The 144,179-nt window shown below is 33.1% G+C and overlaps 4 protein-coding genes and 1 pseudogene across 5 annotated transcripts; 2 read left to right on the forward strand and 3 right to left on the reverse strand.

Annotated features, from left to right (window-relative positions):
• Positions 1-32,707: 32,707 nt before the first annotated feature.
• LOC139484649 (uncharacterized) lies at positions 32,708-36,358 on the reverse strand. Its single transcript, XM_071268478.1, has 2 exons — positions 36,292-36,358; positions 32,708-34,653 (listed from the first exon to the last, which is right to left on the reverse strand). Exon 2 carries the CDS (start codon positions 34,646-34,648, stop codon positions 32,993-32,995), a length of 1,656 nt encoding a protein of 551 aa, XP_071124579.1. The 5' UTR covers positions 34,649-34,653; positions 36,292-36,358; the 3' UTR covers positions 32,708-32,992.
• Positions 36,359-49,257: 12,899 nt separating this feature from the next.
• Positions 49,258-99,512, forward strand: LOC139484650 (sushi domain-containing protein 2-like). Of its 2 annotated transcripts, none has more exons than XM_071268480.1 (18): positions 49,258-49,390; positions 56,885-57,018; positions 58,055-58,393; positions 59,639-59,737; positions 60,885-61,050; positions 63,661-63,924; positions 64,948-65,129; positions 86,934-87,097; positions 88,609-88,896; positions 89,918-90,189; positions 90,957-91,115; positions 91,689-91,880; positions 92,685-92,821; positions 93,563-93,701; positions 94,228-94,449; positions 95,667-95,855; positions 96,703-96,776; positions 99,332-99,512. In XM_071268480.1, the coding sequence occupies exons 1-17, from the start codon at positions 49,336-49,338 to the stop codon at positions 96,774-96,776; spliced, it is 3,075 nt and encodes a 1,024-aa protein (XP_071124581.1). In that variant the 5' UTR covers positions 49,258-49,335; the 3' UTR covers positions 99,332-99,512. The 2 variants fall into 2 exon arrangements, with proteins under 2 accessions (XP_071124581.1, XP_071124580.1); XM_071268479.1 differs by having other exon boundaries at positions 96,703-96,772.
• LOC139484651 (uncharacterized) lies at positions 68,375-72,609 on the reverse strand (annotated as a pseudogene).
• On the forward strand, positions 74,048-82,888 carry LOC139484652 (uncharacterized). Its single transcript, XM_071268482.1, has 5 exons — positions 74,048-76,410; positions 77,063-77,190; positions 78,266-78,637; positions 81,483-81,723; positions 82,320-82,888. The coding sequence occupies exons 1-5, from the start codon at positions 75,978-75,980 to the stop codon at positions 82,445-82,447; spliced, it is 1,302 nt and encodes a 433-aa protein (XP_071124583.1). The 5' UTR covers positions 74,048-75,977; the 3' UTR covers positions 82,448-82,888.
• A 29,665-nt stretch (positions 99,513-129,177) lies between the features above and the next one.
• LOC139486868 (uncharacterized) lies at positions 129,178-131,598 on the reverse strand. Its single transcript, XM_071271932.1, has 5 exons — positions 131,509-131,598; positions 131,159-131,322; positions 130,649-130,809; positions 129,680-129,861; positions 129,178-129,292 (listed from the first exon to the last, which is right to left on the reverse strand). The coding sequence occupies exons 1-5, from the start codon at positions 131,567-131,569 to the stop codon at positions 129,243-129,245; spliced, it is 618 nt and encodes a 205-aa protein (XP_071128033.1). The 5' UTR covers positions 131,570-131,598; the 3' UTR covers positions 129,178-129,242.
• Positions 131,599-144,179: the final 12,581 nt, after the last annotated feature.

Consider the following 144,179-nt stretch of genomic DNA (forward strand, 5'->3'; position numbering starts at 1 on the left):
TATTCCTGACATTTGTGTTGTAGAGAACGATGAATTGAACCGGGTTTTGATAGTTAGCTACACCTCTAATTCTACAAAAACAAACAAATATGTCAACAGAAATCACAAAAAAAATATAGCACAAATTCAAAAATAAAAGACAACAAAACAAATATTAAACAACCAAAATCATTTGAGTCAAGGTGTTGGTCATACCTTAATCAATTGTTAATACTAGGAAAGATCTTATTTTCTGCTTTATATTTCATACTTTTACTTAAAATTGACTTCATTGTCAATTTGATTAGATATTTGAAGTTCTTTTAATATGGATAGTTCCAGTAAACACAAAAAAATACATCAAAGTTGATCCTGTTGTTTTGTTTTTGCTTCTGTTTTCTTATTCTGCATCAATTTATTCGTAAAGATTGGTAAACGACATGTGGACATTGATTGCTATAAAACAAATACCTTCTCGTTTTTATTTATTTCAGCGCAAATTAAAAGCATCTTACGTAATACGGACCAATGTCCTATAAAGTTGTCTTTTAATTGACCATAAGGAATAAAATGCTACTGTGTTCGATGCTACAAATGCTGAATGCAATTTTTATCAAATGAAAGGCAGTCAATTATAATTGGTATTTTATATAATACTGCTCAAGAATAACAAACAATGCTTTCTTACGAGCGAATAAAAGAACTTCAATTCTATTTCTTGTCAGAAAGAAACACTCCTATAATATGTATGATTCTTGTTTTATTGCAGACTGTTGTTGATCAAACGGTTTATTTTATATACAATAAAGTACCAATGTCTATAAATGATCAATTAGAATTCCAAACAGTCTTGTAAAATAGTTTAATGGATATAGCATTTGTTTGTTACACTTGGATGTATAAATGTGGGTTGTTAATGGTGTGATATTTAATAATTAAGAACTTAAGTTGAAATTGAATGTCTATATTCTAACACGGAACTAAACGCAGACAGAACAAAGCATAAATCGAAAACTGAAAATCAAATCCAAGACTAAGAAAAGGATACCAGCCTTCAGGACAAAAATAACAATTACAAATACAAAAACTACTCTACAAGACACTTTACAGAAATAATACACACAAACCCGATCAAGTGTGCTCCGGAAGAACAAACCATCCTGCTTCACAAGAGTTGCGTTCGTCTCAATCTAGTTCAATTTGGTGATTTCGTAATTGAGAAAGAGGACGAAAGATACAAAAGGGAGAGTCAAACTCATAGATAGAAAATATACTGACAACGCCATGGCTAAAAAAAAGACAGAGAGATAAATAATAGTACAGAAGACACAACATAAAAAACTATAGACTAAGCAACACGAGCTCCATCAAAAACTGGGGGTGATGTCGGGTGCTCTGAAAGGGTAAGCAGAACCTGCTCCACATGTGACACCCGTCGTGTTGCTTATGTTATTACAAATCCGGTAAATAGTCTAATTCAGTAGGTCACATTCGTGAAAAGGGAAGGATATTGTAGTTACGACATATGAGAAGAGTCTCGATAGTACAAACGATAAGTTGGACATATATATTGCAGTAGTCATCTGTGACAAAGATATCCAACAGTAGTTAATACGGCATCTGTAAAACATGAAATCAGCACTGTATGCTTTCGTGTAGATGACTTTCTTTTATCTAAATGTAACCTTTGGATCAATAGCCCTTGTTATCAGGAATTTACATTTGGTCGATGGTAAAACATATAAAATGGGTTTTAACTTTCAACTATTACTTGCTTGATTTGAAATGCTAAAACATGATGTGATGGAATGTTTAATTGAAAATGTTTCCATAAAATAGAATATGCTGGTTAAATAAACTCATCATAGATACCAGGAATAAAATTTAACACTTACGTCAGACGCGCGTTTCGTCTACAAAAGACTCATCAGTGACGCTCGAATAAAAAAATATGCTGAAAAGGCCAAATAAAGTACAAAGTTGAAGAGCATTGAGGACAAAAAATCCTTAAAATTTTGCCAAATGCAGCTACGGTAATCCATTCCTGAAGTAGAAAAGCCTGAGTATTTCAAAAATTCAAAGTTTGGTTAACAGTTAATTTATGATTATGAACATATCAATGAAAACTCAAGTCAATACAAAAGTGCTGACTACTGGGCTGGTGATACCCTCGGGGAAATAAATCTCTACCAGCAGTGGCAAAGGTATATCCTTATCAAACTCATTTCAAACAACTTTTTTTCATAACCTTTTAAAAGATGTTTACCTTTATTCAATTTGTTTGTTATAGGCTGATAGTTTGAGCTATGTTTGGTCAATTACGATCAAATTCCACCTGTTCCATCCTTCGAAAAACTAAAGCTTTTTATTCAGGAAGGTAACGAAATCGTTATTTTGTCTCTTAGACATTCATAAATTTGTTCACTTCTTTCTTTATTTCCTCTAAAGAGATAAGGCTTCAACTAATAACTAAGGCAACAATGTTCATTCAAGGCCATCTTAAGTGGTTGTCACGTGATAATTGTTCAGTTATGAATTAAAGATCAATAGATTCCATTTTACCACACTTCAATCCCACAGACGTAGCTGTTGCCTGGTGATATGCCCTTAAATTACAAGTATTTCTTCAATAATCCTCTCAAGAATGTTTTATAACTTTCTAATTAGCAAAAGTGGTTGTTGCCCAGCGATATCTAAACCTAAGTGGTTAAAAAAAACATGACTTACCAAATGAAATTTTAAGTTGTATTCTGATATTTCTTTCATATGACTTAAAATGTTTAATTAGAATTTTCTGTTTGACGACCTTGACATTTACAGAATACACACCAATTCCAAATTCTATATCAAGTTAATTGTCTTTAGACTATGTATTAAAATTGCGTTATGTGTATGAGAAACATTATATGTTATCAAGCCTCAAACATAATATAACAAAGCCATTATATTTGATTCTGATTTTTTAAGAGAAAAGAGGAATATCGTATGAATGTGCTTTGAAGTTACCTGTAATGGCAAATTTCAACTTAATTAATGAAAACATTAATTGAAAAAAAAAGTGCATTCAAGTTTTAATCTTTGTCTTGTATATGATATACGGAAACGACACTATTTTTTCAATTGTGACAACATTATGATTACCTGTTCAACTGTGTTATGTCTCCATATATGATATAAATTTCCCAACTCATCCAGTATTCAAAAGCTGCTACCAAGATTTTATAAAATGTCACCAAATTCTGAGCAGACAGTTGATGAACGAGAGTTTAGTCAAAGAACGGCTCGTCCTTGTTATAAAAAAAGGTTCATCCGAAGATACCAAGACCTTGCTGACAAATATTCCGTATTGACTTCACAAATAGTACATGATGGTCGTGAAGTATAAACTATAGTTACTGACGTTGTTTATCATCCTAATAATGTGTTATAGTATTCTTTAATTTGTATTTGTGAATTTGTAAAATATGACTGTCATGTAAGTGAGAGGTTTAGCTAGTTAGCTAAACAAGCAGGTTTATTTAATTGATGATTTTCTACACAAGGAAATGCCCGCACTAAGTCGGGAATATTACAATTATTTTTCAATTCGTTCGATGTATTTGAGCTTTTGATTTTGCTATTTGATAAGGGACATGCCGATCTGATTTTTCATCAATTACAATTTCGAATGAATTACTTCAACTATACGACTCGGAAACCTTCGTTCAACAGCTTTAATAATCTATCAAGAGTATCAAGACAAGAAACACAAGCAGTATGATAGTGTATGGAAATGGAATGCTATCAATAAAGATTAACCGTAAACCAACTCGTGATGGCGTCCATGAAATTTACGGAGGAAAGTTTCATCATTTGAAACTCTTACTTTCATAACTTCCTTGTGAGTAACAACCCTATGCCAACGAAATCATTATAGGAAATATAAGGACTCTCGTAGCAATTGGGAGATATATACGCCGTATACAGGCGCTGCTGGAATATGGCTACATAGAAATGATAAGTTAACAATTGGGAACCTGAAATCTTCTCTTTTGTTGTAAAGTTTTGTGTTAAACCGACTCTCATTGTCAAAATATGAGACAGCTTTGACTGTATCTGTTGTATCATTCATCTCTAGTTCGATGGGATAGTTGCGCTTTACATAGTCTCTAAGTTTTGTTTTATTTAGTGAAAGCAAATCATCTACAAAATGTATATAGCGGAAAGTAAAGTTAAAGGATATTACTGAAAGTGACTAAATACAACATATAATGTTTTCTCCGAAACCATTAATAAGAAATTAAATCTAAGTTTAGAAAATTAGTTTGTCCCAAAGGAAACAATTTCCTAAAATAACTACAGCTAACGTCTATAAAAAAGGCGTATTACATTAATACTGAACATACAATATAATTTGTGTTGATGTTAATCGTGGTTTTATGTGTATCACAAACTGGACATTGTTTATATAAAGCCGCTAGGGGACATATATCATGACCCAAATATTACTTTGTATCATTTGTTTTCAAATTATCTCTCACCCCGCAAGAATAATCGTAAAAATTAGAAATATATCTCTCATATATTACACATAAATTGACAATTGACATGCGAACGAGTTGGTTAATATTTTCACCACGAAAATCCATATTCATTAGTATTTAGAAATCCCACCTAAAAACATGAAGGGTAACAAATCCTGTTCTGGGTGTGACATACATCCATCTTCAATCAAGTTTTATTCTGTAAATCACATTTAAAAAAGAGAACAAGATTGTGGCTTTGATAATTGGAATATATCCGTCGTCATCTGTGATACATAATCAATAACGGTCAACTCGTGATGGCGTCCGTAAACTTTTCAAAGGGATGATTTCAATTTTACCACTTAAAACTCTTTGTTTAAAAGCTTCTTTGTAAGCAGCAACCAAAATCATGAACGGAAAATAATGCAAGCTCTAGAATAGTGTATTGTCTGTCCCTATGCAGGCGCTGCACGAATGCTATTATATAGAAAGGGAAAGTTCACAATTTGGAATAGGATTTATTTTCCCTTTTGTAACGTTTTGTTATCGACGGATCTTCATTGTCAATTTCTAGATGTAAGTCAAGATATGAGGCACAAAGATCTCTGAAATGAACTATCTGGTGTTACTCTTGTTTTAGTTCGATGGGAATGGTGCGTTCAGCATAGTCATCAACCCATGATATTATTACTACACAAAGTCTGAATGAACCATAATGATCGATTACTTTACTTTCTTTTAAACCTCAAATTCTAAAGATAATGGTAAATTTCACGTACTTATTTATGCGTGCAATGCACAAACATAAGAAAAAGTTATATAATGTCTTTGGTATGTGGTATTAGTCAATGCAATATATTCATTTGTAATTCTTTTTTATTTAATACATCTAACTATTATTTCTTTAGTGTTAGAACCAAACGTGAAACTAAGATTTAACAACTTATAGATTCTTACCTCGCCAGTGAAATAACTTAAAATGGAAATCGACAATCTAGTTATTTCTAATCTACACCTTTATTATCGTTGCTGATGCGTTTAAATTCGTAAAATATGCATTACTGACCCAAAAAAAACAATGATGTTGATACAGAACAAATTAATCATACTGATAATGCATATTCATCGACTTGCAATAATAAATAAATCAGGTGTACATGCGATGCAGGTTTCTTGTACTTCTATTTGAGATGATCGCTATTTAAGTCGTATTTCTTTAATTAAGATCTGCAGACAAGATTCAGTACCTTGGGAGATCTTTTCCCAATTATTTCAAATAGAAGCCGATAATAGCAATTTCAAGTTATCTTTCCAAATGAACCGTTCAAACAAACTATACTGCAAAACTGTGGACATTAAGGTAAACGTCGAAATCAATAATGAATAATTAACTCATTTAAAGATTATTTTCTTCAACGAATTATTTTTTTTGCGATTTAATATATCTTACATGAACAATAAATTGTCAGCTTGGTACTCTAGAACTGAAAAAAATAAGGGCTTCAGTGTTTGAGTAATATTTTCCACAGTTTGAAATCCTTGTCAGTCAGGATTCTACTTCGTCAGAATTATCTCCCCATTACGCCAGTTCATTTTCACAATCGTAGAAATGGAAGCCATTGTAGGGATGACGCGCTACCAATTTTGCTCTTGGAAACCGATAAATTCATCCACATTGCACCATTACGATCCTAACATGTCAGTTGTATTTTAAAAGATAAATGTATCAACTAGCTAATGAGCATCAATTAATGATCTTGTCTGCATTGATTCAACTTAAAACTATTGTCTGATCGGTTGTCAGGTGGAATTTTCGAAAATTCATAAACATTTAAAAACTAGAGGCTCTAAAGAGCCTGTATCGCTCACCTTGGTCTATGTGCATATTAAACAAAGGACACAAATGGATTCATGACAAAATTGTATTTTGGTGATGGTGATGTGTTTGAAGTTCTTACTTTACTGAACGATTTTGCTTCTTACAATTATATCTATCATGAACTTTGCCCATTAGTAACAGAGAACTATATTTGGTAAAAATTTACATAAATTTACCAAATTAATGAAAATTGTTAAAAATTGACTATAAAGGGCAATAACTCCTAAACGGGTCAACTGACCATTTTGGTCATGTTGACTTATTTGTAGATCTTACTTTGCTGAACATTATTGCTGTTTACAGTTTATCTCTATCTATAATAATATTCAAGATAATAACCAAAAACAGCAAAATTTCCTCAAAATTACCAATTCAGGGGCAGCAACCCAACAACCGATTGACCGATTCATCTGAAAATTTTAGGGCAGATAGATCTTGACCTGATAAACATTTTTATCCCATGTCAGATTTCCTCAAAATGCTTTGGTTTTTGAGTAATAAGCCAAAAACTGCATTTTACCCCTTTGTTCTATTTTTAGCCGTGGCGGCCATCTTGGTTGGTTGACCAGGTCACGTCACACATTTTTTAAACTAGATACCCCAAAGATGATTGTGGCCAAGTTTGGATTAATTTGGCCAAGTAGTTTCAGAGGAGAAGATTTTTGTAAAAGATTACTTTAATTAATGAAAAATGGTTAAAAATTGACTATAAAGGGCAATAACTCCTAAACGGGTCAACTGACCATTTTGGTCATGTTGACTTATTTGTAGATCTTACTTTGCTGAACATTATTGCTGTTTACAGTTTATCTCTAACTATAATAATATTCAAGATAATAACCAAAAACAGGAAAATTTCTTCAAAATTACCAATTCAGGGGCAGCAACCCAACAAACGATTGACCGATTCATCTGAAAATTTCAGGGCAGATAGATCTTGACCTGATAAACATTTTTACCCCTGTCAGATTTGCTCTAAATGCTTTGGTTTTTGAGTTATAAGCCAAAAACTGCATTTTACCCCTATGTTCTATTTTTAGCCGTGGCGGCCATCTTGGTTGGTTGACCGGGTCACGCCACACATTTTTTAAACTAGATACCCCAATGATGATTGTGGCCAAGTTTGGTTTGATTTGGCCCAGTAGTTTCAGAGGAGAAGATTTTTGTAAAAGTTAACGACGACGGACGACGACGACGGACGACGACGGACGACGACGGACGACGGACGCCAAGTGATGAGAAAAGCTCACTTGGCCCTTCGGGCCAGGTGAGCTAAAAAATCTAATTAAAAATTTCGTGGAAGGGCAGACTAGATTTTTTTAGTGTATAAAGACTATAAACCCTAGTTTTAATTATAATTTTTCAAAGATATGCATTTTCATCATCCAACTTGAAAGACTGTCGTCAAGTACTTTCAGTAAAAAAAAACTATTCGAACACACCTTCTCTGTTTTTGTAACTCATTAGATAGGTATTTCACTTGACCCATATATTTCATCTTTTAGTACTTTTATTTTTTTGTGTTATAAAGTCAATCTGTAGCTTTGATATATAAAAATGATAGAATCTGAAGCGAGACGATGAATGAAATATTCTTACTTTGTACGATATCAAGACAAAATATTCAACTCAAACACGCCCTAACATAAAAAGGTGCACTCGATTTTCTATTTTCGATACAATTGAAAATCGGAGGTTATGCATTTTCTTCATCCAACTTGAAAGATACCAATGTCGCTAGATAAAGTGAAAACTTATGCAAATGGTGTTTTTAAAATAAAACACCTCGTAATTGAGAAGAAATTGTAATTTTGTTTGTTTCGGTAAACTTTTTAAAAAATTGTCACTATAATAAACAATACAATACACATTTATCGCCTTCTCTAACAAAGAGCTTCAATTCTTTTGTTCCGGGTTTCCGACTGTTGTGTCTTTACGCCACATCGCCTGACGCCATCAAGGACGTGTTAAATACTAACACATTATCGAGTTTATACCCACTAAGGTTTTCTTACAAAAGATTGCATTACACATTTTTGTATCATATTTAAAAAAAATCTTTTATTATAAATTGGTATTGATATTGACAAGACCTCTACATAGATCAACATGTGATATACTTATTGTATTACATAGTTGGTTATGATATATTGAGTACCATCATGACCGATAAAATAAACAAATTATGTAATAAAGGCGTCAAATTATCTATCAGATTGACATCCTGGAAGAGTTGAAATCCCTAAAAGAACATTATAATGATAATAATCAATAAAGCACGAAAAAATCGATCAAAAATTAGGATCCTCAAAATGAAGCTTTCAAATGGATGATTAATTACCTCTGTGATGAACATTAAATTGAAAAACAAAACACATTACTTAAGCTGGGGTCACACATTCACGATTTTTACTGCCGTCCTTAACAGGACTATTCCCGATTAAAATTTGTCAAAAGTCTGATCAAGATCCTTTGAGGATCGTTGATGGAAATTCAAACTTTGATTAAAATTTGTTAAAAAAACTATCGGCATACTCGGGATGATTATGTTTTGTCGGAACATAATCCTATCACGATCCACTCTATCGTATTGCAAGCGGCTTTATCGGGTCTCAGTCGTATTGTATTCTGTAACTGTCGGCACTCTGGCGTGGGTATCAATGACGAATTTTGTATTAATAATGGGAGTGTTCCGGAACAGTTTCGACAAAGACGGTTCGCAATTGACAAGATATCGATGCAAACTGGACTCAATCGGTAGAAAAACAGCAATGAAACATTTTTCCAGATCATTCCCGTTCCACCAGACAACGTCCAGAAAAAACTGAACATTGTTAGGATTTTGATCCGATACATCAGAATCTGTCACGACACGCTTGTAATCCGACTAGACCAAATCGGCGGAGTGTCTCCGAATGTAACGGGACGTACCTAACTGTCGTGGTGATTCGCCGAACTATCCGGACCATTCTCAACCCGTAGGAGTCTGTTACGAACTTAAACGATTGCGTTCATACAATACAGGACATTCCAGATAATTGAGGATAGTAAAACGACTTTTTCACTTTTCGTGTCTTATCGTTGTCTAATCTCAAACGGGAGCAATAATCGGCAATGTGTGAACCCCGTATTAAAAGAACTTATACATTTGACTGTCTACAACAAGAAGTTATAGTTTGGGAAGCCACATATATTCATTAAATGTGCCGTCGAAGAAAAATTCGGCAACAACACACGTACACCTAAATTATCACGTTTTATAAAGTTTCCTGAGGCTCACAAAACAAAATCGGCATTGGCAGTTTTTGTGGTAGGACATTAAGTATTTAAAATCGCCAGATTTATTTTTGCTAAATTAGTATATATACCATCAAACCTGCTGACCTCACTGTTGGAAGATATATAGGAACGAGCCCTCGCTTAAATATATCCTTTGTCATAAACAATCATATAGTACATATGTGTTGGTCATATACAACTATTAGAAACCAAACCGATTCCTTCGAAAATCACAGATAGACAATGACAAACAACAGCAAACACATTACAGACTTAATAACCTGATTTGTACAGTAAACACCACCACTCCTTCTCTCTTAGCTTCCCCATCTAGAACTCAAGACTACAGTTCGTACGACTTTAACGTACAATAAATTAACCTGCACAGTATAAGTGTACAGATTAGTTAAGGTATGTAATGCGAAACTATAAAGATACTTTGTAACATAAACTACGTAAATATTATGTACTTTATAAAACTTAAAGGAAAAGATACATGTTATTAATTAATATGAGTTTCAGAATCTTGAAAAATCATTAGAACAATTTACTGTTACTTCGTTAATGATGGATGTTGCGGATTTTTTATGCTTAATGATGAATAAAATCTGGATCATTACCGGATATGACATGATACGGAACAAAAGTAATAATGTTCAAAACATAATTTATAGGCTAGATTCAATGTTTTGTCGTAAGTGATTATTAACTTAAATGCGCAATAACTAATGTTTTGAACTTCAAAGTATATTGTTATATCAATGTTTACTAAACTGGCAAGCACATGATTATGTCATTAATGTCACTTATAAAACCGTTATTGTTTTTATACATATCTCGAACAACTCCAGGGGTTTATATATTAACAAGATATGTTGCAAGAGTACACTATATTGTAATTTTGGAGCAATATTATAGCGATTAAATTGTCCCAAAGAAAAACACTTCTATTTCAGCACAAACAAACTTTTAATAACTAGAAAATTGAAAACCAAATCACACTAATTAAAAAATTTAAAAAAAAAAAAAAACAACCACCTAAAAAAAAAAAAAAAAATGTAATTCAAAAGTTGTACTTTTTATAATTTATTTTCAATGTGTATAAATTTATTTTAACATGTTCATGTAGTCTACGGTATAAACAGCACATATGGTCATAGTTTCAAATATGAGTGATATTTCGAATGTTCTACTCTGTACATTTTGCTATTTAAGGGGGTACCCAACACTTTGACAAAAGTAGACATGATGGCTCGCTTAATTTTCATTAAAAAATGTGATATGTAAATTACTTTGACCTGTAAAGAAAATATAGTTATTCCAAATATTTATACTACACAATTTACAGAACTTTTTTCATTGGATATATTAGCAGTTTGATAACCGAGAAGTTTGATACGAATAGTACGTGTTTAAAACGTTCAGCTGAAAGTAAGATTTAACTCCCTTATGCGTTAGAAGATAATTACGCACGGAATCACAGACGCGAGGGGAATAGACGTCCATTTTTTTCAGTTTTATTAGGAATTTTGATATTTTCCTGTTAAAAGATATAGGAATATTTTAAATTATATTTTTGAGTTGTACAGTGTGGTGGTGTAACCTGTAAAATGGAAAATGTAATAAAACATCCATAAGATTAAAATTAAAAAGTATAATTGATGGATAGTGAATTATTCGTAAGTCTTTTTTCTTCTTAGCCGACTATAACATTCATTTATTCGCCTTAACCTCCTTAAAAGACAGCGTTCACATAAATTGTATAAGGCTTTTAGCATCAATTGCAACAACCTTTTACAAAAAACGACATAATTTTTTTAAATTTGATCAAATTCATATAGATCAATTTAATCAAAATTTATATGTGCGTTTGTTAGTTTCGTTTAAATTCAAATGTTGTTTATTCAAATGATCGCTGTTGTTTGCGTCATAGTTGGAATACAAATGATGTTACTAATTTGCAACAAACTTTGCAATAAATATATTTTCTATAATGATATCAACATTTACAACAAATTGTTTTTCTTTGATTGTTTAATTAAAAGCTTAATTCGTCCGAAAGTGCACAAGTCGACATATAAAATTTCTCATTACAGAGATACATAGATATGCATGTAAATTGGTGGGAGAAAATACATGCGAGATTAATTCATTATTATAGATTTGGAGAAAAAAGACAGACTAACACAAATTCAAATTTATGTTACGAAATGACTATGCCTAAATCAATTATCAGAATGAAAAAAAGGTTTGTTTTCTTTCGTATTAAATATAATGTACAAAGGGAACTACCCGAGTTACTTTGTATATTAACAATTGTATCACAGTTACAATCAATAGGATAAACGAATAAAAAATTATATACGAAAATCGTTAATGCCATACAAATTCCATCCGAATGTCAAAATCTTATTAACACCATTTAAACTGAATGTCTTGTTTCTTGCGTAATGGATCTTATTGTAATCAAATTCTGTGTTTATTCAACAGTGTCTGTAGTAAACATGACCGCTCCGCGTCCGTTAACACTAAGACCCCCTCAAAAATGTAATAGTTCCGAGTCCTCTACCAATAAGACCACATTCCTTATAGCTCTTCAAATTTTCACTTGTTTGGCTTTATAACTACTTTGATCTGAGCGTCACTGATGAGTCTAAAGTAGACGAAACGCGCGTTTCAATTACAATCCTGGTACCTTTAATAACTATTTACACCACTGGGTCGATGCCACTGCTGGTGGACGTTTCGTCCCCGAGGGTATTACCAGCCTAGTAGTCAGCACTTCGGTGTTAACATGAATATCAATTATATGGTCCTTGTTAGCCTGTGTGCAAAACTTTGACTTTTTCGAAAACTAAGGATTTTCTTATCCCAGGAATAGATTACCTTAACCGTATTTGGCACAATTTTTTGGAATATTGGGTCCTCAATGCTCTTCAACTTTTAACTTGTTTGGCTTTATTACTATTTTTATCTGATCGTCACTGATGAGTCTTGTGTAGACGAAACGCGCGTCTGGCGTACTAAATTATAATCCAGATAATTATTTACTCTAACTTATTATTGCCACGAATTCACTGCTGCTAGGACCACAACTATCCAATGTATAATCAGTCCGAGTCGATTACCGCAAAGTCAACATCCGCCAAAGCTGTATTCGCTTTGAGTCAGTTTCGGCAAAATCTTAATCTCCCTAGCTGTATCCGCTTTGAGTAAGTAACGGCAAAGTCCACATCCGCCCAAACTATATTCAATACGAGTCAATTACGTCAAAGTCCACATCCACCTACGCTGTGTTAGCTTTGAGTCAGTTACGGCAAAGTCCACATCCGCCAAAGTTGTATTGGCTTTGAGTTAATGATGGCAAATATAAAAAAAGAAGATGTGGTATGATTGCCAATGAGACAGCTATCCACAAAAGACCAAAATGACACAGACATTAACAACTATAGGTCACCGTACGGCCTTCAACAATGAGCAAAGACCATACCGCATAGTGAGCTATAAAAGGCCCCGATAAGACAATGTAAAACAATTCAAACAAGAAAACTAACGGCCTTATTTATGTAAAAAAATGAACGAAAAACAAATATGTAACACATAAACAAACGACAACCACTGAGTTACAGGCTCCTGACTTGGGACAGGCACATACATAAATAGTGTGGCGGGGTTAAACATGTTAGCGGGATCCCAACCCTCCCCCTAACCTGGACAGTGGTATAGTCCACATCCGCCCAAGCTGTCGGCGCTTTGAGTTAATTACGACAAAGCCGACATCCGCCCAAGCTGTATTCGCTTAGAGTCAACTACTAGGACTAGTCACTACATCAGTCCAAGATATAAAAAAGAAGATGTAGTATGATTGCCAATGAGACAACTGTCCGCAAGTGACCAAAACAGACATTAACAACTATAGGTCACCGCATGTATGGCCTACATGTCCTTTTGATGACTTGGTCCTGATTATCAATAAACCCTGAAATGCAGTGAATTATTTACAAGAAAGGTGTTTATAATGATACATATTATATATAGAAATCATGATTCTGCACTTGTAGGCCAAAACGGCATGTATATAAATATATACACCTTTAAATCACAAGAACATAACTGATTTATATAAATTCAATCATTCAGAGATTAATATCTACATTTTATTTATTTGTTTAATTAAATGTAGGCGATTTGTACTTTGCCAGATATTCGTTCTATATGACATTTCCTGGTATTTACTCAATCTATCTTATTAATGTTAACCTTGTTTGGTGCGAAAATTATGCGGATGTCGTTTTTAAGTTTTCTTATCCTTTAAATCAAGTACTATACACATACGAATATTCGTGATATATGTATGTTCAGTCCTGTATACCACCATTCCACATATGAAATTGAAAAATCGCCTAAAAGAAATAATCCACAATGCCTTGCAACATAAAAATGGTAGCATACGCTATAAATTTATTACTTTGGGATATCATAAGGCATATTTTGTTAACAGTGAACAAAAGGGTAAACCATGCTACTCAGGGGAACAAGTGGTCAGTATGCTATAATAGATTCTTTTTGAAAACATATTTGTTGAATTTGGAAGTAGACTTTTTCAACAAATTGTCGGCATTCCTGTGGGAACATACGGTGCGCCTCTACTGGCCGACCTCTTATTATTTTCATGTGAATCCTTCAGACACTTGTCAAAAACAAGAAGATCAAAGAAACCAGATTATTCGATTTCACTTTCAGATATATTGATGATGTTCTGTCCAATAACAATCCGAACTCTTCTGATTGGGTTCCATTAATATATCCCCCAGAACTAGAAAGTAAAAAAACACCAGACACGGCTTCCTCCGCCTCATTTTTAGACTTATATCTCGAATTTGACATACAAAGTCATCTCAGTACCAGAATCTACGACAAACGAGACGATTTTAATTTTGAAATTATAAATTTCCCCCACCTTAGTATGCCAGCTTTAGGTTATATTACACATAGGGCGTAATATGCACCAATGAGAAGAGTTGTGCCATAAGGCCATAAGATTGAGGATTGAGGACTTATGGTAGAAGCATCGTTTTGGAATAAAGAACGATAACTTTCTCTACACGACCCATCTGAAAAGTTTCGTCATTCTCGTGAAATCTCGTACGATAAATTTTTTTTAATGGCGGCCGAATTTAACGTTTCAACGCGAACTTGAAAAACAGAACAGATCGGAATAATGTCGATCTTAAATACGACATGAATTTTTATTTGTTTACAAAAACAAGAAATTTTTGTAACTTGTGTAGCTTATTTAAATTAAATTTTATTGTACCACGGAAATTGCCGAAGTTAGGACAACAACATCTGAAGCCATGTTTCGTCTAGATCTGCTTCAACAAATTCCATTATCAGTGAGGTCAAAACAAATTACCTAAATAATCACAGGTACTTCATTTAAAAGTCACAAAATCATAATTAACGATAACATATTTAGCGTAAAAGTTCCGTCCAGCCATGGGAACACAGAAAAAAAACCTCTGCAAGCAATACATTTCGGATTTTTTTATAATGACCATGCAACATGCGGGGTAAACTCCAGTGCACTGGTTAACCATGACTACTTATGTTCATTTGCCACATTATTCCCCACATCAAGGAACAGTGATAATGTTGGTTATACTGTTGAATGTGATCAAGGTATATTTATGTAGCCAATGTCGGACTCGAATCTAGAACTTTTCAAAGGGAGCCCGCTGACGGGGCGCTCCAGTCATGCTTTAGTGATTCCCTAAGTAAGTAAGTAAGTAAATTTTATTTAGAGTCGGCATATATATACATAATAACAAGCAAAAGATGAGCTCTGGTGAGCTCTTTAACCGACTATCACATAAAAAAGTCATCCCTATATAATCAACATTTTTTTTTCCACAAAAGGGGGGGGGGGCTCCCCCCTGGATCCGCCTATGGTAGCCCGCAGACTAATTCAAAACTAGCAAAAGTTTAAAACAAACAAAAATATTCAAATAACTCTCAACAAATCTTTTCGTTGATTATGTCACATATCAGATTAATATACAGTATACCTTATACAGTCCCAGGAGATGGAAACTGTTTTGTTTTCTCTCTTTAAGTTTAATCATTAAAGAAGACTTGAGTCTGAGTATTACATTTAGTATTGTATATATTGTATGCTCCCATATTGTCCAAAATTGGATTTTATGGGAAGATGGAGTTATTATGATAACCCATGAGAATACCATGACTTTGATAGGTATATACAGGGCATGTTACTTGGTATGTGGGCGACATCCTTTAAAATTATAGCTGCAGTAGTTATCTGCATATTTTATCAGACAGTTTAAACCTGATCGAAACATTTCACTCTACCAAGTACTTTATCACTATATCACTATATCACTATCAGGTTTACATTTCAACCTATTTAGCAATACACACTTTTGGTTATATAACATCACTGTACCAATATTTTACTCAGTAACCAAATTGCACCTATTCAGCAAAAAAAAACCTGCAAAAATCTTACAAGTTTTCTTTCACTATGTGAAGTTATCTAAATATCATCTTTTTAAAATGAGCAAATTTAATTTGTCACCAGCATCCTTTTCTTCAAAAAATAATAATTGGAGCATGGAATAATGTCAAATTGTTCGAAATATTTGAAGAAATAAAACAAAACATCTGTTTATATTCCTGTTTTAAGAATTTGAAATTAACCATACATGTAATGAATGATGTATAAATTTGGGTACTGACCTCATTACAGTATCATGGATTGTTTGTAGGTAATTTCAAACCCATTTTTCAATGACTCTACATGGACTCAAAATTAAATTGGTGTAACTATATTGTAAACAAGGATAGTCTATAAAATTAGCACAGAATGAACTTTTGTCAAAAAAAAAGTTAGTGAAAAAAAATGACAATATACTAGGTTCAATTTGGGTATTCTCATGTTAGCAACTTCACAACAGAACTACAAATTTATTTTCATGACCAAAAAAACAAAATAAAGTACAAGCCTAAAGGCAATAAAATGCTTCGCCACACACATCCTGATACGACCACAGATGTATATTTAGCATATAAAAAACACCAAATTTTTTATGTCAGTTGAAATCAAACATATTTTAATTTTGGACCCTTCAAATTTCAATATGGACTAATTTGAAAACAGGTATCAGGTGAACCCAAGCATTTCTATCCAGCAGAAGTCTCTAACTACATATCTCCTTAATTTCATATGATAGTAATACCTACAAAAATATTGAAAATGTGTACATTTAATTGTTTTTTCTAGCTTCTCTCATGTGAAAGCAGTACCTTTTTGGTCACTATTTATGTGTTGCGTCTAAATAAGAATTGTAACACTTTATAGTAACAAATACTTCTCAAGAAACAGAAAAAGAAGACAACTTGAAACAGCACCAGCCATGCCAGTATATGTATGAATAAAAACTCAGATCAGAATAGCATGGACAATATGTTAGTTATGTCCTTGTGAATATATTGTGAGGAAAGTTATCAATAATTCTGCAGATAATGCAATTTTATCAAATATTTTGTAGATTTTCTGTTCAAATTTTCATACAATCAGTGTAACATTCAAACAGGCTAAACTAAATTTTTATTACTGAAAGTTTCAAACAATGAGAAGTGTTTTATTTACCAAATAACTCATGTGTTTCTGTGAGACAAAAAAATCCTGTGCAATTTTTTGGAATTAAAGGGAAAGAAGATACTTTTACAGCGCATGTCAATTGTGAATATATATATACTTAACCACGTCGACATTATCAAGAAGAATGCATCATAGGAAAAATGCACACAAATTACAGATAAAATATTTAAAACACCCTATTTTGTGTGCATCTGCTGCCAAATCAGTATATATACTAGATGAGTATAATCAATGTAAATAAGGTAAATTTTGGAAGATATCCCCAAAATTTTGAAAAAAAAACACCCCCAAAATTGTTGTACCATAACTCCAAAATCAATTCTAATCTTCCTTTTTTGTATTGAACCGTCTAGTAAAATTTCTTAGAGATCCATTCACTTATACTTAAGTTATACTTAAGTTATTGTCTGGAAACCAAACCAAATGTGTTTTTTTGAAAACAACTATGACATGATTAAGCATTACTCGAATGCATATTTTTGACATGCTTTCCTTCAGCGCTATCAAGAGGTGACATTGGGTGGTCCTCGTGTTTTACCAAACAGCGTATTGCTTGTATTCGTCTGATGTGTCGAATTACTAGATCTGATGATGTCCGTATTACCCGTAAGATATCAGCATGGATTGCAAATAGGCGTAAGGGATGGTACTTAACATTACGACAAAAACTGCGATGAGAACAGTTTATGAGCGCGTAATTATTGTAGACAACGACGAATTTGTTAGCGAACTTTTTAATGACAAGAATAATCCAAACGGCAATAAACTACGTACATATAGACAATACAAAAAAAAAGTAGAAACAGAAAAATATTTGAAACTTCAGTTGCCGAGATCGGTCCAACGAGTTGTTACCCTGTTCCGAAGTGGATCGCTTCCGTTGGCAATCGAGACAGGCCGATACGCACGACCGCAAATACCAGTTAATGAAAGAAGTTGTAAATTCTGTCCGGATGACGTCTTAGAAAACGAGAAACATTTGTTTAATGAACTGCACTATGTATGATGACTTAAGATATAATTTATTTTCTCGAGCCAAAAACTTTATAGAAAACTTTGATACTCTTGATATTGACAGTCAATTTATCAGTCTTATGAAATGTAAAGAAACATGTGAACATGCATGAACTATTTGCCACTGGACGTTAAACAACCAACAATCAATCAATACATATGACATTGTCTTAGTATAAAGCTGGCATTTAAGGTAGCGCCTTCCTCATATTAGCAATATACCAACTTCACCTTCATATGGGATATACATTTTCCGACTTATTCGACATTCAAGAGCTTGCAGCTCCTACTCAGTAGTTGATGAACCAGGAGTTTATCGGAAGGTACCAAGATCTTGTTGATAAATATTCCGTATCAATTTCACAAATAATACATGATGGTCTTGGTGTATAGATTCTGTGTACTGACGTTGTTTATAATCTTAACTACGTGTTATATTCTGATATTGTTCTTTTATTTGTCTTTGTTCAATTATTAATATTACTTTTACAGTTTGGTCTGTTTTATGAGATATCCATTTGACGTGGCTCGGTACTTATACATCCCTTCAATGTGTTTGTTATATATTTCATTTTTGCAGGTGTGTTTTGTGTATGCAACATTTTTAGTATTTCCTTGTTTCTTATAACGGGACTCTGTACTTTTAAAGATCCCCTCATTATGTTATTGTTTTATTTTATGTCATTATGTTATTGTTCTATTAAAAAATTGATAATACTTTGAACGAAAAACGACAAAATTATATTCACACAGTCACGTAGTTGTAGTATTAACCATATGAATTCCTAAATATACTAAAGAACTGCTGGATAATTTTTATCTCGGTCTGTTTCTGAGATTTTAACACATCTTTCGATTTTATAACCTTGCATACCACCATTCTCCATGTGAAATTATACTTGTTTTGAATAGACATTGAACGACAAAATTTCTTTTTTGTGACATTTCCATTTTCTGATTCCCAACACGTGAAACGAGAAATGTGTTGTTTTTTGGGTTTTTTTTATATATGCTTTTTGTGGTTTTTTTGTATATGTGTGTTTGCCTTGAGAATGTAACACAGTGATGACTGCTGTAACCATATTTTGACTATTTTACCGATTTAATATGTCTGTTTTGTTAATGCATTGTTGTAAAAATAACGGAATTTGACGCGAATGTCATACTTGTGAGAGGTTTAGCGCTATAAAACAGGTTCAATCCACCATTTTCCACATTTGAAAATGTCTGTACCAAGTCAGTAAAATGACAGTTGTCCATTCGTTTGATGAGTTTTGTCCTTTGATTTTGCCATTTAATAAGGGACTTTCAGTATTTTTGTGATTTTACCTTTTACTCTTTTCAAAACCTATAATAACTAATCGCTACGATATACAGTACATACTTACACATAGAGAGAAAAACCCGTTAATATACTTGTATATCAATATAATTTAGAATGGAAATGAGGAAAGTGCCAAAGAGACAGCCACACGACCAGAGATCGGAAAACAGTCCAGGGCCACCTCAGCTGGTTCCCAAACTAAAACGAGTACTAGTTCAGTCAAAATTACCGGAGCATTTAACTCTTTCTTTTCTTTTGAAAATGGTATTTAATAATTCTCCAACGTCCTTACTATGTAAACCACTATGAATTATGTTCATACATAGTTTGAAACTATTCCTAGTTATTACATTGTCATTTATATTAGTATTGGAAAAATATAACAAATAGTTCTTGAAGTAGTCATTATCCTATTGTTTACCACTAATCATGCCGATTGTTTTTACAGCTACTGCAACAATTGTCATAAGTAAGTAAAAACAAATTATTTGTTGTTGTGAGTGCAATCTATTAAATGTACTAAAGTAAAATTATCCGGCTTCAAAGAATACAAAATAAAACATTTTAAATGTAGATTTGTTTAAAGCCTTTGATTTACTAGTATAACATGTGTAAGCAATGGCTAATTATCATAGAACATAATTTCATCTTCGACAATCTTTAAGTACGAAAAACTTACTTACAATGCCATTTTTTTAACCATACATAGATGGATTTACCACTGAATCGAGTGTGACACAATATTTTCACGGTCGAGACGGATACAATTTCAAATTTTAAACGCGAAGCTTGCCGAGTGTTCAGAATAGAAATGTAACTGTCCAGAGTTAAAAATGTCGTCTTGTACGTACTTGTGGCAGAAGGAGTTTCTCTATAAAAGAGGGGCGAAAGATCCAAGAGGGAAGTCAAACTCATAGAATGAAAATATAGTGACAACGCCATAGCTTAAAATAAAAGAAAGAGACACAAACAGACAAATAATAGTACACAAGACACAACAAAGAAAACTCGAAAGTAACACGAACCCAACTAAAAACTAGGGGTGATCTCAGTTGCCCTGGACTGGTAAGCAGATCCTGCTCCACATGTGACACCCGTCGTGTTGCTCATATTATTACAAACCCGGTAAAAAGTTTGATTTGGAAGGTCACATTCGTGAAAAGGGGAAGGGGGTTGTAGTTACGACATAAGGAACATATCCGATATCATCTTTGAAACGCTTATTCCGACTGGTGATGGCGTTTGTAAAATTTACCAAGGAGTTATTTCAACTTCACCATTTAAAACTCTTGGTTAAATATCTTTCTTGTGAGCAAGAACCCTCCATCAAGGAAATCGTAATAGGGAAATACAAGCCAGGGAATATCGTATCAATTGAGATATATATACATGTACATGTACTCCGTATGATTTGCACCCTCATTGTCAATGTCTTAATGTAAAGCAAGATATGAGGCAAAGGTAGCTGTATCTGTTGTATCCTTTCTCTCTGTAAATGACTGTAAGACGATAGTTATGACATGCCTTTCCGTGACGTTATCGCATGGCATTCCGGTGATACTCGGCAAATTCCGGAAAAAACGCATCAATGCTACGTTTTCAGTGAAAAACAATAATTTACAAAGAAGGGTACAAAACAATTATTTAGATTCTGGAAAGAACAGGCAGTTTACACGGCAAATGTTTCCTTTTCTGCAACATACTTTCTTCTTACTGCTGCTGCATGAGTACTTCTCAATTTAATGTATGTAGTAGCTTGTAACTTCACTGTATTGTCCAAAAAGACCAACATTGAAGGGTGAAATATATAAAACAGTTCGTAATAATTCCTGTGTAATGCTTCTGCTCCATTGCTGGTACGTCTTGTGGTAAATAGAGTTTCAGCCCATACGCATGGTGGAAACAAAGCACTGTGTCATCAACATATGTGGCTAAAACATAATCAGCAAAAGCTGCTATTTTCTTCTCTTTTGGCATATCTTGTATTAAATATTCAGCAAAGTAATACGTTTTTTTCTCTCTCTTTACATGGACTGTATAATGCATTTCAAGTCGTTTCTCTCCAGATTGAGAAATATCGCCGAACATTTGATACTTTTTAAGCCAAAAATAAGAATAAATATTAATTCTTAATATTTATGATCGATATGTGTACAGGGAAATTGGGGCAAATGAGTTCCAAATATTGGCGCAATTGATACATTTGGAAAACAAAATTTAACGCAAATGTTATCCCCGAAAAACAAGTAATTGGCGCAAAAGGACTGCTGCAAAAAATATATTATTCAAATTTTCAAACATGTTCAAAATTCAATACCGGTATAACTACAGTCATTTTTGTCGAGCCTGCAATTTTTGTAGCAGAAAGCTCGACATAGGGATAGTGATCCGGCGGCGGCGGCGTTAGCTCACTTCTTAAAAGCTTTATATTTTAGAAGGTGGAAGACCTGGATGCTTCATACTTTGTACTTTGCTTCATGTTACGAAGTTTCCGTCAGTCACATGTCCAATGTCCTTGACCTCATTTTCATGGTTCAGTGACCACTTAAAAAAAAGTTCAAATTTTTTGTAATGTTGAATTCTCTCTTATTATAAGTAATAGGATAACTATATTTGATATGTGCGTACCTTGCAAGGTCCTCGTGTCTGTCAGACAGTTTTCACTTGACCTCGACCTCATTTCATGGATCAGTGAACAAGGTTAAGTTTTGGTGGTCAAGTCCATATCTCAGATACAATAAGCTATAGGGCTAGTATATTTGGTGTATGGAAGGACTGTAAAGTGTACATGTCCAACTGGCAGGTGTCATCTGACCTTGACCTCATTTTCATGGTTCAGTGGTTATAGTTAAATTTTTGTGTTTTGGTCTGTTTTTCTCATACCATATGCAATAGGTCTACTATATTTTTTGTGGGAATGATTGTTAAGTGTACATGTCTCGCGGGCAGATGTCATGTGTCATTGACCTCATTTTCATGGTTCAGTGGTCAAAGTTAAGTTTTGAGTTTTGGTCTTTTTATCTAATGCTATATGCCATAGGTCAACTATATTTGGTGTATGGAAATATTTTATGATCTTTATGTCAGTTGAGCAGGTTTTATTTAACCGTGACCTCATTTTCACGGTTCATTGCACAGTGTTAAGTTTTTGTGTTTTGGTCTATTTTTCTTAAACTATAAGTAATGTGTCAACTATATATGTTGTATAGAAGCATTGTTCGCTGTACCTGTCTGCCTGGCATGGTTCATCTGACCTGGACCTCTTTTTCAAGGTTCATTGGTCTTTGTTTAGTTATCTTGGTTAATGTTAAGTTTATGTGACAGTTGTAATCAAGCTTTATACTTAAGACTATCAACATAATATCAATGATTAGTATAGAAGGCGAGACATTTCAGCGTGTGCACTCTTGTTATATGAATTATCTTTATTTACCATATACGCGCAAATACGATATTTACGAAATACCTGAGACAGTACACTATTGAGGAAAAACAATAGTATATATATTATTATTATAAATATTATCAAATGTAATTAAAATGTCATAAATGTCAAAATAAATTATATTTAGTTTATTATAAGGGGGATAATCAAAACTACTGATTGATTGATTGATTGATTCTCTTAAAAAATATTCTATTTGTGTATTGTATGGTACACATGTAGTTCAATAAATGTATGTGGTTAAACTTATTAGAACTGAATAAGTCCTAAAAAGGAACGATAATAACAAAAGATGAAATTTATCAATTATTTAAGCTCTTGTTATTTGCTGTGTCAGTTTTGTATTTTCTGTTATTGAGAAAAATAACCAGAATGTCTATGGAAATCTGAGAACGACCTTTATTTTGGTTTAACTATATCCCTCATTAGTTGACATTGTGAAAAGTTTTGAGATATTCAAAATTTGAATATTTTCTTACGTAAGTTGTTGATATATTTGCAACGAAACTTTCTATTTTTTTTCTGTTTGGACAATTTTAATAAGCCAGATCGTAATGTTGTCTTATTCTTCTTAATAACGCTCGATTTTACTTTGTACAACATGTATTCTTTAGCATTAAAGCCTTGTTGACACAAAGAAGAAGAAGGAGAAGTAGTCACGTGTAATAAAACTAGACATAAACACGTTACGAAAACTCAAATTTATTGAAAAAATACATTCGTATAAACTTGTTATTTAATCCAATTTAAATTCAATTAAATTGACCTATATTAGTAGTTTTGTTAAAATATAAAAGTATCTGTAAACTAAAAGTTTAACGAGGATAAACTAGATTTAAACCTTTTAAATAACAAATTTAGACTGGTATTATTTTTCAAATAAATAACAAATTTAATAACCCATATATGGGAATTAAACTGAAGAAAATCTGAAATTTAACAAAAGCATTAAATTTTCATAAACTACTAAAAATAATTCTTCGTAAATCAGAAGTTAAATTTAAAACTAGAAATTTGATATGAGAATAAATTTTGTAAAAAACGTATCATTTCATGCAGTGTATATTGTGTAAAATAGTTAGATAAACAATAACTAAACAAAAAAAAAAGTATTATTACATAAATGCATTTTTTTAAAGTTTCAAACATACTTTAGAAAGTTACTTTAAAAAAGTTGACTTTTCCAAACAGTGTTTATTATGTATATTGTTGAATGATTTTTTGTGTCGATTCGTCAATATTTAAATATTTTTCTTTTCTGTTGAGGCATATGAGAGAAAGATTTTATATCGAATGAACTAAATTTGGAGTCGGACGTTCGTTAACTTTTCACTCTTTGAACTTATATTTGGGAATCACGTAAAAGGATCAATATATGAATCTAGCTGTTATTTTTCTTTTCTGTTGCTTTTGTGCTGATTTTAACCTAGGGCTATTAATACATGCGATATGAAAAATGCCACGTAATAATCTGATGATTTCGAATTAACCATAGTTGATTAATTTTTGACGTTGTTTTATCTTTTTGAGTTTGTAAAAAAAAGTGAGCTGTTTGTTTATATTTGTTTAGAGAAACAGTGAAGGTCATTATGGAGATACACAATTAGGAATGAAGGTCGTTATGGAGATACACAATTAGGATGAAGGTCGTTATGGGGTTATACAATTAGGAATGAAGGTCGTTATGGAGATACACAATTAGGAATGAAGGTCGTTATGGGGTTACACAATTAGGAATGAAGGTCGTTATGGAGATACACAAATAGGAATGAAGGTCGTTATAGAGATACATGTACACAATTGGAACAGAAGAAGTTACCCAATGTTACACAGTCCATTGCGTACAGATGTTAAAAAACGTCAGAATGACAAAAGAATGACAAATTGCATGTTACATATCGTAGCTAGATATTAAAGTCAATGTATTGCCAACTTAAAACTATATTTGGTTTTGTTTCCAACATGGATTATTATATCTACAATGAAAATATAAAACAAAATGTGAATATGTCATTTTCTAAGTATGCAACAGAAATGTACAATACAGGTTCAATTACACTCGTAATAGCTGCAGTCAGAACTAGATAAAAGAACGGATGATAGGATTGGATGGCAAGTTACGTCTTTGTTTTTGGTGTACTATAATTGATTTGTTCATTATTTCAGTTGTTTTCCTATCAATCGGGATATGTGTTTTCATTTTTATTTTTTTTTAACTATTTTCATGTATGAAAGGAATGAGATTTCGTATGATTGTCAAAGAGACTATTATCTAGCACGTATTTTTAGAAATGTGGATTACCGAAAGCACGACTTCAACCATTTCTAGTTGCCTCTATAGATAGTGTTCTGTCGGCAAATTGTGCTCGGGTATTTTTAGGTTTCAATTTCCAATGATTTAATTGTACCTAAATAATGCAGTACACAAGTTTGGTTCTAGTAAGTAACTACACTTTAAGTTATCTTACCTCCTATACATTTCTAGGAATGTGATTGGTTAAAAGCGCCCTCGTGGAGACCGTTTATATTTCATATTAGGTTAGTAGGGAGGCGGGGCTTATCTCATAGACGGTTAGTAGTGGTGTTACGTCCCTTTATATGCCATATAAGGTAGTTAGGTAGGCGGGGCTTATTTCATACACGGTGAGTAGTGGTGTTACGTCCCTTTATTAAAACAAAACGGTAATGCGAAATAAACTTAAAGTTTCAACAGACGAAGAAATTGATGATTAAGATTGTAATTTATTCATAAAACACATTTAAACCTTAAAGTTGTTATTGTTGGTATCTGTTTTTGTAGGATCAATGGAAATATATAGTTTCTTAATGCTAACAGTATTGAACAATGTTGAAAACTTGTTCATTTTGATAGGTCACTAGTCTAAATTTCACACGTTAAGATAGTCGGTAAGATAAATTCGTAACATAGTGTTCTAGTGACTTAATACGGTATATATGGGTTCAGTAAATTCCATATGGGGTGAGACCGTATTAGGTCACTAGCACACAATGTAACTAATAATATGTGTTATCTTGTGGTTGTGTTCTGTATACTGTTGTTTGTCTTGTGGTCGTGTTCTGTATACTGTTGTTTATCTTGTGGTCGTGTTCTGTATACTGTTGTTTATCTTGTGGTGGTGTTTGTCTTGTGGTCGTGTTCTGTATACTGTTGTTTATCTTGTGGTCGTGTTCTGTATACTGTTGTTTGACTTGTGGTCGTGTTCTGTATACTGTTGTTTGTCTTGTGGTCGTGTTCTGTATACTGTTGTTTATCTTGTGGTGGTGTTTGTCTTGTGGTCGTGTTCTGTATACTGGTGTTTGTCCTGTGGTCGTGTTCTGTATACTGTTGTTGTGGTCGTGTTCTGTATACTGTTGTTTGTTTGTCTTGTGGTCGTGTTCTGTATACTGTTGTTTGTCTTGTGGTCGTGTTCTGTAGACTGTTGTTTGTCTTGTGGTCGTGTTCTGTATACTGTTGTTTGTCTTGTGGTCGTGTTCTGTATACTGTTGTTGTGGTCGTGTTCTGTATACTGTTGTTTGTCTTGTGGTTGTGTTCTGTATACTGTTGTTTGTCTTGTGGTCGTGTTCTGTATACTGTTGTTGTGGTCGTGTTCTGTATACTGTTGTTTGTCTTGTGGTTGTGTTCTGTATACTGTTGTTTGTCTTGTGGTTGTGTTCTGTATACTGTTGTTGTGGTCGTGTTCTGTATACTGTTGTTTGTCTTGTGGTTGTGTTCTGTATACTGTTGTTTGTCTTGTGGTCGTGTTCTGTATACTGTTGTTTGTCTTGTCGTCGTGTTCTGTATACTGGTGTTTGTCTTGTGGTCGTGTTCTGTATACTGTTGTTTGTCTTGTGGTGGTGTTTGTCTTGTGGTCGTGTTCTGTATACTGTTGTTTGTCTTGTGGTCGTGTTCTGTATACTGTTGTCTGTCTTGTCGTCGTGTTCTGTATACTGGTGTTTGTCTTGTGGTCGTGTTCTGTATACTGTTGTTTGTCTTGTGGTGGTGTTTGTCTTGTGGTCGTGTTCTGTATACTGTTGTTTGTCTTGTGGTCGTGTTCTGTATACTGGTGTTTGTCTTGTGGTCGTGTTCTGTATACTGTTGTTTGTCTTGTGGTGGTGTTTGTCTTGTGGTCGTGTTCTGTATACTGTTGTTTGTCTTGTGGTGGTGTTTGTCTTGTGGTCGTGTTCTGTATACTGTTGTTTGTCTTGTGGTCGTGTTCTGTATACTGGTGTTTGTCTTGTGGTCGTGTTCTGTATACTGTTGTTTGTCTTGTGGTCGTGTTCTGTATACTGTTGTTTGTCTTGTGGTCGTGTTCTGTATACTGGTGTTTGTCTTGTGGTCGTGTTCTGTATACTGGTGTTTGTCTTGTGGTCGTGTTCTGTATACTGTTGTTTGTCTTGTGGTCGTGTTCTGTATACTGTTGTTTGTCTTGTGGTCGTGTTCTGTATACTGTTGTTTGTCTTGTGGTCGTGTTCTGTATACTGTTGTTTGTCTTGTGGTCGTGTTCTGTATACTGTTGTTTGTCTTGTGGTCGTGTTTTGTATACTGTTGTTTGTCTTGTGGTCGTGTTCTGTATACTGTTGTTTGTCTTGTGGTCGTGTTCTGTATACTGTTGTTTGTCTTGTGGTCTTGTTCTGTATACTGTTGTTTGTCTTGTGGTCGTGTTCTGTATACTGTTGTTTGTCTTGTGGTCGTGTTCTGTATACTGTTGTTTGTCTTGTGGTCGTGTTTTGTATACTGTTGTTTGTCTTGTGGTCGTGTTTTGTATATTGTTATTTGTCTTGTGGTCGTGTTTTGTATATTGTTATTTGTCTTGTGGTCGTGTTCTGTATACTGTTGTTTGTCTTGTGGTCGTGTTTTGTATATTGTTATTTGTCTTGTGGTCGTGTTCTGTATACTGTTGTTTGTCTTGTGGTCGTGTTCTGTATATTGTTATTTGTCTTGTGGTCGTGTTTTGTATATTGTTATTTGTCTTGTGGTCGTGTTCTGTATACTGGTGTTTGTCTTGTGGTCGTGTTCTGTATACTGTTGTTTGTCTTGTGGTCGTGTTCTGTATACTGTTGTTTGTCTTGTGGTCGCGTTCTGTATACTGTTGTTTGTCTTGTGGTCGTGTTTTGTATATTGTTATTTGTCTTGTGGTCGTGTTCTGTATACTGTTGTTTGTCTTGTGGTCCTGTTCTGTATACTGTTGTTTGTCTTGTGGTCGTGTTCTGTATACTGTTGTTTGTCTTGTGGTCGTGTTCTGTATACTGTTGTTTGTCTGGTGGTCGTGTTCTGTATACTGTTGTTTGGTCGTGTTCTGTATACTGTTGTTTATCTTGTGGTGGTGTTTGTCTTGTGGTCGTGTTCTGTATACTGTTGTTTGACTTGTGGTCGTGTTCTGTATACTGTTGTTTGTCTTGTGGTCGTGTTTTGTATACTGTTGTTTGTCTTATGGTCGTGTTTTGTATACTGTTGTTTGTCTTGTGGTCGTGTTCTGTATACTGTTGTTTATCTTGTGGTCGTGTTCTGTATACTGTTGTTTGTCTTGTGGTCGTGTTCTGTATACTGTTGTTTGTCTTGTGGTCGTGTTCTGTATACTGGTGTTTGTCTTGTGGTCGTGTTCTGTATACTGTTGTTTATCTTGTGGTCGTGTTCTGTATACTGTTGTTTGTCTTGTGGTTGTGTTCTGTATACTGTTGTTTGTCTTGTGGTCGTGTTCTGTATACTGTTGTTTGTCTTGTTGTCGTGTTTTGTATACTATTGTTTGTTTGTCTTGTGGTCGTGTTCTGTATACTGTTGTTTGTCTTGTGGTCGTGTTCTGTATACTGTTGTTTGTCTTGTGGTCGTGTTCTGTATACTGTTGTTTGACTTGTGGTCGTGTTCTGTATACTGTTGTTTATCTTGTGGTCGTGTTCTGTATACTGTTGTTTGTCTGGTGGTCGTGTTCTGTATACTGTTGTTTGGTCTTGTTCTGTATACTGTTGTTTATCTTGTGGTGGTGTTTGTCTTGTGGTCGTGTTCTGTATACTGTTGTTTATCTTGTGGTCGTGTTCTGTATACTGTTGTTTGACTTGTGGTCGTGTTCTGTATACTGTTGTTTGTCTTGTGGTCGTGTTCTGTATATTGTTGTTTGTCTTGTGGTCGTGTTCTGTATACTGTTGTTTGTCTTGTGGTCGTGTTCTGTATACTGTTGTTTGTCTTGTGGTCGTGTTCTGTATACTGTTGTTTGTCTTGTGGTCGTGTTCTGTATACTGTTGTTTGTCTTGTGGTCGTGTTCTGTATACTGTTGTTTGTCTTGTGGTCGTGTTCTGTATATTGTTGTTTGTCTTGTGGTCGTGTTCTGTATACTGTTGTTTGTCTTGTGGTCGTGTTCTGTATACTGTTGTTTGTCTTGTGGTCGTGTTTTGTATATTGTTGTTTGTCTTGTGGTTGTGTTCTGTATACTGTTGTTTGTCTTGTGGTCGTGTTCTGTATACTGTTGTTTGACTTGTGGTCGTGTTCTGTATACTGTTGTTTGTCTTGTGGTCGTGTTCTGTATACTGTTGTTTATCTTGTGGTCGTGTTCTGTATACTGTTGTTTGTCTTGTGGTCCTGTTCTGTATACTGTTGTTTGTCTTGTGGTCGTGTTCTGTATACTGTTGTTTATCTTGTGGTCGTGTTCTGTATACTGTTGTTTATCTTGTGGTGGTGTTTGTCTTGTGGTCGTGTTCTGTATACTGTTGTTTATCTTGTGGTCGTGTTCTGTATACTGTTGTTGTGGTCGTGTTCTGTATACTGTTGTTTGTCTTGTGGTCGTGTTCTGTATACTGTTGTTTGTCCTGTGGTCGTGTTCTGTATACTGTTGTTGTGGTCGTGTTCTGTATACTGTTGTTTGTCTTGTGGTGGTGTTCTGTATACTGTTGTTTGTCTTGTGGTCGTGTTCTGTATACTGTTGTTTGTCTTGTGGTCGTGTTCTGTATACTGTTGTTTGTCTTGTGGTTGTGTTCTGTATACTGTTGTTTGTCTTGTGGTCGTGTTCTGTATATTGTTGTTTGTCTTGTGGTCGTGTTCTGTATACTGTTGTTTGTCTTGTGGTCGTGTTCTGTATACTGTTGTTTGGTCGTGTTCTGTATATTGTTGTTTGTCTTGTGGTCGTGTTCTGTATACTGGTGTTTGTCTTGTGGTCGTGTTCTGTATACTGTTGTTTGTCTTGTGGTCGTGTTCTGTATACTGTTGTTGTGGTTGTGTTCTGTAGACTGTTGTTTGTCTTGTGGTTGTGTTCTGTATACTGTTGTTTGTCTTGTGGTCGTGTTCTGTATATTGTTGTTTGTCTTGTGGTCGTGTTCTGTATACTGTTGTTTGTCTGGTGGTCGTGTTCTGTATACTGTTGTTTGTCTTGTGGTCGTGTTCTGTAGACTGTTGTTTGTCTTGTGGTCGTGTTCTGTATATTGTTATTTGTCTTGTGGTCGTGTTCTGTATACTGTTGTTTGTCTTGTGGTCGTGTTCTGTATACTGTTGTTTGTCTTGTGGTCGTGTTCTGTATATTGGTGTTTGTCTTGTGGTCGTGTTCTGTATACTGTTGTTTGTCTTGTGGTCGTGTTCTGTATACTGTTGTTTGTCTTGTGGTCGTGTTCTGTATACTGTTGTTTGTCTTGTGGTCGTGTTCTGTATACTGTTGTTTGTCTTGTGGTCGTGTTCTGTATACTGTTGTTTGTCTTGTGGTCGTGTTCTGTATACTGTTGTTTGTCTTGTGGTCGTGTTCTGTATACTGTTGTTTGTCTTGTGGTTGTGTTCTGTATACTGTTGTTTGTCTTGTGGTCGTGTTCTGTATACTGTTGTTTGTCTTGTGGTCGTGTTCTGTATATTGTTATTTGTCTTGTGGTCGTGTTCTGTATACTGTTGTTTGTCTTGTGGTCGTGTTCTGTATATTGTTGTTTGTCTTGTGGTCGTGTTCTGTATACTGTTGTTTGTCTTGTGGTCGTGTTCTGTATACTGTTGTTTGTCTTGTGGTCGTGTTCTGTATACTGTTGTTTGTCTTGTGGTCGTGTTCTGTATACTGTTGTTTATCTTGTGGTGGTGTTTGTCTTGTGGTCGTGTTCTGTATACTGTTGTTTATCTTGTGGTGGTGTTTGTCTTGTGGTCGTGTTCTGTATACTGTTGTTTGTCTTGTGGTCGTGTTCTGTATACTGTTGTTTGTCTTGTGGTTGTGTTCTGTATACTGGTGTTTGTCTTGTGGTCGTGTTCTGTATACTGTTGTTTGTCTGGTGGTCGTGTTCTGTATACTGTTGTTTGTCTTGTGGTCGTGTTTTGTATACTGTTGTTTATCTTGTGGTTGTGTTTTGTGTTAAGCCATTGCATTGTCATTTCGTTTTCGACTTGGATTATCCCTTTTTTTTCTTTTGCCTCTCTTTTATTTTAAACGACACATCAGAAATAAACATTGTAACAGATACTGTAAGTTGGTAAATTAATGTACAAATATTGGACTGTATATGTACATTACTTTCGAAAAAAAAAGAAACTGTATTGCACTTTATTATTTAGATACACTGTCAGTAGTTTAGAGTACACATTAGAAATATTAAGAGACAAATACTCGAGGGCATATGTGGCCGAGTGATAGAAGTAGTTCATCTATAGTAATCACTAGAGAGTCAATAATGAGATCGTAGCTGGTGTGCTCGACTGTTATTATTATTACAAGGGTTGCCAGTTTTGTTGCACAAGATCGATGGCTCTATCACTATATCAACTATAACATTTTAAATTGGACATAAGTCAAAATCATCAAAAAAAGGGAAAAAAAAACGAACCGAGGTATGGTATGATTGACATTGAAACAACTATCTTAGAGGCAAAGGGAACCTTTCTTTTTACAGAGCAAACATATTCACTTTTTTTTTATCTATATAATAAAAGTTATGTGTACTGTACAAGCGCAACATGAATACTTCAGTAGTAATATGTAACACATGAATATAAAAATCCACAAACTAATATTAATCTATATGGTAGATAAGCTGATTCGAATTGGTCACATTTAAACAGTTGGTTATTCTAAAGAAAATTTTCCTTCATCGTGATTAAGATCGAACTCAAGACTTATGGGTTATGATATGATTTAACTTTAGAACCGACAGACTCCTTTAGTTGATCATATATTTTTTGCTGTTGGACGAGTCACTAATTGCCTTTCTTGATTTAAGTCAGAAATGTATCTTGTATTGCATTGTATTGTAAAATAGATGAACCAAAGTCTAGATTTTTAATAAATTGAAATCCAGGAGTGCAAATTACCAATAAATTGTTGATGTAAATGAACACAATTATGTGTTGTTCAATTTTAAATGAATCAATATTGTTTTCGTAAAAGGATATTTTTACTTGATTTGATCTTTTATTCCTTTAGCGATTTGAGAGGAGGTAGCTAAAACAAAGTTTATATTTCCATTGTATGTAACAGCAGGAAAAAAACGTCATGTGACCCTATTCTGTTCTTTAAATATTCTAAAAACATAAAACAAGATCTATCATCTGATATATCATTTGGTTTTTGTTCTATTCATATCATGATGCTTTTTCGCTGTATAATCCGAACAAAATGTATAATTTTTGTAAAATCTGTAGATTGAAATCAAACAAGATGACCTTGCACTTTAATTATTACTTTGAAAATATCACAAAATATATTTTCACTAGCACGGTTTGATAAAGAAGGGAACAAATATAATACATATTCTTGTAGGTAATACATGAAAAATAATATACACTTGTCAAGTTTTCAAAAACGTAAATTTTTTTTTCATTTTTGTTTATTGTAACAGACAGGTATGCAATGGTTCAAGTGTATCACACGATGACTGCCTTGGGTTCATACATTGTTTTTCATGAAATTATTTTATAGATTAACTTCTTTTTTGAGGGTTACATGTGCGTTTTTGGTTCAATTGATGAATACATATGATCTTCAGTGTATTTAAATATAGCAATTTCCCCGCCATCAAATCCAATCCACACATAGTCCTGACTGCTTACACTGCAACAGATAGGGTTATTTTTAAGTTTGTCCTTCTGAATACACTGCCCGTCAATGTCAACTAAATGCTGCTCACGTTTTGATCGACTGGTTATGGTGAGCAAAGATCTATTTAGAAATCCGGCACCTACAATATCGTAGTCTTCTGTTTCTCCAGGATTTAGAACCGACGGAAAGCGAAATCGCTGATTTCCATTTTTATCAACAACAAGGACCCACGATTCCTTTTCAGGGCGACATACAATGCAGAACAGGCCATCTTTATTTTCACTTATTTGAACAGGGTTGGTGATGTCAACTTTATCTGTGTAAAGGGAAAGTTCTCTAGCAACTGACTTGCCACTGGAGTGCCGCCGTATTACATACCTTCCACGATCACCTGCAGACTTGTCGGAAAGACATACTATGAGCTCGTCTCCGCTCGTACCAGCCTTACAAATACAACATAAACTAAGCTCTCCTATGTTAATACTAGATGAAAGTGAAAACGAGGTTTTCCTTGTGACTGCTGAAGTAGAACAAGTCAACTGTTTTAAAGATTTCTTGTTCGCGAAGCCGATCACCAAACTATGTTTAGTATTAACACCAGCTGTGATTGGAACCTGGTCTAGGTTTTTCAATGTTTTAAAAGTTATATTGGCTCCTCTGCAATCTATGTCATTTACTTCACGAGCGATCAACCAAGCACATAATTCCATCTCTTGGGGGACAATCCAAACCACGTCTTTTCCACTGGCAAAGGACACCACTAACTTGAGTTCTTCCTTATCCCACTTCATTGCATTTACATAAGAGATGCTGTCTTCTTCGTTTTCTTTTAATGCTTCGTTTTGAGGTGCCACAATCCCGGAATCCTCGCTTTTAACACTTTCCGTCTCTTGACATTTGATAGGTTGTAGCATTTCATATATTCCAGCTTCAGTATGTCCCATAATGTGCCGCAGTTTACTTTTGGTTGCAAATTCTTCGTTAAACTGGTAGATCGGTACTTGTAAGTTTGGAATGGTATCGGTATATGGGTCGTGTTCTAGCAGTTTCTTCAAAGTCACGTGGTACTTAGCAATGTCCGTGTCGGGAATATCATTGCTATTCGTTTGGCAGGTTTCAAGTATTGTCTGAATATCGACTATACGTTTTTCTTGTGTTTTAATGAACCGTTTATACTCGTTTTCAGCAATCTTTTCTTCTGAATTTAGATTTTCAATTAATTCATTCTGTAATTCATCAAATGTATCATTAATCATCAGTCGTTTTGTTCTTATGAGTTCGACTTGTTCACTGACGGACGACTTTAGTATGGTCTGGACGTCTGATGCTTTTGATATTGATTCTTTTATTTGAGGAATTTTGGAATCTTCTGCATCTGTAATGGCCTTAAGAAGAGAGTTCCTGCATTTGGTTCCAAATTCTTTCAGTTTCATGAACTTGTGACTTTTATGCGGTCCTGTGATGCAGTCATCACAGACCAACAATTTACAGTCCTGACAAAAGAAACGAACTTCTTCATGTTCGTGTTGCTCACAACCGGAAATTAAAACCGACATGTTTTCTGAAATAAAGTTTTAAATTTAATACAAAAAGGTAAACAAAACGTCTTTTCATGCATATTTAAATTTGCGGAAATATAAATCAGTGCTTTTAGATCATATAATTTATTAAATATGGCTTTTGTGAGAACTAGTGATGCAACAATATTAACGATAGCTAAGGTCTCTTCAGACATGCAGGAGGCCTAAATAATTGAAAATCCGACACTTGTAAAAAATTAAGAGCTAATAAACATTACTTGACAAAAAGTAATACAAAGCTGGGAAAAAAGCCGAGCTTTGTACATGTATAAGAGAAATAGTTAGGTCGATTGAACTTTTTGTAACATTAAATTGTATTACCACAATATCCGTACTTTCGTGTCAAAAGTGCAGTACTTTACTGGGCTGATAATACTCTTAAGAACTTGCAGTCCACTAGCAGACGTATTGACCCAATTGTACTGCAGACGAAAAAAATGAATTCCTAAGACATTCATGATATTCTCTGCATGAAACCGATAATTCAAATGGAACACAACTTGACAGAAATATTACTTGGATGGCCTTTCATAAAATGTATAATTTGGTTGAAAATTTAACACAGGCACAATAATGTGTACTCTTTGGCTGATATTTCAAACATCTGACAGAAACCATGGAATTAAATAAACTTGAAGTGTGCAAGCAGGATTCTTAGATTATATTTTACCCAAAATGTGATATTCGTGCCGATTGAAAATTCAAAATTGGATACATAGTTAAAATATAACCTAATGAGAACTACTCACACACAACTGTTTCATCGACAGATTGCAGTGCTATATATGCCATAATGAATGCATAATGTCCTGTACTGAGGTTTTTTTGTAATCATGCAGATTTGAAATTATAGATGGTTGTAGGACATGTTTAATATACACAGGACTAACTGAAACATTCAATTTGAAACCTTCCCCTTAGAATGATTTGTAGGATTGGAAGGATAATTGTGTTTGAATGATCATACATGTACATGTATTATAGTTCACTACTAATTGATAACTTGATATGATATCGGATATCAAAGATGACTGGTCATAGTCAGCATATATGTAGGACATCCAAGACCCATTGGAAGTTCTGACTAGTTTCTCAGTTCACCGTATGACAGATTGAATTTTGATAATGTGCCTAAATTACCAGAATTATGTTGTTTTTTTTGTTGTTGATCTCTAGTCTAAGATTGTTGCAACTGCAAAAGAAACCAAATACTAAAAAAGTCGTCTTCTCAGGAACTGTATGATGTTATGCCTGAATAGACAGATTATGGTTCTGAACGATATTTAAGTTTTTGTTGGTGCTGATTCAAGACGGCTGCCACTACCTCACAAAATTAACATAAAACCTTTCTTTTTGCATTTCCATCTTCTCCCTGACAACATACGACCAAAAGTGACTGATGGTGTGTGTGCTTGCACGCAAACAACTTGTTCAACTTCACAACATGTTGTGTCTGGACTGCGTGGTGTTGTAGTTGCATTTGGTGTTCTGTCTTGAACTTTCCACTTTTTTGGTTATTCTTTTATTTATTTTTTATTGGGGTACGATTTTAAACTTATAAAAAATCATTTTCATAAAAAGTCAGAAAAGAAAAAATACAATAGAATGAAAAAACCAACCTTATAGAGTTAATCTGTCATCGTATGATATCAAATGGGACAAGCGAACCTTCGATCTTCCTCTTTGATTATAGTATTTGTTTAAATAACTTGTAATAAATGTTCATCATTATATGTGTGCAGATAAAGACAGATAGTGCATTAGTAAATAGACGTAAAAATAGTACAGAAGTTGCAAGCGGAAAAAAAATCTTTTTAAAATTGATTGCATGCAGAGTATTTTTACAGAAATTATATTACAACAAGCAGACTTGAAACATCCTTCCTGTTTCATGTATTCTAAGGTATATGTAGTTGGTTTAAACTATTTATCTTACTTTAAAAAAAAATAATCTGACATTTCTCATAAACGATGCACGTTAAATACCACTTGCAGGAATAAATGAAACAAAAAGCAATTTCGTTTATATATTTGAATTCTTATTATTCATCAAGCAAAAGTATAATACAATGTAATTGTCCTCCGCCTCCCTCCTTACCACTGAGGCTTATAATCCAAACGCACGTTTCGTCTACAATAGCAACAATAATGTCGCTATCCTTAAAACAGTTGGAGTGCCAAATCAAATTAAAGTTAAATAGCATAAATTATCTAAAATCAAAAGTTTCAAAATGTGGCACCAATATAGTTAAGACCATATACCTGGGGTAGAAATACCTTTAGTGTTTGATAAAAAAAAATAACAGTTCTATAAGCAGTACAAAGCAGTTTTAATTTATGACTTGTCATTCATACAAAATATACCGCCGGGAGATCCCGAGGAGGTAAATAAAATACACTTTCCTTCAGTATCTGACCATAATACATTTGCGAGTATCGGTTATTCAGATTTTGTAATGGTACACGGGAGATAACTCAATTTGAACAATGTTAAATGTAAAGTACAAATGTATTTACTATTATAGGTAAATATTGAACCACTAATTCAGGCCCGTCGGAAAGAACATACAAGAAAGTAGTACATATTTTAAACAAAATAGTTCCTACATGTACGCATATCTGTATATTTGGGTAGTTTTAGTATCAAATGAAAGCTTGGGGTGATCACTGTCGAACCCTTGGTAAAAGTTTTATTTGAAGAACAAAGAAGTAATGAAATTTTAATAGGAGGGTTCATTTGACCTGTTGTTCAGATCAGAAGTTCCTGGTTTTCTACTTTCAAACTTCCGGGAACCAGTACGCTCTAATATGCAATTAAAGGTATGTTGATTTTTTCAGCACAAGTCAGGATGAGGTATAGTTTTTACATAAAAATAATTGCCACTTTATTTGAACTTAACACAAAGTAGCCATTAATACTTGAATTAGCAGAATTTAGCATAATAAGCAATGGGGCTATGAATTAGTGGTTTTATAATTATACCATACTAGATATACCAAACATACTCGAAATGATGACCGAACAGTTTACAAAATATAAATTGGACTATAATACTTCAAAACTAAATAAATCTAAAAATTTATTATAACTCAACTTATTTATAAAGCATTTGCTGTGCGGACGAACTAGTCGGCATTTAATATTGATCTGACATTATGTGACGATACATATATAATAATACATAAATAGAAAATTTGATAATTTAGGCTAACAGATATGCCTATCTTAATTTAAGAAACAATGTAAAAGATTATAATCCTTGAATCTTTTATTATTTCCGTCTTAAGGAGGCTAGAGGGTACAAAAAAATCAGCAAAAATTGAAACATTTGTTTTTTCATTACAAATTTTATTCATTACACTCATGGCTGTAACTTTATGATATGGTACAACAATCTACAAAAAAATATCAATTCGTTTTGGCCCCAGATGACTTTTAAAATGTTTATATCATTGAAAAAGCTCCAAATTATTTTCCTTTGGTGAAAAAATGTCCTTTTTTCACAAAAATTGAAACAATTGTTTTGACTCATCGGTGACCTATTTTTTTAATTTTTTTTTTCAAAAATGAACTGTGCTTTAAACTATAGTAAAATTTAAGCGATTTCTATAATTTTATTAGTTCTTTTTTTATTTCGATTTTACTTTTTTTCTCCTATTAGTTCAACAGAAAAAAGTACCTTAACAAAAATGCATGCTTCTTTCAAAAGCATATTGTGAGCTTAAATGAACGGTGACCCCATTTTTTTATTTAATTTTTCCATTTATAGGATAAAGTTTATTTATAGAAAAAATAGCGAAATCCTATATCTAAAAAAAAAAATGATTTAGACCCACGAGCCCCCTTAAGTGAAGAATGCCTTCCAGGAAATTCATAAAATGTAATTTTATGGAAACCTGTAACTCGAGGTTATGCTTTTGCAGGCCTTACATTTGTTTGTACTTCGACCTATTATAGTTTATTTTTACAAAGTGTGACTTTGATGTAGAGGTGTCTCCTTGGCACTTATACCACATCTTCTTATATCTATAGAAAACTAAATTCTGAGAAACAAGAATGCCCAACAAATGCTTCAGAAGAATAACCAGGTAATTCTCTAATTGTCACACTCGTCATGTTCCACTTTGAAAGTGTACACCCATTTATTAGTACATAACTGACATGTTCAATTGTTTCCTTTCAGGAATATAGTAGGCTACAACCGAAATGTTATCACGTGTATCATGTATCCTAAGTCAGGAACCTGATGTTCAATGGTTGTAGTTTGTAGGTTCACAAGTGTTTCCCGTTTTTATATAGATTAGTCCGAACGTTTTCCTGCTTTAATAGTTTTACGCGGATCATTACTATTCGTTTGAGTCAAGGCTCCGTGTTAAAGGCCGTACTTTAGATGTCAGACCACCAATTACTCCTTCAAATTTAGAACGTAAAAGGAGCCCTACTTTGACATAAAAGAGTGCCTTTGATATCCTTGTTTACTTAAACTAACCAACAAATTTGCAAATATGTAGCTTTTGGTGAAAGAGAAATGTATTTAGGCCATTCTGAGCAAAAAATTACTTGTCTATGAGTTTGCATTAAAAAATGAGGATTAATGCGCTACATACATGTAGTTTCTTGTGTACAATTTGGAAATTAGTATGGCGATCCTTATCACTGAACTAGTATATATTTGTTTAGGGGCCAGCTGAAGGACGCCTCCGGGTGCGGGAATTTCATACTTCGCTACATTGAAGACCTGTTGGTGACCTTCTGCTGTTGTTTTTTCTATGGTCGGGTTGTTGTCTTTTTGACACATTCCCCATTTCCATTCTCAATTTTTATATAGTATAATAATTTAAGATTTCCAGAAAACCAGGGGTCAGTTTTTTCTACGAAGGTTTTAAAGGTATGTTGGAAATTGACATATAGAAGTCTGATATATGTAAATTTTAGGATAATTTATACCTGGTTTCTATGAAGTTAAACTTAAGGTAAAATATTTAGAAAGCTGTGAAAATTTGGTTGAACAGATAGGGATTTTAAATTGGTGGTCTGACACCTTTTACCCTGTAATGTTTTACTTTCACAAATTGAGACTTGGGTGGAAAATTGTCTCATTGGCACTCATACCACATCCATTTATATATATACACGCGCCAACGAAGTGAATGTGTCATTAACTATGTACAAGTTTGATAAAACAAATGAAAACAAAGAAAAAGTCGGTCGATGTGTTCACCTTTATCAACTTATAACATTTGTAGATAATATAGTTATGATTTTTGTACCTTTGAGCACATTACCACGGTGGGTATGGTTGTCCTGCGAGAGAACGTACTGTGCTGGTGATTCGGTCCTGACGGGTGCTGGTGGGTCCTGATTCTGTGCTGGTGGGTTTGTTTACATTGTATCAGAACGGCAATAAAACGACTGTTTTGTTGCTTAATTTTTCTCTGATGCGTCATAAGTACCATGCAAAGTATATTACAACAATATTATATTGAAAAAGTCGTGCAAGTTCGTTAAACGGAATTGTCCTGTCGCTGTGCTGGTGATAAGAAAAACGGTCCTGGTTCTGTGCTCCTATGTCCTGGTTCTGTGCCTTTATATTTTAGTTAAAAGTGTCATATATTTTATATCATTGATGCTGTACTGTTATTGACTAATTAACTGTTGTCTACTTTCTTGAAATTGACATTTTTGTGAATCTGTTTACTGTTATTATGAGAGAAAACATACCCCTATTTTTTTTTTTTTAAATTAACTGTAATCTTATTTATTGGCCTGTTAATGGAACCCTTCTTGTCCCATTTTAAGATAAGAAAATATGTTAACGTTTTTCGGGATTACGATCATTTTGCAAGATCATGAAAATACGTTGTAATTTATACAATACTTATATAAAGTATATGATGTGGTATGTTTGTTGTCAATGGACAAATTTCCATAAGAAACCAAAGGAAGTATGTGTTAACAACCATACGTCATCGTACGACCTTCAACAATAACCCATAAAATAAAAATGTCTTTGGCAGCTTAAAACACATTTGTTTTTGAACAATTGAGTGATGACTATAAGAATGACAATAGTATTGCGGATTTGTTTGTTTGATTGTTTGTTTTTTTTTTTTTTTTTTTTTTTGGGGGGGGGGGGGGATAGGGGATAAGTTAGAGCGAGGTTACAGTGAAAATTTTAAGCTTGGAATAGTTTCCCGTAAGATTTAAAAGTTGTATTTTAAAATGTATCTTATAGCTATTAAGAATCACTTGCTGTATCTGTAAGATTTTTTCAACATAATTTTTTTGTCTGAACGGTTATCAGGTATTTTTTTTCGAAAGTTCGATAGAACATTAAAAAAATACACTATTTTATGAAAGGGCAGACTAGAATATGTCAGAGAATGAAGACGAGATAACCTAGAGAACACTTACAAAACTAAGATTTCTTAGCTTTTTCATTTCAAAATTCCAAAATAAATAAATATCTTTGATAAAGAATTACTGGGGAGGAAGTGAACAATGTGTCCTACTTTTCTATATTTAAATATTTTTATGAATAAAAATCAAACGTGCCTTACTTCTAATTGAAAAAATTAAGTAAATGGAAAAATTACCCAACTAAAATACACTTTTATTATAATATTGGTAATATCACTAAGCTTTTACGTTTTGTGTGTCAAACACACCATCTCTGTAGTAATGACTCCTTACTAAGATATTTCAATTCATCCATTTTTTTCTGCATTTTATGATATTGTATATTCTTAGTATTATTATATGAAAATGTAGCCTTAATTTATATTTAAAAAAACTGAATCTAAAACCAGATATATCAAACATTTTTGTTCCCATCTATCCGTTTTCAGGACTTTAACAATCAACGTAATCACGCCTTGAAAGTAAAATGCGTACTCGGCTGTCTGTAATTGACAATTTTTAGACACCCTCCTAAAAAAACAAGCCGGGGGTGGGGGTTCAGAGATGCAAATTAAGTACTTAGATCAATATCTTATCTTTTCGTGTATGGTTTATGACCCCTTCTGTGGCCTGTCAATTACGAAATGTGCAAACTGCAATAGTATCAAAACAGCACAGACAAGGAATAATAGAGATATAATTTTTTACATATATCAAGGGGAAACTTTTTGCAAAGCATTATTATTTATAGTTCATTATTGTATTTAGTAGAAAAAGAGAATTTGGTGAAAATAAAATCACTTTTTTTGTAGAAAATTCACAGACCTTTGAACAGAGATTTTTGTTATGTTTAGCATGGGATCAACACAAGGATACATTATCGTTAAAAATCTATTTAAAAGTATTTGAAACTACCGTTTGCTTTATTAATTGTGCCTTCAATTTCAAAAAGTTAAAATATCTCGTAGCTTCATACTACCAATTGAGTATAAAACAAGTATATCAGTTTAAAAAAGAAATTCTTAGATTAAACACCTACATTTAACTTTAAAAGGTCATAACAGTTAAAAACCATACAAATCTACACACACAAAAAACTGGCTTTATTTCAACTGGTTATCAACCCGAATCGCTATAAGATCATATATAAGCTCAAGAGTGAATCTAGGAAAAACAATATTCATCAACAAACATGACCATTGTCTGTTAAAGTGTATTCGAGTTTTTAGTTGCAGCCGATTCCATTGAGTATGTAGGCAAAGGTAATATCTTTGGTTAGCTTTCTTGTTAGCTAAACCGTGAATTCATTGTTAGGTAAGGTATATTACCCTCCTTTCGAAGTAGCCTTGTCCTACAGACAGAAAGATGTGTCATTTGTCGGACTAGTCTACTCTTAAAGTAGGGAAGTTTACATAACATAACAATGACTTTTCTGTTCAACAAGCAAGATAACCAAAGATATTCCCTTTGTCTACACACTCATTGAAATCGGCGTTAATATTGCAAAAGTTCAAGCAATTAGGGCAAAACCTACCGAGTAAAAAAATCAAAAGGCCAATGTCCATTTACCTTGCACATTTCAGAAAATTCAGATCAGATAACGAAACTGGGTCCAGCAACTTTTATAAGCAATTTAAGATTTTGACCTTCACAGTTTCCATTCACCACAAAAATTCTCGTTACAACGAATCATTTTAAATACAAAAATACCAGTTGCAGCCTTTTGTTTATCTGTTGATATATGTATACGGATAAAGTTATGAAACGCAGCAGGGTCACCAGGGTGAGGAGTCCATGTCATCTGAAATAAATGTTTAGCATAGATCTAGAAAGCGACTGATAATCATGACATTAGAAAAACTCTCTACTTTTCGACTTTTTTCGAACAAATAGACACATAAAATGAATAATATAGTATTGTGGAATTTTTAACTTGACGTGTTCAATTCATTGGTTATACCTGTTACTAGGATAACAATCCTGTCAAGTATGAGCTGGGTAAAATATTTCAGTAAAGAAGATGGAAATGTGAAAGTTTCCGTGCGTCAGTTGTAACAGCATTCGAACAGCTAACATGCCTCGTTAGGGTGGAAGCTAAACAGTTCACGAACATTTGATTTGAAACCTTTATTCGTTTAAACAAAGTTATTGAGATTTTGTTGAGGATTTAACCATCTACGACAACAAGATTTTTTTCTTAGAATTTACAGCTCTTCTAATACAGTAACTTCAATTCCTCTCAGTTTTTATTTGTCCAATCAAATTAATCCCAGTATGTATTGAAACTCCGCCTCCCTATTGTTTGAAAACATCCAAGCAAACATAGCAAGCAAGTCAATCAAAGTTTTTTTTTGCATGCTTTTATAGAAGAGCTGTTCTATATAATGCAAAGAAGCGTTTAAGTCTTTTGTCAAAAAAAACTATCAATTTCTTTTTGTCCTATGTAATCTTCCGTACCATTTCCTTCCATTCATGATTATTAAATTGAAGTGTAAAATATTATAGGTACCTTCTTTATTCCTTTATAAGTCTTATGCAAACATAATTATGAAAATAACTGTTGTGAGCACAAGATTCACTGCAAACTTTTAAAGTTCTGCTTCATCAAACATTAAAATGTGAACTTAAGTTTTGAGACTTTTTTAATCGACACGATTTGGATTTTTGTATATGAGAACATGGTTTATCTATTAGTTGAAAATGCGACTTTGAACTAGCTTTCAGCATGTTCAGTACCTGCGAGCATTCGTTGTTCAATAATGTGTGTCTTTGTGTTATTATTTTGTTGTGTTGGTACACCACTGTAACAATGAAGGAGGAAATGAGGAGGGTTGGTTGGGTGGAAGTGGGGAGGGGAATGCGGAGCGCTAGCAAACAAGTCTATGCGGCATGGGCTTTGATCATTGTTGAAGCCTCAATGTAAGGGGCATTTAATATCTTAATAAAACTATTTTTATTTTAGATACTATATATTGTTATCTGATATTGGACGAAAGATGTTGCCCTTTTATGTAATTATGTAATACAAGTTACGATCATTTGAAAACACATATTAAACAGCCAAAATGGATGCACAAGAGCTAAAATAGGAGTCATAGATCCTATTGACAACATTTATCTGCCCAATATTATTGATTTTGTAACATTTGTTTCAAATATGACCAACTTCTTATCCAAAATCACCAGCACCGTATCAGGACCCACCAGCACAATGACAGGACCCACCAGCACAGTATCAGGACATGAATAAATTGAGAAAATGCTAAATTTTAATTAATTGCAATGTTTTATTCACAAAATAGTTTTGTCGTGTGGATTGCTGTATAGAAAGCGGACTCTATGAGCATTTTTGTTTTATTTTTTCAGTTCTAGATTTTCTGAAAATGAGCATTTTTGTGTTACGCTTACTGAAACAGTTTAGAGAGTCAACTTTTTAATGGTTTACATATGAACCCATAAGAAACAAAATTGAAAAATCTCAACCGTTTTCTTCCATTTTTTATGAGTGAAAACGTCAAAAATCATCATTTTCGTCTTTGTTTACATTTTTTCATTGATCACCAGCACCCGTCAGGACCGAATCACCAGCACAGTACGTTCTCTCGCAGGACAACCATACACACCGTGATTACTGTATTTGTCTTGATAACCCATAAAGTGTATTAGAAAAATACTGCACCATGACCGAGGTGGACTTACATCTAGACTAGCAATGTATAGTTATCGTTTGTATATGATTCATTCTGAAACCACAAAGAAATTGTCTTGATTACAACACAATATACCAGTGGGAAAAGTTAAGCATACAAAAACTGCATATAGCGTCGATATAAAAAAACCTCGATTGGTAAATATTTCATGCAATTTAAGGCAGAGAACATATTAACTAGAAATATTTTTCAAGGTAGACGTAGATTTAGCGAAGAGTATTTGAATAGCCACAGAAAACAGAGCCTTAAGTTTGTTTGTCCCCCTCTAATAATACCCTCAACAACGCTTGTAGTGGCTTATCTATAATCCTACAAATTAAAACGAATGCCTCACAGAGTAGATCTATAACAGACGGTGATAACAATTATGAAACCAGTCAACCTCGGGTTATAGAACTTTTTTGCTATTAAATAATGTTTACAGCTTTTTAGAACGAAAACATCTTACGTATGCAATTGGTGTAAAATAGAAATTTGGAATATGTTCTTCTGCTCATTCCCAATTCTTTTTCTTCTAACTAATTGACCATGAAACAACTTGTGTAAATTTCTGTAAAATTACTTCTGACGTTTAATTTTTATCTAGTAAATAGAATAGGCTGAGTTCATAGAATGAAACATAAATGGCAAATATTTTTCCTGTAGGTAATTCTAGATTGGATCCCAGATAAATAAGAATTTAAGTGTACAAAGCATTTAAACAAAGGCAACAGTAGTATACCGCTGTTCGAAATTCATAAATCGATTGAGAAAAAAATCGGGGTTACAGACAAAAGGTGTAAGACATCCAATAAAAATTCCTTATCTGTTCAACCAAATTTTGCAATTTTCACAGCTTTCTAAATGTTTAACCTCAAGTTTAACTTCATAGAAATCAGGTATATTCTGAATTGTTAATATAACAGCTTTCTACATGCCAATTTTCAACATATCTTTAAAGCCTTCTAAGAAAAAAACTTACCTTCCAACAGAGGTACTCCAAAAATAACCTCTGGTTTTCAGGTACTAATCTTAAATTAATCCTCAATTTTTAATGCTAACTCATAGACAAGTAAATGTTGGCTCAAAATGATCTAAATATATTTCTCTTTCACTAAAAGTTCCATATTTCTGCAAATTTGTTAGTTAGTTTACGAACAAAAGCACAACAAAAGCACAATTTTGTGTCAGAGTAGGGCTACTTTTACGTTCTAAACTGGAGGAAGAAATTGGTTGTCTGACACCTAAAACTGAGGGAAACGCATTTATTATAATATAATTGGAGAACAACGACACAACAGACACACTAAAATAAAACACAAAGAGAAACGAACTCTAATATAACAAAAGGCCATGTTCCATGTTAAATTTTTTTTTTTTTACCTTATATCAAATTGCATATATTTACAACAAATACTGTTCGAAATACATATTGATTTATAGAGTTATAATCATGATATCATAAATGACACATACCATGTCTGTATATTTAATTAAAATTGAAAACAAATATTCTTAGTCTGATCGTAATAAGGAAATCCTATTGACGGCACGCGACATGTTTGCTACATTTGATAACCGAAGTCAAGTATCACAGATCTAGTCTTCCTCTTCTTCCACTGACGGCATTAACGATGTTTTAGGAATGTTTTGTCTAGGAAAACGAACTCCTGGTTTTCCTGGTTTTAACAAATGTCTGGAATTATGCAGAAAAGCTATCCATTCCTCGGCATCTGATTTAGAATTAGCAACAAAAGTTACTTTTCCACCGTCAATACTGTTCGGCACTATTCTAATTTCACTTGTATCTCCTCTGGAAACCTGACAGTTTTTAAGACTTAAGTACAATCCAGAATTAGTGAATAATTGGTCCTTATGTACAATAGCGTAATGTTCAAATCTGGTCTTGTAAACTCTGAGTAACACTGGTACCGTCAAAGCTGTGTTGTTATAAGTATGCACCATATGTAACCGTCCACTTTTAATTTCCGATTCTCTCTGGTCACAATCTGAATTCATACCAATGGTATTGTTTTTAGCTGTTAAAACCATATTTGATACTATCCTTTTCTTGTGAAATTCAAAGTAAGGTTAAATAACCAACAGCAAACGTGTGCTTATATATCATATATGCACTTTTCACTGACTATTTACATGACATATATAGATATGTGGTGTTGTAATCATCGAGCGATTGATACCGACTACACACAGTGACACAGAGTTGATCAGAAAGTTTAATTAACATTTTGAAAGAATAAAAAAGTCTTTTACACAATGCAATTAAAATAGTTTAATGATTAAGAAATGAATGTTTTATGTGAAAGGTGAAATAGTACCTGTAACATTTACAATACATCATAAAGAGGGAATTTCATCCATGTAAATGTTTCTCTCTGATAGGTACACATCACTGTGTAGGTTGTATTTTGTGGTGTATTTGGCTTTTAGGAAATTATTCCAAGTGTAAAAGTTTGCTAAAGTGTTTTGAAAACCCTTAAATGAAAGACCCTTTTTTATCTGAAGATGTCTAAAGCGGTCATGAGTAATTAAAATTATGTATAACAAGTCTTTTCATTTTAAGGACAGTCTGCTTCATCGGACTACGTTCTAAAGTTGTGTCGTTGTTAATCATACCATAAATCAAATAACCGGAATTCCTCAGAACCAACACAAAAGATTGCAACACATTGGTTTGTATCATTGTTGAAGTCCGTATGGTGATCTATAGGTTCCTAAATCTGCTTCATTGGACAACATTGTAAAGTTGTGTCATTGTCAATCATAACATATATATCCCTATTTTATGTCAAATAACTTTTCCTCAGAGCCTAACAAAAAATTGTGAAACCATTTATTTCTAGCTTCAAAATCTTTGAACAATGGCTTACTTTTACGTCACCAAGTTTTACTGAAAGCGTTGTAGCACCAACGAATGGTTTGGTTACATTATCAAATGTTTTCCTCTTTTTTTGTGAATTGTCTGTATTAGAATTTTACATGCACTCTTTTTTAAAACATAATAATTTGGACGTTTACAGAAAAACAAAAGGTATTTATAGAGAATATTTCATGTAATTAAAAGAATAAATTGTAAGTTGAATAGCGACACATAGCTGTTTGCTCTACAGGGATTACAATGAATGTAGGTACCTTTTGCTAGTACTGATTCTCCGCTTCGAGGCTACTGATATCCGGAGGTGTTGCTATGCAGTGTTAACTTGTTTATATTTGAAAATTCAGAGACACATCGTATCGTTCAACCTATGTGTGATGTTGACCAAAAAACTTCTGAACAGTTAATTTCTGGTAGTTTTCCGCAAAACCAACCTGATGAAGTTTTAGCATTATAAGCACACCCCTGTTTAAGAAGGTCGTATTTTTCTAAAAAGAAATGAGAGAATTTTGCAGCTGAATATGTTATAGAATATGATAATTATATTTCAGTAATTGAGAAATAATATCGTGAATATGAAAAAGAATATGCGGTATGATTGCCAACAAATGTCCGTAATCTAGAGCTTGTCCGTGATACAGTATAATTATGGTAGTGTTTAAAAATAAATATGTTGGTCCTTTATTTATCATAAGTTACATATATGATAACTTTTATGAATCAATGTTACATCATATACAGGTTACAATGTATAACAAAAATTCAATTTAGTCTAGATACTATACGACAGCCAGATGATCGGTTTGAACAGGCGCTGTCACATGAACGCCTTTGATAGAGGTTTAAATGTTGTGAAGCACAATATAAAAATAAGAAGATGTGGTATAAACGCCAATGAGACAATTCTAGGCAAGTATAGGACCTTTTATAATGATTAAAACCCTTTTAAAAGCAATAAATATTTATAAAAAAAAACTAAAATACCAATCAATACAAATCTATCATCAAAGGAATAATCTTTACGTCTTTCGTTAACCCGTTCGCATATCGGACCTTCGACCACACACACTGACGACATCTACAGAACACCGAGGTGGTTTTTGTAAAAATAATATTTTCGTAATACTTTGAAGGAGACTAACATGAGTGACAAAGAGTCATGACGTACATGTACACCACGGAGGTGGTTTAGGTACAAACAATAGTTCCTTAATGATTTGAAGGAGACTTAAATGAACGCTAAAGATTCATATTGTACTGCAAAGTATATAGCTATTACTTTAAAAACAAATTTGCAGTTACCACGATGCAATGTTACAAACATTACAACGCACTATTTAAACGCGGCCAAAATAATTGAAGCGGAAGTTGGCTAATAGAATGATAATCATTTTATATATGCGTAATACGGGTAGGCAAAACTGTGGACGTCGGATATGAAGGTTAAAAAAAAAGTGTGATCAGAGATAAAAGAGTGGAAAAAGTGAGGAAAAAACATACAATGAAAAAATAGCAAACCCATTGTTTTTCCGCTTAAAAACGATTACGTTTTTGAGTCAACATTAGAACATTACATGTTTGACATGAAGTAACTGACCTAGGCGTGTTATCACTAACTAAACATATATAATTCTTCTATAACCATAAACAGAAGAAACGGTCTTGATAAGATGGGATAATGGCGACCGCCATGTATTTGACTAGGATTTTTTCTTTTGTTTTATTTTCATCAAGTAAGTTTGTTGTGTTATAGGTAATTTTCTTATTTCGTACCTTTGTATGTTAACATTATATAATCGCATACCGACATGTCATAGCTTTAATTGTGTATAATTGTTTGTGTATGGTACATGTAAAGAAATAAGCACCTTTGAACCTTCAGGGCATAGGCACTGATGCCAATTGTTAAATATGGCCACTATAAACCCACGGAAAATGCAGTTATTGCCTTGTGTCTCTGTAACCGAGTTAGACAGTGCAAATCACACAATAATTGGAATGTAAAAATCCACCTTTATTTCATTTATACACTTCAAATATCAGATTGTTTTAATAGACTGAAGTTATTTACCAGGTAAGAGGATGTTTTACTAATTTTTTTTAGCATCAATATTTTACATGACATAGGTAGAAAATGTGAAATACGTATAGATTATAACATGCCCTTTTACATATTGGCCCTGGTATCATCCCGAGACTCCCATATCGGCCTCGAGGCTTTAGCCGAGGGCCGATATGGGTCGAGGGATGATACCCGGGCCAATATGGAAAAGACATGTTATAATCTTTTTATCACATGTTTAAGTGCTGCAGAAAAGAGAAAAAAGGTCAATATTATAACAATTTAAACATAAATAAAAGGTAAAATCTTAAGCAATTTATCACAAACGTGTCGTTAAGGATGCAATGACGTCACTTCATTAGGAACAGGGCACAATATCAATATCTCTTTTTTGCCCCGGGCAATTTTAAGGTTATTGCATATGCAAAACCTAAGGTATTCATAACAAATATGTGATAAATGTAGTTATTATTTATTCTAATGCAACAACGTTTGTTACGTTCATTTTGATTGGATAACGTCACTTTCTTACATGGCATCAATTGACAATTGATATTGATGCTATGGGACGTACGCGCAAGCGCATACGGCATATGACAGATTTTTAATACATGTTTTAACGTTTTTTTCTGTCAGTTTCATTAGAATGAAGATAACAATATTGTATTTTAAGCTCCGACGGCATCAATTTAGGATTTGATGGTCGTAAATACCCGTTTACTGTCTCCGCTAACGCGTCGCCAGTAAACTTAATTTGCCACCATCAAATCCCCAATTTATGCCATCGGAGCTTAGAATACAATACAGTTATCTCCTAAGCGTAACAATTTTATAAGATGATTTCTTATATGAGTTATGGCCCCCAAACATGCTAAATGACGATTTATTGTCAATTACATTTTGTACTTATATCTCGAAAACTATAATATTTATAGATAAAAATTGTAATCACCAAAAAGAGACCTTTGATTATATTTTCATGTTTTTACTAGTAACTCGAATATTGTTATATATATGATAGATACTAGATTGATTGAAAAGTTATTCAGCTAAAACAGAAAACAAAACAAAACAAAAAAACAACAAAAACGATACAAGTGAAATAAAGAAAAATATTCGGCGATGCCTTATTATCTTTATAGCCCTTAACTGATAATTCAGGAACAATATTCGCGTTTTTGCATATCAGATAGACAACTATATACTATATATAGATTGTAAGAATTTGTTAACTGTTACAGTCCACTTGTAAAATGATCAACATACAAGAACTGTAAAAATACACCACAGAATGACTCCTTTAGCATGTTTAGGAGTTATTATACGACGATTTTGACTAATCTTTTGATTAATCATTAGATCAAGACTATGATGGATATCAACATGACAAATTATACGTTCGACAAATTATGGTTGCTAACTTTTATCTCATGTTTATCAGTGCATTTTTTATGAAGTACTTAAATATACTAGTAGTTAACATCGGAAACTAATAAATTTAACAGAAAAAGTTAGAATTTTTAATATGTATCTAATAATCTGTCAGATTAAGACAATCGTTAAATAATAACGAAATAGGCAATCATATGATAAATAAATAAAAATTAAAACTAGAAAATAAGAATTCGTGTGATAGAGACAAAAGTATGCATTACACCATACCAGTTATGGACTTACCCGATGGATTAATTTAACTACACGAACCATTGAATTCACGTATACCTAATTCGTCCGGACAAAAACTTATATATTACTCCTTTACATTGGCGCCTGATTTAGATAATCCTCTAAACATTGGCGCCTGATTTAGATATACCCCTTAACATTGGCGCCTGATTTAGATATTCCTCTAAACATTGGCGCCTGATTAAGATATACCCTTTAACATTGGCGCCTGATTTAGATATGCCTCTAAACTTTAGCGCTTTATTTAGATATTTGTCAAACACATGCGCCTAATTTAGATATTCTTCCAAACATTGACGCCTGGTTTAGATATACCCTTTAACATAAGCACCTGGTTAAGATATTCTTAAAAAAAAATTGGCGTCTTATTTAGATATTTGTCAAACACAGGCACCTAATTTATATATTCTTCCAAACATTGACGCCTTACTTAAATATACCTCTAACAATGGCGCCTTATTTAGATATTCCTCTAAACTTGGTGTCTGATTGAGATATAAATCGTGTAAACATTGGCGCATATTTTAGATATTAAGAGATGATATTCTAAATATTAGCATCTGATTTAGATATTCCTCTAAAACATTGCCTCCTGATTTGGAAATTTAAATAAAAACCTCAATTGTTACTGCATTAGGCGTCAGAATTAAAAGAAGCTGGTTATCAAAATGAGTAAAAGTAAGGGGATATAGTTACGATACTGTTGTCAGGTCATTAAAGATTGCATATTTTGGCTTTAACATTGATTCACTGATAGGGTCTTTGCATCGGAACTAAACACATTTATTTCTAAAAAAACAGTTGTTGGCATGACACGGGTTATGTTCTTCTCATATATTTTATGATAGTATGATACTAAACCCCTAACGGGAGGGATTGTACCTGATATTCATATGATGAAGACATAATCTTTCAATCAGTTTAATTGAGGTCTGGAGCTGGCATGTCAGTTAACTGCTAGTAGTCTGTTGTTATTTATGTATTATTGTCATTTTATTTATTTTCTTTTGTTACATCTTTTGACATCAGACTCGGACTTCTCTTGAACTGAATTTTAATGTGCGTATTGTTATTGTTTTACTTTTCTACATTGGCTAGAGGTATAGGGGGAGGGTTGAGATCTCATAAACATGTTTAACCCCGCCGCAATTTTGCGCCTGTCCCAAGTCAGGAGCCTCTGGCCTTTGTTAGTCTTGTATGATTTTAAATTTTAGTTTCTTGTGTATAATTCGGAGTTTAGTATGACGTCCATTATCACTGTACTATTATGCATATTTTAGGGGCCAGCTGAAGGACACCTACGGGTGCGGGAATTCTCGCTACATTGAAGACCCATTGGTTGCCTTCGGCTGTTATTTGCTCTATGGTCGGGTGGTTGTCGCTTTGACATATTCACCATTTCCTTTCTCAATTTTATTTTTTACAGAGTTTGTCTTTAGTGCCGTGTGGAGACAGTAGAGTGCCTCCCCGTGCTTAAGGTTTATGCTCTTATATTATACTAGATTATGGAGTGTGTGTCCGAGCGAGAACTTCTCTATGTTCATTACTTTAGGAATATCTATCAAAAAGTAGTATTTTAATATTCAGCCCCATTCATCTATTTAGTCAGACGTCAGTCGCTACCTTGATATACCCTATCTTTTGTTAAATTTGTCGGGTAACTTATGACAATAAGCATTTGACGTCTTGAGCCGAACAGTTTTATCATTTTTACACAATTTAATCTACTGTGTGATGGTTCATATTCTGGACGCCAGTCTTTGCTCCTTTGTAATAAATCTACATACCAATAAACAAATATGAAGCTTAGAAATGGAAAAATATTAAATACTAAACTCGTTCAAAGGGTATCTACACGTCTCAATCTTCAGAATCGCTTATCTAAAAATACTACAATAGCTAACGTTTTTAACAATAAAAATCGTGGTTACCCTTCTATCGATAAGTGTCATGCCAAAAAATGACTTACATGTCCCCGTCTTTCCACCAACAATACAGTAAGGTCCACATTTAATGGTCGCACATTTTCTCTAAATTTTGAAACTGATATTACTTGAAAAACAAACAGTATTATTTATTTACTCACATGAAACAAACCGGGATGCGGTATTCAGTACGTAGGTGAAACTGGGCGATATTTATCTAAACGCACGCAAGAACACCTGTATCGTTTTAAAAGACCCAATAAATTCAAAAGTATCATTTATCAACATCTTAAGAAGCACAGTCATCCTATTAAATATTTAACAGTTCAACCTTTAGAAGTAGTAAATAAGCAGCCTGGTGAATCTCATTCCAAGTTTGTACGATCACGAAAAATAAATGAATTAAATTGGATTAAAAAATTACAGACAGTCTACCCTCTCGGTCTTAATGATAATATCATGGGAATTGGCAATATATCAAGAACCGATTCTGTTAACATTTTGGATATAGTTTCTAAAACTGTTCGTAAAAATCGTTCTCATGGACGCAGAAAAAATCGCAATCAAACAAAATTTCGGACCAACCATACAAATATTTCGGACCTAATTTCCATTTCAAAAAACAACGGCAGACATTATCTGTTAACCAAGCTTTGTTCTTTACCTATAAATAAATTAAATAAAATTTTAGAGGATTGCAACACAATTTCATATTACAGTCCTAAGTATGAAATTGTCCAAATTATAATGGCATATTGTTATTCTAAACTGTTTCCAAAAATTGATCGCCCTGAAGATCATAAAAAACATTTTATTAAAATAAAGTATGTCAATAAAGGTTTTGATTTTGTAAATATTGCCGGTATTTTTAACGACCATTCTGTTAAAGACCAAATTCCTGGATATTTTGATAATACTGAACTCCCTCTCATTTGTTATATTTACAAGAAATCTACCCGAAAATATGTGTTTAATTATAGCCAATTGTGTAAAGATGTAAATATCACTGAAAATACACCTATGTCGTGTAATTGCAGTAATTCAGAATACACCTATGGACCAATTTCCCATGTTATAACAGGAGACCTTAACATCGTTCGCGACCGAGAGTTAAAATCATTCCTCAGTAAAGGACCTAAATATCGTCCCCCGTCAACTGTTAACTGGAATGAGTGTCGTAATATCATCAACGACTCACTCCGCGCCTACTGTTTGAAATGGGTAAAACGGGAAAAAGCTGACAAAAAATCTTTGGACTCTTTTTTTAATTCAGTAATGAAGATAGTTGATATTCGAATACAACATTTTAAAGAACATTTTACCCTCAACAAAAACTATAAAAACCCTATTTCGCGTATCAAAAATAAACTAACAGAACTAGCCAAGGAATTTGTTTTTGTCCCGGCTGATAAAGCTGCTAATAATATCATTATTGTTTGACGTAAATTTTATATAGAGGTTCTGCAAAAGGAAATCACGAATTCACCAACATTCCAACTGACTTCATTTTCAGAAAACGACATCTGTAACAAACATAAACTTTTAGCTACTTCTTTACAAGCAGAACCAAACACAATGAAAGTCCCAACTATGTACTGGCTTCCGAAGCTGCACAAAAAACCTTACAAATATAGATTTATTTCATCTTCCAGCCATTGTTCAACTACTAAATTGTCTGTTTTACTTACTAGTACACTTGGTACAATAAAAAACCTGATAATAAATTGTTCAAATAAGGCCTTTGAAAATAGTGGAATTAATTACTTTTGGAGTGTCAAAAACTCGTTGGAAGTACTTGATAAATTGCATGCATATATTGGTGATTTTGAATCTGTTCAAAGTTTTGATTTTTCTACCCTATATACCACTTTGCCTCATATTCTTATTAAGAAAAAATTCACATCCCTAATTAACTGGGCATTTAAAAAGTCGGAATGCGAGTACATATGTTCAAACTCTTTTAGATCATTTTTTAGTAGCAATAAACAAAAGAACTATGTCAATTGGACATGCTTTGATACTATTTATGCACTTGAATTTTTACTTGATAACATTTTTGTTCGCTTTGGAGATTCCGTATATCGTCAAGTTATTGGAATTCCAATGGGGACTAACTGTGCACCACTTATTGCGGACCTGTTTTTGTATTGTTATGAGTTACAATTTATGACTAAAATTAGCAAAGACCTATCAAAACAACATTTGATACCAAAATTTAACAATACTTTTAGATATTTGGATGATATATTGGCTCTAAATAATGACGACTTCAGTATGTATACTAAAGAAATTTATCCTGTAGAACTTACTTTAAATAAAGCTAATGATAACAATGACCACTGCCCTTTCCTCGATCTTGATATCTATATCATAAACGGGAAGCTTAATACAAAAATTTATGATAAAAGAGATGATTTTTCATTTCCTATTGTTAATTATCCATTTTTAGATGGTGACGTTCCCTTGTCACCATCTTATGGTGTTTATATATCTCAACTTGTACGATTCGCTCGTGTATGTAACAATGTATTAGATTTTAGCGAGAGAAATTTATGTATTACTGAAAAATTATTACACCAGGGTTTTCGATATCACAAACTGGTCAAAACATTTACTAAATTTTATCACCGGTATAAGGAAATAATTCGTAAATATAACTCAACATGCAGACATCTTATACGTTCAGGTATTTCACATCCAAAATTTTATGGAAATATTCTTTATAAAGCACAAAAATGTCAGTATTCTCCTCAGAAACTAACAAAACCTTTAAATAGACTTATTAAAAGGGGATATAGTTACGATACTGTTGTCAGGTCATTAAAGATTGCATATTTTGGCTTTAACATTGATTCACTGATAGGGTCTTTGCATCGGAACTAAACACATTTATTTCTAAAAAAACAGTTGTTGGCATGACACGGGTTATGTTCTTCTCATATATTTTATGATAGTATGATACTAAACCCCTAACGGGAGGGATTGTACCTGATATTCATATGATGAAGACATAATCTTTCAATCAGTTTAATTGAGGTCTGGAGCTGGCATGTCAGTTAACTGCTAGTAGTCTGTTGTTATTTATGTATTATTGTCATTTTATTTATTTTCTTTTGTTACATCTTTTGACATCAGACTCGGACTTCTCTTGAACTGAATTTTAATGTGCGTATTGTTATTGTTTTACTTTTCTACATTGGCTAGAGGTATAGGGGGAGGGTTGAGATCTCATAAACATGTTTAACCCCGCCGCAATTTTGCGCCTGTCCCAAGTCAGGAGCCTCTGGCCTTTGTTAGTCTTGTATGATTTTAAATTTTAGTTTCTTGTGTATAATTCGGAGTTTAGTATGACGTCCATTATCACTGTACTATTATGCATATTTTAGGGGCCAGCTGAAGGACACCTACGGGTGCGGGAATTCTCGCTACATTGAAGACCCATTGGTTGCCTTCGGCTGTTATTTGCTCTATGGTCGGGTGGTTGTCGCTTTGACATATTCACCATTTCCTTTCTCAATTTTAATGTTTTAATGGTCGCTTTAATTCTATTTCAGTTTCAAATGGAGATGAAATATTTCCATTAACTGGTAATCCTGTGACTAGAGGTGAAGACAAAATAAATCACAAAGTCACACTTCCGTCTAACATCAAATTTCCATTCATGGGAACCATATACAAAGATCTTTATGTATGTTTAAACACATTACTATCTTTAATGATATATTTGATTTAAATAGCATATTCGTATGCTGTAATATTAGAACATATTGGACATACATGTATTCAAAATATCTTCTATATGCCATGGCATTGTCAGTTTATTATAGCCAGACTATTTGCTGGGTATTAAAATGGAGATTCAAGTCGGTATAAAGTTTAACAATTTAATAAACGATCCAACAAGAATATAAACGATGTTACAATATTGAGTCCGGTGTTGACGGTTTAAGAACCTATCTAAAACTGAATATAAATTATTTTTAAGAAGTATATAAAACAGAATAATTTAGAAATACATGTAACAACGGATTAGGCAATTATTGTCCATTGTTCAGATAATCTGCTAAAACTGTCTTTGACACGTAGATACGAAGTCCATTATCGGATTAGTAGAAACATACATTTTAAACCAAAGATAATTGTGTGGGAATATTTAAGCTAAAAATGACAATTAAAAGATATAGTAATTAAAGTCAGAAAGATGATAGTCCAAATAATTAGCATGCTTTTCGTCCGGTCATATTATTGTCGATTAATGAGTTTGACTGTCCCTCTGGTATCGTTCGTCCCTCTTTTCTAAATATGAACAATTCGGATTAATTCTCACCTGGAAATAAAAGGCACATTTTCCATTTAAAAAGGTGTTTTAATGAAAGAGCAATTAAAGATTAAACGTAATACATTTTCTATATATATATATATAACATAAAAAGAACAACACTAAAACAGACCACCATCACCGACTCCTCTAAGCAAATGAACCTTCAAACAAAGTTGAAGAAAACATCGAACAAGATATGGTTTAGATATGTTCATTTGACAAATTCACAACATATGGGGTTAAATCATTTTTACGTCATTCTTATATCACCTTTGAAAATGTAGAGCATGTTTTGTAAAAGTAAAATTTACAATTTAAATCTAGATGTGTACCTTAATCTTTGTAAACAGCTTTTAATATGATTCTGAATTTGCTTTCATTGTTTACATTTTATTCTATTAAGGTATCTAAAGATGGTCTTGTTGGATTTGCTTCCCAGACACTTCATCAAACCGAAATATTTACTGACACTCTGACCAAAGATGACCCGGCTTTCGCTGCTCCGTATTATTTTCCTGCCCAGGACATTGGTTCTAAATTGAATAAAAAGCCGTACACTGGTCAGGTTTTGTATAGAGAAGGATCTGATATATCTGCAGGGGAATTATCAAACTACTCCTCTATAATTAGGGAATCTATGGTGGGGTTGGAATACCAGTTCGAGGCTTCATATGCTTTGGTGGTCACGTGGAAGGAAGTCATTTCTAAAACTGACGTTGTTAAAGGTTGTAGCTCGTGCAAGGTACTTTGGGAATTAGCAAGTATTGTACATCTGTTAGGATACTATTCAACCAATTAAGTGAAAGGTTACATCAGTAGTCCATTTTAAAATTAACGACTGTATTTTATATTTTTAACAGATAGAAACGTTTCTTAGTAGCACAAATTTCGATCCTGCAATATGTAGAACGATCAGGCTATACTTTTCGACTCAAATAATTAAATATATTTAACACTCTTAAACGTGTCTGATTCACGCAAACGTGTCCGATTCACGCAAACGCTTCTCACCCCCCCCCCTCCAAAAAATTACCCACCAAAAAAACCCGTCACCTTTAAATTTTATATCGCCCAAACATGCCCGATTTCATATGCGATTGACTATGTTCGATCTTTTTTTTTTTTTAAATGGACACGATCGGGCGTTAATAAAATCTGACATGCTTTTTACTCCCTTTTACAACTAAATATATTATGGAGTTCAGTGTTGTTATATGCACACGTTTGGGGGAATCGGACACGTACCTGAGTGTATACTGAATCTTAAGTTACCGTTTGATTTACATGTTATATCTACTAGCATTTTTATGAATTTTATTAGCAACTACGTTACATACCTTTGCACTTCTATATCATGTGCATATTAAATTTGCGTTATCTCGGAAATTACCTACCCTTTTTAATCGATATCTATATGGCATCCTGCATTCTGTAAAATCTCATAACAGGTCCGAGAACACAATTATTTCGTAGTGCATTTCTTTTAGAACATAAATGAAAATAAAAAAAATCCCACCTGCGCTTTCTCAAAGAAATTTTTACAGTGTGTTGTACTACTTTTGGGACAAATTATATCAAAATTATAGAAAACTTCATCGGCTCTAACTCAAAATATGGACAATTCTATGTTTAGGGCGTCTTGAAATCTGTTGACAGCTTCCGAAGTGCTAATTTTTAACCTTTTTCAGCTGGACCAAATAACTACTTTCCTTTAAAATTCTGGACCCAAATTTTTTTACAGTGTAATTTCACCCCCTACTTGCAATTTGAGGCATTAAACATGGAGAAATAAATTTGGAAGGGGTATAAAAATTAATGGCAAGTAACCCACTGTAAACACTAGGGACTATATTCGAACAACGAAAATCAAGGGACGACAATTGTGGTCTCGGACCAACATCTGTGAGATGGTCAAGTCTTGGAGTCCAATGCTCTTATTTATTACATGATGAACATAGTTTATATGCAAATAAAGGTATTTTTTCAGAATAATACATTTCAATTGGCAATGTTGACCGATGGTACTTTGAGTTTTGCTATGTTTAACTATGTGAAAATGGATATAACAATGGATAAGTTTACTCAGGTAAGAATTGGCAATATTTAACAAATTTAAACCCATAGCTTAACTCGACGTGCACACACGGTTAAAAGTAAAATAACATTTAGAATGGAAACGAGGAATGTGTCAGAGAGACAAAGAGCAAAAACTATTATAAGGCCACCAATACATCTTTAACGCAGTGAGAAATGCCCGTACCTGCAAAATTGTTTTGTGAGATTTCACCCTTCCTCCATACCTCTAGCCAATGTAGAATAAACACACATATACATGTAGCAACATAACCCAAATCATGCCAACAACTGGTTTTAGAATAAACGTGTTTATTTCCGATGCAAAGACCCAATAAATTAACCAATTTATGTCTATTATGTACAAGGGAAGTTACCAATTTGGTACTGAAATTTTCAAATTTACAAATTATGCAGCATGCAGCATGCGGTATGGGCTTTGCTCATTGTTGAAGGTCGTACGGTGACCTATAGTTGTTAATGTCTGTGTCATTTTGGTCTTTTGTGGATAGTTGTCTTATTGTCAATCATACCACATTTTCTTTTTTATAACTTATTCATCAATTGAAATAAAAAAGATAAAAATATGTACAACTGATTTTAGCGCTCTATTATGAAAGAAATTTTTATATATTCAAATAAATATACAACTAGTACAAATGGTACAATTTTCTCTGTTTTACACTTAAAGTAATAGAATCTTATAAGAAGCTACAATCTCAATCTCTAATATCCACCTATTTTTATCACGTACAGTCAAAGTCTTGTGACCATACTAAAAGAGTAGCGACTACTTATAAACCACAATGCTAGCTTTACCATTGCTCTTCCAAAGTGTCTCTTTTCTCATATTAGAGATTCCTTTAGGACATTCCCTCACCTTTGACCAGGCACATAAGTTTTCTCGCCAAATATCTTATCTTTCTATGTTTTATTAAAGTACTAAATTGTCTTGTTTGAGAAAGGCAAAAATTCATACTTTGTGAATGGAAACGCGTATTAAGATAAACAAATCTCTGAAAGTGCATTACCAATACACAAGATTTTGTTATTCACTAAATATAGGTATAACAAGTTTTGCACCTGGTTTTTTTTCAACAGAGAAAGGAAACCTGATAAAAGTAGATCAATAATTAATAATTTTGATTTTCTTATGGTAGTCCGGTTTTAATGCTGGTGACGGAAGGGGATACACAACCGCCTTAAATGATGAACAATTGAAATATGCTGTGAACAATTATGGAAGTGATACAAAGGGGAGGTATATCTACAGAATAGACGGAGAACAAATACAACATGGGGGATGCTCTAACGATTCACGTGGAGGTAATATATACCTATATATTTTCTTAGGTTTATCAACAAATAAGAACCATATCTGATGATATCAACTAGTTCTTGGGTTGCAAGTCATTCTTATTAAACAGGTCGAGAACTCTAGATTTTCTGACGTCAGAATATATTTGCATAGTAATTTCCAAAACACAAGGCCAATATGGCCTTGAAAAACTGACCAATCGACTCAATGAACTACAATGCATTGTGGGCTACTACGAGTGAACTACTACTTAAAACACGTGGAATTAGTGGGAAAACAGTCAACTAATATATTGTCTGGGACTCTCATTACCAAAGTTTTTATTCTGCAAATATATTTAATGTAAAATACATAACGTAATCTTCAATTTGCATGCTCAGATTAAAAAAATATTGTTTATTGGCTTCACGATTCGACTTTCTTTTTCGCCTTGCAAAAGTAGTTGAACCGGTTTTGTGCATTGTTATGAATTGAACCTGCATTTATTTCACGACATGACACAGTGAAATATCCAATTAAGTGACCACTGTCCAGTAAGAAAGTCATTGAGCTCTTTTAAACCTGTATAATGTCATTCCAAAATCATTTCTGCCTCAGAGGGTTGTTTTATCGTTCGGCTGCTGTCCTGTTGACATATGTAAAATGTCTCCAATATTAAAAGTCTCTGGATCATAGTGGGTGCCATATTACCTATTATTTTTTTTCTAAAACGTGCTTTGTATATAGGAATAAGAAGATGAGGTATGAGTGCCAAATGAGACATCTTTCCAACAAAGACATAATTAAGTAAAGTAAGCAGTCATAGGTGCAATGCTGAGAAGTAAGCTATTTATGACCCTAAAATTACTTGTGTAAAACAATCCAAACAACAAAAAACAACAAAAAAAACCCCGGCCCAATTAAATATATAAAAGGACAAGAAATCTATCCCATAAAAAAAAGATATATTGTATAGGAGCATGTATTTCAGTGGTTGTCGTTTGTTTATGTGTTACATATTTGTTTTTCGTTCATTTTTTTTTATATATATAATTAAGGCCGTTAGTTTTCTCGTTTGAATTGTTTTACATTGTCATATCGGGGCCTTTTATAGCTGACTATGCGGTATGGGCTTTGCTCATTGTGGAAGGCCGTACGGTGATCTATAAATGTTAATTTATGTGTCATTTTGGTCTCTTATGGACAGCTGTCTCATTGGCAATCATACCGCATCTTCTTTTTTATTATAGATCCAACGCTGCAATTTTCACAAAACATATCAAATTTTCCACGTTGTCGCACATACATACGGTTAAATCATTACAGCTTATTTCTAATGCATGTAGAGCAAAACTTTGTTAGCTTGTTTGATTTGTTTGTTTATTGTACAAAATATAAGATATAAAAGTTAAACTATGCCTATATATATATATTGTTTAAAGATGTCAATCTTTTTTTCAAAGCTTGTATAAACAATTATACAAACAAAGCAAGCAAGCCAACCAAAGTTTTACTTTGCAGGTATAAGAAATCAGCTGTAATGATTTTATTCAGTTTGGCAAATTTCCGAGCCAGTTAAAAAACAAACAAACTGAAACTACAGTTGCTGACTTCACTACCTTCAAAACAAAGGGAACAGTTTGGAAGTCCCATATACTGAAATGTGACAAAAAAATACTTATAGATTTTGTTAACACTGCCATGTATGTAAATATTTCTTCGCCTTTTTTACGAAAACAAAATTCAAGGATCCCACATTTGCCTTTAATTATCTACTAGTATACGAACATTGCTGTACTCGTGAATATCAGCACTGTACTCGTGAATATCAGCACCGGCTGTTATCGACGGCTTACTTTAAACTAGTAAGTTTGTATCATGGGTAATTGTGTTTTTCGCTGTTGTTTCGTTGCTGTCTGGTGGACAAATACATGAAATCTTTGTGTCATTATCAAACATGTTAATGGCTATATATCTGGTAATTCAAACCTTTTTTTCTTCGCATAGAAACAACTCTTCGTTAATCTGAGCATGGAAGTAATACTTTATATCACGAACTATGAATGAGGATACACAAAATGAAAAACTAAGCGAAATTGTGAATCCCGCATTGCACGAAAAAATGTGTTGTATTTCATTAAATAACACGTGTTCTCGGTTGATTGTAAACACGTAGTAGTCCATCATGCATTGTGACTCATTTAGTGGATTGGTCAAAAACCTAGGTAAAAATAAATTGCGTCACATGTAAATAAACAATTACATGTGCGAGAACATTAGTATGCTAATTTATGCATTTCCATATAAGGTAGTGGTCCCGACCTGTTAAAGTAAAATGTGATTTATTAAGTAGTGACTTTATTGATAGCATTTCTTGTCATCGAATATACCTAAATATACAATAGACTTCATTTAAATAGAATATATCGTATATGGAGAATACATTAAATTGTTCATGTCTACAGGCCAAAGCATAATTTTATTTTTAAGTATGGAACATTTCCCCAAATTCAAAAAAAAAAAATGTGATGCGGAATTACAAAATATTCACTTTGAATTAAAGATGATGAACATTTAAGAAGAATATTTTATATTTTTGTATATAATATGTACTTATATATTTTATGACATATTTGAAGGTGTCCTAACCATTCATCCAGCATTCGCCGGGATGCTTGGTGGTAAAATGTTAGATATATCTGGTCCATGCATGCCACCTGGTTCACTTCTAACACAAGTTAAGTGTAGATTTGGAGGCAAAGATGATTTTATCACATACGGCTATAAAGTTAATTCTATGAAGGCAAGGTGTTCTGTTCCAAGGATGTCAATACGTGGATGGATAACGGTAGAAATGTCAATTAATAACAGACCATATTCACACAGTACTAAAATCCTAATAGGTAGGTTTAATAGATACGAATAGACAACATTCACACAGTGCAAGATCTTGGTATGTTCAGCAGATAAAATAAACATGATTGTTATACATGTCCTTGGCATATTTAATAGTACACTTCAGCTGTTGAAGACTATATTGTGCCCCTTCTCTGTCCTGGACATCTTTTTGTTATTTCATTTATCAATCTCATGAATATTTGATAGGCCCTAGCAGGGGTACGGATCAAGCCATTTTAAAAGGGTGAAGTTTAACCCAGGACAAAGGGGCATATCATTACAAATAAGATTCCTAAATGTATTCCAACAATTAGATCGGGATTCACAGATACGTAAATTTATGAAAGCTCTGGGACGAACATTAGAGGAGAATCTAATTATACCAGATGTGTGTAAACTAGGTAGGAAATGGGAAAATGTCATGGGAAAGCTGCGTTATATATCTGAAATTTGTTCATCTTAAATGTATTTACTTGAAAGAACAATTACGAAAGACACGTCTTTCCTACGGTCCATGTCGTGTTTCTTATTAAAAGTTTATATTCGTGTATTAGTTGCACTTCCATTCGGAGATGAATGGTATAGTTTAAACATATTTCATTGTTCAAACATGACAAATGGATTAGACACAAGTTATACAACTTTAAATTAACGTTTATTTCCTCAAAACCAACAAAATGTTTTAAAATAATAAGTTTCACTAAATCTGATTTCAAATATCTACATATTAAAAGGATCGTCTTACGAGACGCCAATTGTATACTAGTATCCATAGTATTGATCATTATTCAAGAAATGTTTGCTAATCATTAACACAAATTACAAACTTAATATAATACCACATTTATACAAATCTCAGTTAGAAGACAATTTGTATATAGTCACATAGGTTTCCTATCAACTTTTAGGATACTGTTAAGCCATATGGTTTTTTTTTACTAACACATTTATAAGATTTACCATGCATGCATAAAGGTGTCTTTATTTATTTAGCACTGTTCATATAAGTCAACGTATACTATTTACAGTTCATCCTGGCAGAGTATCAAAAAAGGAGAGATTACATTTACTTTACATGGGAAAGGGACAGGGATGGAACGAGACAGCCACGACACAGCTAACGTTGAAATGGAATAGTTCTTTGTTGACAGATAATAGAAATGCAAACATCAGTATTTCTTTGATGGGTTATAAGGAAGATAATAACGAGGTGAGTCATGGCGCGGTTTTCCAATGTACAATATGATGAATGTATTCTTCCAATTCTATCCTTTTTGAACATAGATGGACATATGTAAACGACATGTTGATGCTCGAATCCGACGCGTCCCTTGGTATTGTATCTGTTTACATGAGCATTAATATTCAATGTAAAAACTTCCTTTATATTTCAAAGTAAGAACAATTTATTTGGTTGATGTCATGTGAGTCTGAAAATGTTGATATGCCAGTGTCAATTTGCAAGATTTATAAGTACTTGTACTGGTTTATAACTAAAAGAAAAACTGCATTCCAAAAACTAAATACAAATGTAATATACATTATAGTGATGTAAAATTGAGAATGAAAATGGGGAATATGTCAAAGAGATAACAACGCGACCATAGAACAACCGAAGGCCAACAATGATGTAGTTTATTTTTTTAATTTAACTTAAACAAAACATTGTGGTCATTTTTAAACACCATCTAGTATGGTGTATAGCTATTTAATCATTTATATTTAATGTAATCTACTGTATAATTAATAATATATATATTATGTATATGCTCGGAAACGGGGCCTTTAGTTGGATTTAATAAATATTCTTATTCTACCGCGATATGATACTTACTTTTATCAGAATTGTAAGATATCAAATACATTTATATATATATATATATATATATATATATATATATATATATATATATATATATATATATATATATATATATATATATATCAAACGTCTGAATAATAGTCAACGATTTTTCCCACGTGGGAGCTGGATCGTTACAAGTAACGATACATGTACACAATAAAATAAATTATATAAACGCCTAAAAAGTGTACATAACAACACCAATGATATAAAAAGAAACTATAAATGTAATTATTTATAAATATTTCGGATAACAGATATCCTTCGTCAGTCAGATTCTGATGTTAAATGAATCATCTTTAAGTCTTCTTAGATTAAACATTTACTAAATCTTGAAATTTATACAATAAAAAAGGCAAACCGAACATCAGTTAAGACGCTTGCACCATTCTAAAAATTTGTTGAATATGACATAGGTTATATGACTAATTACATCAGACAGTTCACATATATGCTTTAAATAAAAATAATAATGTGCGATGTGAACTAGCACAATTTTAAAGCTTTAACGGTGTCGATATTATGTTGTTACAAGAAAGATTGCGTCAATAAGAATTCCAAATAAACAGCACTGAACGGTCTAAATTTCTAAATATTTCAGATTTGACAACTGAAGTGTAGTTACATTAGAGTCTGCGATGTTTAAAACAAACGGCCGTTAAAATATAATAACAAATTTTGACTAAAGTAAAATAGTTGGACGTGGCCACCATCAGGTTCTAAAGTGTGGAGTTGGTGGATCCAAAAGTTTTCTCTTCTCCTTCTCGCCGTGGTGTCCCATTCGGTGTTGACTTCTATAATTTGGAAAGTGACATTATCAAAAAGATGTTTCGTTGAACGAAGATGTCTTGTGAGAGGACAGTTTTTGTTGGTTTTGTACGATGAACGATGGTTATTGAGCCGAATATTAAATTTGTCCATTGTTTCTCCCACATACTGAATCGTTCATCGTACAAAACCAACAAAAACTGTCCTCTCACAAGACATCTTCGTTCAACGAAACATCCTTTTGATAATGTCACTTTCCAAATTATAGAAGTCAACACCGAACACCACGGCGAGAAGGAGAAGAGAAAACTTTTGGATCCACCAACTCCACACTTTAGAACCTGATGGTCTTAACGAAAAAGACGAAAAAAGATACAGGAAAGATAAAGAATAATTTAAAACAAAGCATCGTCCTTTTTATCCCGTAATATTGGCCAATGGACGTTGCTAACTTCAACTACCAATTATGTATTTTTAAGGTAGCTAAATCCAAGTGCAACATGTACATTGAGCTGCAAAATTTTCTTATTTTCAAAGCAGCTAAATGCAAGAGGTCATATACATTGAGCTGCAAAATTTTCTTATTTTGAAGGCAGTTCAGTGCAACACAGACGTTGAGCTGCAAAAGTTTCTTATCATCTACATCCGATTTCACCTGGATAGATGCACGCTTGATAAAGCTAGTTGGTCTAGCGAAATATTGCGTTTATTTTCATCATTTTGTAAATATTTTAAACATTCTTATATTTACATACTAACCCGTACGAAATATTGAGACGTAATCCGCCTGGTTTCGAGGCGTAAACCTGGCGTAAATGGCAGTTACGTGACATTAGCCAGGCGTCATAGAGCAGGAAACGTAAAATTTGTGTTTGACCTGGCGTAATTTTTATGGAATTGAAATGATATCCAGGCGTCAATCCAAAAGAAACCAGGCGTACATGCTTTTGTGAGACGTAAGAAAATTTGATAATTAAAATAGGAGGCGTATTGTTGGACTCTAACTTTTTCTCAACTGTTGAGAGGCGGAAAGTTGGACTCTAACTTTTTAGCCAAATACTGAGAGGCGTAAAGTTGGACTTTAACTTTTTATCAATAAATAAGAGACGTAAAGTTTGAACTTAACTTTTCTAAAACTTTTTATAAACTGATTTTAAAATATCTTGTTCTTTTAAATACCTGCATATAAAGGACTTTACACACATAAAATCTATTAACTGTTTATTTCATAAAACTTAATATATAATAATATATAATACATAATATAAACAATGTCAGAGCATGATATTTATAAATTATAACAATTTCAGGCATAATTTTTTTTCAATTGATTTAGTTTTCATCTTTTACATAGAATAGCCATGGTAGTAGCACAAAGAATCAATGGAGCAAAACAAATTCTTGGTTTTCCCGATGGAATGGTTTTAAACTATCAATTTTGGGGCCCTTTATAGCTTGTTGTTTGGTGTGAGCAAAGGCTTTGTGTTGAAGGCCGTACATTTTGGATGGAGAGTTGTCCGATTGGCACTCACACCACATCTTCCTATATCTATCCACATACAATGCATCTGAAGGCAAATTATCCTCCCTAACTATGAATAATAAAGTCTTTAAAATTTTAGATCTTAAATAGTGAAAATGAAAATACAAATTGTACATTACAATTTTTTTTATACCAACAGACAACTATCAACCAGCATTAAAATGATTTGAAATTCGGTAAATACATGTAGCAGGCAAGCTACTGCCTTTACAATAATAAAAATTCTACAAATACCTCAAAAATAAAGACACCAATTTAGTAGATGTGAGTGAAGATTACTCTCAGTTAATGAAAGTTTAAGTTCAAAACCAAAATTTACAAATCTCTCATCATGCTCATACTGAAAATAGTATCAATACGTACACTTCCAATGGAATTAAATTTAAATGCCACAATCAGTTTGAGAAAGGCATGAGCTTATCCTTATGCAATTAAACATTTCTTAATACCAGATATGTTTGATTTAATTTTACTTTTATTGACATTTGTTATGATGATTGTTTAATCTGATTCTAGTTTATTTGGAAAATTACAAACATGACCAGATGGTTGATTTTCATCAAGATTAATAAATATACAGCTGGATTTAATGTTATGTACCGGTAAAATATCCAATTCTTCTGTTATAGTGACTGATAAAATGTTACTTTCAGTGCGATAATTCACACATTTCAACACACTCACAATGGCCACCCAATCCTTCTCATCATTTTCATGTATAATCAGAAATGAATTTACAAGCCCATGATGTACACTATTTCCTCTTGTGTACGAGATACATGAATTATCTCTTTTTACCATTCTTTTGTATAATTTTCCATACACTAACATGTCATTTATTTCCAAACGATGAAAACTGGGAAAAGTGTCATTACTAGGCATTTCACCTAAATAGTTTTTTAATGCAGTAAACTCTTGAATGTTCAGCTTTGTTTCTTTAATACTACCCAGAATAAAAACTCCATCTGAAATTTTACTTTGCCTTTTTAAAAGATAAGGATTCTCAATAGAATAATATATGTCTGATTCAGCTGATCCCTTATCTATACATTTCTGCTTAAGTTCAGGTAATTTTTGTACAAAAGAAATCCCTGTTGTTATCTGGTTATCTATACATTGTGTTCCTCTTATCATTTTTAAGATGGCCCCATTTTTGTCTTCAAATGAAAAGCAGCTGTGAGTATAGAGTGGTCCTAAATATCTTACACTGTCTGCCAAGTGAATCAACTGATGTAAATTCAGTGTCATGTAACATTTATCATAGAGTGTTGAAAAATGGCGACAAAAAGTGAACATCATATTTTCCGCAAGATCCAACTCTTGATCAGAGGACCCACATTTTAAAAGAATATGCATAGCATTAACCAATAAAATATAATGTGAAAACCTCTGGGTATCCAAAATTCCATACAAAACTGAAGGTCCATAAAAGAGTAAAAATGAGCGGTATTCAGAAGCTTTCCAATATTTCAAATCATTTTGAATGGATCTGGGAAGTCTGGAGATATCCAAGGTCGGTCGTATTTTTGCAAGTTTTTTGTCAACCTCACTGACAAGCAAGTGAAAGTTAAAATTTCTTGACGAATGTGCTTTAGAAAACCAGAGGTTAAGAAGAAGTTTTTGTACACCAAGTAATACCCCATGCATATAGTCAATTGCAGTTCCATGGATAATATCCAGGAAGGTCCTTTTATACCTTCAACTGTTGATACTTTTCTTCCACCTAACTTCTCTGTCACACATGCTTTGGCATTCTTAATTACGGAGTTTACAGTCCTTTCAGGGCCTTTTGGTGAATCATCTTTATATGGAAACACCATTGCATGACCCTTTCCAACTTTTGCACTCTCCCCTTTTTGAGTGCATTTCCAGCAACTAAATGAACCATTGTATTGAATACAATTGCATAAAAGACATCTTGCTGGAAGATCTGCTGTTCCACAGAAGAGGTAGCCTTTGCAATAAAATGTCCCTTTGTCTGGAGAAAAGAATTCTATTCCTTCACTAAACTTGATCATGGATTGAAGAAATGGCTTAAGAAAGGTACCCATTGATGGTTTTTTTCTATCAAACCAAAGTGCTGCTAATATCATGTTCTCCTTTTTCATGCGTAATTTATACGGTAACTCATTAATTACTAAATATACAGGCCAAATAGAAACACCACTACTCTTAAAAACTGGTGCTCCATCTGTATTAAACGTAAATGACACATTTTCTGGATAGCTCAATGGACCGTTGTTTGATAAATAAGATTTGTACAATTGACCATCATAGATATCTTTATAAATTCCATCTGGTACATCTCGAGTGAATCTGTGTTGAAGCAAATTAAAGAAACCTTCCTGTGCCATTAAATTTTTAATCTGATCCACAACGGGTATTTCTAAGAAGTATGACTTATCTTTTAGAGTAAACGATTTTTTGCAGTGTTGATGAGGACAAATATTGACAGTTTTGTCCTCAATGTATCCAACGCAATATTTACAATAGTAATGATGAACAAGAGGATTCCGTAAGTTTTTGAAAAACATTTTGTATTCATGTAAACTTGTATACAGTCTATGACCCTGAGGTAAAGCAAGAGCTATAATGTTCAAAAGCTGTTGCACTGCTTCTATTAGATTATGCTTAGTGCAGAATACTGCCAGCAATAACATAAAAGCACCCAAATTCACAGAGCATCCATCATAAAGAGGCTGATTGTCCTGGTCAGTTTTATCTTCATGTAAAAGTGAATCGACTATATCATCAATGTAATCCAAATCATCATACATATCATCTTCTGTCTCCAAGTCAACAACTGATTCGACTGATTCAAATATTTCATTAATTATATCTTCCTGACTTTGATAAGTATCTGCTTCAATAAGAAAATTAGAAAGGAATTCTCTGTCTTCATTGTCTTTTCTGAAATCCTGCAAAAATTAAAAAAAGAAATACTGACTTTTATCATCTCTGAAACAATCAATTATTAACAATTCAAATGATTCAGGCAATTTTGGTGATCTGCATCAATTGGTACAGAAATAAGTTCAGGTACTGGACCATTATATAACATTTATAACAAAGTAACAATATGGGCAAAAATTTGACAAAAAATATATCCCCAACCACACATTATTATACCTGTTATAAACAACTAAATTGTCCATACTAGTTGGTCAATACACATTTTCTACTACATGTAACTACTACTATTTTCTTGCTTACAGACTGACAGAAAATTGGAATTTGAGAACTGTAATAAATGTTAGCTTGGAATATTACACTTCTATAATAATAATATAATAAATTCTTTATTTAAAGAGGGTGAACTCAGTGGGTTACAATAAACTAATCTTCCCTGAGGCCCTCACATACACATAACAATACAATCAAAACTTATATTTATACATAGTTAATTTACAGTCATGTAGTCATCTTAGATACTGTAAATTAAGAAATTATTGAGATGTTTTTATTATGTCTGGTAATAATCGCAATAAAAAAAAACATGCATTTTGAAATTTTTTATATGAAAGATACCCCAGGGTTTTTCTGACTATCCCAAAATTTAAAATCACATTTTTGTCTAATGAATGACAAAATTGCAATAATTTCTAAATTTACAGTAATACGTTCAAGTGCCAACCCTCTTTTAGAATATAAGATTAGATACAACAATTAAAATGATTTACTGTGTGGAAATAACTGTGCAACCATGCTCTAGGCATATTTATGAGGACTAGATTTTACTATGAAACTACAAAATTTACCTTTCCTGGTTCAATAATGTTTTCCACAATATCTTCATCATCACTATTTGTTTCACTACTATCCACTTCTGACTGCAGAGTCTGAAAATTAAAGGTTCTACATAATATAATTGTTTTCACATTGATTAAAAAAATATATGTTTTATCCAAAAAAAATCTAAATCTAAAATAACAGGAAATCTAGATTGTCTAAGTTTGCAAACATCATAATTAAATGTTTTCGCTTGGATACAATATTACAAAGATTTTTCTGTAAGTCAAATTTATTTAAGACACATCTTTGCAGACCACTCTAATAGAAATTTAAACATACATGTACTAGCAATAGACAACTTTCAAGTTCGATGCATTTCTTTCAAAAACTCTGGTTTTAGTGAACATCATTTGTGCTTTTAGGGGCAATGTCACTTCTGTTCCAATGTTGAGTGAGTGGTTGGAAAACTCTAATGCTATATGATTGCACTAATTAAGTGCCAAATTAAATTTTTATACTTGACTATCAACATTGCAGTCATAAGGGAGTTGTAATTAAGTACTTACAAAACAAACATATTTCTAGTTATCCTGCACAATGACACCATAAAGACGCACATAAAAGAGTTTTTCCTGTGAAGGATGACCTTAATAGGCAGTATTGTAATATTGAAATTAAGCAATGCTTTTGTCTTTAAATATTTACCTTTCCTGGTTCAATAATGTTTTCCACAATTAAATCTTCATCATCACTTCCTGTTTCACTGCTATCTACATTTGGCTGCCAAGTTTGAAAAGTATAGAATATATATATCAAATTGTATTCATGTAGAAATCAGCATCATAGTGCTTACAGTTATCAGAGTCTGATTTTTAGGATGTTAGCGTCCTTTCCTATCCATTAAAGGAGCTGCATTAATGGTTTCACAGAGGCAGATTTAGGGAGAGGCCCAGGCAGGGCCGTAACTAGGATTCAAATTCAGGGGTTCGGGGCTGCCGATTGAGGCCCCCATAGATAGGGGTTGGGACCCAGCCCCCGCTGATTTTATTTTCTCAGTAAAATGGCTAAATGACCCGTTTTCTTTCGATTTCCCTTCTTTCAGAAACATCAATATTGCTTGAACCTGGAAGCATTTTTTTGAAAAACAAGCTGATATTGCTGTTCGGGGGTGAGTAAAGGCTCCGTCTTGAAGGCCGTACTTTGACCTATAATTATTAAGGCAGCACTCGAACCTGCAAAGTGGAAAGGGATTAATATAAGTTGCAAAACTTGTTTCCCAATCCACTATAAATAATTGTCGAAAGCAAAGTTTCATATGTGTTCTCGTACAAATACTGAGTAACAGACGGACGGCCACTGGAAAAAAATAAAATTAGACGAATACTGAAACGGTTCACTATCGATCAAAAATCCAGACAATGACAGATATATCACGTATCATGATAACACTTGTAAAACTGTAAACTTGTCTTGTTTATGATATAATTGAAGTTCTTCATGTCCAAATTGTCAATATTTCATTTTATTGACTTTAAAATTTGGTACAGAAAATTTCTCATTAGGTAGTTACAGCCCTGCCAGCAGGCCCGGCCCCCCTTCGGGAACAAAATTGGTTGCTTATAGGGGAATCATTCACTGAAGCATGACTGGATCGGGCCCCCTCTTAGGTCAGTCAGTGGGCCCCCACTTATGAAAATTCCTGGATCCACCACTGGTTTCTACAAAATTATAATAGTAAATACAAATCCAGATGTGCATGAAATGTATTTTCTATGTCTTTTGAAGTCAGAACTAAAGACTATTATATTTGTATTGACTATTGTGTTACTATTATGATTGTTGTAAATGTATGCATTTTTCGGTTATTAAAGCTCAGACAGCTTATGTTTATTTGTAATGTGACATGCCGACTATAAATAAAGCTTCGAATTGAATACACCTTATCGCTATTCCCGGCTGACCCGTCCGCTTGAACTTTTGACGTCAACAACAATCACTTTTCCATTGTGGCGTCAGACATTTTGTTTTATGACGTCAAAATTTTACGGGAACCTGTGTGATTTCCAGCAATGGCGGACAAATAGCGATAAGGTGTATTGAACAGATACTAACGTTGCCTTGACAACCTCCCCCCTTTTCTTTTTTTTTTATCAATTATCACTCCGGATCCGCATTCGATACTTGAACTCTTATAATCTCTCGTCTCTGTGTCGAGATTACATACACAAATATAGTTTGATGTATTTTGCCTAACTGTGCAGACCAGTGAATAATGTACATTAATATTTAAAATTAAAGGTACCCGGGTAAACACGGCTGATAGTTTGTTGTCAATGTTGGCTGGTTGGGGACCTGAGATTTAACTTTCCGTTCGTTGTGCATGCCAACACCACCGTGTGCTAAATTGTGTATAATGTTTGAAGTAGTGTTTAAAATAAGTTATTCTAGTTCAGTATATTTAACCTAAAAAGTACATTTAATATTTCTGTACTATTTTGCGTGGCTCACCGGAAGTTCTTCTTGATTGATACATGAATTGATGAAATAAAACTCCTGCATATATAGGAGCACCACATTGGTTGGCGATCGTATATCTTTACATGTAACATGGAACTGAATTTTGCGGATATAGTTCGTGTTTCAACTTAATCTTTGTATAATTTGTAAACTTGTATATTATGATGATTATGACTTACATTCACATTGTTAACATCTTCAACTATAAAACTGCGGGATTCATCAACAAGGTCAAAATTAGATGTTTTATCAACTCGAAGTGTCTGCACTTCATCAAGTGCATCATGCACTTCAAATCTGTCAAGTTCCTCCGCATTTTCATCAATACATGCATCTCCATATGGTCCTCGACGTTTTTTCTTTGGTTGGTTTGACATTTTATTCAGATATACAAACTGACGACACGCTAACATATATCTGCACGTGTAAACACTGGGGCTATAATGGGAGATCAATATACATACATTTACAAACGATTCTTCTGATTCCTTAGGACGGCAAAAGAATCAAAATTAAAAAAAAATCATTTGATATCCGCAGGATTTTAAAATATTCACTTCTCTGTTCACTTCTGGACTTGAATGTATATAAAACAATTTATTCCGAAATGAAGCATATAGATTGACCCTTTACTATGGCCTCCTGGACAGCACTGCATATTGTCTTGAAATTTGATAGCCCACGCTAGCGAGTTCCATCAGACATACAGATCGCCATTTTAAACTGTTAGACAATATTGTATTACAAACATTATATAGTGTATTATTCTTCAAGTCAGACTCAAACATCTACGGAAATGTTCGCGTGTATATATTTTAAAAAGGATTCCAGTATTGGTGTCGTGGGCCATAATAACAAAAACCTGAAAGTGTTATCTAAATTTGAAGAGAAAAACAATGTGGAGATGTACTGGAAAATTAATGGGAATTGTATCATGGGGAAGTTGTAAAAGTTCATGGTGAGTACGCAATTTATATGTTACACAAATAATATTCTATGCATTGTGAGTCGATTGTTTATATAAAACAAATATATAAATGCTAAATGCATGCTATAATCAAGGACGTATAAATAAACGTCCTTAATTGATGCTCACTCAGGCTCTCATACAATAATTGTTAGGACGATTGAAATAATTGAAAAACATGCGGAAGTTCATATATCTAATAACAAATATCCGATCGTCGAGGACTTAACTTTTAAAACAATATTTATTTACAAGGCCTTTTCGAAGATACGTTATATGAACAATTTTAAAGTTCCAGAACTGTCAACAAACGGAGCTTTGCAAGGTCCCCTCCCCATGTTTCATATTGATATGTTCCATGTTAAATTTTGAATACTATTGTTGATTAAATGCTGATTATATTTTGATATTTTATAACTTGAGTAAACAGTCTTCATCTAGGCAATTAACTATTACCGCATGATTATAATTTAAAAATACCGCCGGATCCCCAGCCAATGCGCATGCGCATACGAAATACAACTTCCTGTTTACATTGGTTTATCTTTGCTTTGTTACAGAAAGCGAAGATGTTATTGATAGTTTTGCTAAGAGAGCAAACTCTGCCATCAAGAAACTCAAGGCAGATGGGGCAGCTTCGCAAATTACACCCGAGACTTTGTTCGAAATGCCGTTAACAGAGGAAAAGGTTGGCAAGAGAAAGCCGAAGCCAACAGAAAGAAGTAAACTAAGTTTCGAACAAGATGGCACCTTCAGCCCTAAGAAAAAAAAGGTGGCAGATGACACAAATAGTTTGACAACCAATAAAAAGCCTGTTGCCCCTAAATCAAAGAAAACGTCTCAGCCCAAAAAACCACCAATGCCAAACCTGAAGGCAGATGAAAAAAAAGTTGAAAATGAAACTAACTTGCAGTCCGAGTTGGAGATGTCCAAAATGTTGGATCAGCTTTTCCCACCAGCTAGTCCGGTCATTGAAAATTCAGGCAACATCATAAAAGAAATTGAAAAGGGCACAAGTACGTCACTTTCGGAGACATGGTCCCTATGCACCCAGGCCTCAGCACATGAAATTGATAGTGTGGAGGATAAAAAAATTCCAGGTACAGTATTTTTACTAAAAAAATTGGATTAATGATAAATTTTTGTATCTGTGCTACAATATTATCAAGTCATTTCATTGATGCGACCTCTCTTAGTTTTAGCAATTACGAGTTTGAACATCAAAACATTTTTTATATAGATTAGACCGTTGGTTTTCCCGTTTGAATGGTTTTACACTGGTAATTTTGGGGCCCTTTATAGCCTGTTGTACGGTGTAAGCCAAGGCTCCTTGTTGAAGGCCGTACTTTAACCTAAAATGGTTTACTTTTTTATTTGTTACTTGGATGGGAAGTTGTCTCATTGGCACTCACACAACATTATCCTATATCTATTAAGTTACATGTACTAAGCTGTTGCCATTTATGCAAATAAAAAAGGCGGGTAATACAAAATGAACAACTCCCAAGGAAGACAAAACTGGGATTTCCATGGCTAAAATTAAATCATAAAACACATGTGGCTGTAAACATATCTTTTGTTGCATATATATGTTAATTTTTTATACTAGTATTAGAAAATATGTTTTTCAATACTTAAAATATAACTACCAGTGTAATTTTTTTCTTAATGCCTTTTGCCTCCATAACTTTTTACATTGAAGTCGGAATATTTTTACATCTTATTTACTCCATATCTGTCTTTATATTTCAGTTCCAAGTTCAGCAGTTATGAGCTTTTTTAAGCTTCTCATAAAACCAGAAGTGGTAAACTACATGAAGCAGGTTGTTGAACATTTTGACAGTTCATTATGTAGTCATGAAAACAATGAATGCTATGAGGTAAATAAATAATTATTTTAGTAGGTAAACAAACGAAATTTACATATCCTACAACTACTTTTCAATTTAAAATTGAACTAGATGTGTCAAAGTGACACCAATGGCCCGGTCTTTAAAAGTTGGAAAATCTGCAATTTGAATAACACAATAACATGATGGTGGTCTCTGTATCAAAAATCAGCTCAAAATCTGGAGGTGTATAGAAAAGCTGTAATTTTCAACAATTTACCAAAGGTCATAGCCAGTAATTTCAGCATTAGTTGGCCGAGCAAAAATCGAAGTTTAAAATTGATCTGTACTCATCTTGGTAAACTCACATGCCAAAAATCAGCCCAACATCTGAAAAAGGTCTGCATAACTGTGATTTTCAACAATTTATCACTGTTCAAAGCCCGTAATTTCGGCAAAAATATAGCATTTAACCGTTTAGAAAAAAACTCCTGTAATGGTTTTCAAATCGTACTGCATATAAAGCTCAACTGTGCCAAGCAATGATCTAAAAACTTTTGTGACAAGCTGCTTGACAAGTTTTTCAGCCTTAAAAGTAGAAAGATAGAGTTCTATCTGGGCTAATGATGTTGTTCTCGTATTATAACCAGTAATTCAATGAATAAACACAATGTTTGATAAATATCTTTATTAAAACATGCCCTTTTTATATTATCATATCACACGTCAAATGCCATTTTTCTAGGATTAGCACCCTGCCCTTTTGAAATCCTAGCTGGAACACTGTCACAGAATGATGGAATTAGGGACAAGGGTAAACCTATATGGCACCGACAACTTCGTTGCGGGGCAATGAAAATCAGCAACTTAGCACTTTAATCTCAAAAATAATTATTTTTCCAACATCATGTGCATAATATAGATAAAATAAAAGATGAAAGATAAAACTTTTTTTTCCTGATAAATATAATAAATTAATCAGGTTTACAAATGAATAATTAACAATAAAGAAATTTGTTCTTTGCTATAAATATGATATGTTCTGCTTATTTTTTTAGGTTACCTCAATGTATGGTCTATATTTTTATCAAAATCAACTGAAATTTTTATTTTGAATACATTGTAGGTTGTCAGTGAACTGAATGATAGTTTAAGAGAAACAACATATCATATTACAAACCTGGACAAGGAAAATATTGAAGAAACAACAGATGGACTGTTATCCATTATTCCTCCAAGCTCAACAGTGTCAATTCCAGGCCAGTGTTTCAACACAACACCAAAGCCATATGAGTTAGGTCCTACAAATACTGTAATAACTCCAGACACTACAAGAACATATCTTCAAAACCCTACCAATAATCAACAGATTCCTTCTAGTACATGCAGTTCAGCTGACAAGCAAACATTCACTCCAAGAAGGTCACCAAGAAAATCACCTAGAAAGTCTCTTTCTCAGGAGTACAGAGAGTCTCCTGGACCATCTAGTGAAGCATTGGTAATAATCATTTTCAATATCTAATGAAAGCAAAAAATAATAAATTGAATACCTGCCTAAGATCAATGACAATCAATCAGGACTTAATTTATTGACATTGAATAAAAATAGATGACCCTATGTAGCCAAAAGTGCTTTATGCCAGACATAGTTATGTCAAAAAAAGAACTCATCTGACACTGTGACACTCAAAAAGGCCAAATAAAGTACAAAAATAGATCTTTCCTATATAAAAAAAAATCAACGGTTTTGTTTAATACATGTACAAGTAATTATGTAATATAACACACCAACAATGAATCCATTATTACATGCCTTTTTCCATATTGGCCCTGGTATCATCCCGAGACTCCCATATCGGCATCGAGGCTTTAGCCGAGGGCCGATATGGGTCGAGGGATGATACCCGGTCCAATATGGAAAAGACATGTTATAATCTTTTTATCACATATTTAAGTTCTGCAGAAAAGAGAAAAAAGTTCAATTATAACAATTTAATGATACATAAAAGGTAAAATCTTAAACAATTTATTAAAAACGTGTCGTTCAGGATGCAATGACGTCACGTCATTAGGTACAGGGCACAATATGGATATCTCTTTTTTGCCCCGGGCAATTTTGAGGTTATTGCATATGCAAAACCTAAGGTATTCATAACAAATATGTGATAAGTAATATAACACACCAACAATGAATCCACCGAGCATTCAATGTCTTTATTACCATAACCAACTTTTACAATAACAAATATAGTTTGTTTACTTGTTCTTGATATCAATTTGTTATAATACAGTCATTAATACTACAACTCAGAAATTATTTCGAAGAATGTGACATTAGGTTGTCATTGCAATAGTTTAAACTGACATTTTTTAATTTTTTTAATATGAATTAAACAGGATTTTTCTCAATATAGCAAAAAATTATAATCACATTTTAGTGTTAAGTGACAAAATCGCAATAACAAATGCATTGCAATGATTTCTGATTTTACAGGATAACTTAATGTTTGTATTTTGCTCTATGATAAAGCTGTATTAGCTAACCTTTATTTACTTTGATTCATGTCATTTTGTCTCTAATAGAATACTTGTCCCATTTGCAATGCTACCACATCATTTTATTTATATTTGTATACATGTATCACATTTCCAACTCTATACATTTAAGTTAATTTTCAATATTTAAGGAGGTACCTAACACTACAGGGAGATAAGTCTGTAAAATCAGCTTAACGCGTTGTTCAGGGAATTTCAAGCTTGTCAATGATCAAAACTAGTGTTTGTTAAACTGCTATATTCTAGCAGTGTAATTTTTCTGATAAATTGGTTGGTTCAATATTTTTGAAATTTATTATATTTTTGTGAAAGGGTCAAAGTGAATATATATCAAAGTTTTATGAAAATTAAACCAATCAAATTAATTTTAGTGAAGGTATTGTGTACCACCTTCCATGTATGCGTTTGATCCAACAATGTTACCTTTTTAGCTCACCTGGCCCAAAAGGCCAAGTGAGCTTTTCTCATCACTTGGCGCCCGGCGTCCGTCGTCGTCCGTCGTCGTCGTCGTCCGTCGTCGTCGTCCTGCGTTAACTTTTACAAAAATCTTCTCCTCTGAAACTGCTGGGCCAAATTTAACCAAACTTGGCCACAATCATCATTGGGGTATCTAGTTTAAAAAATGTGTCCGGTACCAACCAACCAAGATGGCCGCCATGGCTAAAAATAGAACATAGGGGTAAAATGCAGTTTTTGGCTTATAACTCAAAAACCAAAGCAATTAGAGAAAATCTGACATGGGGTAATATTGTTCAACAGGTCAAGATCTATCTGCCCTGAAATTTTCAGTTGAATCGGACATTTCGTTGTTGGGTTGCTGCCCCTGAAATGGTAATTTTAAGGAAATTTTGCTGTTTTTGGTTATTATCTTGAATATTATTATAGATAGAGATAAACTGTAAACAGCAATAATGTTCAGCAAAGTAAGATCTACAAATAAGTCAACATGACCAAAATGGTCAGATGACCACTTTAGGAGTTATTGCCCTTTATAGTCAATTTTTAACCATTTTTCGTAAATCTTAGTAATCTTTTAGAAAAATCTTCTCCTCTGAAACTACTGGGCCAAATTTAACCAAACTTGGCCATAATCATCATTGGGGTATCTTGTTTAAAAAATGTGTCCGGTGACCCGGCCAACGAACCAAGATGGCCGCCATGGCTAAAAATAGAACATAGGGGTAAAATGCAGTTTTTGGCTTATAACTAAAAAACCAAAGCATTTAGAGCAATCTGCCATGTGGTAAAATTGTTTATTAGGTCAAGATCTATCTGCCCTGAAATTTTCAGATGAATCGGACCACCCGTTATGGGGTTGCTGCCCCTGAATTGGTAATTTTAAGGAAATTTTGCAGTTTTTGGTTGTTATCTTGAATATTATTATAGATAGAGATAAACTGTAAACAGCAATAATGTACAGCAAAGTAAGAACTAAAAATAAGTCAGTATGACCAAAATAGTCAATTGACCCCCTAAGGAGTTATTGCCCTTCATAATCAATTTTTAACAATTTTCTTAAAATTTGAAGATTTTCAATAACATTTTCCACAGGAAGTACTATTATAGATAGAGATAATTGTAAGCAACAAGAATGTTTAGTAAAGTAAGATCTACAAACACATCACCATCACCAAAACACAATATTGTCATGAATCCATCTGTGTCCATTGTTTGATATTCACATAGATCAAGGTGAGCGACACAGGCTCTTTAGAGCCTCTAGTTTCAATATTTTAAGTATAATCTTACATGTACATGTAACCTAAAGAATTTTTGTCTTATTTCAGGATTCTCATGACACTCTCCTAAAACTGTACCCAGATGTGAAAATTAAACCTGACAAGCTTAGTTCAGCAATTTCTGCAACTAGGAAATCTAACAAGCCAGGTTACGCTCTGTGTTACAACTTAATTGCAGGGGTTTTTGGCTCACAGGAACTTGCAAATTCAAGAGGACAGGGGCTTACTAAGGCAAAAGAAGGCGATATAAGACCCGTCTTGGACAAAAACAAATGTACAGCAATTAAAGGTACATTATACTATATATTTTTCTAATATACATGACATGTATATTAGAAAAATATATAGTATAATGTACCTTTAATTGCTTCCAAAACGGTCATATATTCCGGTCATTTGTATAATGTCCGGTAAAAGACCGGCTGGGCAAAGCATGAAACGGTCATATACTTTTTAGTTTTCAAGGCTTTTTCGGTCATTTTTACATAATTCACGATCGTTTTGACCCAAACTTTTGCCTTTAACATCAACACATTTCCGGTCATAAATGTGATATGATGATTAATTACTATCAAAACAACACCTAATCCAATACTTTCTAATTTTAATCGAGGCTAATTAGTAGTTGGACAGCTGAAATCTACCTGTTCAGGTGACAGGTGATCTATGTTCAGTACAGCACATGTCATGTGCATGATTTGTAAAATTGTGGTTTGTAAGAGATTTTTCTTCTTCAGGCAACCAACAATCAATCAATTTTCTTCAGGCTTATCTAAGCCTACTTGAAACAATATTTTTTGTAAAGTTAATTCTTTTAATGATAAAAAAAAATGAACTCACATTTTCTTAGTTAAAATATTAAACTTCAATATATATTTTTTTCAGAGTACACGTTAAGATGGTGCAAGAAGAACCAGAAAATATTACCTACAGAGGCAGAAAGGAACAATTCCTTCACTGAACAAGTGTCCCACTGCAGAAAAAGAATAAAAAAACAAATGCAAAAACATTGACACTGCATCATCTAATGTGTTTCAAAGGGACATTTTGATTTTGATTATTAATTATCTTGTCAATATGTACACATACATGTAGATTTAAAAACATTCTGTCAATCTATACATACATGTACATTTAAAAACATTCTGTCAATCTGTACACATACATGTACATTTAAAAACATTCCGTCAATATGTACACATACATGTACATTTAGAAACATTCCGTCAATATGTACACATACATGCATGTACATTGAAAAACATTCTGTCAATCAATGAATAGATACATGTACATTTTAAGAAAATATTCTGTCAACTTTTTTAAAACATTCATCTTTAAGCTGTTAATTTTGGATAGTCAAATCACATGTATAAATTGTATATTTAGAATACATATATCCATGAATGTAACCATCATTAATAAATTTGATCAGCTTTTGTATTGCTGGAACCTATTAAAACCATTTTGTGATATTTAATGCCTGCAGCTGTGCACCAGGATTTTTTTAGCATTCAGTTGTCCCCCAGAATTTTTTAAGCAATCATTTGTACGCCAGGATTTTTTACGCCTTCACATCAGGATTTTTTACGCCAGGATTTTTTACGCCTGAAAGTTACGCCTGGTTTTTGCCATTATTTACGCCTGAATTTGTCCAGGCGGACTCATTTACATATTACGCCTAAATTTACGCTTGGTTTACGCCTCATGTACGCCTAATTTACGCCTGGTTTCCGCCTGGTTTCCGCCTGGTTCTTAAATGTCTTTAATAAAGGAGTTACGCCTGGAAAAAATCAAAATTTACGCCTGGTTTCCGTGTGGTTTCCTGGCGTCATAGTTCGTACAGGAAATAGTGTGTTAAAATTACATTGTTAGGCAATCTATATATATATATAAAACGTCTGTATAGTAGTCAACGATTTTCCCCACGAGGGCGCTGGATCGTTACGAGTAACGATACATGTACACAATAAATAAATTATATAAACGCCTAAAAAAGTGTACACAACAACTTCAAATACAAAAAAAGGTAACTATAAATGTAATTATTTATAAATATTTCGGATAACAGATATCCTTCGTCAGTCAGATTCTGATGTGAAATGAATCATCTTTGAGTCTCGTTAGATTAAACTTTTACTAAATCTTGAATTATATACAATAAAAAAAGTCAAACCGAACATCAGTAAAGACGCTTGCACCATTCTAAAAAAATGTTAACATGACATAGGTTAGATGGTTTATTACAACAGATAGCTCATATATATGCTTTAAATACAAATAATAATGTGCGATTTGAACTAGCACAATTCTAAAACTGTATCGGGAACGACAATTATGATGGTATAACATGTATACGCATGATAACGTCTGTAAAATTACCAAATAGACAGCACTGAACGATCTAAATATTTGAAATTGAGAGTAAAGTAGTTACAACAGAGTCTGAATATTTAAACATCGTGAACAAACGGCCGTAAAAATGTAATAATATTTTTTTACTAAGTATAACTAGAAGAACGTGGCTAGGTACTTATACATCCCTCAAAAAATTAAGCAATTTAAATTGGTATCTTCAACAAATGTATTTAACAAATGAAAAAGGTTAAGAAAAAGAAACAGAGACTGTAATAATAAGTTATATAACCTGAATGTGAAGCACTACACGGAGTCGAACTACATCTTTTCATTTATCCCATTTGGTGCCAAAGTTGTTAATTTTCGTATCCAAAATCTTTCCCGAGCGAGTCTATCCTCCTTAGACCAAGCAGAGTTGTGGTCAATGATTTTAATGGTCAGTCGATTGAGATCTGCCTTAGTGTGGCCAGGGGATCTCAAATGTCGACTGAGAGGGAGGTCTGGCTTGCATTGGTAGTCGATACCCTCTCAGTCGACATTTGAGATCCCCTGGCCACACTAAGGCAGATCTCAATCGACTGACCATTAAAATCATTGACCACAACTCTGCTTGGTCTAAGGAGGATAGACTCGCTCGGGAAAGATTTTGGATACGAAAATTAACAACTTTGGCACCAAATGGGATAAATGAAAAGATGTAGTTCGACTCCGTGTAGTGCTTCACATTCAGGTTATATAACTTATTATTACAGTCTCTGTTTCTTTTTCTTAACCTTTTTCATTTGTTAAATACATTTGTTGAAGATACCAATTTAAATTGCTTAATTTTTTGAGGGATGTATATGTACCTAGCCACGTTCTTCTAGTTATACTTAGTAAAAAAATATTATTACATTTTTACGGCCGTTTGTTCACGATGTTTAAATATTCAGACTCTGTTGTAACTACTTTACTCTCAATTTCAAATATTTAGATCGTTCAGTGCTGTCTATTTGGTAATTTTACAGACGTTATCATGCGTATACATGTTATACCATCATAATTGTCGTTCCCGATACAGTTTTAGAATTGTGCTAGTTCAAATCGCACATTATTATTTGTATTTAAAGCATATATATGAGCTATCTGTTGTAATAAACCATCTAACCTATGTCATGTTAACATTTTTTTAGAATGGTGCAAGCGTCTTTACTGATGTTCGGTTTGACTTTTTTTATTGTATATAATTCAAGATTTAGTAAAAGTTTAATCTAACGAGACTCAAAGATGATTCATTTCACATCAGAATCTGACTGACGAAGGATATCTGTTATCCGAAATATTTATAAATAATTACATTTATAGTTACCTTTTTTTGTATTTGGAGTTGTTGTGTACACTTTTTTAGGCGTTTATATATATATATATATATATATATGTGTGTATATATATGTGTACGTCTGAGTCAGTGACAACCCTACAACAGATGTATCCATCGGATCGCCATCAATGATGGTGATACATGGCTGTGTACATAATGTATATACAACTCGTCTAAACATCAACCCAACAAGGTTAGATCTGTAAATTTGCTTTTGTTGGGTTGATGTTTAGACGAGTTGTATATACATTATGTACACAGCCATGTATCACCATCATTGATGGCGATCCGATGGATACATCTGTTGTAGGGTTGTCACTGACTCAGACGTACTTATGAATATAATTATTTTCTGTGACTGTATCTTACATTAATTTGTAGGATCCTTTACTATAGATAATTTAGCTGATCTGTAACAATAACATCTTCATGCCTTATGTATCATGTACTGTAGTACGCCGCTAGATTAAAACTGACGTGGAAAGGTAACACATGGCCAGCGAAAGCTCTTTTTAGAGAGCCCAGGTGGTCGTGTGGTCTAGCGGGACGGCTGCAGTGCAGGCGATTTGGTGTCACGATATCACAGTAGCATGGGTTCGAATCCCAGCGAGGGAAGAACCAAAAATTTGCGAAAGCAAATTTACAGATCTAACATTGTTGGGTTGATGTTTAGACGAGTTGTATATATATATATATATATATATATATATATATATATATATATATATATATATATATATAACAATTCAAAAAGGGTTTTCGGATAACAGATATATCTAATTAGATATCCTTCTTCAATAATAGCACGATGTTAAATGAATTATGTCAATATATATTCAAACTGAGAAACTATCAACATCTTGAAATTTATACAATTTAAGCGAACACCACAGACGCTGGTACAATTTTAAAATTTCCAAACACGGCGCAAAGATCACAAAGATATGCCAAATAAAAATAGTTATTTGCGAAGTGAACTGACACAACTCTAAATTTTCAAAGGTTGTGACGAAAAGCAGTTTGATAATGATAGAAGAATAAAAACAGCACAAACAACATTTTCCAAAAGACCAAAAAAGTGAAAAAGTATATTCAAACAAAACGCATTTGACTAACAGGTCGAACAACTGATGTTCTTTAACCCTGCTGACTGCCATTGGCGATTGCCAAATAAAATTGATCACAAGATGTAACAAAATGGATCTTAATATAAATTTAATACTAAACAGAAAAAAATTAACTTGTGGTCACGATGTTATGCCACAAACATACGGTGTCAATATTTTTTTAGTACACCAGATCCAGATTTCGACAATAAATGTCTCTTCAGTGATGTTAGGGATCGAAACGGTATTTGGAAGGCAATATAAAAAGTACCCTCATTTTTAGAAAAAGTACCCTCATTTTTAGAAAAAGTACCCTCATTTTTAGATAGACTCTTGAATGTTAAGAGTCATGCAGGATGAACGGATCATATAAACCGGAGGGAAAATATGATACAAGCCCAAACGAAAAAATATAAACGAGTCTAAATTGAAAACTACGTTCAAATTGAAAACTACGTTGAAACATAAAAATATATTATGTATATATTATGTATATGCTCGGAAACGGGCCCTTTAGTTGGATTTAATAAATATTCTTATTCTACCGCGTTATGATACTTACTTTTATGAGAATTGTAAGAGATCAAATACGTTTATTATTTTTTTTAGAATAGATGCAATGAGATTAAAAATACCTTGTTCAGCTTTTTTAAAAGCATAATTTTGACATTTCAGATAACCTGGTCCAATCTAAGAAATATAGGAACGATTCGAGCATCCACTGGGCAGTTTACATTTCAGACAAGTAGTATAACTTGTATAGGTTCTATTTGTGATGAGTATGAAATTGGAATTGTAATGGCTGAACTTCAAGACCAAAAACAGGCTACATTCTTCAGGTATGAAGCAATTTAGTAGCATATATTCTTTTAACCGAATCAATTTAATTAAATATCAATTAAGCAAAGTGAAAGCTTGATTCGTGACTTATATTGGGACCTAGGGGGCAGAGTTGTTTAAAAAAAATGATTATTTTTAATTCTATCTTATACATTTGTACATTTCATTGGTCTAATTATACGTTTTCTCTATTTTGTGAATTGTTATATAACATGAAAATGACTTTCCTTTTTGAATTTTCCTTGTCATATGTGTAACATTTCGTTACCACCGACCTCATTTACACAGTGATATACATGATCATCGCAAAAGTTGTAAAACCTATTGAAGAAAGATTGGAAAAGAATCAAAAGTACTTGCATTTTGAACTTGATAGTTTTATTTTTCTCTTATGTAAAAAGGATCTGAAAAGTAAAATCACAAAAATACCGAGGAAATTTCAAACAAAGTCTCAAATGGCAAAACCAAAAGCTCAAACATATGAAACGAATAGATAACAACTATCATATCCTTGACTTGGTACATGCATTTTCGTATGTAGAAAACGTTGGATTAAACAGGTTTAATTTTTTTTATACACATACATTCACCGTTTTTTGGTGAAGAAAAAAGCCAGCATTTGTTTTTAAAGACTGCCAGTCGTCTTAATTCTATTATCAATGGACTAATATATAAATAATTTCGGTTAGTAGTTACATAGATATTTTATACAATTCATACAGAGCCTTTATGTTTGGCTACAACGATTACACCAATCGTCGCAGTATTGTTCGTGAACGAGTTGAACACTTATCTTTATCTGTAGCTACATGTGTATGTGGTATATATCAATACCCAGGTAGAGGAAATGTCAAAACAGGGAGTTAGACTAGAGCAAAAAAGTATTGTCATGACATTGTTCCAGAAGGAGTCTTGGTGTGCAGTTGATCGTTAGTCGTACCAATTAAGTGATTAAGGAGTTTACCTAGCGACTATGTTGTTTATATACATTTTGAACTAGTATATATCACACGAGGATTTTCCTACCTGAGTTTGTATAAGTTGTCATATTTTATAACTGCACTCTTTAATGGAGGATTTATAATTGTGAACGATTTTAATTAATGGTAGAATGATCTGAGTAGGATGCCAGGTTTTATGAATTTCGAACAGCGGTATACTAATGTTGCCTTTAATTAACATATATAATGGTAGTGTCCAATATTGAGCGTTGTTGCTCAGTCTTTTAATTTCTATGTTGTTTCTTGTGTACTATCATTTGTCTGTTTGTCTTTTATTATATTTAGCGTTGTCAGTTTATTTTCGATTTAAGAGTTTGACTGTTCCTCTGGTATCTTTCGCCCCTGTTTTTTGCAAACGTTGTTTATGTTTGTTATAATACTGTCTCGGCATATACAAGTATTCTGCTCGAATACGACATCAGTTCTGCTAGCAGGAGTATCTAAAAAAAGTTATGTCCCACATTTCATAATAGTGAAATAGTTGTATTATAACTTTTGCACATTTTCAGATCTATTATAAGTAACGTAATAACACTTGGATTTTATGTTAACAAAGCCATGGTCACGAAGCTTGGTGACAATTGGCCGAGCCAAAAATGTAAGACTTGGTATGATCAGGACAGGCGAGATATGAGTTGGTTGAACAGCTTGGAGGATTGTCCTTGTACACTGGTACAAGCACTTAGTGATATTGGACGTTTTCAGACTGATTTTGGGTGTTACCTGTATGATAATAGTACCAGTAAATGTAAATATCACGTGGGAGCTGTGCATTGTGTTCGATCAGTCCAACCGTCGTATGTATATATGTTATAGTTTATAAGTAAAGAATTGTACCAAATAAGCAAAACTGTAATCAGTTAAATAAATATATGAATATTGAGCAGCAGTATTCTTCTATTGCCTTTATTTATTAATCAACGATTGATAATGTGTGATGTTTCTTCAAGTTCAGGAGTTGTGTTGATACCTCACGAAATTTCTTTCAAATCTTTTAAATGATAATTTTACAATAAGCCGAATGAAATGTAAACGACTGCTAGAAAATACAGAACAAACTAGTAATAAGAAAACTAAGTAACATGAACAATTATGTGTTCAACAAGACGGGTGCCACATGTGGAGCAGGATCTGCTTATCCTTCCGGAGCACCTGAGATCACCCCCTAGTTTTTGGTGGGGTTCGTGTTGCTTAGTCCTTAGTTTTCTATGTTGTGTCGTCTGTACTATTATTTGTCTGTTTGTCTTTTTTTTTTTGCCATGGCGTTGTCAATTTATGAATTTGACTGTCCCTCTGGTGTCTTTCGTCCATCTTTTATATATTGGTTAGTTTAAAAAAGAATAACATCAGTTTATCCTTCGAACACAAGCAGAAACATAGACATACACAATGTTGTTTTAATTCGGCAAAGTATAAAGCATTGACACATAAGATCTTGAGAGGTGTTATTATCAAATGTATAATCTTTAACATATACAAAAAATATAACAAAGAATCATGCATATATAAAACATACAATAAAACCGAAATTAAAGATTTCTCGTTAGCTTGTTTAAACGTTTAAATTGGTCTTCCATTGTTAGTTTTTTTTGTGATTTGTTTTTATGTAAAGCGCATTTGAACCGACGTAGCCTGTTTTTATATAATGCTTTACCATCACTTTTCTAGGTTGGGGACGGGACATCTCCTACAAACGTTTTCAACCCGTCACATATCAATTAGTATCCAGACAATAGACACAAGTACAATTATTTAACACTTTAAAGGCAAACTTGCTTTGTTCTAAATTCTTTTATTACTTTTGAATTATTGCATCAGAAAGACCGGTTCCGGCAACCAGTGCTGTTATGATGCCGGAGGAAATCTTAAGTACTCATCTGATAGTTTCCAAGGCAGTACGCCAGACAGAAGTCATGCTTGGGGTGCCTATCCATATGGTAGATTTGACCTTGTTCCTCACATGTCCCATTGGCTTAAAGATGTTGTGACGTTCTACCAATGTTGTTTGTGGACTGACTACATAGATTGTGATTATTACATGGATCAGCGATCAACCCGGGATTGTAAAAGCTATAATCCACCAACACCAGGTACAAAAACGTTAAACAAGCATTAGTGCTCAACTACCCTATGATTACTACAAGTAGTCCGTTATGCACTAGTCAGCGTAGAATATAACTTTTTAGGCAAGTTGTCTGTATATTCTTTTTGCCTATAGTCTTTATTATACTTGGAAACATATAAGTTCCGTGACAACATGGTTGCTTAGATTTTATGGGAGATAAATACAAATGTCTCTACTACTAAAGGAAGAGACTGATATCACTGAGCCGCATCTCCTCTGAAACCATACAGAGTCAGAAATATTTGTGATATGACGTACAAATGAAGTGTATTGAACTTTCTTAATTTGTCTTTGAAACAATCTTTTACCACCGAAAACGCCAATTTTGGAGAACATATCCAAATTCGGAGACCATTATCGACCTGTGTGTTATATGCTTTCGCGTATGCTTAATCGACGACTGTCCTAAAAATAAAAACTCTTTGATTCAACGCTTGCCCAATTGTACCGCGATTTTGTGGGCATCTTCTAGTAAATATTTAACTAAAATGTATTGTTTGCAATATAGGATAAACAATTAGCTGTTATTTTCTATCCTCGTCCGTACGTTTTCTATTGATTCAGAAGTATTTTAGTACATGTAAATAATTTGTATTGACTGTTGGTATATCAATTTAGTTCATTTTGGTGTGTTTTTATGAGTGAAATCCTTTACCTTTTTCATTGATTAATAATGCATATATATTCGACGTTTAATCTGTCTATGCATCATTTATATTTTTTTCTATACAGCAATGGTTTTTGGTCAAGGTCATTTTGAAACATTTGATGGTATGTACCAACGAATGTGTGGTCCTGGAGATTTTATTTTGATGAATACTACATTACCTGATGGAAGTGTTGTGACCGTTCAAGGACGATTTTACGAAAACGTTTTTCCAGAAATTTTCGGTAAGCATTATAGTAATATAGTTAACACAAAGCGTGTTATAATCATAACTTATATTAGAATACTTAAAGCAAATTTGTAGACACAAATTTCCAATTGGAGTCTATTGTGTTAAATAGAGATAACCATATTACACACCATGTATCCTTCTTGAGTTCATGTGAATCCTTTAGTTTTGTTTGTTGCCTTGATTTGTCTCTGCCTGATTAATTTGCGAATATCGGTAAAAAAAATATTGTCGCCTTAATTTATTTCTTTTTGAATTGTTTTCATTCTTTCTTCGCTTATTATGGAATGGAACAATTTTGATGATTTTATCCATACCCATTGCTGAATAAAAAAAAAACATTTAGTAAAGACCATACATAGACATTGATATAAGGCCAATGGAAATTGAATGTACCATTAATAAACAAAAAATCAGATATAATCAAAAGAACAGTTTGTATGTACATGCAGGGCTTCTAGCGAGGATTCATGTTTATTATTTTTTCTTTTGTTATTACAAATACATCGACATGTATACCACGAAAATGTAATAGTCTCTATTTACATATATGATTATTTTTCTATAGGGGTAGGAGGTAATACCTCTGTCATGTTAACCAATGTAGGAATTCGTGTTGTTCGTGGTGGTTCTACGGAGACTGTAGAAATAAGACTAAAATTACCATCAGCAGACAGGAGTGCACGTAACCTTGATGTTCTTGTCAATCAGCAGTATCATGTTTTCGAGGATAAACAAACTTTCTGGCAGGACTTCAACTGTGAGTTCATCTGTATTGATTATTGAACATCTCATACTTAACACTACATGTTTGTAGTATCCATTATACATCGAACGATTTTAAACAGTAAATTGTATTTGCAAAACTTGTGGTTTGAGTGAAGATTCACATAGGCACAGCACACATAATTTGGAATCCAATTTTGTGAAACATGCGGACTAAGATTGATCGTAAGTATGCTGAATCGTTCATGGCTTACGTTCAATCTTAGTCTTAAGTATTTTTGTGAAACCGACTCCAGACCACTCGATAAATGATATCATCGTGGACTGTTAATGCTATTATCTTAAGATAGTCGGTTTCAAAATTTTACAATATGTTCAAGAGTGTTTATGTATGTGGTCTTAATTTCTATTATTCCATTATTCAAGAGACCATTTGCCAATTACCGATTTGATTCAGTTATTACATATTTTTAAACAAATTACTTTGTCAATCGTAGACTGGTTTTTATCCGGACAAAATTGGCATTTGCTAATGCAAATCATGTTGAATTGAAAGTGATGTATCGGAGGTTTAGCTAACATTTCATGATAAATAATTTCTGAAAATTATTGTAATAAAAAAATTTGAAAACCTTTAAGATTCCTCACATTACACACATGTAAATTTGCTCTTTTTACTATCTCTCCGTTGTAAATGAAAATTAATGTCACTCTTAAGGGAGAATTACTGAACTGATAAGATATGAAATACCATAGACTATCTTTTTCATTAGAATTGTTATTGTTTATACATACTCATTTTGACAATTTGATAATTATGTTACATTCGCTCTGTAAGATTTCAGTGTGGTGAATACAGATGAGACAGGTATGGAATCCAACTTCACTGTCATTCTACAGGATGGACTTGCTATCCAAGTAGCTGATTGTGACAGAGTATTGTGTGTTGTAGTTGTCGCACCACCCTCCCTTCAGGTATGTCAAACAGATTTGTCAAAAATAAACTACATATCAGAAAGAAAAGAAAAACAATTTAATATACCAATATTTAAAACATAGTCATTATTGATGTATCATTGTCATGTGTTTGCTTAGTTTCTTGAGTAACTTATTCTGGCATCATTGTTACAAATATTAACTGTGCTTATAGTTGTGTCTTTGTTGATTCTGCATAGGCTAGATGCATAAGGGATAGTTGTGATCTCGCAAAACATGTTGAACTTCGCGTATTTTTGCGGCGGACCCAAGTCAGGAGCCTCTGAGTTTTTTTTTTTTATTTCTTTATGTTTTCTAATTGAATTTTCTCGCTGTGTTATGCTAATTGGTCGAATCGCTGTCTCTTTGTCACATTCCCCATTTCCATTCTAAATTTATTCAGACTCTGAAACAAACAAACATCGTTATTTCATGCAAACATTTAATAGGAACACGACAATCTAATTGATAAATTATCAGTGTATGAAAAAAGACACCATAAGACAAATGTATTTATTTATAGAGAAACATAAACATATTTTGTTATCATTGCATGTGGTACATTACAAATGAAGCACAACACAGCTGGATCAAATAGTTTGTGTCTAAAATACAGAAACATTATGGTAGCTGCCATTGTAAGAGAACGAAGCTCACATTGAACATGTTTTGATAGATAGGAACTCATTTTGAAAGCAGTTTCAAATATTCATATCCACAAGATCTGTGATATATTTGCAGGGGAAAGTACAAGGTCTCCTAGGAAACTTTAATGGAAATGCTACAGACGACCTACGTAATGTCAATTATACAATTGCTGCACAGATTGATAATAACTCATTGGATGATTTAACGCTTTATCAGTTGTTCAAATACCCATGTATGTATCAGATACAAGTATTGCTCTTAAGGCAGCAGCACCAAAATTGCGATATTGATGTGATACATCATTCGCAGTTAACTCATCATTTAACAATTTCTAAATTTTGTTTTGATTCCGATTTACTGATAATATGTTAATTATGATGTTACGTCATTGTCTCAGGTTATGAGGAGGGTTTACGCCTGCTGACACGTCTAACGTCGCCACTTTCTGTATGTGCTGGTTAAAATTTATGAGCCTGTAATTCTGCAGTTGTGGTTAAAAGCCGTAAGGTGAACTATATAACTGTTATTTTAAATGAAAAGGATCCGTGTTGAGTGTACTTTGGTTTACTTTTACATATTATGACTGGAATGAAGATCTAGAGTTGTCTCATTAGCACTTTCATAACTATTTGACTAATGGCGAAGAGCTATCCCAATGACAATCATAACACATCCTCTGATTTTTGTTATTTACATCCGTACAAAACTTTATTTTGACAAATTTGCTATCATATACAATCCTTCATATTGTTTTATAGGGGCAACACAAGAGATGGACAGCATATTACCAATCTATATCGCGCCAATTAATGACCCACCTATTTGTTCAGTAAAGCAGCCACAGAGAACATCTCTTCAGGAATGTAACAACAATAAGCCGTGTATGTTTGACTATACAGCTATAGGTAACAGGGAAATAGCATTGAAATCTAAAGCAATGTCTATGAGAATTCATGAACTACGACGTTTCCTAGCTCCAGGTAAATATTTTTTTGGTTAAATCTTATGTATATGGTTGTTTTTGGTTTAATCATATTAAATTGATATCAGTTAGCATTTCCTTTGGCAATTTTTGTAATATATTGAAAAATCAAAAGCAAATTAGTTTTTAAAGTTTTGAACGCCAGAGAGTACCTAACAGACACGTTCGCCTATTCTCTTGGACTAATTGCAACACATTGTGGTTCTGCACTACAGAACAAAACACACTCTTTTATGTCACGTCTATTAAAAATCAATTACGAAAGTGTGTTATTTCAAAATCAAAATGTACAATGAAGATTTTAACTATAATTATGTAGAAGAGATGATACTATTTAATATCTTATAGTTGATCTGTCTGAAATAATATTCTGTGTTTACCTCCATCAGTAGAACTCAAAACCATATTTCTAACTATGATATTCTATTCTAAAATGGAAAATACAATAACAGAAATTGAATATGTCAAGAATGTGAATAGAATAGAAACATTGTAAATTAAAGCCTATCTACTCATAAATAACAATTTCGCTAGTTTTCGAAATTCCTCTACATTCAAGACGTTTTCGTATAATATTAACGGTAAATAGAAAATGTCTTATATCACAGAAAATAATTTATTTCTGTATTACGTCAATACTAACATTGTCTTATCCGTGCACAAACCCTTTTGTCTTATGTGGAATTAATGAGAAATGAAAAAATAGTTCAACTTCATAGTTTTATGTGTATTTATATTACGTGGTTTGATTTTCATGAACATGTCTGCCCTTGAAGCAAACTAGGCTTTTGGTGAATGCCTAATTTGAATGAGATGAGTCTTTTAAATTGATATTTTATGTTGTGATGTTACAATATTGTTTCAGGTTAGGGTCAAGGTTGGCGCCTGTAATATAAAACGTTGAGTCAGGAATCTATTGATCAGTGGTTGTCGTTGTTTATGTGGTTCTGAGTTTGTCGTTTTTTATAGATTATACGGTTGATTTTCCTGTTTGAATGATTTACACAAGTCAATTTTGGTGCCCTTTATAGCTTTCTGTACGTGTGAGACAATCCTCAATGTTGAAGGCCATTCTTTGGTCTATATTAGTTTACTTTTAACAAGTTGTCACTTTTATGGAAAGTTGTCTTATTGGCATTCATACCACATATATAGAAAAAATATATTGCTTCATCCAGTATCAAGCTTTAATTTTGGACTTTTCATTAATTGTAGTTAGGACTTGTGGACTACTAAATGTTCCACGAAGTATTAAGAGTAAAACGAATTACTTACTTGGACAGACAGTTACTATAGATAGTTGTAGACAGGGGCACTTACAGGGTGATACCATGACATACAGATGTTTAGCAACTGGTGAGACTACTCAGGCATGGTCTCCTTCGGTCAATGCCAAATGTTCAGGTAATCACTAATTATTGTTTTCAAATTGAAATTATGGAGGTGACAAAATGAATGTTAAATGAGGAGGGCTGTGTAACAGAAAGGGGGACGAAAGATACCAAAGGGACAGTCAAACTCATAAATCTAAAACAAACTGACAACGCCATGGCTAAAAATGAAAAAGACAAACAAACAACAGCACACACGACACAACATAGAAAACTAAAGAATAAACAACACGAACCCCACCAAAAAACTAGGGGTGATCTCAAGTGCCCTGGAAGGGTAAGCAGATTCTGCTCCACATGCGTCACCCGTCGTGTTGCTTTTGTGATAACAAATCCGGTAAATAGTCTAATTCGGTAGGTCACATTCATGAAAGGGAAGGGAATTGTAGTTATGACGTAAGGAACATATCCGATATCATTTGTGAAACGGTTATTCCATAACGGTCAACCAACTCGTAATGACGTCCGTAAAATTTACTTTAAGGGATGATTTCAAAAGTGTATACAACCACATTAACATTTATTGATAAGAATAAAGAAAATTATTTTTAAACTGGAAACCAATTATTGTGCTTGCAAATCCTGTTTTTCAATTTCATAAACAGATAACCACCTTACTAAGCGAATATTTAAAATCTGAATTAGTTTTGGACGCATGCGTGTTTAATTATATGATGGAGTGCAACTTTGTTCAATGGAACACATAGCTCGTTCTCGGAAGCAAATTGTCCACTGGTTAAGAAATTAAATCAACAACATAAAATTTTGTATTTGATTTGCATCCATAAAAAGTTTGGAAGGATATTGAGACCAACTTTTGAGCTCGTTTTCTTTTTAAATATTTGTACATAACATTACAGCTAAAGAAGAAAAGGCTAACGCTACTCTTTTAATTGGAATTATAATTGTTGTTGCTGCTTTCAAGAACTGGTGAGTAAGTAAAGCCTTCGTATTTTATAACTTTAGAATAAAATCTTATAGACGATAGCAAAATGAATGTTCAGCAAAACTTGATTTTGAACGATAATATCCCTGCATAAAAATATTCTCATAATGAGTTATAACTGAATTACACTTTGAAATGAAATGGAAACAAATTGAGAATCCTAGCAAGATAGAATTGTGACTGCAACATGTCAGGTTTCTTGTAACAAAAAAAGCTTAGTCATATTTTGTTAGTTATTTGTGTTTTATGAAGACAAACAGGTTGATGTTTTATTTGAATTTACTCCCAACGTGCAATTAATCGACATGATGTAAATCTGAACTTATTGTAAATACTCATGCTTACTGTAGTACTGTACGATTATATATTGCCTTCGAGATATATAAATATAACTGGTCTAAACATCAACCCAACGATGTTAGATCTGTAAATTTGCTTTCGCAAATTTTTTGTTCTTCCCTAGCCGGGATTCGAACCTATGCTACTGTAATATCGTGACATCAAATCGCCTGCACTGCAGCCGTCCCGCTAGACCAACACGACCACCTGGGCTCTACAAAAAGAAAGCTTTCAGTGGCCGTGTGTTACCTTTCCTCGTCAGTTTTAATCTAGCGGCGTACATGATATATAAGGCATTGAGATGTTATTGTTACAGATCAGCTCAATTATCTATAGTAAAGGATCCTACAAATTAATGTAAGATACAGTCACAGAAAATAATTATACTTATAAGTACGTCTGAGTCGGTGACAACTCTACAACAGATTTATCCATCGGATCGCCATCAAGGATGGTGATACATGGCTGTGTACAGTATGTATATACAACTCGTCTAAACATCAACCCAACAATGTTAGATCTGTAAATTTGCTTTCGCAAATTTTTTGTTCTTCCCTCGCCGGGATTCGAACCCATGCTTCTGTGACATCGTGACACCAAATCGCCTGCACTGATCTGATCTGCAACAATAACATCTCCATGCCTTATATATCATGTACTGTAGTACGCCGCTAGAGTAAAACTGACGAGGAAAGGTAACACACGGCCACTAAAAGCTTTATTTTGTAGAGCCCAGGTTGTAGAGTGGTCTAGCGGGACGGCTGCAGTGCAGGCTATTTGGTGTCACGATATTACAGTAGCATGGGTTCGAATCCCGGCGAGGGAAGAACAAAAAATTTGCGAAAGCAAATTTACAGATCTAACATTGTTGGGTTGATGTTTAGACGAGTTGTATATATATATTAACTATATTGGTGAGGTTTAGTTTCTGTCTTGTTGATGTATTCTGAATTCTCCTCTTTAACACGCTTATATGAATTATATTGCTGAGTTTTATACTTTACCAGGTGTTGAATAAAATTTTGGCAATTAGAAAATTCCTGTAGATATCTTTAAAACAATAATTCTTCAATTTTCTGTCATTTGTTTTCTGTGTGCATCTCCTTCAGCTTTTAATGAGACAAATATAGAAAGGGGAAGTTTATAAACTGCCAAAATCAAATGTCATCAACCAAAATTACGATGATATGGGCTTCATCTTACCCCTTGACAATAATTAAGAAATATGTCATGGAAGCCATAGATGGTGAGGGATCAAATTTACGAATATCATTGCTCAGGTCATGTGTAAATTTTAAACAATCTATGGCTTCCATGATTTGTTTCGATTCTAATAGGACAAATACGGTCATTAAAAAACTGAAACGAGAGTGGGTATGCTGTGTGTGTGTCTCTTCATTTTTACTTATCATTATCTGTTTATTTCTTTTAATTCTCCAATCCAACATTTACCATTTTTAATATACATATTTTTCTCGTAAGCTACCGTCAAATCAAAAGTTAACATTTCGTAACTAATGAGCCGCCATGTTGACTTGCTGAAATCAGTAATATGCAAATAATGTAATACAAAAGAAAATTAAACAAAACCTATCTCAAAATTCATTTTAAGTACAATATTATACGAATTTGGACGGTCCACGTAACAGAAAAACCTTCAACTCTAGCGTTTTCATTTGTATGACTTCATGTTTTGAAATGACTTAAATGCGCCAAATCAGTAATAGACTTTCGCAGAATTTTAATTTATTTTTATTTTGTTGATTTCTTCGAGCTCTTGTGCATTACTTATTTTTATTATGCATCCGAATTAGAATACGAGTTATTTTTCTTTTTTTAATTGCAATTTTTAAAACAATAAAATCGGCAAAATGCTTGCGAATAGGTTCCAATACATGTGGATTTACGTTGGAAGTATATTGTAACAGCCATTAAATTAAATATGTATATCTCTGAGTCTGGGCTAAGTATAGATATATTGATAATTTTATCAAGGTGTTGTTTACAAAGCGAAAGAAGCACGTCATATTACAATGTTTATTAATTGAACGAAATGAGCGCAATACTTAACTCCGAAACATACAAGTGAACCACCAAAATTCAAAACAATACAAGAGTTACTTGCTACACAAACATACATAACCTTTAAACTATTTTACCTGTAAGCATCTCATTTTAACAGTTGCATTTTTCTTTTTTTTCAGTTCGTTTTGAAACTCAATTGACATTTTCAATATTTTTATTATGGAAAAGAGCATGTACTGTACTTTATTTGTATTGTATACATCATACTGATTTTATAATGTAACTACAAGGAGACAAATTGAAATAAGCGCTTTTTGCTTGTTTCAGAATCCTATTTGTGAAAATAAATTTGCATCACAACTTGTATTATTCATAATAAAACATTTTTACATTAACAATTAAACGTCAAAACGACAAACGACAAATAGAAGAAAATATTTGTTTAGCTTTCAGGCTTACAAATTTGTACCCCGTACGCGCGTCTCAATACAATATACTCATTAGCAGTGCTTGAATCAACACAAATAGAAGGCTACATCAACTTCGAGGTTTCAAACATTCAAACATAGATATATAATAGATGGATTACGGTAGAAAAAAAATCGTATATGGAGTAATAAAAGAAATTAGTACGCCACTAACTAACTTTCTAACATTTTTTCTACATTTGAAAATGCCTGTACCAAGTCAGGAATATGACAGTTGTCTTCAATTCGTTTGGTGTGTTTTGTCATTTAATTTTGCCATGTGGTCCGATACCACAATTGTCGTCAAATTAACAAATTAAACGATCTATAGAATAACATCAATAGTCGAAGATTTAAAGTATCTACATGGTTAACGAGACAGATTATACGGGAAGACAAGTAGAAGTAATGTCCTTCATGATTTACGAGATAACTGTATTGTGTCTTACGGCCCGAAGTCATTATTTGGTTATTTGATGATTGCAAATTGAGTTTCCCAACTACGCGTTAGAGGAGACGGTAAAAATGGTATTAGTGACCGTCAAATCACCAATTAATGACATCGGAGCTTAAAATACTCCATTCTAATGATAGTGAAATAAAGGTAACTGTAGTATACCTTTGTTCGAAAGTCATAAATCAAACGACATGTAACACACACAGAAACGAAATATAAGATAACGACTGCCATTTTCCTCATTTGGTACAGGACACTTTAAGAAATGGTTGTAGGTTGAATCTGGTGTTGTGGCTAGACAAACCTCTCGCTTTAATGGCAATGTTAAATATAACACTAAAAGGAAAACATTACATGACTGGACAACAGTACACAGGTAGAAGGCCAAATCAAAAACCACCATCAAACCATAGTTTTAAAATCTGTCATTTGTCGTCTGCGCTTGTGCGTTCGTTTTCAATGCATCAATTGTGTATTGATATCCGATGCCATGAAAATTGGTGACGTTATCTATGATATTGCTTTATCATTGAGGTTTGAATTAAGAGATGATAGGCTAGTAATACTACACATAGACGACTTTTTTAGTCAAAAAGTTGAATTTCTCCTCAGAGTATTCGAAACGTGTATTATATCTACAAACAATCGTGTGTTTCAGAGTCACGTGTTTATTATCTTTTCGTTTACTGACCAGTGTAGATAAGAGTGCATAAACAGAACACGTGCTACTATATATTGCATTGTATTGGTCATTGTGTTATATGGTCGACCCTTCTGATAAGATTAATATCAATGTAAATAAACATACGATAAATGTTATGCTTAGTATGAGGTTAAGACTACCTTCCTTTCACAAATATTTGAATGGTCATGGTATATTAAATACCTTTATCAACCCAATATTTATGCTAATAAGCTCAAGAAAAGAGATAGCCAAAAACTAAACTATCTTTTTAATATAAGTTTTAAAAAAAATAAAGATTAAACACATTGACACCAGATGGTCTTCGCAGTTTGTAGTATATTATTTGTTTAATTTTTTTCTATGTCATATTTTTTTACTCTGAAATTTGTGCTATGCAATTTAGAAATTAATTCGATATATACTTGTTTTCGTACTATTTATGCAACAATTACCTATTTAAACTATTCCATTCACATTGTATTTAATATATTTGTTGTGCACATTGTAATTGAAAATGAAATAGAGCAATTAAGTTTATTTAAAAAAAAATGTTTTAAAGAATGTCTAGTGATGTATTGCAGGTATAGCCTCGTTGTACATGATTTATTTCTAATATTAAAAGGAGAAAAAATCTGACAGCTCGGAAATTCGTGCTTTTTTTGCTTGTTTCTGAATCCTATTTGTGAATGTGAATTTATATTGTAATTTGTATAATTCACAACAAAACATTGTTTGCATTAACAATTAAAATTCAAAACGACAAATGAAACATGTAGAAGGTATACGTACTTATGATTGCTAGACATAATAGTTTGACTATAAAGGTTATGTTTTAACAACTACGATGCTTAAATTTCAAACCATAGATGCTCGTCTCGTCTACATAAGACTCATCAGCGGTAATCGAATTAAAAAGGGTAGAAGGTAAAATCAAACACAAAGTTGCAGAATATTAACATCTGGATACGGAATATTTTCCTAACGCTAGAAAAACTTGAGTTCTTCAAAAATACATTATGCTGCTTACTAACTTGAATTGCAAAATCAGAATTGCAGAATATCTTACAATGAAGCGAGTTTCAACAAAAAATACTGACACCTCTCAAAAGCTTTTAACGAATAAGTAATTTAAACAATAACACAGTCTGTATAACATCGAAGTACACAAATTATATAGTATACAGTTAACAGCTTTAACATCAACTGTCGAATATTTAAAGGATCACTATTGTTAGAAAGACACATTACAGCCGAAGACAAGACGAAGTAATGTCCATCCATTATCAAGATGATTGCTGCATGGTATTTAAGCTCCGAAGGCATCAAAAAAGGCTTACACAAAACAGCGTCAAATCATACAATTAAAAACTGTCATAAGTTGTTTGTTTTTGCGCGTAATAGCTAATAGATGCCACGAATATTGTTGACGTCAAAATTAAAGTTAATATATGTTAATTTATGATTAAGGTTTGATCTGCTCTACATAATCAGTGTTGACAGGCTAGTGATACTATATATGGACGACTTTTTAGGTTAACACGTTTAATTGGTCCTCAGAGCATTTGAAACGGGTACATAATATTTATAAACAATCGTGTGATTCAAAATCACATGTCCATAATCATTTCTCATACTGACCAATGTATAAGAGTGTGTATCATCAATAAACGTGATACTATATATTGGTCACTTTGTTATATTGTCGACCCTTCTGATGAAATTGACATCAATATAAATAAACATACATTAAATGCAATGACTATAAAAAAAATCAAAATCACAAAAAAAACTGAACTCCCAAGAAAATTCGAATCGGAAAGTCCCTTGTCAAATGTCATGGATAACAACAATCATATTCTAGATTTAGTACAGGCAGCTAGATCTTCCTCTCGGTCACCGTTTAAGAATTCCTGATCACACTGTCTTAAAGACATATATAAATTGACTAGTTACATTGTATGTCAAGCTTTAAAAAAGAGATAATCAAACTAAAATATTTTTTCAACGGTGGTTAAAAAAATTTTGATTTTGATGTTATATTTGTTATTCTCGTGGGATTTTGTCTGATGCTGGGTCTGTTTCTGTGTGTGTTACATTTTAGTGCTGTGTCGTTCTCCTCTTATATTTAATGCGTTTCCCTTCGGTTTTAGTTTGTTACCCAGATTTTGTTTTTTGTCCAAAGATATATGAGTTTTGAACAGCGGTATACTACTGTTGCCTTTATTTGATTTTTTTAAAACATATTGACACCAGTAATCATAACATAACCATTGCTCTTTAGAAAAAGTTCTACTCTTTGCATGAAGACTTTTACATTTTTTTATTTTGGGGGAAATATGGAAGAAAGGAATACGGCCGCTGTACATTTTGTACTCAATATTTAATAACCTGATTGTTCCCTAAAAGACCACGTTTGCAAGCATACTTCATGTTTCAATTGATGCGTCACTGACAAATACATAATGATTTTCCTTTTAAGGATTGTGGTATACAGAAACATGTTAATCAATCTTGTGTTTGCAAGCTTCGAAAAGTAAATGTGTCATAAACTATGTACGAGTTTGATAAAATAAATGTAAATGGAGAAAAAGTCGGTCGCTGTTATCACCTTTACCAAGACAGATAATATATGCTGATTGTACATAACTGTACTTGTCTTATTATCAAATAACATGTATGAGTAACCTACCGTACCATGACCAACGTGCACTGACATCCAGAAAATTAAGCAATTTGTTTTTGAAATGATTCATTCTATGTTTGTATTTCTCTTGTCTGTATTTGACGAAAGATATCCAGAGAAAAATAATCTAGTGGCACATATTTCGTGCATGTTAAACACGAGAACAAATTATACACTGCTATAATAAAGTAGTAGTCGACCAGGATCATGTTTAAATTCTTAAAATTGAAAAAAAGTATGTATCCTGATTATATTCCGCCTATTCTTTTTTATAAGTTTTGTATTTTAAATGCAACTATCAAAAGTGGAACTGCATGTGAATATTGAAATATTAAACTTTCATGATTTACTAGATTGATCTGATTGAAAAATACAAAACGAGTAGACATAACTTCAGTAATTAAAATGATTACCTCTAAAAATCTGTCCTATGGCTATAAAAATATCATTGCCATTAGAACTGTTGTTCTATTTAAGTTGAATTTAATTGGGTGTTGACTACTTATCATTTCCTTTTTTATAATCATACTAACGTGTAAATATGTGTGTGGCCATTTTTATGGGATGTCTTCACGCTGTATGTATCCTTAGGTGCATATAATATACATGAATGCCTAAACAGATACCTTTCCTATAATTAAAGCACGAAGATTGTGACCAGGTCTCTGTGCATTATATGCGAAAAAAATATCGTTAGGACTTTATTTAGTCATTTCTTTCTACTTTCTGATATATACGCAAATGAATTGTGATGTTTTACTTGTCTAAAATTGTGTATATCATAATTTCAAGTTAGTAGTTCAGTTAAATTCACAAAAATTGGAAATAAAAGATTTTTATTGTTACAACAATGAAACAGCCACCAAACAACACAGATTTCTTTTCAACTTGCTGATTGATTAATCTTTTGTATGCTAATTTAGGATGATAATATATTTGACGTGAAGTTCAGTTAAAGATGCTATAAAAAGGTGTCCGTAATGTTGATCATTGCCTTTATGAAAAAACTATATGTTGGTCCTCTATTTTATCAAAGTTCACATTGTTATCTTTGATAACTTTTAAACCATCGAATTACATCATATCAAGGTTATTACAACAATTCAATCGTACTGGTACAGAAAGACAAGCAAAGGAGTGAACAGCCGGTTTGCAACAGCTCCATCCAAAGAGATATCAGATGCGTCAGTAGAACATTGGGAAAATATCTTATCAATACATCATCCATATTTCATAAACGATATCAAGTCTTAGAGCCAGAAAAAAAAAATGAGAGTCGAAAAATTCAAAATCGACATTCAAACGCAAAGACATCTCAAGTAGAAAATAATTTGCTAATGACATGGAAAATGAGAAAACACCAAACGATTAACCAGTACACAAAATACAACATATACAATTAAAGGCTTAAAAGTAAAAACACAAAAATACTGAACCCCGAGGAAAAAGATTGGATAACAACTGTCATATTCCTGACTTGATACAGACATTTTTGCATGTTTAAAATGGTGTATTGACCCTGGTTTAATAGCTAGATAAACCTCTCACTTGTATGACAGTCTCGTCAAATTCCATTATATTGACAACGATGCTTGAACACAACAAACAGCCACAATAGTGGTACAGCAGTCAACAATGTGTTTTCATCATAATCACTCTAAAAACGAACAAATGTAACACAGAAACACAAAAAGGCAAATATCAAATTTAACACCCTCATTTTCTTTTTTTATTATAGGATTTTACTAATTAACACGAACACCAAAAACGGCACAATGCTGTTAATATTCGACAATAGTTTTTGCTAGTTTCATGTTGTACAAGCTTGATTCTTTTGATGAATGTCTTCTTTTGTTGTGTTTTTTTTTTATTAGTGATGATATCGGAATTAAAAGATGCTTTATGTATACGCAAATGAAACAGCCACTAAACAACACAGATTTCTTTGTCGACTTGCTGACTGATTAATCCTTTGTAAGCTAATTGAGAATGATAATATATTTCACTTAAAATTCAGTTGAAGATGATATGCAATGCTGTCCGTAATGTAGTACATTGCCTTGATAAAAACACTATATGTTGATCATCTATTTTACCAAAGTTCACATTTTTTATATTTGATAATATTTTAATTACCGAATTACATCTTATCAAGGTTATAACAACAATTAAATCGTACTGGTACAACAGTCAAACAATATAGTGAACAGCGGGTGAAGCACTAAATTCTACCAATGCAAAGTGATATCTGTTGCGTCGATAGGCCGTTTGGCGAAGATCTTATTACTGTATCATCCATATATAGTGAACAATAGCAAGTTTCACAGCCAAAACGAGACTGGGGGTTGAAAGATTCAAAAGCCACATTTAAACGCAAAGGCATCCAAAGTCATAAAATGAATTGCCTATGACATACAATGGAGGAAATAGGAAAAACATCAAACAACTAACCAGTTCACACAATACAACATATAAAACTTACGGCTAAGCAACACTAACACCACAAACGTCAAAACACTGTTTTTTAAATTAGTGATGATGTCGGAATTAAAAAATGTGTTATGTATTTGCCAATGAAACAGCCACCAAACAAAGCAGATTTCTTTTTCGACTTGCTAATTGGTTAAGCCTTTGTTAGCAAATTAAAGTTTTATTATATATTTGACTTTAAAAATACAATAATTCCCTGAGTTGAACCAAACCAACATGCTCAAATGCATTGGTAACATGCTAACATGAAAGGTAATAGTTCATGGACAGACATTTTCTCCTTTCACACACAATATTTGTATTCTGCGATTATCAGTTCTACACGCATGACACTGATTTTGTTGTTAATAAACTTAAGCTATTGGAAGAAATTTCAATGATATTTTAGTCTGGGATACATTTTTTATTTATAAGATGTAATTGGCTCCGATCGAGCTTTCATTTTAATTGTGTTTTGTACTGAATGGATTAGTCACGCCTTTTGAAATCATTAGCACCGTTTGTGGTGTTACACTACTTTATTATGGCCAGGTTAGGGAAGAATAGAACGATCGCGAACATGTTTGACCCAATTACAATTTATATAGCTTTCATTTATTGTTTTGTCACAAATCAGGTCGTTGGTTTTCTCGTTTGAACCGTTTTACATTTTGCCATGTCGGGTCGATTTTCACAGATGCCTAAATGTTATTAGTTTTGCTCGATGTTGAAAGTATTACAGTATCATGCCGTTGCTTACCTCTACGTGGCATGTTGCTGATGGATATAGGTGTCTCATTGGCAATCATACCACAAGTTTTATTTTAATAACCATTAAAATTGAGAAAGGAAATGGGGAATGTGTGAAAGTGACAACAACCCGAACATAGAGCAGACAACAGCCGAAGGCCATTAATGGGTCTTCAATGTAGCGAGAAATTTCCGCACCCGTAGGCGTCATTATCTTTATCATTCTTCAATTTAAAACAAATCCGTTTTTGGTTTGACCCAGTTAAACTTATAATCTACCACACTCCTACGAGAAAACTGCGGCAGTACATTATTTTGTACTGTTATTTAATATGTACTGTAACTTTCAGTGGTCTTCTTTATACAGATTATGAAAGTAAAAATATTTCTCTAGCATTGTCTAAATGACAAAAAAAAAAACCAGGTGTATAGAGCATTTAAACATTTCATTTTTTATAGCAACTGCACATTAACAAAAATTCTGTTCCACAGAAACTATTCCAGTTATACTTTGTTAAACAAACTTTGAACATAATTGTTTGTACATGGTAACGTTTTTAATATGGTCTTCTCGTAATAATGGAATAATGGAATATATTTTTGTGTCCTATGTAAAGGTTATAGCACAGTCACTACAAAATGGAATATAACAGATCTTATTCCTCTTCCTCTTCAACTGATGGCATTAACGATGTTTTAGGAATGTTTTGTCTATGAAATCGAACTCCTGGTTTTTCTGTTTTTCGTGAATGTCTAGAACTTTGCAATGATGTCATCCATTTCTCGGCATCTGATTTAGAATTAGCAACAAAAGTTATTTTACCACCGTCGATACTGTTTGGTATGATCTTAATTTCATGTGTTGCTCCTCTCGAAATCTGATAGTTTTTAAGATTTAAGAACAATCCAGAATTAGTTAATAATTGGTCCTTATGTACAATAGCATAATGTTCAAATCTGGTTTCGTAAACTCTAAGAAATACAGGAACCGTCAAAGCTTTGTTGTTATAAGTCTGTACCATGTGCAAGCGTCCGTTTTTAACTTCCGATTCTCTCTTAGCAAACTCTGAATTCAAACAAGGGGTGTTATTGTTAACTGTTAACACCATGGTTGTTCCTGTTCTTTTCTCACAAAGTAAGGTTGAATAATGAATTAGTAACAATTGTATGCGTGTATATATATCTAATGCACTTTTCACCGACTAATTATATGACATATATAGATATGTAATGTTGTAATCATCGAGCGATTGATACGGTCTACACACAGTGACACAGAATAGAACAAAATGTTCAAATTAACATTTAAAAGATTATAAAGGGACTTTCAATCAATACAATTAACATAATTATGTAAGTAAAGAAATACCAGGTGAATTAGTTGTTATCCGTTCGTTTGACGTGTTTGAGCTTTTGATTTGCCATTTCATTAGGGACTTTCCGTTTCGAATTTTCCTCAGCGTTCATTTTTTTGTAATTTTCCTTTTTAGAACCTGTAACTTTGCATTGCATTTAATATAGGGGATTTTATCAACATTTTACAATTTATATAACACGATGAAGGGATGGTTAAACATATAACCTTTCAACAGGCTACCGACGTACGCCTCGGAGACTTGTTCTTAGGGTTTTCGTAAGGGACGGGATCTTGTCCCTATACACTAGACATCGCATTTAACATTCTAATCAGACGGGGTTGCAAATTCAATATGTTCTTGACTTGGCTTTTTACATCATCTGCCGTAGAGGATATAAGTCAAAATGTAAGAAAGTATTATGTTAGATATAGCCCTCACACTAATTTGAGTACATTTACATTTATCTTTAATAATTCATAAACCCGACAATGCCATTTTCGGAATGAAACAAATAACAAATATTTTAAGCATGAAATTCAAATTCTTCCACATAATTAACCAAAACCATTAGTATTGAGTCTAAAAATTGTCGTTAACAGGTATATATAAGATTAAATAATCAGTTGAAGATGCTTTACAAGATTGTCCGTAATGTAGTGTATGACCTTAATAAAACATAATTTTAGTTCTCCATTTTATCACAGTTCACATTAATGATCTATGATAAAAAAAAAAAAAAATCCGCCGAATTACATCACAACAAGGTTATAACAACAATTTAATCGTGCTAGTACAGAAAGACAAACAAAGCGTGAAAAGTCGGTGTCTCACCAACTCCTACCAATCCGAAAAAGATTTTCCGTCAAAAACCATTAGGCGAAGATCGAATAACTGCATCAATCATCAGTTCATATTCCATGAACAGTATATGTAGCTAGTGTTATATAGCCAGAAAACAACTGAGAAGCTAGAGATACCACAGCGACATTCAAACTTAAGTCGGAAATAAATTGCCAACGACTAGGCAAAAATTACAAACACAGTACAACAGTACCCAAATACATCATAGAAAACATAGTTTAGAGTGACTACCAAATTTCTTTTTCAAAACAGACTTCAAAAAAGATATTCGAGAAAAAATTTACCAAATACAACCATTCGTACATGTAATGTTTTGAAAGTATAAGAGTAAAATAATGCAAATAATATGTTGAGACCGGCGGAAGAGGAGGATGCCAAAACTATACGGCTTCCAACATTTAGCAACAATTAAACAGTATAGTAAGTTGGAAGAGGTACGGGGTAGATAAAACGGGATACATTTCAATTAAATAATTCAATTAAACTAAACAACCCTGTAATATTTATATTTCTATTTATATCTACTGTTATCTAATGTGAACTAAATCTAATCTGTTAAAATGATATTGTGAACAGGATAAATGCGACCACAAAAGTTTGTCCCTTGAACGTAATATATAATATACAATTAAGTATATGATAAAATATGCAGTTATGTAACTTTGTTTCATGCCTCTATTGAAATGTTAGTAAAATGTCAAATACAAAAATGTTCAATAATCTACCTTTTTTCACGAATACATATTCTTATAACATTAGATGTTCAACTATGTGTGTTGTGAAAAAACTAGAAATCATCACAATCCCAACGATTCAGTATTGTTCTTTTCAACTTTTGAATTCTGAAGCAGATGAGATATGGTTTATTCTCATTAAAACAACATCGACAAAAATCGGTTGGTTCCTGTACTTTACTAATCATATATCTGTAACAATAACATCTTCATGCCTTATATATCATGTACTGCAGTACGCCGCTAGATTAAAACTGACGTGGAAAGGTAACACACGGCCAGCGAAAGCTCTTTTAATGAGAGCCCAGGTGGTCGTGTGGTCTAGCGGGACGGCTGCAGTGCAGGCGATTTGGTGTCACGATATCACAGTAGCATGGGTTCGAATCCCGGCGAGGGAAGAACCAAACATTTGCGAAAGCAAATTTACAGATCTAACATTGTTGGGTTGATGTTTAGACGAGTTGTATATACATTATGTACACAGCCATGTATCACCATCATTGATGGCGATCCGATGGATACATCTGTTGTAGGGTTGTCACTGACTCAGACGTACTTATAAATATAATTATTTTCTGTGACTGTATCTTATATTCATTTGTAGGATCCTTTACTATAGATAATTTAGCTGATCTGTAACAATAACATCTTCATGCCTTATATATCATGTACTGCAGTACGCCGCTAGATTAAAACTGACGTGGAAAGGTAACACACGGCCAGCGAAAGCTCTTTTAATGAGAGCCCAGGTGGTCGTGTGGTCTAGCGGGACGGCTGCAGTGCAGGCGATTTAGTGTCACGATATCACAGTAGCATGGGTTCGAATCCCGGCGAGGGAAGAACCAAAAATTTGCGAAAGCAAATTTACAGATCTAACATTGTTGGGTTGATGTTTAGACGAGTTGTATATACATTATGTACACAGCCATGTATCACCATCATTGATTGCGATCCGATGGATACATCTGTTGTAGGGTTGTCACTGACTCAGACGTACTTATAAATATAATTATTTTCTGTGACTGTATCTTATATTCATTTGTAGGATCCTTTACTATAGATAATTTAGCTGATCTGTAACAATAACATCTTCATGCCTTATATATCATGTACTGCAGTACGCCGCTAGATTAAAACTGACGTGGAAAGGTAACACACGGCCAGCGAAAGCTCTTTTAATGAGAGCCCAGGTGGTCGTGTGGTCTAGCGGGACGGCTGCAGTGCAGGCGATTTAGTGTCACGATATCACAGTAGCATGGGTTCGAATCCCGGCGAGGGAAGAACCAAAAATTTGCGAAAGCAAATTTACAGATCTAACATTGTTGGGTTGATGTTTAGACGAGTTGTATATACATTATGTACACAGCCATGTATCACCATCATTGATGGCGATCCGATGGATACATCTGTTGTAGGGTTGTCACTGACTCAGACGTACTTATAAATATAATTATTTTCTTGACTGTATCTTACATTCATTTGTAGGATCCTTTACTATAGATAATTTAGCTGATCTGTAACAATAACATCTTCATGCCTTATATATCATGTACTGCAGTACGCCGCTAGATTAAAACTGACGTGGAAAGGTAACACACGGCCAGCGAAAGCTCTTTTAATGAGAGCCCAGGTGGTCGTGTGGTCTAGCGGGACGGCTGCAGTGCAGGCGATTTGGTGTCACGATATCACAGTAGCATGGGTTCGAATCCCGGCGAGGGAAGAACCAAAAATTTGCGAAAGCAAATTTACAGATCTAACTTTGTTGGGTTGATGTTTAGACGATTTGTATATACATTATGTACACAGCCATGTATCACCATCATTGATGGCGATCCGATGGATACATCTGTTGTAGGGTTGTCACTGACTCAGACGTACTTATAAATATAATTATTTTCTGTGACTGTATCTTACATTCATTTGTAGGATCCTTTACTATAGATAATTTAGCTGATCTGTAACAATAACATCTTCATGCCTTATATATCATGTACTGCAGTACGCCGCTAGATTAAAACTGACGTGGAAAGGTAACACACGGCCAGCGAAAGCTCTTTTAATGAGAGCCCAGGTGGTCGTGTGGTCTAGCGGGACGGCTGCAGTGCAGGCGATTTGGTGTCACGATATCACAGTAGCATGGGTTCGAATCCCGGCGAGGGAAGAACCAAAAATTTGCGAAAGCAAATTTACAGATCTAACATTGTTGGGTTGATGTTTAGACGAGTTATATATATATAATATATATATATATATCAAAAATAAACTAAGATGTACCGAATGCAACCACAAGAGTTATATACGATAAGTAGTAAAGTATAGAGATGAAGAATGAATAACACGAAATCTATAAAACGAACAAACGAACCTTAATTCTGCATAACTTGAATTCAGTGTAGGTACGTTGTGCTCGTATTGAAAAAAGGTAACGCAATTTTCACTCGACTTTCCTCGTGGAAGAACAGAGGTAAAAAGAATCATTGATTCATGCATCAAAATTATAACAATTTTTTTTCACCTTAATACTTAAAACATATAATGAAATATAGTTGTATTATTCTATTGCAACAGCTTAATTACATGAATAAATCTGTTAATTGATAGATGGATATTTTGAATTGGAATTTATATTGTAACTTGTATAATTCACAATAAAACATTGTATACAAAAACAATTAAACTTCAAAGCGACAAATTAAATGGAACATGTAGAAGGTATACGTATTTAGGATTGCTTAAAATAAAAGTGTGGCTACAAATGTTATGTTTTAACAACAACGAGGCTTTAATTTGATACGATGTTGCAAAACATTCAAATTTGGATGTGGAATAGTTTCCTAATATCTTACAATAAAGTGAATTTCAACAAGAAAGTAATGACACGCAAAACAAAAAAGTTTTATACACAATAACACAGTCTGTTACTTTATAATTGGGGTTTGATCGTCTCGACAAAATCAGTGTTGACAGGCGAGTGATACTATATTTAGACGACTTTTATATACACATTTGTCCTCAGAAATGTGTATATAATATAAAAAAAATCGTGTGATTCAAAATCACGTGTCCATTATCATTCCGCATACTTACCAGTGTAAATAAGAGTGCATAAACAGAACACGTAATACTATGTATTACATTGTATTGGTCATTGTGTTATATGGTCGACCCTTCTGATAAGATTAATATCAATGTAAATAAACATACGATAAATGTTATGCTTAGTATGTGGGTTTGACTACCTTCCTTTCAAAAAAATATGAACGAAACGTGGTATAGAATATGAAAAAAGTAAAATCACGAAAACAATAAATTCCGAGGAAAAACGCAAAGTCCCTTATCAAATGGTAAAATCAAAAGCTCAAAGACATCAAAGGAATGGACAACAACTGTCATATTCTTGGTACTTGGTATAGGCAGCTATAATTTTACACATTTTTGAATTTCTGATCACACTGCCATAAAAACACATCTAAACTGACTAGTTATATCAAGTTGCAGAAACGAGATTGTCAAACTAAAAAATTTTAACATTTAAAAATTCAATTTTCTGTTCTCTCTTTCGTTGATTGAATATGTATGTTGCTGTTCTGCGGTTTGTATGTTGTGTCGGCTATCATATAACTTGGTTGTGCGTTTCTCTGTAATGAGTGTTCTTGTGTGTGTGTGTGCTGTATATCTGTCAGGTAGTGTTGTCATTTTAGCAATAATTTTCAACATTGTCATATAGGCCAGAGGTCAGGCTAGCCACACAACTAATTTGAATCTACCATATTTAATTAAAATGTCCTACACCAAGTCAGGAATATGGTAGTCATTGTCAAATATTTCGTTTCTATTTAGGTTTGCCTTTGTTTTTGTTGCACATCACTGTCGCTTGTGTTCCTTTTTTCCTTCTGATATCATTTGTAATCCGGAGTTTTTTTTCTAAATCAATTTATGACTTTTGGACAGCGGCGTACTACGTTGCATTTATTTGTTGTTTTGCATGTATAATCTTGTTGAACATAATTTGTTTCTGAATAAAAATATAACAATTATGCCATAACGGTAATTCGCGTTTCAAGTCTTTTTGTTCTTTTGTATACTCTGATTTCTGTCGACCCGGTGAGTCCAACTGATGTTTTCAGTGTCAGAGAACATTTTGTATCACTTATGGTTTGTTCACCGTGACATAAATCTACTATTAAAATAATTGGCCAATTTGAACCATACTTGACCACAATCATCACTGGGATATTTAGTTTTGATTATCACAACTGCAAGACAACCAACATGGCGCCAAGGCTAATTAGTGAACAAACGTTTATGCTAATGTGCTTTGTGTATATGCTTTTTTATGATTCCTTGATACATATATGACGTTGCTATGTACATCCCGTTATTGTGTCAATGTACCAGAGTAAATTGGTGTATTCTTGTCTTTAGTTGTTCGTAATATGCTTGGTGTTTATGTCATTTTGTGCCTATTTGTTACATATTTGTTGGTTTTATAGTGATTAAGATTAAACCACAGTGATGATTGAAATACCCTATTTTTTACTTTTTACCTATTGTGTCTGTTTATTTTGTACACACATCGTTGTCAGTATAATGGAATTTGATGCAACTGTCATTCAAGTGAGAGGTTTAGCTAGCTTTGAAACCAGGTTCAATCCAGCATTTTAAACAAAAGAAAATGTCTGTTCCAGGTCAGGAATATGGCAGTTGTTATCCATTCGTTTGATGGGTTTGATGGGTTTGAGCTTTTGATTTTGCAATTTGATAAAGGACTGTCCTTTTTTAATTATCCTCAGAGTTCAGTTGTTTTGTGATCTTACTTTTGAGGATTAACTAAAAATCGCTATAGAAAGAGAAAATCTAACAAAGCCGGCTGGTTAAAAATGTGCAGACTTTTGTATTATTAAAAGATAAAATAAGATGTGATATGAGTGCCAATTGGACAACTCTCAGGGCAAGGAATAAATTGTAAAAGAAAAAAAAGAAAAAAAGTAAAACAGTAAAGGTCATCATAATGGAAATTTAAACCCATACACTGCGTTACCATCTATCCTTTTAAACAAATGATAAAAATCTAGAAGACCTATAAACAGCAAATATGATAAACAAGACAAACCTTTCAAATGAGTCCATAATATTGTAGAAATAATTGGTTGTACGTTTTGTAAGATTTGTTGACCTTAAAGAAGTCTTTTGCCATATTGTCTTTGCGTCATTGACTATTATCTTAAAACTGTAACACTGGATTTAGCTTTTAAAAAAAGTTATCACAATTTAACTTTGCTGGAAAGACATTGCAAAAAGCAGACAGGATATGAGATAATAAAAAAGATGTGGTATGATTGCCTATGAGACAACTCCCCACAAGAGACAAAATCACATAGAAATTAACAGCTATAAGTCCAGCTATAAGTCACCATACGGCCTTCAACAATGGACAAAGACTATTCCGCATAGTGTCACCATCTTACGGTGTTTATATATCTCAACTTAGATTTTAACGAGAGAAATTTATGTATTACTGAAAAATTATTACACCAGGGTTTTCGATATCACAAACTAGTCAAAACATTTACTAAATTTTATCATCGGTATAAAGACATCATTCGTAAATATAGCTCAACATGCAGACTTCTAATACGTTCAGGTATTTCACATCCAATTTTTTATGGAAATATTCTTTATAAAGCACAAAGGTGTCAGTATTCACCTCAGAAACTTACAAAACCTTTGAATAGACTTATTAAGAAGGGATATAATTACGATACTGTTGTCAAGTCATTAAAGATGGCATATTTTGGCGTTAATATTGAGTCACTGATAAGGTCTTTGCATCGGAACTAAACACATTTATTCTAAAAACAGTTGTTGGCATGACACGGGTTATGTTCTTCTCATATATGTTATGATGGTATGATACTAAACCCCTAACGGGAAGGATTGTGCCTGATGTTCATATGATGAAATCATAATCTTTCAGTCAGTTTAATTGAGGTCTGGAGCTGGCATGTCAGTTAACTGCTAGTAGTCTGTTGTTATTTATGTATTATTGTCATTTTGTTTATTTTCTTTGGTTACATCTTCTGACATCAGACTCGGACTTCTCTTGAACTGAATTTTAATGTGCGTATTGTTATGCGTTTACTTTTCTACAATGGTTAGAGGTATAGGGGGAGGGTTGAGATCTCACAAACATGTTTAACCCCGCCGCATTTTTGCGCCTGTCCCAAGTCAGGAGCCTCTGGCCTTTGTTAGTTTTGTATTATTTTAATTTTAGTTTCTTGTGTACAATTTGGAAATTAGTATGGCGTTCATTATCACTGGACTAGTATATATTTGTTTAGGGGCCAGCTGAAGGACTCCTCCGGGTGCGGGAATTTCTCGCTACATTGAAGACCTGTTGGTGACCCTCTGCTGTTATTTTTTATTTGGTCGGGTTGTTGTCTCTTTGACACATTCCCCATTTCCATTCTCAATTTTATCAGCTATAAAAATCCTACAAAAGTTCAATTCAAACTAAAAAAACTAACTGCCTGAATTATGTACAAAAAAATGAACGAAAAACAACTATGTAGCACATCAAAAAACGACAACCACTGAATCAGATCAGTCAATGTAGAACAAAATGTCCGTTGACTTTTTTGAGAAGTTATAGCCTTTGAATGACGACTTGTATCTCTTTTTATTATTTTGGGACCGTACAATTCGTTCTTCAATATATATTAACCTGATGTCTTCCTTCAAAGACCAAGTTGACAAAACAAAGAAACCATCAAAGGATATGTCAAAAGATGAGGGGTGCAATTTTTTAATAGACAACTATTCTTCAGAGATAAAATGATGAAGATTTTATTAGAAGTGCTATGTAGTTGAACATAAAAATAGCTTACATGTCGTAACACGATAATGATAAAATCAAGCATTGACTAAGTTTTAATTAAACTATATACACAAGCATGTATTACGTTTGGTGCGTCATTGAAATGTACATGTACATCATATTTAAATTTCCTTTTAAGGATTGTGGTAGACAGAAACATAGATATAGGAATGAGAATGCGAATGAGACAACTCTCCATCCAAAAAACAATTTATCAAAGTAAACCATTATAGATCAATGTTGTTCCATCTTGTGTTTGCAAGCTTCAAAAAGTGAATGTGCCATTTACTATGTACGAGTTTGATAAATGAATGTCAACAGAGAACAATTCGGTCGATGTTATCACCTGTACCAAGACACATAATATATACTGATTGTGCATTACTGTACTTGTCTTATTAAAAAATAACATGTATGAGTAATATACCGTACAATGATCTACGTGCACTGACATCCAGAAAAATTAGCAATTTGGTTTTGAAATGATTCATTTTATGTTTCTATTTCTGTTGTCTGTAATTGACGAAAGATATAAAGAGAAAAATATTCTAGTGGGAAATCTTTCATTTGTGCATTTGAAAGGCGAGAACAACTCGTGCAATGCTCTCATTTAGTAGTCAACCAGGATGATACTTGAATTATAACACCGCTATTAATAAAAGTATGTATCCTGATTATATTCCACCTATCTCTCTTTATGAGTTCTATATTTTACATGCAACTATTAAAAATGAAACTGCATCTGAATACTAAAATATTCAACTTACATAATTTGCTGGCTTTATTTGTTTGAAAAATACAAGAACGAGTAAAAATAACTTCAGTCATTATAAAAGAATTACCTCTATGTAATCTTCACGCTGCATTTATCCTTGGTGCATATGATCTAGTTGAATAACGCAGATTGTGACCTGGTCTCTGTGCATTTTATGCGAAAGGCATGTAGTATCGTTAGGAATTTATTTTATCATTTTTTTTTCTAGTTTCTGATATATGCACAGGTATGGTTACATTTTTCGTCAACGTCTTTAAAACTTAACATTTTGAACGGTTTTCGGATCGTTCTGAAATGCAGATGTATGTAAACCCATACTTCCCAAACACGAATGAAGTGTGAGTGTTCTGCTTGTCTTAAGTTGTGTACATCATTATTTCAAGTTTGTAGTTCATTAAAATTCACAAAAACCGGAATTAAAAGATGTTTTATGTATACGCCAATGAAACAGCCACCAAACACAACACACATTTCTTTTGCTGATTGGCTAATCCTTTGTTAGCTAATTGAGGATGATAATAATTCAGTTGAAGATGCTACACAACGGTGTCCATGATATCGATGTAGTGCATTGCTTTGATAAATAAAAATGTATGTTGACATTTGTGATCTGTGATAACTTTTTAACCACCAATTTACATCAACACCAACTCCTACTAATCCAAAAAGATATTATTTGCTTTAATAAGCCAATTGGGCGAAGATCTGATTACTTTATCCTCCATATTTAATAAAAAGTCCTACAACCAGAACAAGATTCAGAGACGGAAGATACAAAAGCGACATTCAATCGAAACGACATCAAAAGTTGAAAATAAATCGCTAATGATATCGAAAATAAGAAAAACATCTAACGACTAACCAGTACACAAAATGCAACATATGAATCTAAAGACCAATCAACACGACCACTACAAACGTCACAAAGCTGTTAATATTCGACAATTGTTTTGCTAGGTTGATGTTATACAATTTGGATTCTTTCGATGAATGTCTTCTTTGTTTTTATTTTATTATTAGTGATGATGTCGAAATTAAAAGATGTTTTATGTATACGCGAATGAAACAACCAACAAACAACACAGATTTTTCCCGACTTTTTCGATTAATCTTTTGTTAGCAAATTTAGGATGATACTATATTTGACTTTAGTACAATAATTCCCTGAATTATACCAAACCAACAAGCTCAAATGGATTGGTAAAATGCTACAATAAAAGGTAAAAGTCCATGGGAAGACATGTCTCCCTTTCATATAATATCTTTATTCTGTAATTTCTTGTTTATTTACTTAATCTATTGAAATAGATTTCATTGATACTTTAGTCTTGAATACGTTTTTTTATCTACACTTTGTAATTCGCTTCGATCTAGCATTCATTTTAAATGGTGTTGTGTGTGCATTGGATGAGTTGCGCCTTATGACATATTTTGCACCGTATATTGCTACATGTATATTGTGTTGTTACATCACTTAATTATAGGGGGTAGAGAACGATTACAAACATGTTAAACCCAATATCATTTGTATCGCTATTTTCCTTTAATCTTGCTGACTGATAACTTCCTTTCCCAGCCGGGTCGAGTTTAATGAAAATTTATCGCTAGAAACTAAGAAGGCTTGTGAGGTTGGCAATGAATTTGACATAAAATTGACAACGTCGTTAAAGGTTAATTAGCAATAAACACAGTTTCGTTGGTCATCTCGTGAAGATGATCATCGATATCTTATAATTATCTACTTGTACAAGTCAGTATAATTCATTGGTTGAAATCCTTCGATAATACCCTTGATTTTGCTTTCGGTTATTGTTTTGTCACAAATTAGGTCGTTGCTTTTTCTCGTTTGAACCGTTTTACATTTTTTGATGTCGGGTGATTTTTACAGCTACCTAAAATTGAATTGGTTTTGCTAAATGTTTAAAGTCGTGCAGTATCATACCGTTGCTTACATCTATGTTGTGTTTATTTAGATCGACATCTGTCTCATTGGCAATCATACCACAAGATTTATTTTTACAAGCATTGTCTTTATCATTCTTCAAAAAAATCCGTTTTTGGATGGACCAAGTCAAACTTATAATCTTCCACACTCGAGACGACCACAACCCAACGTTAAAACTTCAGCGGTACATTTTTTGTATTGTTATTTCGTCTAAAATATATACTGTATCTTTAAGTGGTTTTGTTGATAAAGAATAAATTAAATTGCAGATTTTTTATATGAAAGGGAAAAAATTAATGTAGCATTGTCTACATGACAAAAACAAACCATGTGTACAGAGCATTGAGTTTTTTATTTTTTATAACAACTGCACATTTACTAACATTCTGTTCCGCAGATACTATTCCAGTTAAACGTTGTTAAACAAACTTTGAATATCATTCATTGTGATTACATGGAAACGTTTGTAATATGTTCTTCTCGTAATAATGGAATAAATGTTTTTGTCCTACGTAAGGATTATAGCACAGTCACTACAAATGTACAAAATGGAATACAACAGATCTTATTCCTCTTCCTCTTCAACGGATGGCATTAACGATGTTTTAGGAATGTTTGGTCTATGAAATCGAACTCCTGGTTTTTCTGGTTTTCGTGAATGTCTAGAACTTTGCAATGACGTCATCCATTCCTCGGCATCTGATTTAGAATTAGCAACAAAAGTTATTTTACCACCGTCGATACTGTTTGGTATGATCTTAATTTCATGTGTTGCTCCTCTTGAAATCTGACAGTTTTTGAGATTTAAGAACAATCCAGAATTAGTGAATAATTGGTCCTTATGTACAATAGTGTAATGTTCAAATCTGGTTTTGTAAACTCTAAGAAACACTGGCACCGTCAACGCTTTGTTGTTATAGGTCTGTACCATATGTAATCGTCCATTTTTAATTTCCGATTCTCTCTGGTCACATTCTGAATTCAAACTAGGGGTGTTATTGTTAACTGTTAAAACCATAGTTGTTTCTGGTCTACTCTCACGAGGTAAGTTTGAATAATGAATTATCAACAAACTTGTGCGTGTATATATATTGCACTTTTCACCGACTAATTATATGACATATATAGATACGTAATGTTGTAATCATCGAGCGATTGATACCGTCTACACACAGTGACACAGAGTAGATCAGAATGTTCAAATTAACATTTAAAAGATTAGAAAGGGACTTAATCAATCCAATTAACATAATTATGTAAGTAAAGAAATACAAGACAAATAAGTTGTTTTCCATTCGTTTGATGTGTTAGCGCTTTTGATTTTGTCATTTGATTAGGTACTTTCCGTTTTGAATTTAGTATGTTTGTGCTTTCCTTTTTAGAACCTAAAACTTTGCATTGCATTAAAAATAGGGGATTTTATCAACATTTTACGATTAATATAACCTGATCAAGGGATTGTTTAAGGGGGTTCGCGGGTCTAAATCATTTATATAGGATTTCCCTATATTTTTCTATAAATGAACTTTATCTTATAGTTAATAGAAAAATAAAAAAATAAAAAAGTGGGGTCACCGTTCATTTGCGCTCACAATCTGCCTTCGAAAGAATCATACATTTTTGTACAGGTGATTTTTTTCTGTTGAAGTAATAGGAGAAATAAAGGTAATATCGAAATAAAAAAAGAAATTTATTTCAGAAATCGCTCAAATTTTACAATGATTTAGTTTAAGTACAGCTTATATGGGAATAATATTAAAAAATATAGGTCACCGATATATTAAACAAGATATTTCAATTTTAAAGCCAAAACATGGCATTTTTACACCAAAGGGAGATAATTTGGAACTTTTCCAATGATGTATACATTTTAAAAGTCATCTGAGGCCAACACGAATTGATTGTTTTGAATGATTTTTGTACCATATGATAAAGTAACAACTACAAAAGGTAACAAATAAAATTTGTAATGAAAAACAAATGTTTAATTTTTTTCTGAAATTTTTATACCCTCGAGCCTCCTTAAACATATCACCTTGCAACAGGCTCTAAACGGACGCATTAGAGACTAATTCTAAGGGTTTTCGTAAGGAAAGAGAACATGTCAGTCTTCCTACACGAGTCGTTACATTAAACGTTCACATTCTAATCGGACGAGGTTGCAAATTCAATTGTTCTTGACTTTGTCTTTTTATATCACCTGCCGTAGGGGATATTTGTCAAAATATAAAAGATATAATTCTGATAATAACTTTGAATATATTTACATTGATCTTTAATAATTTATAAACCTAAGAGTGTAATTTTCTGAATATAACACATATTTTAAGCATGAAGTTGGAATACCTTCTAAAAAATTAATCAAAACTAGTAGTATTGAGTCTTTAAATTGTCGTTAACAGTTAGACATTAGATTAAAAAATCAGTTGAAGATGCTATAGAAGTTTGTCCGTAATGTAGTGAATGGCCTTAATAAAAAAACAATTGTTTGTCCTCCATTTTATCAAAATTCACATTTATGATCTATGAATACTTTTTATCTACCGAATTACATCATATCAAGGTTACAACAACAATGCAATCGTGCTAGTACAGACAGTTAAGCAAAGAGTGAGCAGTCGGTCTTTACGAACTCTTATTATTGCCAAGAGAGATCAGATGCGTCAATAGGCCATGAGGCAAACTGATTACTGTATCATTCACCAGTTCATATTTCATAAACAGTAGCCAGAAGTTTGATATAGTCAGAAAAACCTGAGAAGCTTGAGATTCCTAAGTGACATTCAAATTCAAAGTCGGAAATAAATTGCCTAAGCTATTGCAAAAAAGGCAAGCACCAGTTGACAAACAACAGTACACAAAACACAACGTAGTAAACTAAAGACTAATCAAGACTAAAACCACAAACGTTACAACGCTGCTAATGTTCAACACTTGCTTTTGCTAGTTTTATGTTGATTCTGTTGAGGACTGTCTTTTCTTGTTTCATTTTAGTAGTGATGATGTCGGGATTAAAAAATATTTTATGTATAACCCAATCAAATAGCCACCAAACAACATATATTTCTTATATAAATGGCGTTTGATTGTCTTGTGTGTCTTCGTAGTCTTTTTTTTCTAAACGTTATTCTCAAAGGACTCATTTTGAAAAGCGAGCTATACACATAAAGCTTTGAAAAGAAGGAACAATTTAGACTTATTATTTTTGCAAGATGATGAAATACTGTGCACACTCTTCTAAAGTACATAAGTAGAATCTTCTCATTTAGGTCGTCTACTGCACTATTTATACATTCGCAAATACGAATTAAAACAAATACAAATAGTGGAGAAAATGCATTACTCCGAATATTTCGCTGCTTCCATTTCGACACACGCATTGCGGAAACATTAGAATTTCAACTAACGATCTCCATTAAAAGCAAATGTTTAAGGAAGGTCTCAATGTCTTAACTATACGAAGTTCTTCTATGACTGAATTGATTCAAAGTTCTTGAGCAAAACAAACTTCCTTAAACATAATCGATTAAATTTAACTAAACACAAACTTTATAATGTTTGAATATACAAAAGTATAATAATTGCCAATGCAACAACTATCATATGATACTAAAAGACGAGGGGTCCAAACTTATTGGCATTGTACAGCATCCAACACTGACAAAAACTCATACCGTATAGTAAGTTATAAAATGTACAGGATTCAGCCGGTAGTTTCTCGTTTGAATTTTTCATACATTTGTCGTTTCGGAAACTTTTATAGCTGACTATGCGGTATGGACTTCGCTCATTGTTGAAGGCCGTAGGATAACCTATAGTTGAACATTTCTGTGTCATTTTGGTGTATGGTGGAGAGTTGTCTCATTGGAAATCATTCCACTTATTATTTTTATATAAGAAAGACAAAACGGGAGAAAATCATTTAAATAATTCAACTTAACTGAGCAAACCTGTAATATTTATAATTATATTTTGATATCTAAACTAAATCTATTCCGTTAAAATGATATAGTGAAAAGGATTAGAGTGACCACAGAAGATTGTCTTTATTACATATATAATTCATAATTAGGTATTTGATGTATTTTAATCATGTGCAGTTATATACCTTTGTACCATGTTGTTGTTTGTCGAGCTCTTAAGTACACTTGGCACCAACACCAAATTGATTGAAAACGTTTTTGAATATCGCGTAAGAGAAATTTGAAGCAAACCACTGTCTTCAATAATTGAATTATAATTTGTTTGAAAACTAATGTTAATATTGAGTTAGATACTAGTCATGATTTACACTTTAATCAGAATAACACGTTTATATATTTTCATGCGTCCGAATCTTATTAGTAAATAAAAATTATATTTTAAATAATTAAAATCAGTGTTTGCCAAAAGATAACAAATTGTTAAAGTTTTATGAAAATTAAACCAGCAAAATTTAATTAAGTTTTAAAGTTGTGTATCAACTTAAGTTTCAACATCATCTTCAATAATTGTATGTGAGGCCCTCATTGGTAGTCAGAAAAACAAAACCCAAGTATTAACCACACCTACCCTTAATTTCGAACAACAGACGAGAATGAGATGTTAATATTAAAACATTTTTTGTAGATTTTGTGTTCTATTGTACACTTTTTATTTTAATTTCTGATTCAAGATCTAATTTAATTCACAAAAGTATTTTTCGTTTGGAGAAAACATTGAATGAATGTTTTGATTGACAAAATGCAAAAAATGTGTCTGAGATGGTATGAATACTTTCTTCTTGAAGTACAAATTCAGTCTTTTCTTTTATTTGACCATGTTGTTGGTTTTTTTAATTATAATATTCTTCCGTTTTTAATAGGATGGGGTTACGAATTAATAAATCCCACACCACACTCAATATGTTCAAACCCTCTGACGTAGGGAATTATACGTCAACATGTTTGAATTTTATGTTAAATATAGTCATTTTGAATATAATGTTTATTCATACGTACATAGTTCATTAACCCGAGGGTGTCACTTTCGGTACAAAACACAAAATCACAAATATTTTAAGCATATACATTGTAGTTAAAAAAAAAAACTAAAAAAAAACATAATTAATCAAAACTAACATTGAGTCTTCAAATTGTTGTTGAAAGGTAGAGAGAATATTTTTTTCTGTTGAAGATTCTTTATAACGTTGTCCGTACCGTTGTATATGTCCTTGATAAAAAAAACTATATATTGGTCCTCTATTTTATAAAAGTTTAAATTATACTCTATGATAACTTCTTACTTAACGAATTAAATCATATCAAGAATCGAACAATAAAATCATGCTAGTACAGAAATAGGGGGGAAAATAGTGAACACTAACTTCTTCCAAATACAAAGTGAGATCAAGTGCGACATTTAACCATGGTGTGAAGATCTAATTAATGTATCATCCAATAAATTATATTTCATAAACAATAGCAAGTATTACAGCCATAAAAAGACTGAGAGGTGAAATATACAAAAGTAACATTCTAACGTAAAGACAGTCACTATCGAAAATAAATTGCAAATATATATATCATTTCAACAAAAAAAAACGTAAAACGACAAACAACAAATAACACACAACAGTACACATAATACAAAATATATAACTAAAGAATAGGCAACACGAACCCGCAACGTCGCAAGGCTAGTTATGGTCGACCTTGAGTTTGCTTTTGTGAGGTTCATGAAATCGTTTTTATTCTTCGGAATACTGTATTGGTGTATTTAGATTTTGGTTAGTTTGGTCGTTATGTTGTCTACATGAACAGATGTATAATTTATACAACAATGAAACAGCTACCAAACAACACAGATCTTTTAAATGTTTTAGATAAATTGTTTCTGATTATATTGTATATCACCCTGGAACTTTTTGTCTATATTTTATTCTCAAACGACTCATTTTGAAAGCGAGCAATACGAATTCAGCTCTAATAATCAACGACTTATACGAATAAGTTTTGCCAGATTGTAACACACTGTGCACCCCTTACTTATAGTAGCAAAAGTACGAATTTATTTTCTCACTAAACACTATTTGTACATTCGCAAATACGATGGACGGCATGTTGAAATAATTCGAACTATATTTTTCTTTCTTTCATTTGTTAGCATAGGCATTGCAGAAACATTAGAAAGTGAACATAAAGTCGCTAAAAACAAACAGGTGTCTATAAAAAGGTGTCAAGGTCTTACTTATCCGAGTATACGAATATAGTTGAATTCAAAAGTGACTATTTTTTTTAACCAAAACAAACTTCCGTAAAGGATAATCATTTACGTTTGAACTGATTCAGTTATTTATAATGTTTTTAATATACATAAAATAATGATTTCAAATTCAAAAACTAGCACCTGAAACCAAAGGATAAGGATGTTAAAACTATAAGACATTGTACGGCTTCAAAAATATGCAAAACCCATGACACATATTTTTGTTATTGATTTCATGTTAGACAAGGTATTTTTTTTTTGTTTCCACCTTATAGGTTGCATGTCTGTAAATATTGACAATTTCCCATAAGAACTCCTTTTACGGCTAAAACTGGACCACTTTTACTATTAAGTTTTGAAAAAAATCTTATCCTACAATTGAGAGTTCATATGCACTACATTTTTTTTCAAAGGTCAAAATATAGGGCTGTGCGGCATATTTTAAACGTTTATATGCCCTTAACTTCTCAGAGTTTAAACTTACACTAATTTTCTTAACTACCCCTACCTCGGTTGAAAGGTTACCACAGATTTCAATGTAAACAATATGCACATGTTTATTTACTGGTAAGATTCCCAAGGTATGTCTCTATGAAATGGACCAGAGAGAGCATAACGGGGAACTAGTATGTAAACAAAATTAATTTTCTATGAATATTCACTCCCCAAAAGAGGCGTGGTTTGAGAAACAACTGTTACAAATTGCAACCTATAGATTGAGTTTCATCTTCGCAGTTTTTTTTTATCTTAGTATAACCTTTCTAGACAGAAACTACGTTGAATATGAGATGAGGAGTCAATGTCTATACGTAATCAACACAACAGGTTTTTCTGGTTCATGAGTATTTTTTGTTGGGCTACTAATAATTCTTTTTGTCAAAGGGTTAATTAAGATATATCACGATTTTGAAATCGGAATAATCAATGAGAGCGAAAGACCAAAAGACAATTTTACTATTATGTTGTTTATTTTCCCTTTTCAATGCTTTTCCCAAGTGTAATCTGTTCTAAAATTAGTAAAAGGGAAAATTGAATCATGGTCACATATGTTTGCTAAATTCTAGTAGTATTATATGTCACCAATATGAATTAACACGCACATATGATATCTAACAATTTCATAAACGAGTATAATCTATAATACTAAAATGACGAAGTCCAATTTGTCAGCCGTCATCAGGTAAAAACGGCAAATCAAAGAATTTAACTTTATATATAGCTAATATAGGACATTGGTGTTGATTAAAAATTACACCACTCCAGACCCTTTTGCAGTCCACATAATTAATATTGCCAATAATTAACAAGTTCCGGGTCGAATCCGATACCAATACCAATAGTATATTCACCTGTTACCTATTACCTTATCTGTACGTTCCGCATCTAACAGGCGCACCACTGGCCATCCGGTGTATTTAGGATTTTGTTGTATACACGGGTCATAACCACAGGGTTGACACTACTAAATTCAACCATTGTCACATTGTTCCCTATTGTAGTATTTTAATCAGTATGACTTTTTTCAATTTGTTAGCCGGCATGACGTAAAACAGCGAATCAAAGATCAAATAACTAATATAGAACAATGCTGTTGATTAAAAAATACTCCATTCCAGGCACTTTTGTTTTCCAAATAATTAATATTACCAATAATTGATAAGTTCAAGGTCGACGGGTTCAAACAGAAAGCTTTTTAAAGCAGAAAAAACTGTGCATCTTATAATCGGCATGACTTTATCAGATAACGCGCATAGTTCTATATACTTTAATTCAGTCACGGACCCGCGATATCACGGGTGTGTTCTAGTGTTTAAAACAAAACGTGTCTAAACATCACATGGCTTTAAATTCTTTCCATTTTGTACTGACCAGTGCAAATAAGATCACTTTATCAGTTTACATTACATGATACTAAATATAGTTCAGTTTATCATGTGGGCATCCCTTTTGATTAGAATCACTGTCACTAAACAACTAATTGTTTAATCACTTCAGTTAGTAACTAACAAGATAAAGTAATATCTACTGAATATTTATAAATATTTCCAGTAAGACAACCTATGTTATAATGTGATTGTGGTAACGATTGGTGTAATATATCTATGGTAATCTGTAACCCATTACTCATAACTTCAACCTGAATTTGTGATTGCGTCGGAAAAAAACACTTTCAAAAGGTTGACTTGAACTTCATTTGTAACTTAATATTTAATCGGTTTTTTTTCGGTTGCAATTAACTTGTATCATTTAAATATTGATATGAAACGCAACCTGTGCTATCGTATTACATACCTGTCAATCTGTGACGATGAAAATGCAGGTCATGACCTGCATTGAAGAATCAAATCTCAGGTCATAACGCGTACGAACTTTTTCGAGCTGAATTTCAGTATTTATGGTACATTTTCTTATAATGTATATCAAATATACCAAATCATCAATGCATGTTCACTTGGTTACGTCATTTTAAATCTTATTTATTATTATTTCATTATACTTGACTGGCTATACAGCCCTTGCACGGTCGGTAACCTAGCACATGACAAGGAAATTAGACTATGATAAAATATAGTAATACAGTTAAAGGAAGTATAAATGTAAAAAATAATTTTCAACTTTTTTTTAAAAATTGTATAAAGGTATAAAAATAATGAAAAGTTATTTTTCAATATGTATTTGAATTTTATATTATTATGATTTAATCTTTTTACACCCATACAACGTAAATATAAGGAATAATTTTGAATGGTGACAAATAAGGGGAAGTAACTCTTAGTTGAAATATCTTTTTAAAACAACAGGGCAATTTATATTATATATTTTACGACCTAAAGCTAAGGTAATTGGTGTTAATCAACAGTGTGTTTGACACCAAAGCTGTCAAGTGAAGCCATGCACTTAATGGGTCACTTAATTTGACAGTTTACATAGCTAGATGAACTGCATGTTCATGGAAGAATTACGAATTTGCCGGTATTTCAAAGGAATATTACTTATGAAAATCAATCTCAAGGCTAAGAAATACGGGTGAAATCGGGTCATTTTCGGAATTTCCGGATTATTTCAATGACCCGGCGGGTGATCCGGGTCAGTTGACAGGTATGGTATTAATTACGTGATACAATGTGACTACAATTTTAGGTGCTGTTGAAACACGTTGTTACATTAAACGGGAAGTGTTATACATGTACATGCGGGTGACCGTACGAAACCTCCACAATAAATAAAAATAAAGAAAGGAGATGTGATATGATTACTTATGAGCCAACTCTTCAAAGGAATTCAAATGACACAGACCGTAACAAGTATAGCTATGGGTCATCGTACGTCTTTCAAGAATGGGCAAAGCCCATAATGCATTGTTAGCTAAAAAGGCACTGACATAACAAATGTAAAACAATTCAAATAAGAAAACTAACGGCCTTATTTAATTTACAAAAAATGATCGAAAACACGATACAATGTACTAAGTAACACATCAAGAAACGACAATTATTGCATTATATGCTCCTGACTTGTGACAGGCACATACATACAGGATGTGGCCGGGTTAAACATGTTTGCGGGATCCCAACCCTCCCGTAACCTATGACAGTGGTTTAACAGTACAACGTAAGGACGAACTTTAAAAACCAAAAGATTTTAAATACTAGAGAAAAGCTTTTTAACAGACTCAGAGAGGTATTTTTTTCTGAATGCACACGACTTTATCATTTGTCTGAGTCATACAAAAACGTCAACTGTTTCATAACATTTTTTATTATTTAAATAATTGCTGACTAACATCGTTCTTTTCTTTGGTTACTAAATATCCACCAACGCTGATATAACCATTGTTTCTGCAGTATCGGAATCTACAAAAATTAAACTAGTATATAATATGTAAAAATATGTCGACATAGTATATAGTATATAAAATTAAAGTGACCAGTTGCAATATATTACGGAAATTAATTAAATAAATAATCGAAACCTTTGTTACTATTCAAATACATACATCATATGTGTATCTGTTTAACTGACAGAAAATATCCAAAATTTAAAAAATACATTTTATTTCTAAAATTGAGAATGGTTTCAGGAAAATGTTGCCATGCCAGTAGATATTGGAATAGTAAAAAGAAAATGTGCTAATTATTTCAGCATTATTTGATTTATTAAGAAAGATAATACTTTAATCACACTGCTAATTGCTTTTAGAATTAAAAAAAAATGCATACTTTAATCTAAAAGCAAATTACCAAGGTTGTAATTCCTGGATGAGTGGTTACGAGTGTAAATGAATACCGGTGCGGACCCTCTCTTTTCCCAGCTACAATGCCTGATTGTATCGGCTATAGCAAACCACCCATAGTCTTGAGCACAATTTTTGTAACTTCTATTAATAAGAAACTTCCTGTCTAAAATGCCTTTTAGCCGGTCACTGAAAGAAATGTGTAGAAATAAGGGCATGTGGTTTGGCAGAAAAAAAGCTTTGAAGGATTGTGAAAGCATTGATTGTGCACACAATTTTAGTGGAAGCTGTTCATACAAGATGTGTTTCGGTCAACGCTTTTACATCCCGATAAAATGGTATTCAATGGTATTATATTTCAGAAAACAACACAAGGCTACCAGACTGCTTTTTTTTGGCAGACGATTTACTTTATGTGAAACTCAATTCATGTTTTCCCTTATTTCTAAATTAAAAATATCCTGGCATAAAGATTTGAATTATAACATGACTGTTTTGAGGTAGCTGTCTGCAGCATGTTTTAAGTAGCTTTGGAGGGTATTCCCTGTATCTCTAATGAAATACACTTTCCAAAACAAAAACGAATAAGCTGATGTCTGCTTTTGTTATCGTGTCTGTTACATATTAAATCATATCTTATGTCAGATAAAGAAATTTCTTGAAAGTGTGATTTTTATTTTTGATGGATTGATAGTAACAATAAGGTCAAGCCAGTTAACAATTTTAATCAATGTAAAAAATAAAACTACTGTTGTTGTGAGTTAATTGTTTTAGTTAAAACCAATACTTTCAAATATGTATCATTTACTGGGCAAGTAAAAATCAATACTTTCAAATATGTATAATTTACCCGGCAAGTTAAAACCAATACTTTCAAATATGTATAATTTACCCGGCAAGTTAAAACCAATACTTTCAAATATGTATAATTTACCCGGCAAGTTAAAACCAATAATTTCAAATATGTGTCATTTACCCGGCAATGGAAAAGTAATTAAATGTACTGCATGGCGCCAAATCTTTAAAACTGCTGTCAACCAATTTATTCTTATCAAACCAATTCATGCTGTTAGTGTTTTTACCATTGAAAGTCATCCACATCACCCTTTTATTGCTTTGAAACAGCTCCAATTTAACCTAAAGAAAAAAGAAGCTTGCAATCTTATTGTTTTTCCTATATGATTATTTATCATATTCGTGAAAAATAAAGAAACAATTATTTGAAATAAAAGCACTATCTTTCCTATATAATTATTGCAAATTCACTGCTAAATCTAGGGGCAATCAATTCATTTTAGGATTCATTTAGCACATTTTGAATATAGTAGAATGAAGCTGTTAAAGTAGAGTTGATTGTAACAATTGCGAAATTTATCAGTTGACACAATATCTAATATTAAATAAATAGCTGTAGTCTATTAGTTAAAGTACTGTCAACCTAGACATATGGAAAAAAAATATCTCGATTTTTTTGCTATTTACTTACTAGTCTAACTTTCCCCCAATTGTCTATAAATCTGCTCCTCAGGTGGAAACGTCTTCCAATATGTGGGTAGAATGCAGGAATTTCATTCCACATGGATGGTGTCCGCCATGCATCATACACAGATTTACCATTGCCAGCAAATGCCACAAATATCGGAAAATAAACTGAAAAATGAAATAACAGATGTAAAAAATAGTATGTATAAACATGGGCAAAACAAAACAAAAACAATAAAAAGTCCAAACATTTGCATTAGCTATTATTATTATTAAAAAAATCAGTTGAAAGAGCTCAACAATGGCTAAAACCGAAATTAAGAGTTCCAAATGCATAATAATGATTTATCTTACCTCCGCAAGAAACATTTTTGATAATCACAAACACGAGAAGATATGTAAATAATATGGACATGTTATTATTCAAAATTAAAAGCAGTATGATCACAGTTACTTCTTGTTGAAATAATCAGTCGATATTTTGTAATATTGAGTTACGAAATAATGTTGAACTACCGTGCTGTGTTTAACAAAAACAAAAACAAAAATGATAACCGAATTGTGGGAAGTTGAAATATTTTACTTTGGTATAATTTGAACAATGCAGTTAATTCAGTTATCGAATGTAGTGACACATCTAAAATGGATTGTCGAAATGAACAACTGTACCTAATACGCGTATGACGAGCTAAACTTACCAACTACACTGTACATGTTTAAGGTTGAAACAAACTCCACAAACAGAATCAATCAGCCAACAGATAAACATGCACATTATCAAAGCACTGATCATGCAAAAATAAATCACAAAAAACTCAGAGGAAAATCCAATCGGAAAGTCCATAATCACATGGCAAAATCAAATGACAAAACACATCAAAAAAGAATGGACAAGAACTGTCATATTCCTGATTTGGTACAGACATTTTCAAAAGTAGAAAATTAAACCTAGTTTTAAAGCACTAAACCTCTCACTTTGATGACAGTCTCATCAAATTCCGTTATATTTATAATGATTCGTGAACTAAACAGACATAATAAATAAAATAGTCAAAATATTGGTTCAGCAGTCATCATCGTGTAACAATTTTAAAAGGAACAATTTAACAGAACACCAGTCACATAAATTTTTCGTTCAATGTAAACTAGTCAACAAAAGAAACGATACAAGACTTTTTTTTCAAATTAAAGATAAAGTTTTCCGTTCATTGGACCAATATTGAAGGTAGTAATACTTAATCATTAATGCCCACGTCACACTGTCCCGATTTTTATATACGATGGACACCCGAATGCGAAAATTGTAAGTTCGTACGAAGTTGGTCCCGATCTCGTTAAAATACCAAAAAGTGACCGAAGCAAGTACGATGAATAACGAAGTCTATACGATGGTGCCGATATTATATACGATAGCAAAAGATGGACATACGAAGGTTAACCGAAGATGGGTATTTAAGCTTCATATCTCAGCCGAAGCCTACACGATGGATTACGATGATTGCGCGATGGCCATGCGATGTCTAAAAGACGTCGTGTACAGCTTACGATGCATTTAAATTATATGCCGAAGGCATCACGCGTTTTAAATTGTTTGATCAATATTGAATATATATTATATTGTACATTTAATTACTGGTTTAGTCATAAGACGGAAGACCGTGGGCTTGAACAGTAAATCCTGACTCTGAGTCTCTGCATATAATGCAACCAAAATTAGGGAGAGGGAGAGGAAGAGGAAGAGGGAGGGGTATGAGTCTAGCAGGAAAGTACAATAAAAGTATACAAACGATCTAAAAATGCATTCTACCTGTTTTGAACTTTTTTATGATACGAACAGAATTTCGACAACATATCGTTTCTGTACAAGTCTGCCATGCATGGCGGGAAATCGATCTTTTTTGTCTAATTCTTATAAAACTTAGTTTATTATCCCCTCGCCTACTACATGTAAGTTGCGTGTACATAAAATTGTTATGGACACTCTAGAACCAAAATGCTCAAAACTTGGTATGGCGTTACTCGTTAAGAATATTTTAAGCGCTATTGACTTTAAAGTTCAAAGGTCAAGGTCACAGTGGCAGTTGTAATACAAGGCAATATCACCCTTGTGAACACTCTAAAACCAATATGCTTCAAAAGATTTTAACCACATTTGGTATATTGTTCCTCCTTGTAATTATCTGACATTTTTTACGTTCAAGGCCAAAGGTCAAGGTCATGCAGATGGACTTGTTTTTTCTCCTTGAAATAGAATAATACACAGGAAATTGGTTGCTCTTTTTTTTACCTGCTGGTTCTTATACAAGACAATATTAAAGGTATTTCCAGTTTCTGAATGTTTTGGTAGATTTCTAAAAAAAATAGTTTATGTATCAAATATGCATATTCAATTTACCATTGTTTGCATGTGTCATACACAAATATAGTGTCCATATTTGTCCCCAATATGTTACATACGAGGGGATGCCACGCACGGCATTGCCTTGTTTGAACTGTAAAATGTGTGCACTAGTCTGAATAATCACTGATAATTATGCCCATGTTTTCTGATCTATCTTAAAGGTAAGATAATGGGTTCGTTGATCCCTTTTATTCAAAAAGAGCTCTTTCCAGGAGAATATCATAATAATATAGACCAAAGGAAGGATGTGGGGAAAGCAACAAATGCGGCAAAATATGACATATAGAAAACAAAATGGTTATGGAGTAAACATTCGTATGACAACAACTCAGACGATACATAAAAAATCAGAATAATGAAGAAAAAGTTGGTTTCCCTATATATATGTGTACCTGCAGTGTTGGTGTACGAGACGCGTTTATGATTTTCGTTATGTTACTTGATATGAAAAATTGACAAAAAATAATATTTTACTTGTAAAAGTAAATCCTGAGCCTGTAATAGCTGCTCTTCTTGTTCCATTTGAATTAATAGAAACAACGCTGTCGCCTTTCTTGTTCTCATAGAATCATATGATATGAGCTCCATGTTTTGTGAACGTCTTTCTTAACTGTCGTATTAGACTGACCAGTGCATATCGCGCATGGCACTTTAAATGTATTTTAGCGCGAAAATTAACTTACATTTAGCTAGATTTATTGCCGTCGTAGTTCCATCTTGTCGCCTTCGTTCTTTTATTCGATGGCAACACGACGGGATTACGAGGTCTTCACGAAGTCGTGTTGCCATCGTAAGACCTTCGGGTAGCTTCGTGATTCATTCGTGTAGACGTCGTAAGATCAAAACTGCCCGATGGAAACGATGGAAACACGAATGTAATACGATGTTCAAAGATGCATTCCCGGTGACATTACGATGGTGAGGATGGTGATACGAACGCAATACGAACCCTCAACATCGGACGCACCTTCTGGGATTTTTTTTCAACATATTAAAAAATTTAGAACCCTTCCCAAAGTTGTCCCCGAAGGCTAGAACAAGTGGCCGATGGTTCTACGATGGTTACAGATGGCACTACGAATAGCCCGATCTGGATACGATCAGTCCCGATTTTGAAAATTTCCATAATCCTGTTGCCATCGGCGTATAAATCGGGACAGTGTGACGCGGGCATAAATCCGTTTAAAAAAAAATATTTTTAGCTTTCGTGACGTTTTTTCGCGAATTTTTTTTTTTTTTTACAAAATTTACATAAAACGACAATTTTAAAAAAAGAAGTTCCAACTAATGATGCCATCCTCTCATTTAAAGATAAAGACAGTGTTTGCCATGAATTTGTTTTTAAAAATTATAAAGTTTCTTCGTTTATTCGTTAAGCAAAGTTCGGCCCCACAAGAAATCGTTAAAATGTATACATTATCAACTGATTTACCATAGACAGTATGTGTAAAGTGATATTCAAAAAGCGGTAACAATCTTAAAACTTATCAGAAAGGTTCCAAATTTACTGTGTGTTGTTTTCATATCTAAAGCATTAATTTCAGACGAAAATAAAAAATTTTTTTTTGCATTTTTTGAGATTTCAAAAAACACTTTTTTACATTTGAAAAAAACAATATTTCAACCATTAGTTACAACAGATTTTTTATTCAACTTTCCGCAAAGATAATTTGCACCCTATGATCGTTTACACTGAATTTAGATTCTTTCCGAAAAGTTTTGATTTTCATTATCACATGTGCATACATTGCAAATGAAAGCTTTTTAAAATAGTGCATCTCATTTTGTTTTATATTTAATTCTTTTTGATCAATTTTATTTCAAAGTCGTGTATCGTTTCTTTTGTTGACTAGTATATATACTAACAATTTAAAAATTTTCACATGGGCAATGTTAGCATACAGGGTTAAAAAATCAAAGTATGTAAGAATTAATTTCAGAAATAGACCGAGATTTAAAATAGTCCAAAAGTTATATAGAATTTATAAGAATCTACAAATAGTTCAATCCACTACGCGATTGAATAATTTTGAAGTTTGTGGTTCAACGTATTTTCTAATTCATAATACAAATATATCATGACATATAATAGAACAATATCATATTGACGGGATCTTTTAAAGTACATAGTCACGTTGTAAGAACCAAAGAAACACAAAAAGTCGCATATACAAAACAAGAAAGATAATCCAAACACATTGACGGGATGTTTAAGTACCGAGCCACGTTGAACGGATACTACATAAAACAATCCAACAGTAAAAGTAATATTAATAATAGAACAAAGACAAATAAAAGAACAATATAACACGTTGTTAAGATGATAACCAACATCAGTACGCAGAATCTATACATCAAGACCATCATGTATTATTTGTGAAATTGATACGGAATATTTATCAACAAGGTCTTGGTACCTTTCGATGAACTTTTTTTTTTTAAAGGGCGAGACGTTCTTTGACATACCCCTGGTTCATCAACTTTATACTCAGACACTGATGACGTTTTTTAAAAACAGTCTGAGTAGGAGCTGCAAGCTCTTGAATATGGAATAAGTTGGGAAATATATATCCCTTAACCTATAGCTGTACAATGTAACCTATGGGAGTGCAACCCGAGTATAAATCACAATAACCGAAAATTATACCATAGCTATCCATGGTATAATTTTCACAATTATACCATGGTTTTGTTGTATAAGGTATTTAAAAGAAAACATTGTCAAGACCTAGCCGCGGCCGTCTGAATTTGTTGATAGAAACAACAAGGTCAGTGTGGAGCCACTGAGCTAATTTGCCCGCTTTGCACCAGCTTAAATAAAAGATTGCTAAGGGTGGGAATCGAACCCACAAACACCAACTCTGTTGTCCTATATTTTAAATGAACCAAGATTTGCTCACAGAACAAACAAATAAAGTTTAAAAATATGTTGATTTTCGGTTATTAAATGGTAAACTTTCTATAGGCTCCACTGTACAGCTACATTTACATGAATCACATCTAACCGTTAGTTTGGCAAGGCGGGTTAGTTTTTAGGGGATGGAGGGAACAGGAAGCACACCCCTTTTAAAGAACTTTAAATATTGTAAACAAATAACCTATTTAATAGTATTTTCAAATGTTGGCTTGCTTTACCCCCACCCCAACTATCAAAGTGTTTGATCCACACCCGGTTTATTAAACACTGCTGACATCTAGACTTTTAATGAGGCTACTCTATGTTTTACCGTTAAAATTAGATAGCGTTTTACTCTAAACAGGAATATATATATATATGTTAGATATGCTGTTCTCAGCTCTAAATGAGCTATTTCTTTTTTTTTTAATTTTATCAACTTTCCGCAAAGATAATTTGCACCCTATGATCGTTTACACTGAATTTAGATTCTTTCCGAAAAGTTTTGATTTTCATTATCACATGTGCATACATTGCAAATGAAAGCTTTTTAAAATAGTGCATCTCATTTTGTTTTATATTTAATTCTTTTTGATCAATTTTATTTCAAAGTCGTGTATCGTTTCTTTTGTTGACTAGTATATATACTAACAATTTGAAAATTTTCACATGGGCAATGTTAGCATACAGGGTTAAAAAATCAAAGTATGTAAGAATTAATTTCAGAAATAGACCGAGATTTAAAATAGTCCAAAAGTTATATAGAATTTATAAGAATCTACAAATAGTTCAATCCACTACGCGATTGAATAATTTTGAAGTTTTTGGTTCAACGTATTTTCTAATTCATAATACAAATATATCATGACATATAATAGAACAATATCATATTGACGGGATCTTTTAAAGTACATAGTCACGTTGTAAGAACCAAAGAAACACAAAAAGTCGCATATACAAAACAAGAAAGATAATCCAAACACATTGACGGGATGTTTAAGTACCGAGCCACGTTAAACGGATACTACATAAAACAATCCAACAGTAAAAGTAATATTAATAATAGAACAAAGACAAATAAAAGAACAATATAACACGTTGTTAAGATGATAACCAACATCAGTACGCAGAATCTATACATCAAGACCATCATGTATTATTTGTGAAATTGATACGGAATATTTATCAACAAGGTCTTGGTACCTTTCGATGAACTTTTTTTTTTAAAAGGGCGAGACGTTCTTTGACATACCCCTGGTTCATCAACTTTATACTCAGACACTGATGACGTTTTTTAAAAACAGTCTGAGTAGGAGCTGCAAGCTCTTGAATATGGAATAAGTTGGGAAATATATATCCCTTAACCTATAGCTGTACAATGTAACCTATGGGAGTGCACCCCGAGTATAAATCACAATAACCGAAAATTATACCATAGCTATCCATGGTATAATTTTCACAATTATACCATGGTTTTGTTGTATAAGGTATTCAAAAGAAAACATTGTCAAGACCTAGCCGCGGCCGTCTGAATTTGTTGATAGAAACAACAAGGTCAGTGTGGGGCCACTGAGCTAATTTGCCCGCTTTGCACCAGCTTAAATAAAAGATTGCTAAGGGTGGGAATCGAACCCACAAACACCAACTCTGTTGTCCTATATTTTAAATGAACCAAGATTTGCTCACAGAACAAACAAATAAAGTTTAAAAATATGTTGATTTTCGGTTATTAAATGGTAAACTTTCTATAGGCTCCACTGTACAGCTACATTTACATGAATCACATCTAACCGTTTGTTTGGCAAGGCGGGTTAGTTTTTAGGGGATGGAGGGAACAGGAAGCACACCCCTTTTAAAGAACTTTAAATATTGTAAACAAATAACCTATTTAATAGTATTTTCAAATGTTGGCTTGCTTTACCCCCACCCCAACTATCAAAGTGTTTGATCCACACCCGGTTTATTAAACACTGCTGACATCTAGACTTTTAATGAGGCTACTCTATGTTTTACCGTTAAAATTAGATAGCGTTTTACTCTAAACAGGAATATATATATATATGTTAGATATGCTGTTCTCAGCTCTAAATGAGCTATTTCTTTTTTTTTTTAATTTTATCAACTTTCCGCAAAGATAATTTGCACCCTATGATCGTTTACACTGAATTTAGATTCTTTCCGAAAAGTTTTGATTTTCATTATCACATGTGCATACATTGCAAATGAAAGCTTTTTAAAATAGTGCATCTCATTTTGTTTTATATTTAATTCTTTTTGATCAATTTTATTTCAAAGTCGTGTATCGTTTCTTTTGTTGACTAGTATATATACTAACAATTTAAAAATTTTCACATGGGCAATGTTAGCATACAGGGTTAAAAAATCAAAGTATGTAAGAATTAATTTCAGAAATAGACCGAGATTTAAAATAGTCCAAAAGTTATATAGAATTTATAAGAATCTACAAATAGTTCAATCCACTACGCGATTGAATAATTTTGAAGTTTGTGGTTCAACGTATTTTCTAATTCATAATACAAATATATCATGACATATAATAGAACAATATCATATTGACGGGATCTTTTAAAGTACATAGTCACGTTGTAAGAACCAAAGAAACACAAAAAGTCGCATATACAAAACAAGAAAGATAATCCAAACACATTGACGGGATGTTTAAGTACCGAGCCACGTTGAACGGATACTACATAAAACAATCCAACAGTAAAAGTAATATTAATAATAGAACAAAGACAAATAAAAGAACAATATAACACGTTGTTAAGATGATAACCAACATCAGTACGCAGAATCTATACATCAAGACCATCATGTATTATTTGTGAAATTGATACGGAATATTTATCAACAAGGTCTTGGTACCTTTCGATGAACTTTTTTTTTTAAAAGGGCGAGACGTTCTTTGACATACCCCTGGTTCATCAACTTTATACTCAGACACTGATGACGTTTTTTAAAAACAGTCTGAGTAGGAGCTGCAAGCTCTTGAATATGGAATAAGTTGGGAAATATATATCCCTTAACCTATAGCTGTACAATGTAACCTATGGGAGTGCAACCCGAGTATAAATCACAATAACCGAAAATTATACCATAGCTATCCATGGTATAATTTTCACAATTATACCATGGTTTTGTTGTATAAGGTATTCAAAAGAAAACATTGTCAAGACCTAGCTGCGGCCGTCTGAATTTGTTGATAGAAACAACAAGGTCAGTGTGGGGCCACTGAGCTAATTTGCCCGCTTTGCACCAGCTTAAATAAAAGATTGCTAAGGGTGGGAATCGAACCCACAAACACCAACTCTGTTGTCCTATATTTTAAATGAACCAAGATTTGCTCACAGAACAAACAAATAAAGTTTAAAAATATGTTGATTTTCGGTTATTAAATGGTAAACTTTCTATAGGCTCCACTGTACAGCTACATTTACATGAATCACATCTAACCGTTTGTTTGGCAAGGCGGGTTAGTTTTTAGGGGATGGAGGGAACAGGAAGCACACCCCTTTTAAAGAACTTTAAATATTGTAAACAAATAACCTATTTAATAGTATTTTCAAATGTTGGCTTGCTTTACCCCCACCCCAACTATCAAAGTGTTTGATCCACACCCGGTTTATTAAACACTGCTGACATCTAGACTTTTAATGAGGCTACTCTATGTTTTACCGTTAAAATTAGATAGCGTTTTACTCTAAACAGGAATATATATATATATGTTAGATATGCTGTTCTCAGCTCTAAATGAGCTATTTCTTTTTTTTTTAATTTTATCGTCGCATGTCAATGAATTTAATCGTGAACATTTTGAAATCCCGTTTAATTAATGTACGCCATGGACGAGGGGGATAGGACCTTTATTGGGACTCCGGGATCGTGTGTTTTTAAACTCGGGATTTCAGGATTGACCCTTTCGGGATCCGGGAATTCTTTTTGTCGAATTTCGGGACCTCGGGATTTCATGTTTTTAAGCCCGGGATTGCGGGATCGGGACCCCTCCTACCCTCCCTCATGGGCTTCTGGTTTTCAAGTTAAACGTGGAATAATTCATACAAACTCTCAGACAGATTCTTGTGAAATTGATTTCCTCAAAATCATTAATTAATATAAAACAAGAGGCTGTCACAACGACAGCAAACCGGATTTATTAACATTTATTTGTGTCCTGGCAATATCACAAGAATCATTACTGATGAATGGTAAAAGTGAAAATCGTCAATATCAAATTTGACCTCCATTTTGTCATCAGTATCAACATATTAAAATTTGAAAAGCTATGACTGAATGGTTCATGAGTAAGTGCAACAACGTGAATGGAGACACCATTTTACGATCTTTCATGAACCATAACTCCTGAACGATAAAGGTCAAAATCGTCATTATTGAACTTGACCTCCATTTTGTCATCAGTAACAGCATATTAAAATTTGGGAAGCTTTGGTAGAACAGTTCATGCGTAAATGCACGGACACGACTGGACACTCTATTTTTCAATCTTTCAAGAACCGTAACTCCTGAACGGTGAAAGTCAAAATCGCCATTATTGAACTTGACCTTTGTATAGTTGTCAGTAATAACATATGAAAATTTAAAAAAGCTTTGGTTGAACGGTTCATGAGTTAATGCACGGACAACATATGATTGCCGCCCGCCCGCCCGCCGTACATCCCCAAATCAATTACCGACATTTTTGTCACAAAAATCCGGTTAAAAATTAAAACATTTCGAACATTTTGAAAACAAATAATAAAATTAAAAAAAACCTACCCTTTGCAGTTCAATTGTACATAAGTTTGGGATTGCAACAATCTTCCAAAATATCAGATATCTGTACTAGAAGTTTCTTGTGTCCTTATCCAGAACATCTAAAACAGTTTTTTCGTCACTAATGTAAAGATGCATCCATCGCTGTCGAAAAATCTTTTCAAACTGATTACCCGCTGTTTCTGAAGCCCGTGCTAGTTTTAAAAAGTAGGCGGAGCCTTAAGTGTAAGGTCCGAAAAGAGTTATTTTACAGATTCTTATTGAAATAATTTCGAAGTAAACAAACAAAAATAAATGAAATACACAATTTTAAACAGCGAAAGATGCAATAGGTTAAAACAGATATTTCATATCTTTTGGACTGTTTTGTGGTGTATCGTTAATTATACCATAGCTTTTGTTGAAACCCTCGGCAATAACCTCACGAGACGAAGTCGAGTGAGGTTGCCGAGGGGTTTCAATCAAAACTATGGTATAATTATCTATAACATATGCAGGTGAAGTTGAAATATTGCTACTAAGGTGGGGGAAATTTATAATTTCAAAATTGAAATCGTCTCGTTTGTCATAGATTCTGGTACTGAGATGACTGTGTAAGTCAAATTCGAGATATAAGTCTAAATATGAGGCGGAGGAAGCCGTGTCTGGTGTTTCTTTAATCTCTAGTTCTGGGGGATATATTGATAGAACCCAATCAGAAAAGTTCGGATTGTTTATGGAAAGAACATCATCAATTTATCTGAAAGTGACTTTAAATAATCTGACTTCTTTGATCCTCTTGTTTTTGACAATTGTCTGAAGGAACTCCGATTCAAACGAAAATAAGAAGAGGTCTACAAGAAGTGGCGCACAGTTTGTTCCCATAGGAATGCCGACAATTTGTTGAAAAGTCTACCTCCAAACTCAACAAATATGTTGTCGATAAGAAACTCCAGCATACTGACCACTTGTTCTTCTATGTAGCATGTTTTACCTTTTTGTTTGTCACTATTAACGAAATATGTCTATGATATCTCAAAGTAATATAGCGTATGCTACAATTTTTATGTTGAAAGGCATTGTGAATTATATCTTTTAGGCGATTTTTTAATTTCACATGGGGAATGGTGGTATAAAGGGTTGAAAAATCAAAAGTTTTGATAGAACTCATTTCAGAAAAAGACCGAGATTTGAAATTGTCTAGAAGTTCTTAGAATTTTTAAGAATCCACATATGGTAAATATAACTACGCGAGTAAACAGTTTCACAGTATTTCTGAAGATGCGTCTGGCGTATACACTAAATTTAGTCCTAGTATCTATGATGAGTTTATTTACAACCACTGCGTCGATGCCACTGCTGGTGGAGATTTATTTCCCCGAGGGTATCACAAGCCCAGTAGTCAGCACTTTTTGTGCTGACATGAATTGTCATTGATATGGTTATATTTATAAATTTACTGTTTACAAATTTTTGATTGTTTTAAAAAAACTAAGGCTTTTCTACCTCGGGCATAGATTACCTTAGCTGTATTTGGCAAAACGTTTAGGAATTTTGGTCCTCAATCCTCTTCAACTTCGTACTTTATTTGGCCTTTTAAACTTTTTTGGATTCGAGCGTCACTGGTGAGTCTTTTGTAGACGAAACGCGCGTCTGGCGTATACACTAAATTTAGTCCTGGTATCTATGATGAGTTTATTTACAACCACTGGTTCGATGCCACTGCTGGTGGAGATTTATTTCCCCGAGGGTATCACAAGCCCAGTAGTCAGCATTTTTTGTGCTGACATGAATTGTCATTGATATGGTTATATTTATAAATTTACTGTTTACAAATTTTTGATTGTTTTAAAAAACTAAGGCTTTTCTACCTCGGGCATAGATTGCCTTAGCTGTATTTGGCAAAACTTTTAGGAATTTTGGTCCTCATTGCTCTTCAACTTCGTAATTTATTTGGCCTTTTAAACTTTTTTGGATTCGAGCGTCACTGATGAGTCTTTTGTAGACGAAACGCGCGTCTGGCGTATACACTAAATTTAGTCCTGGTATCTATGATGAGTTTATTTACAACCACTGGGTCGATGCCACTGCTGGTGGAGATTTATTTCCCCCGAGGGTATCACAAGCCCAGTAGTCAGCATTTTTTGTGCTGACATTAATTGTCATTGATATGGTTATATTTATAAATTTACTGTTTACAATTTTTTTTTTTTTTTTTAAACTAAGGCTTTTCTACCTCGGGCATAGATTACCTTAGCTGTATTTGGCAAAACTTTTAGGAATTTTGGTCCTCAATGCTCTTCAACTTCGTACTTTATATGGCCTTTTAAACTTTTTTGGATTCGAGCGTCACTGATGAGTCTTTTGTAGACGAAACGCGCGTCTGGCGTATACACTAAATTTAGTCCTGGTATCTATGATGAGTTTATTTACAACCACTGGGTCGATGCCACTGCTGGTGGAGATTTATTTCCCCGAGGGTGTCACAAGCCCAGTAGTCAGCACTTTTTGTGCTGACATGAATTGTCATTGATATATATGGTTATATTTATAAATTTACTGTTTACAAATTTTTGATTTTAAAAAAAAACTAAGGCTTTTCTACCTCGGGCATAGATTACCTTAGCTGTATTTGGCAAAACTTTTAGGAATTTTGGTCCTCAATGCTCTTCAACTTCGTACTTACAATTTTTTGGATTCGAGCGTCACTGATGAGTCTTTTGTAGACGAAACGCGCGTCTGGCGTATACACTAAATTTAGTCCTGGTTTCTATGATGAGTTTATTTTCAATGCGGACAGAATTTTAGTCAATCTAATGGACAATTCTTTAGTGGAACATGAAGATGAGCCAGCAATATACCGTTGTTTGTACGGAATTAAATGAAGCTTTGGTATCCAATACAAACAAGGTAAGTACATTGGTGTTCAATGTAATGTTTATTGAAGCCATGAATGAC

The sequence above is a fragment of the Mytilus edulis genome, chromosome 8 (genome assembly GCF_963676685.1).
Source record: "Mytilus edulis chromosome 8, xbMytEdul2.2, whole genome shotgun sequence".
Classification (NCBI taxonomy): domain Eukaryota; kingdom Metazoa; phylum Mollusca; class Bivalvia; order Mytilida; family Mytilidae; genus Mytilus; species Mytilus edulis.

Bases quoted from the DNA above. Each gene is read 5' to 3' on its own strand.
- LOC139484650 (XM_071268479.1), top strand. From the start codon at position 49,336: ATGGCGACCGCCATGTATTTGACTAGGATTTTTTCTTTTGTTTTATTT. The intron at 63,925-64,947 runs GTAGGTTTAATA...TACTATTTACAG, and splicing joins CAGTACTAAAATCCTAATAG to TTCATCCTGGCAGAGTATCA. The intron at 95,856-96,702 runs GTAATCACTAAT...ATAACATTACAG, and splicing joins GGTCAATGCCAAATGTTCAG to CTAAAGAAGAAAAGGCTAAC.
- LOC139484649 (XM_071268478.1), bottom strand. From the start codon at position 34,648: ATGTCGGTTTTAATTTCCGGTTGTGAGCAACACGAACATGAAGAAGTT.
- LOC139484652 (XM_071268482.1), top strand. From the start codon at position 75,978: ATGCCGTTAACAGAGGAAAAGGTTGGCAAGAGAAAGCCGAAGCCAACA. The intron at 77,191-78,265 runs GTAAATAAATAA...AATACATTGTAG, and splicing joins AAAACAATGAATGCTATGAG to GTTGTCAGTGAACTGAATGA. The intron at 81,724-82,319 runs GTACATTATACT...TATTTTTTTCAG, and splicing joins CAAATGTACAGCAATTAAAG to AGTACACGTTAAGATGGTGC.
- LOC139486868 (XM_071271932.1), bottom strand. From the start codon at position 131,569: ATGTCCATATTATTTACATATCTTCTCGTGTTTGTGATTATCAAAAAT. The intron at 130,810-131,158 runs GTAAGTAAATAG...TTTTTTCTTTAG, and splicing joins ATTGGGGGAAAGTTAGACTA to GTTAAATTGGAGCTGTTTCA. The intron at 129,862-130,648 runs GTAAATGACACA...CATTTCTTTCAG, and splicing joins AATTACTTTTCCATTGCCGG to TGACCGGCTAAAAGGCATTT.